The sequence below is a fragment of the Pimephales promelas genome, chromosome 20 (assembly GCF_988280905.1).
Source record: "Pimephales promelas chromosome 20, fPimPro1.hap1.1, whole genome shotgun sequence".
Taxonomy (NCBI): Eukaryota; Metazoa; Chordata; class Actinopteri; order Cypriniformes; family Leuciscidae; genus Pimephales; species Pimephales promelas.
Genome location: NC_142788.1, coordinates 27,314,498 through 27,458,676, shown reverse-complemented (window position 1 = coordinate 27,458,676; position 144,179 = coordinate 27,314,498). Strand labels below are relative to the sequence as shown.

Here is a 144,179-nt window from a genome sequence, read left to right as displayed (position 1 = left end):
CGATAGCAGCGTTTCCTAGCTACTTCCTATGACAAGACCCCTGTTCCAAGATGGCGGCGGTTTTGACGCATGCTTAGAACCCCAAGGTGAGGTCTAGTGTATATGTCTGAGTATTAAAGTTCTGGGGGAAAAATAGAAATACACTATAGTTGTCACTGAAGTCCACTTATAATAGGCTTCTTGCATCAAAAACAAATGTAAATTGTCGTAAATTTGAGGTCGGTAAGATTTTTAAAATATTTTTGAAAAACGTATCCCAGATAGCACACTTACATCACGGAGACGTCTATTTGATGCGTGTGTTTACATCTGGAAGACGTATTTTTTGATCAGACGTAGTGTTTGCTCATCTGCAATACATCTATAGGACGTTTCCTGTCAGATGTTAAATAGACGTTTAGAAGATGTCTTTTATGCCTGGTTCAGATTACACAATTTTAGCCTGATTTTGGCACGATCCGTTTGACGTAGGGTGTCGTGGGGATTCGTAAACGACAACGGGCGTCAGGGACGCAAGATTCGATCGTATCATCTCGTATAGTGTGTCATAGTGGGCGACAACCTACGTCGCGTCTGCGATGCTTCATGACATCACTCAAATAGACTAGCATGTTTAATTTTTTTAATGGTCGTCCATGTATGAGGTTGACCAATAGGAGCACAGAAGCTTTTCCGTCTTTCAAAAATGGCGAAACAAAGGGAGTCGATTGTGCTAACGTTAAAACTAAAAGTAAAAATATATAAGAAAACAATATTTTACCTCAAGTTCTCGTTGGAGGATTGACAGCCCATACTGTCCTCTTCGAGCAATCCAGGAACGGGTTTTCTTTATTTTTTTTACTTTTTTTCTGAACACAGGACAGCCAATACAACACTCACTGCTTCATCCATTGTTTGTTTACGTTCGTTTCCGGAAGTTACTCGCTACTAGTTTCACCTTCTCGATGGCATCACGCGCGCCGTTAAAGACGACATGCGATGACTGGTCAGGAAGGACTTGCCCACGACACGACAAATCGCGTAATCTGAAACAGTGACTATGGTAACAGACAAAAAAAAATTGTGTAATCTGAGAATCTAATGATTTTCTTAAGACATCTTAAAGATTTCTATCAGATGTTAGTAAACACAGGATGCTTTCCAGATGAAGTGATCTTTAACAGATGTGATGTGCTATCTGGGATCTTATGCTCACCATCCTTTATTTATTTGGTCGGAAAAATACAGTAAAACCTATTTTGCCATTAAATAACGTTTTTGCTTTTATGATTATTTAAAATGCTTTTGCTTTTTAAAATGAAATTTATTCCTGTGATGCAAAGCTGTATTTTCAGCAGTCTTCAGTGTACCCTTTATGATCCTTCAGAAATCATTCTGATTTGCTCAAGAAACATTTATTATTATCAATGTTGAAAAAAGTTTCATATTTTAGTGGAAATCGCGATACGATTATTCTACTGCAACAGAACTACAGTGTTTATTTTCTTTTGATATAAACAATTTAATCTGCTCCAAAAAGTGTGAAAGCAGAGTACTGTTTCATTTTTTTTGTGGTGTTAATATCCAGTCATATTAACTATATATTTGAGAAATATCACCACACCTAAGCACTCGCTAAATCAGTTTCATGCATGTACATCTCAACTACTGTCAAACCGCAGACGCCAACAGTGTGCTTTTCACACACAAGGTGTCTCTTAATTTGAAAATGATGAATCTCTGATATAAAAAACGAAAGTGGAGCAAAATATTGAAAGCTCAAATAACCTTTTTATCACTTTTATAACTTCCATAACTTTACATATTAACTGTTTTTCAAAGCTAGCTCATTTTTAGCAGCCCATTTTGATGGCATATCGCTCCCTTTTAGGCTGCGCCTGGAGCTTGTAAATTGATATCAGAGAAAGACTTGTGTGATAAAACATAATAAATGCCAAGAACTCTTACAGCAGGTGATTTCACACAGAAACAGGATCTTAACACTTTCCAGGGACCGGTGGGGGGCTACAATCATGCTAAGCTATTATTAGCTCTTTCAGACTCCAGTGAGGGGCATTGCTGTCCACATACTGTAGGTAGTAACTGGACACAAAACGAGACGCTCAATGTATGATTTGAAATGCTCTAAATGCGCTGCAACTCCAATAATGCTGACTTGCACAGATCTGAACTACGTTGGTTCATTTTTTTCTTCTTTTTTTTTTTGTGGTGCCTTGTTGTTATATTTTTATTATAATTAAAAGTCAATAAACATTATTTATGTATATACATGTAAAAATGTAATTGCGATTTTTTTTAATCTCATAATTCTGACTTTTTATCTCACAATTAAAAGTTTACATCTCGCAATATTGACTTTTTATCTCAAAATTGCCTGAAACAAACACGCAACTGTGGGAGAAAAAGTCAAAATTGTGAGTTTATATCTCGCAATTCTGACTTTAACAAGCAATTGTGAGTTAATATCTCGTAATTGTGAGTTTTATATCTCGCAATTCTGACTTTATAACGCTCAATGGTGAGTTTATATCTCGCAATTGTGAGTTTATATCTAGCAATTGTGACTTTATAACACTCAATTGTGAGTTTATTTCTCGCAATTCTGACTTTATAACACGTAATTCTGAGTTTTATATCTCGCAATTCTGACTTTATAAGGCTCAATGGTGAGTTTATATCTCGCAATTGTGAGTTTATATCTCGCAATTGTGACTTTATAACGCTCAATTGTGACTTTATAACACTCAATTGTGACTTTATAACACTCAATTGTTAGTTTATATCTCGCAATTGTGACTTTAACATGCAAGTGTGAGTTTATATCTCGCAATTCTGACTTTATAACGCTCAATTGTGACTATAACACTCAATTGTGACTTTATAACACGTAATTGTGAGTTTTATATCTCGCAATTCTGACTTTAACATGCAATTGTGAGTTTATATCTCGCAAATTTGACTTTATAACACGCAGTTGTTAGTTTATATCTCGCAATTGTGACTTTAACATGCAAGTGTGAGTTTATATCTCGCAATTCTGACTTTATAACACTCAATCGCTCACAATTCTGACTTTATAACACTCAATCGTTAGTTTATATCTCACAATTCTGACTTTATAACACTCAATCGTTAGTTTATATCTCACAATTCTGACTTTAACATGCAATTGTAAGTTTATATCTCAAAATTCTGACTTTATAACACGTAATTGTGAGTTTATATCTCAAAATTCTGACTTTATAACACAATTGTGAGTTTATATCTCAAAATTCTGACTTTAACATGCAATCGTTAGTTTATATCTCAAAATTCTGACTTTATAACACTCAATCGTTAGTTTATATCTCACAATTCTGACTTTATAACACTCAATCGTTAGTTTATATCTCACAATTCTGACTTTATAACACTCAATCGTTAGTTTATATCTCACAATTCTGACTTTAACGTGCAATTGTGAGTTTATATCTCAAAATTCTGACTTTATAACACAATTGTGAGTTATATCTCAAAATTCTGACTTTAACATGCAATCGTTAGTTTATATCTCAAAATTCTGACTTTATAACACGTAATTGTGAGTTTATATCTCAAAATTCTGACTTTATAACACAATTGTGAGTTTATATCTCAAAATTCTGACTTTATAACACGCAATTGTGAGTTTATATCTCGCAATTCTGACTATATAACACAAGTGTGACTTTATATCATGCTATTTTGATTTTATATCTCAGAATTCTGAGAAATAAAGATGTAAACTTGCAATTGTGAGATAAAAAGTGCTAATTATTTTTTATAATGTTTTATTCTGTGGCGGAAACAAGCTTCCATAGTTTTACTACGTTTCAGTGTGGACGAGTAACTTTTGGAAAACGCTTGTGTGGATGGACACCATTTTGAAACAAAAATGACATTTTCAAATGTCTCCAGAATAATTTAGACGTATAGCATAGGCATAGAGATGCTACAACTCGTTCTATCCTATAAAATCCCATCATGCCTTGTGTAAAATAAGCAGCCCACTCACCTGCTGGTACTAATCCACTGCAAAAGAACTGAGCATTGACCTTCCGTGTGTGTGTGTGTGCGTGTGTGTGTGTTTGTGCACCTCCTAAGTATCTCTGTAAGGCCTGGTATAATGAGACGACATGCCACCAAAACTGACAGCACAAAAAACCACTAGTCAATTGTTCTCCAAACACGGCGAAAGCGCCTAAATAAAAATGTCACATTTTGACTTGCCTCCATGCAAATTAATGGCTTGGTGGGCTATAAAACAGACGTTACGTGAAATCAAATCATCTCTATAGACATAAAAACGCTCTGATCAAGTGCTCATTTCTTCTCCTTTTGAGTGCGCTCAAACAGCTCGACTCCCTCTTCAATTACTTTGTGTGTCAACAGACAGCTCGCGGCACTGAGGCCACGCCGCTGAGACGTCTGTTTTCTTACTTAATGACAACTGATAGCTGGAGTCAGGCAGGTTATGAGTTTCAATTTGGGTTTGGCAATAATAACAATTACAGCCCTCAATATCTCTATCATTACAGCGTGGCTGTTGCAATATAGCACGCTGTTTTGTGGAGTATGAGTCCGTCATATGCTGTTTCACAGCCAGAGCTGCATAATCAAACAGACGTGGCTAAACACACACTGCCTCTCTATCCGTCCCGTGCATCTTTGTGCATTTGCACAACTTCACACACACACACTGTTGTACTCATTTGCTTCATGTTAATGAATGATGGTTATTACTTTGTAACCTACGGATTACACTTGAACTTCATTTGCCCTGTGAAGTCGACATGAAATCAAAATTGGCCCCATTTACTTTCTTAATAGACATTTTTGGCCTAATTTTTGATGATCCATTGGCACGTGTTATTCACAAGGAAGATAATCTTTTTGTAATCTTTAATCAAAATGTAAAACATTTCTCTGCCTCTGAAATCCTCTTCCCTATGTTGATTTTTTTTTTGTTGAATATCTTTTCTCGCTTGGACATGTGACATTACAGAAGTACTGCAGGCGACAAATAAAAATGCTTAAAGAATGCTGATAATTCTCTTAGTTTGTTATACATATATATATATATATATATATATATATATATATATATATATGAAGAGTTCAGATGCAAAAGCCTCTAAATGCTAGGGCTGGGCAAAAAAATCGATTTTTCGATTAATCGTTTTTTAAAATGTGTTCGATTCAAAATCGATTCTCAACGGCCGGAATCGATTTTTTCCATATAAAGGGCTCGCGGACGCGGTGCTGCATCTTCTCGTCTCTCTGCACTAATCAAGCGCCAAGCGCTGCAGCTGTCGATACACACACGCGTTTAGGAGTCGGGACATGACGGAATATTCACTTAACAATCGGGCCAGCATTGCATCGTAACCTATGATCGTAACTAACGTTTATCATTTTCAGGTCTTTTTGAGTTTTACAAGCAATGTTAACCATCCCGTGCTCGCGCACTCTCAGAGATGTCTTTCACTGCGTGCACAGTAACGTTACAGCCTAAATCTGCCTCACAAACAGCTCGCCAGAAACAAAAGTTTTATCCCTGGATTATATCACTTTAACAGTTAAAACACGCGACATTATGTCAAAACTCTGGTCTTGGTGAGTAACCTCCTAAAGACAGTCGGTAATGTCTTAAATTATCATTAAACGTGTGTGACAGAAAGTTAATGAAACAGTAATGGATTTGCGCACTAGTTCTTAAAGTGAACGCAGCCATTTGTGTCAGTCATTCATTCTGTTGTCATAACAACAGAATATAGTATTAATTGTAAGCAATCAGAATTAATAGCCTTTGTATTTAATTCAGTCTGGACTAAAAAGACTATCCAGTGTTAATTTACATTGGATTACTTTATTCAGTTTCTGTAGTATTTCTGACATACCCAAAAAACTACCCCAAAATGTCTCTTAATTTGTGTCTTTATTCTATTGTATTTATTTGTGCTACTTTTTTCAATTTAATTCAAAGATTGAAATCAAGCTTCCATACATAAACTCTTAAAACAAAAATAAACAAAAAATTACATTACCATTTAGGTAAGATCAATGTAAAAAAATGTCTAAATATTTATATATTTATTTATCTATATCTATCTTAAACATAAAATAACATGATACTGTTTGATCAAGCTGTGCGACTGTTCTGACTTTTTTTTCATATTGCATCAAAATCCTGTTTATTCTCTGTGCATTTAGTGTACCTAAAATAAAAAGAGTTTTATATACAGGTTTATGGCTCTTAATTTCCTTGTATTAATTAACCACTAGTAAACTTATGTCCACTGTTCTTTTTTATAAATATAGGATTTGTATTACATCTTCATAGTCGAATCGAGAATCAAATCAGGAATCGAAATCGAAAATTGAATCGAGAATCGAAATCGAATCGAACTGAGAGCTTGTGAATCGAAATCGAATCGAAATTGAAATGTGAATCGATACCCAGCCCTACTAAATGCCATTTGAAATTTTCTTCTTTAATGATGATTTTTATCAAACTTGTATATTTAAGTTCAGTAATTTCACTTAAACGGCAATGATAATTACCTATTAATTGTTATTTAAGTGAAATTACTGAACTTAAATATACAAGTTTGATAAAAATCATCATTAAAGAAGAAAATTTAAAATGGCACTTAGAGGCTTTTGCATCTGAACTCTTCATATATATATAATATATATATATATATATATATATGAGCAAAATTATAAATGCAACACTTTTGTTTTTGCCCCAATTAGTCATGAGCTGAACTCAAAGATCTAAGACTTTTTCTATGTACACAAAAGGCCTATTTCTCTTAGATATTGTTCACAAATCTGTCTAAATCTGTGTTAGTGAGCACTTCTCCTTTGCAGAGATAATCTCACATGTGTGGCATATCAAGATTATTGTACAGGTGTGCCTTAGGCTGGCCACAATAAAAGCCCACTCTAAAATGTGCAGATTGGGGGGGTCTGAAAACCACTTTTGATAGTGTAAATTACTATCAAATTACTATAAACACATTCAAAGACACGACAATAATTGTAATTGTATTCATTTATTTTCCATTATTGTTATTATTATTATTATTATTATTAATAAAAATAAGGTAAAGGACTAAATTGTCATGATGATTGCAATAATAATGTCACAGTGCCAAAAAATCTTTGTGGTCCTCGAAAATTCTTCTTTCTATGCAAAAGGTAATTTCCTAATTGTTTCTTTTAATAATGAGTGTGAATTCCAGGACTGGAAGAGTAATGAAAATTAATAATTTCAAGAGGTCATGCAAAAAAAAAAAAGCTAATTTCTGCATTTATATACATTTTTTCTTTGTTACACTTAGTTCAAAAGTATTTCTTTAGGCAAGGAATTACAAATATGTCTTAAACAGCCGTAACAAACAACTTGAAAAGTCATTAAAAAAAAAAGTGGGAACCCTGGCTGTTAACAGGTTTTGTGAGAATTAAGAATTACACTAAAAACAACAACAAACAATCATATCTTGCACATCCCTACAGCTTCTTACAGCAAAGATGACAGATTTTCTTTCTACAAGACATTTCTGTCAGAACATTCCAGTAATAGTTATTGTGAAATTTCATGTAAATGACGTGACCGCCGCACATTATCCACTCAGAATAACACGCGAACCAAAGCGACGGCGGCCTGTGGCGTTACGGCCCGCGGCGTCGACGTGCGTCACATGGCATCTGGAAGTGCCTGTGATTCTCCAGCCTTTAGAAAAGGATGGAGCCATTAGTTTCATCATCATTTGTGAGAGGTTGAGTGTTCTGGTGTGATGCTATCTGTCTCGGCGCTGGAGGAGGACATATGGGGGAGCGGTGACCCGAGTATATACGCCTGATAAAAATAGCTGTGAATATGCTCCGTGAGAGCAGTTCTGGGATTAGGAGCCGGTGATGGAGGGGCCGTCAGTGAGCTAAAGTCTGCGGTGCTGAGCGGCACCTGTTTAGATTCACTTGGCTTTTTTTTTTTATTCAATCCCCAGTGCACATTGTTCAATTTATGACATGGTTTTTGCAGTATGAGACAAATTTGGGTTTCGTTTAAGTTTTCTTGTGTCTTATGGTAAAATCGGCACGTATAGACTATAGTCTTTTGGTCTATTGTAAGTATAACCCCGATAACGATAGCAAATTTGGGATTAATCTTAGTCTAATAGCAATTGATGATGATGTGACAGATGTTGTTAAAAATGTGGATAGCTTGTTTATGTGATAGACAACATAAGTCATTATGTACCGTTCCTATTACCTGAAGATAGCTCTGGAGAATCAGCAGTCCGTGACCTCTTTTGCCCAGCGACATCAACCCCTGACACTTCAATTCATTTGTTTCCTTTTCCTGGTAAAACATAACTGACATTAGTGCTTTAAGGTTTATGCAGTATAATTTCAATGTATCATAAACTCCTAGTCAACACTATCAATCATGAGCACAGTCTTAGATGTATATCGTACAGATTGGCATAATTGACATATGTAAAATATGACAAGCTACATACAGTAATCTTAAAGTAACCTGCCATTTTCAAATATATTAAAATACAAAACAGTTTGTAATATTTCACAATATTTTTCATTTTTACTGTACTGTTTTTGATTAAATGCACACCTAAAAATGAGAATGAGAATTTCCAAAAAACAACAAAAATCCCACTAATATATGTATATATAAAATGATTTAATTAATTGACCGTTACAATTTGTTTTTTGCCATCTATTGTAAGTATAGCAAATAAAATTTTAATGAAGCCAAAAATAGAAAAACAAAAGCAATTAATTTATTCATGCCGCAAAGCACTCTGGGAGTACACTTCCTCGGATCACAGACAGAATTAAGTTGACAAAACTTAAATGGATTAAGTAAGAGTAACTTTATGCAATTAAGTTAATGAAATTAGGGCAACGAGTTTGCATAAAAAAAAAATAAGTAAACTAAACTTATTGGTTTTTATAGTGAAGAAACACTGGTACAGAAATATGTTTTTATTGTTTATTTGATTATTTTAAAAATTAAAATTTGATTTAAAAAAAATAATAATTAATTAATACGATTGTTTTGTATTCCACTGATGAATTTTGGGGCGAAATGTGCTAAATTTTACTTCAAATACAAAATAAATTTGTAGTGGTCGCAAAAATAGGCGTCCTTGTCTTCATGTAAAATATTATTTCTTTTGTTTTCTTTTTGCTATTCAGTCAAAAATATCTCAGACATGACCACTGACAGGTTTCATGAGATGCCATGTTACTTTGTACCAACAAGTCAAAGTTTGCACTGCTATCCATGACTAAAAATGGTCAGAGACTGCATTTAAATTGAAGTGGGAAGCCTGTCAGGGTGAATCTGTTCTGTTGAAGCCTGTTTAGGGCTTTTCACTGCTCGTCCTGTATACAGTGGTCAGTTCATTTCCTCTGTGTGTGCCTGCAGGGGAAGTCAGACTGAGTCTGGGCTCGTCATCTTCAGCGCTTGGCGCTCTGCCTTCACATAGAGCTCTTTGATATTGGCCTGTCAGGGGGCATCGGAGAAGACGAGGCTAAGAGGTCTGGGAATGTCCAGTCTTTCTTACACATATACACACACAAACAGGGCCCGAGGTGAGATTATGATATTCTCGGTGAAAAAAAAAAAGGGGCATTATATTAAAAATCCACTCCAACATGATAAGAGACAGTGTTGAAAGAATCGTTTATTTAGTGCAAGACATTAAATGTGAACAAATCACACTTAAGGTCCGTTCACACAAAGGACGATAACTATACCGATAAAGATATAGTTAAAAATCATTGTAAATATAAAAGAATAGCAGAGTCCACTAGTTGTGGTCTCGTTGGAATAACTTTCAGAATGATTTTTTTTTTCCAGCTGATGAATGATTAAAAACATTGACAGCCAATCAGAAATCACCAAATTTTAAAAAGCGTGGGCATTTAAACCGGCAGACGACACAACTGGAGCGCACTCATAATAAAAACAATATATGAACAGCTAATGTAGTTATTGTTATAGATCTTGGTGTGAACGGGCCTTTTAATGTAGAAAAAGACTAAAAGTACGTACTGGAAATTATTATATATTATATTAATTAAATTCAATAAATGAAATGCATAGACAACAGCTTAAAAAAAGAAAAAAGTAGTTTATAGTCTGACAGTGTTGTATTATCAATGATGAAAATATTTATTATCAATGATGAAACTGCTTAATATTTTTGTGGAAAAACTGGGAAACATTTAAAAGAAAAAAGAACAGCATTTATTTACTCTTTGATAACATAATTAATTGATTTAATGTGACCTTGCTGAATAAAAGTACTCATTTCTTAAAAAGTATTTCTTAACCCAAACTTTTGATAGATATATACGTATATATATAAGAAAAAATATTATTTATTATTAATAATAAATAATGATATATAAATAATATTTGTATACAAATAAAAATATTATTTATATATTATTATTTATTATTAATCGTGATTAATTGTTTGACAGCCCTAAAAAATAGCTTACTGTAAAAATAGCGAAGGTGTTTATTGGGTGCCATTGGGCTTTATGTACAGCTGCACTACTTCCTGAACTTCAGCCAGCTCCCTGTTTCCTGTCTGCCATTATTGGGCAAAATTGATTAATTCAGGTGTGTCTGATTATTGTTGCCATGACTACTGAGGTCAAGCACACCTGAATTAATCAATGTGTCCAATAATGGCAGACAGGAAACAAGGAGCTGGCTGAAATTCAGGAAGTAGTGAAGCTGTGCATAAAGCCAATTGTGCGCTAGAAACTTTTTTAGCAAATTTTTTATAGACCATCTATTGCTGACCTGGTCGATCTCTAATGTATCGCCCATAGGATGGGATGAATAATAATTATTAATAATAATAGGATAATTATCGCCCATGGGAAAGCCCATTTTTTACATTTGAACAAAAATAAAAATTAAAATAACAAACAGATAGAACAACCAAGAAGAAATGAACATCTATAATGTGAAGCCTACAGTGAATCAAGTTCCTTAGTAACATATTAAGTGAAATTATTATAAATAGCATCTATTTATCAAATAAAGTTTCTTAATTTCTTCCAGTAACTTTCCCATTTTTCCAAAGCATGCCTTAAGAAAAAGACCCGTTTCATGCTGTATATTTCGTTCGTAATTTCTATCCATTGCGATGAAGTAGTAGGGTCTATGTTCAACCATTTACGAGTAATGCCTTCTTGCTTGCTGCTTGTAAGATTTGTAGCAGATATCAGTCTATGGGAAATCCATTGTTATCGCTTGATGCTATCTCCTAAAGCGACGTGACCCAAGGGTTGTACTGTAGCGACCCGCCGGGAATACGTGGTTTACTTGCACGTCGACCCAAGAATTTGAAATAAATTCTCATTGAGGCTTGGATCTCTAGAAGGTACAGAAATAAGGCACTGCAGCACGGCTGTCATCTCTTACTACCCTTCAGTCCCTTTGAATGCAAGATGTCAGCCCATCAGCATTAGCACGGACCTCGGAAATACCACCGGATTCCTCGGCTGTATATCCATGGGAAGTGAAATGTTTTTACTTCTTATGTCAACCACATCCAAACAAATCTATAAAATGTCGTGTTCCTCCAGCATTGGGCTGTCTGGAGCGCAAGATTAGGGATTTATGAAGACGGAGTTAAACGCAAGGGTCAGTTTTGTCTGGGATTTGGCCCGTTCAACATGCATCTTCTCTAATGCAGTCGGACGTCTCACTAAAAGGAGAGATTGTGCTCCAAAGCATCCGTTTCTCTCTCTTTCTGCATCTAGGAGCCCAAGACGCCGATACAGGCCTGAGTGACGCTTCCTCAAAGTGAGCCGGTGAAGAGGATCGGATGAAGTGAGTGAGTGCGTTAAATAGGGCTTGGACACCTCAGCATGATAATTTTGTAGCAGAGGAATCTGACGGGCCTTATGCTGAGTCGGCAGTCTGTTGGAGACTGGCAGGCGTGGCCTTTTATCCCTCCACATGTTTCACAGCAATTGGACAATCAGCCACTGCAGTGAAAATCCATAGTATCGATCGGCCCTGTATCTTCTCTATAATTCTCCAGCAGGAAATCCCTGATGACAAATTATATCTGCACCAGTTTTTGATTGGTGCTTTGATGTAAGCGATCTCCTAGGGCAGGCGCGGGAACCGGGCCCGGGTTTATTATTACATGACGGTCTACGGTCAGACTTCACGGTCCCACAGCCTAAACTACCCATCAGACCCCAAAAACAAAAGTAATGTAACAGTTCAGGCAGAAAATAAACTTCTGGTCATTATTTATTCACTCCCATGTGTACTGTTTCTAGGAATCAGAAAATAATAATGATTTTGAATACAATGGGGGTGATTAAATGACCGAATTTGTCTATTTTTATTTCATAGACTGTTCTTTTTTAAACAATAACCATATAGGATTAAAGGATTTAGAATATCGTCATGCAGAAAAAGTCTTTATAAATACTACTAAACAGTCAATATCCTCGTAACATGCATGCTAATAAGCAACTAGTTCTACACCTGAACTAAAGTGTTTCCAGAAAATTAATACTTTTATTAAGCAAGGGTGTATTAAATTGATCAAGTGACAGGAAAATCATTTTTAATGTTACAGAAGTGCTTTGGGCTTTCTATTTATCAAAGAATCCTGAAAAAAATCTGTATTGTGGTTTCCACAAAGATATGCTGCAGCAAAAACGTTTTTTTGACATTTTCTTGAGCAGCAAATCATCATATTAGAGTGATTTCTGAAGGAAGACTGGAGTAATGATGCTGGAAATTCAGCTTTTGCATCACAGGAATAAATTACATTTTAAAATATATTAAAATAGAAAACTGTCCTTTTAAATTGTAATAATATTTCACAATATTACTGTTTTTACAGTATTTTTGAGCAAATAAATGCAGCCCTGGTGATCATATACATATACTATCAAGACTTGGAATATAGGGCACAAGTTGTATGGATTAATATGGTGATCTTTTTGATACTTATAATGTCTCTTGGTCACCATATACAGTATATTGTCATGATGTCCCTCAGTATTATCAATGGTTAGACACACATACACACCACTGACAGAACAGTGTAATCAAAATGATGCATGACAACACACAGTCCATCAGTGTCTCGTTCTTCTTCGGTTTAGAGTGACACTCTGTCCGGGAAGGAGAGACTTGAAGGTGACTGTCTGGAAGAGCACACACACACACACACACACACACACACACATCATCATCAGATGCGAACACACAAACACACATATAGATCAAAACGTTCCAATAAACGTTTCTTGAGCATCAAATCATCATATTAGAATGATTTATGAAGGATCATGTGACACTGAAGACTGGAGTAATGATGCTGGAAATTCAGCTTTGATCACAGGAATAAATTATTTTACAATATATTAAAATACAAAACACTTATTTTCTTTTAAAAACATAAAAAAATCGTACAGATTCCAGACGGAAGGACGGAAGGATGGAGGGAAGGAAGGACAGGAGGGCAGGAAGGGCGGAAGGAAGGATGGATGGATGGATGGAGGGAAGGAAGGACGGAAGGAAGGATGGAAGGACGAGAAGAAGGGTGGAAGGATGAAAGGGCGGAAGGATAAAAGGAAGGACAGGCGGAAGGAAAGGCGCAAGGAAGGACGGAGGTACGGGAGGAAGGGCGGAAGGATGGAAGGAAGGACAGGCGGGAGTATGGAAGGAAGGACGGAAGGAAGGAGGGGTGGATGGAAGGAAGGACAGGCGGGAGTATGGAAGGAAGGACGGAAGGAAGGAGGGGTGGATGGAAGGAAGGAAGGGCGGAAGAAAGGGCGGATGGAAGGAAGGAAGGGCGGAAGGACGGAGGTATGGAAGGAAGGATGGGAGGAAGGATGGAAGGACGGAAGGCCCGGTGGAAGGATGGAAGGAAGGACAGGCAGAAGGAAGGACAGGTGGAAGGAAGGAAGGGCGGAAGGAAGGAAGGACGGGTGGAAGGATGGAAGGAAGGAAGGACAGGCGGACGTATGGAAGGAAGGACGGGCGGAAGGAAGGACGGAAGGGCGGAAAGATGGAAGGAAGGACGGGTGGAAGGATGGAAGGAAGGGCAGAAAGATGGAAGGAAGGACGGGTGGAAGGATGGAAGAAAGGAAGGATGGAAGGAAGGAAGGATGGAAGGAAAGACGAAGGTACGGAAGGAAGGATGGGAGGAAAGGCGGAAGGAAGGAAGGATGGAAGGAAGGAAGGACGGGCAGAAGGAAGGAAGGACGGGTGGTAGGAAGGACGGAAGGGCGGAAAGATGGAAGGAAGGACTTCACTTTTAGTGAATTTTCTCACTAATTCGATCCCGAGTCACCTGACTCCTCCTCCTCACACATTTGAGCCTACAGGCTGATAGAGGCAACTGTGGTGGACAGTCAAGGTGTCATTCTTTCTATTAAATTATGGTTGGCTCATAAATGTACACATGTTTTTAAGTGAAACCCTACACATAGCCCCTTAAATACTTTTCAACTCTGGCTTTGCAACCTGCCGAAACTAGCGGCGAATCCGAACGGAGATCCTGTGTCACAAATCCAATGATATTCCGTGAAAGGCGAGGGCGTATAAGAATAGGTTTTATTGAGAGTCAGAGGGGATAATTTCCCCACATAATCCGAACTTTGACAGGGAAGGAGGGGAAGAACGCGAGGTTTTGCACGCCGTTCTCTCGCCCCTTCTGCAAGCGTTCTGAGAGCGGGGAACCTTTTAGCAGCCAGTCAGCAGAGGATAATCTTCCCTCTCGCAGCACAATGAGGGAGATTACACCGAGAACATGTCAGCCGCCACTGGATTTGCCAGACACCACATCCCCTGTCCCTATCGATTTGCAGGCCTCTCATTCACGCTTCTCACACAGGACTCACACATAGCCTGCCTACCACCGCAAGGCTCTCGAGCACGCTGCTTTGCATCTCTTGTATTCCCAGGTTTTGTCTTGCTCAGGGTATATAGCGGCGTGCGTGTCAGCAGCTGTGTCAGTGTCGCACCTGCCGGTGGATTTTGCATATGCAATCACAGCACAAGTTAACCTCAACATTACAGAGTACAGATGTTGCAATCCCCCGTGCTGCTTTATCAGAGTGAATATCAGCCGAGCATGAAACGCTCTAATTTTAGGACAGATTCCCTCTCCTGAGACATAATCTAATTAATACAATAACCTATCAATACGGTGCATTTCCATTTTTAGCTGTAATTTGTGGGCTGTGTACGGGGGTATCTGCTCTGCTGGTAAAATAATGAAATGGCAGACACCATTACAGGGTGGAACTTGCATTGTAATAGTTTAATTTTGAAGCTAAATAATTTAAAATGCACAGCAGGGAACTCGCGATCCTATAATAAGCCTGTAATGATTTAGCAAAATATTGTAGTTAAGTAAAACAAGTGAAAACCCATTTTCTTGTTCTTAAATTATGAATAATTTAGAAATAATCATAATGTAATTTAAGGTTCAATTGTAATTTGAGTGTAAGAATAATAGTTTGCTGAATGTGGCAAGAACTGATATATTTTTCAGCATGGTTAAATGTGAACTAATCCAAATCAAATCAAATCTATCTGTCTACAGTCTATCATCTACCTGTCTATCTGTCTATCTATCTATCTATCTATCTATCTATCTATCTATCTATCTATCTATCTATCTATCTATCTATCTATCTATCTATCTATCTATCTATCTATCTGTCTGTCTGTCTGTCTGTCTGTCTGTCTGTCTGTCTGTCTGTCTGTCCTATCTATCTATATATCTATCTATCTATCTATCTATCTATCTATCTATCTATCTATCTGTCTGTCTGTCTGTCTGTCTGTCTATCTGTCTGTCTGTCTGTATCATCTACCTGTTTATCTGTCCGTCTCTCTGTCTGTCTGTCTATATAATCAATCTACCCGTCTGTCTGTCTGTCTGTCTGTCTCCAGTATTACAGTATGTAATTAGGTAAATTAATAGTATGTAAAGTTAGGTAAAGTAAACCTTAGGTAAGTTAGTTTAAGTACTTAAAATATTATTTAAGTGGGGATAGGACAAGAAAAGTTATTCTAACTTCTTCCTACCCCCTTTGAACATGACTGTTGTTTGGACCATCTGTATATCTTTTTTTTTTTTTTTTTTGGATGTTGTTGATTAACTATTTATTTTTAATTTTTATTCAGTTTTTGCTGTTGTCTTTTTTTAACATGTTCAATAAAGAGATTATAAAAAAAAGGTACTATACTAAAACGTTAAAAACACTAAAAGTTAAAGTACTTTAATATTAGTTATAAAACAAGTTAAAATACTAATTATTATATCTTATATTAAATCACATCAATGTTTTTTGTGTTTTCCAGAAAGAAAATATCATACAGGTTTGGAATGGCATGAGGGTAAGTAAATAACAGAATTTTCATTTTCAAGTTCAACTATCCCTGTAATAACTCATGTCCCAATAAACGTGTCTTGTTTTGAGGACTTTTGGATAACAACATTTGAAACTTTTTCGCAGTGAATAGAATTCATTCCTGACCTCACAGTCCCCTTCTTCCATGTTGGGCATGTACAATAATCACGAAGTTCAAAAACGTTTGCATTCACACAGCTCAGCGTTCCACATGAAGTCAGGAAAACATTGCATTTAGCCCAGGGTTTGAATAAAGAGAAAAGGGCTTTTGAATAAAAACCCTTCCTCCATTCAGCATACCAACACGCCGTGACACCCGTGACCCAGACCACCCACACAGCGGGATTAAAACGCACCTCACCGGAAACTGACAGTGACCAGTAGACTAAAGGTGTCCATTTTAGCCCCCAAAAAAGAGGAAAAAAAATGGCTTCCACACTTCAGCGACTCTGCCGTGATCAATATGCTAACTCCTGGAATGCGAAAACGATGTGTGCTTGTGCGAGGATGAAGGGACGCTTGACAAAGACGGATAGATTTGCACCGTCCGTGAAATGTCACTGATTCAGTGGAGGATGTCGCCTCCAGAGCGCTCGGCTGTGTGATAAGACTGACACATCAGCACTCGCTTTGGAAGTGGCATAGTGCCCTCTCTCTCTCTCTCTCTCTCTCTCTCTCTCTCACGTGCTCTCTCGCTCCTGTCATCCCTGACGAATGACAGTGGCCACCACCGCGGTCCACCCTCCTCATGGGAATGGCCGAGAGAGAATGAGCACAATTAAAAAATGGATGAGACACAATCACGGGAGGAAATGTCAATCGAGGATTTTCAGGTGGTCACGGGTTTAATTGAAGGGTGATGAGCCGACAGTTCTGCTTGCCTGCTTTGTACGGAAAGTAACTTGTTGACAGATTCTTGAAGGAAAAAGTCACTTCAGCTACTTGTAAACAACTAGACGCCATAGCTTTTAATACTTTGTGAAACGGTCTGCAGTTTTCTGTCCTGATGTTGATTTCCGGTTGAAAGAGGAAGTTGTTTGAGGGTTCATTTCAATTTAAATTAGTTCAAATACAGATATGTACGATTTTCTACTTCTAGTTGGTTGTGGGTGATATTAGCGGGGGGACTTTTATTATTCGGCAATAAATTAGAATGATTTAATTGAGCAAACAACAACTAATACTTTAAGACGATAATACTTTAACATCATAATAATTTAACAAGAATGCATTATTGATAAAAAGTGACAAAATGCTGTTTTTTGTAACTTTCTATTCAAAGAATCCTGAAATAATTAATCGCAGTTTCCATAAACTGCTTTTCAACATTGATAATAATAATAACAAATGTTTCTTAAGCATCAAATCATCATATCAGAATGATTTCTGAAGGATCATGCGACACTGAAGACTGGAGTAATGATGCTGAAAATTCAGCTTTGATCATGGGAATAAATTACATTTTAAAATATAGAAAAAAAGAAAACATTTGTTATAATATTTCATAATATTCCTGTTTTAATCAAATTAATGCAGCCCTGGTAAACAGAAGAGACTGTATTGACAATCGGTATTTTAAATTAAGATATTCAAATTCACCTTTAAAGATTTATATTATTGGTATTCAGAAGCAATATTCTGTAGTTAGATAGATGGATTTTACGAGTGTATGTAACTCTTCCTGGGTAATGCTCAGAAAGATAGATGTATAAAAAAAACTATTAAAACTCATCATAATCCATAAATATAACTCTAACTTAGTTTATTTCAGTTAGTTGCCAAAACCACATTTCTCATTTTCTTTTATTTTACCTGCAGCTCTAAAATAACTAAAACTAATATATAAAATTATAAAAAAATAACTTTTAATAAACTTTTACAACTTTTAATGCATGACAAGTTAATGGCCAGTGTTTTCCCTAGGATTTTTTTTTAGGAGGGGGGGGGGGGGGGGTAGCACTACCTGCTACTGTAGCGGAGCGGGCATGTAATTTTTATTATTATTAGACATCAAAAAGAATGTATAATAATTCAAATCATGTATTATTAATTTTTTTAAATATATAGATATATGAAAAAAAATTCACACTAATTCTGTGTTTTTGCTGGTAATAAAATTAAGCCATAAAACTAATTTTATCATAATCTTTTTGTCAAATAATGTGCTGCACTGAGCTTTACTGTTAAAATTAAGACATGGATTATTCCTTAAATTCAGTTTTGTTTAACACTAATACGAATAAATTATGAATTTTTTAATGTATTATTACATCTGGACATTTCCTATTTCTACTGGACAACAGTAATATATTTCTGTCAAGTTAAAACGAACTTTTATTTTGACGGGTCGCCGTGAAGCCCTTTGGAGTTTCTGTGTGTTTGTCATGATCGTCATGTTGATAGTTTCACAAATGAAGTGGTTAAATGATCACAAAGTGACTTTCAGAGTGGATCTAGATCATTTCTGTCTTCATATAGGCAAAAAAACAGCGCAAGCGGCGTCACACGTGTGTCTTCAGTGTATGTGTGTGTGTGTGGTAAATAAAACTGCGCGTCGGCTGCACCAGAGCGTATTTAAATAGAATGTGTTCACACACACTAGTCTATATCGCGATTTTTATTTCAAGTGTACTGAACCGCTTTCTATTTATTCCTCGAAAATATACAGTAAAATCCTTGTTTATGACTGGATTTCGTCAGCAATTGGGGGGGGGGGGGGGGGGGGCTAAAACAATGGTAGGGGAAACACTGATGGCGTTTTGGGGGCCTGAAAACTTTTGAAAACAGGCTTCATAATGCAAGTTGTTAACGTTTCCGTTATCATATAAACTACAAAAACGCAAATTTGTGTAAAGAGTGACGTCATTGCGCACGCATATAACGTGTTCAGTCTATAGGCGTGGGATGTTTTTTTTACAAACTGACATCGCCATCTAATGGCCTGGCATGAATAATACATTTTTTTACTCAAGGATTTTCAAGGATCGTTGTCATCTGTATGGGAATTTTCCGTTTTTATTACATCGCTGTTGAGTTAAGTACCCTAAATGACACTGCATTGCCCCAGTTGTTTCTAATTAGGCCACTAAGCTTAGAACAAATTCATGTGGAAGAACTTCGCTTTATTTTTTCTTATTTCCATTAATTGAACCTCATACGGACCATGGACCAGACTTCTAGCAGAAAAGCGTGGCTTTGCAAAAACTACAGCCCTGTATGACAAAGACTTTATATCTTTGTTGAGTGATTATGTACCAGACTAACACATTTACCATGGCATAAGAGTGACAGAAAGTGAAAGGCAAGTTGTGTGACCAGAACTTATGAGACACGCTGAGGGAAAAGCAAGAGTCTCTGTAGTTCAACTCACTATTGACCTACAATCTGACCTGCTGTTTGGAGTCCACACGCTGCCCTCCCGCAACCCTCTCAGACGAGACAGCTGACTGGAGCACAAGTCTCGCCTGATATTACATCGTTTTTTTTACTCCTGACTGGAGGTTTATGTTGTATTGCTTTCATCTTTTGTCCCTCTTTGACTTCTCTTTCCCACCTCGGGTCATGTTTGGTGTGTGTTTATTTATTCGTACAAAGTTCTGCGTTGGTGTTTATTTGCCCGCGTACGATATTTCTCAGCGTATCTTGGATCTTGTTCCGCGTGACTTCATGGAAAACATGTCCCTGCCACAGACGAAATGTTGCACGCCCAATGGAGGTGTGTAACTAATAGCTCAGGTCAGCCGCGCTCCCTGTATTTATGACACCATGGCCTATGAAATATGAACGGGCGGATTGAGATGCACAACTTCCTCTCTTTTTTTAAAGCTGCGAGACCATCAGATGCAACAGTGATAAAATGCCATGGCTGAGAGGTAAACTAATAATAGTGTTCTCCACCTGAAACTGTCACATTGATGCTCGAGTCTGGAGCATCCGAATATCCACAGCTAAGCCACCTGGGTAAGACCCACAATGCCAATTAAACAACCGGAGGAGGTTGAGTTTGAATATGTATGTGATATAAATGTGTCCAAGTGGATAGTTCAGGTTCTAAAAGCTGATTGAAGTTGAAGTCCTATATATATCTTGGCAAAAGAATTGTATATTAGTAATGCTTCCTGAAAATAAATGAACAAAAAAACAAACAAAGAGGATTCATTTGGCATGTAACTTGTCCCTAACCCGTTTGTGTTATGGACATAAATTATACTTTAAATCATGCAACATGATTAAAAGAAAAGATCTGACTAATAATGTTTTGTCTCATTCTAATATGATGATTTTCTGCTCAAGAAACCTTTCTGATCATCATAAATGTTGAAAATCATTTCTGTAGAAACTAAGATTATTTGATGAATAGAACGTTTTAAAAAGCAGCATTTATGTGAAATAGAAAGGTTTGTAACATTACAGATGTCTTTACTGTAACTTTTGTTCAAATTAATGCATCCTTAAAGGAATACTTCACTTTTAAAAAAACTTTAAGACCCTTATTCATCGTCTGGTGTCGTTTAAAGCCATTTGAAGCTGCACTGAAACCTTGAACCGTTTGGTTCCCATTGAAGTCCATTATATGGAGAAAATCCTGTAATGTTTTCATTAATTTCTTTTAGGGATGCACCGATACCGATACCGGTATCTGGTATCGGCCTCGATACCACATTTTCTAAAGTACTCGTACTCGTTAAAAGTCCCCCGATACCGGGGACCGATACCATGTTCTGAGAAATGGGTTAATCACAGGCGCCGAGTGCCCACCCCCAGGCTCCGGCTGCAGCTCAGAGCGGGGAGATGGGGAGACATGTCAGCCGTGTGGAACAGTGATGCGCGGGTCAATGTATAAACAACCTGCACACTACCAACGTTTTCAACTACCCGCCCGCTACTCGGACCGCAAAAAAAGTAAGAAAATATTGTACCCGACCCTCTTCCTGACCGTATTTTTTAAAAGTAGTACATGCTCATCGTAGCGTCATTGGGCCATAAACGTGTAACAACACAGCATCGCAAGAAGACGTAGCCTACATCATCTTTCATTATTTCGGTAAATGTCTCCCACACTTACTCTTTCTATTTGTGTATTTGCGGAGCTTCCACTCCCCAGTCTTCACCTTTTCTCTTGCCGCCTCCATCTCTCTGCAGACTAGTGATCATAGACATGGCCGGTTCGTGAACGAATCGGTTCTTTTTAATGAACCGGTCGAACCAGTACGCTAAATCGAACTGAATCATTCGCATCAGTTCACGTCTTGCGTCAGTGCTGATCCACAAGTTACTACAGTTACTCACTTTCAGACATGCCTGACAGTCCCTCCGAGTTGAAATAAACCAATATCCCGAATTATATTTTACTCCAGTAACTAACAGTTCACTGAACTGAGACATGTTGTTGATACTGCTGATACTGCGCATCCGCGTATAGTAACGAACGCAGAGGTACAGCAGTTCTCGGATCACACCAGTACAGAACTGAGAACTGTTAGACTGAGCTTGTGTGTCATCTTCGTGCCAGTTATTCAGCCAATAAATAAATTCGGCCTATATATTTCATAGAAAATTCTATCTAGTACTATATAAATACAAAGGTTTAATTGGCATTTTTTTCCAAACGACCTGACCGACCGCGACCCGAATATCATTAAAAATATTTTTGGATGACCCGTAACTGCGGGTACCCAGGCACCCGCTCATTTTGGATCAACCCGTGCATCACTGGTGTGGAACAATTTCAAAGTGAATGGCTTTGGATTAGGAGAATAAGTTTACTTGTAGTCGCCAAGTTACTTATAGTCAGTTGAATGTCTGTTGGGGGACCAAATAAAAAAGTGTTATCAGATATTAAGCTGATCGTACTAATACTCTAGTCTACTAATACTCTAATGACAGTTAGTTGACATGTAATTGAAAAGTTACTTATAGTTAGTAAAGTGGACTATCGAAATAAAGTGTTACCCAAGTAATTTAATCAAGGACCTAAAAACCCGTATATAAAAATATTTAAATCATGTTTTTTTTGTTTTTTTATTAAGTACTCGGTATCGGTATCGGCGAGTACTGAAATGCAAGTACTCGTACTCGTACTCGTTTTCCAAAAAAGTGGTATCGGTGCATCCCTAATTTCTTTTCGACTGAAGAAAGAAAGACATGGACATCTTAGATGACATGGGGGTGAGTAAATTATCAGCAAAAGTTTTTTTGTTTTGTTTTTTTTTTAACTACTCGTTTAATAAATAAATACATACTTTAATAAATAAATACATAGATAATACATATCTGCTCGCCAGCCACTGTGGCTAGTGGTTTTCCAAATTTACTTGCCACTTTTTTTCACAATCGATACCATGGGGAAAAAAACTGCCATATTTTTTATATTATCTCATAATTGGGCAGCAGGAATATCAGGCTACTGTCACTTTAAGACCTGACTCACAGATCAAATATACTGTTAAACATGCATTTTCTTTCTGACCGGCAATTTGATATTATTTTGTGTGTCTTTGACTGTTTAAGTGCAAAAAGTAATGAAAAAGAAGTCAATTTATTACTAAGGCCCTGTTTACATGAGAACGCTCGCGGTTGAAAACATAAAAATGTGCCTTTCGTTTACACGGCGACGGCATTTTTGGAGATTAAAAACGCAAAAAAGTGAAACCACCCTCCAGAGTGGAAATCTTAAAAACGCTCCACCGCTGCGTTCCCGTGTAAAAAGGTAAAAACGCAAAAGTCTTCTAGACAGTGAAGGTTGTACGCAGGCGCACGGACTTGGTTTTGTTGTGTGGCAGTGCTTCACATCGCCACTTAGCCGCCTAGAGTGCATACTACATCAAATTTCATACACTTTTGTGTCACCATATGTGCGCGGATTTCCCACCCATAACGCTCATCTAAACGCAAAATAAAAAGTGATAACGCAACGCCACTTTTGCGTTTTCTCTACAGATCATTTCCGTGTAAACATAGCCTAAGAGTCGGCTTTATGTGCGCACCCCTTATGTCTGAGCACGAAACATGAATAAAATTATGTGCAATGCGTGCAATTCCATGCTAAAATTCAAGCCTTGTAACACCAACAATATTCAGAGAAAATAAATCGAGTGAGTGAGGAGGTGGTGTCGTGTGTCTATTCTGCGTAAAATGAGTATTGGAAGCGTTTCAGATATTTCAGTATCAATATGTATCGAAAAATCTTTATTTTCAACAACTCTACAATGCTCTTTATTTTTTCAGGTGCCTTTTTAAAAGACTACAACTGAAAAATTTACGTATTCTATATAAAATTAAAGCTGCCAAAGTGGCTAGTAGAAGTGACTGCGTTACACGCCACTGCTGGTGTTAATGTCCAGCCCTGTGTACACAACACAGTATATGTATTTTACAGCCTTTTTCCTTTTATCGTGACAGGATCACAAGAAAGGGCCACGAGCCGGGACTCAACCTCGAACTGCCCAAAATCGAACTGACAGATCTACATTTGGATGCTCGGTCTGTTTGCATAATCCTTATACCCTATCCAATATAAACATTTAATGAGAAAGCATAAGCTAGCTTTTCTTTTTTTAAATCAAGGTAATATCAAAAAAGACATTTACATTGATGCATTTGGCATTGTTTTTATCCAAAGCGCAGATAGAAGTTATACTTTTCATCAGTTCATTTTATTTTATTTCTATATACTGCAGATTTGTGCGTAATTGTGTGTTGATGTGATTAATAGAGGCCTATTTATTTATTCAATTCGAGTCCACTTTTCATGAGCCAATCAGTTTTCAGTGAATAAAATTCACTGCCCTACTTTTTTCACTCTGAAATGTTACATGGGTTGTGAATGGCATTTTATTTTGACTGAAAAGTAACCTCTTAATTAATTATCAAAACTTGAGCTAATAATAAGTCATGGGAAAACTGCTGCTTTTCCGCTGATCTCGACAAAAACGTCTACCGCTCATCCGACGATGGGGACAATATTTCACCATGTTAAACTCTCACAGGAGGCAGCTCTTTCTGCCGGTAGCGAACACATTCACAAATGACCATTTATTACTTCCCACTATTTTTAAAGGGAGAAATGACAGCCTCTCTGTCAAATCTAACAAGGGAATAGCCTTCAGCTGCTTACTCCCCAATAACTCATCACAGCGACCTTTTGAACAGGAATTAGGGCACTTTTTATTTTTGCTCAGGATCACCTTTTAGGCCTTTTGCATTTTAATATCTGAAAGTAGCAAGGGCAGAATCCATCGGCCATAGGCCGACTGTCTTAATGTTGATTCAAAGTAGGACAGTAGAAGTAACAGACAATGAACAACATTCACAAATGACACGAAACAAGATATTGAAAGTTGGGGCCTTGGATAGGCCCCGCCTCCACTCACTCACAACAGCTCTGAGATCCACTCGTTGATGATCACAGGTTGATCTGATTGGTTACAAGGTAGTTTGTGACGTCAGAAACACCAGTGATTTCAAATTAGAGCCCTGTGTGGGACTGTTTTCTTCGCCGAATTTCTGACCATTACCGCCCGCTTCCGCTCAGCAATGCCGTTGACATGAATTTACACATGGTTTGTCTTAAAAAGCATATTAAAAACACCACATAGACATATAAACAACATTAAAAGTTTGATTTTGACCACAGGGGGACTTTAAGAATGTACTGGTAAATTGATTCGGCTCTGAAATGTGGTAATGTGAATGAATCAATTCTTTTCAATGAATCGATTTATTTAATTCGGTTCACAAGATCTTCTAAATGATTCAGTTAAGTCATTGTTCACCCTAATATTTTCTTCTTAAAAATAATGTTTGATGGTCATTTTTGATTTCATCGTTGATGGGAAGTTTTTTTTTATTCCGCACACCATAATAGTTGCTAAATGCTCAGAGGAATGATGATTGTACCACATGGCAATATAAAAAGAGAATTTTTTAACAGAAAATTAGATCTTGTAAATATGACATCAATACATTAATCATGTGTTTAACATTGTGGAAATCTGACCTCAGGGCTGTTGAGTTGCTGCTCGGTGCAAGCAGACATTCGAGACACTAGCTCTTTTCTCCGTCTCTTTCACTCTCATCCCAAATCCATTTTCAGATCTCCACACTCTAATGTTTTGATATTTCTTTATCATTATGTACCAATTCGGCATGCTTTGCCCTCTGGGAAATCAGTTACCACACCCCTTTCTGCTGCCATCACAATGAGAATGATAGTGAATTTCTTTCTGTGGTTTCAGAGTACCAAACCAAATTAAGTAAGTGAATGAAAAAGGGGAATGGAAAAGCCAGCAGGGCTCTCGTTGCAGCGTTGCTGTCCTTGGCGTTACCGTTGAGTGTTGTCTAAATAATTCACTAATAAAACGAAACATAACAGACACCTCCAGACGCCCTGAAAGCGTGCAGTTAATCCCATAAAATAAAATCAAGATTTTTTTTTTTTTATCTCAAGGCCGAGATGAAATAATAACGCAATATTAAAGTGTGCAAGAGAGCACAGCCCTCGCAACAAATAACACGGCGCGCCTTGGGTATATGATATTACAGTCAGAAAGATGTGCTGCTTATATCAGAGATTCTGTTTCAACTGCAGTTTGGAAACTTTAAAGTAATTATGAAATGCCATTTGCTTCCTATTTGACTTCTGTAATGTGAAGTGCTTTTGAGTGAAATGGGATATTCATTGGGAAGTAAATATAGGGTGGGACTGGGTTTTATCCAATGAAAATTGATCGTGAAAAGTGGGTGTTTTCCCCAAGTCGTGATCCGTAAGTGAAAATCCCATTCATTTTCTCCATAGAAAAATGTATTTGTTAAAATGTAATAATTTGCATTAATAATGCAAATAATTAAAACGTAATAATTTACACATATTGCATGAGCCGAGTGTGACAAAATCACTAACCTAATTTGTGTAAAGTTTGATCCAATCTTTCCTCTTCATCATCCATAAAACAAGTTGACTCTGCACAGGAATTACGCCGGCAACACACAACCAGAAGTTCATCTGCCTAGAAAAATAGTTAAAAAATACAGTTAAACAACTTGAACATTGTATGTTTTTACTGCATAATTAATTTAAGTGCTTTGCCAAAACACATTTCTGCTTTTAAATCGTTTGTGAAACTGGCCCAGTTTGCCTCAATATTAAATGTTACTGTCAAACATGTTATTTTTTTCATTGATCATCATTTTCTGACATCTGCCATGAATACTGTCGATGTTTACATGATAAAATGGGTTTAATTCAACTTTGACCTCACACTTCAGCTCCTGTAGGAAGAAAGAACGAGAGCTGATTGACAGAGCTGTTTGTGATTATGAAGATCTCTTAGTTCACAGAAAAGAGCCGAGCTTTCATCTGTCACCCGAGTCAACATCTGCCGAGGTGTTAACATCACGTAGATGTAAAAACAGCTTCTCCCACACATGTGGTCATATTAACTGACAATGATTCATTTAATCTCGGTTCATCCACGCTCAGACACTGCAAACAAGACAGAAAGTAGAAGAGAGACGGCAAAGATTTCTGCAAACCTAAAACCGAGATTTGTCAGCCCACAGATCAAATCTCAAAATGGAAATACAGTAGAAACCAAATCAAATTTATAGGTACTTTTTACACTTGTTGTATAATGAGGATTTTTTTTACACCTAAAATGTTAATGTTTTTGTATCTTTATATTAACATAGTAATTATTAAAACACAGTCTCATTGAGTTACGTTTTTTAATATTTTAAAAAATGCGTAAATTTTACAAATTAACTGACTAACTAAAATATTTCAATAAAATTCATATTTTGAGCCAACATGACCTTATTAAACTGAAACGTACAGTATTGATGTATTAGCAGCATCCACATCATAAGCATTTTACATATGAACATCTCTAGAGAGTCTTCCATTGCTTTTAGCTTTCACTGTAAAAAACGGACTGTTGAAAACAATTGTCACGCAATAGGTTCTCTCAACTATTGTTTTAAAAACAGTCCTAAAATGCTTCAATCAGGAAAAAAACTTATCAAGGCAATTACACATTTCTTCTTGTTCAACAAATTTTCAATTAGACCTTGTACGTAGATATCAACAACTGACAGACAAACATCAAGAGATGACCTCTTAATATCACAATATAACAAATAACTAACAATGACAAAAAAGTAGCAATTCATTGTTGAAAAAGTAGGGATTCTTTTTGAAAAAAGTAGCGATTCATTTTTTAAAAAGTAGCAATTCTTTTTGAAAAAGTAGCAATTCATTTTTAAAAGTGTAGCGATTCTTTTTGAAAAAGTAGCAATTCTTTTTTAAAAGTAGTGATTCATTTTTGAAAAAGTAGCATTTTATTAAAAGTAGCGATTCATTTTTTGGAAAAATTAGCAAATCTTTTATTAAAAGTAGCGATTCTTTCTGAAAAAGTAGTGGTTCTTTTTTTAAAAGTAGTGATTCATTTTGAAAAAGTAGCATTTTATTAAAAGTAGCGATTCATTTTTGGAAAAAGTAGCAATTCTTTTATTAAAAGTAGCGATTCTTTTTCAAAAAGTAGTGATTCTTTGTTAAAAAAAAAAGTAGCGATTCATTTTTTAAAAAGTAGTGATTCTTTTTTAAAAGAGTAGCGATTCTTTTTGAAAAAAGTAGTGATTCATTTTTGAAAAAAGTAGCGACATTTAAAAAAAAGTGGGTTAAAAAAGTAATTCGATTTTTAACCCAACATTTGGGTTTGTCCATATTTGACCCAAATTTGGGTTGAAACAACCCAGTGTATGGAAAACTTTCCATGAGGACTTGAGGTCGCTGGCACCACAACACAGGACCTCAATGAAACAAAAGAAACACTATCTAAGCTTGTGTCACTGACTAGTTTAAAAAGTGAAATGAATATGTTTTGTCTTTTCGATTAATTTCTCATCCGACATCAACTCCTCGGAGAAAGTGAGGTAGCCTACTTTTCTGCCCTTGACCCCTCTTGAATCCGGAAACCTAATCGAATAGCAAGATTATCATTGCGAGCTTGTTGACCCTTTCATGTTCCCTTGGAGTCAGTGTTGATCCAGAGAACACACAGTCATCAGGAAAATACAAAGTGAGGCAGAGAGAGAATGTTTTGTGTTTATTCAAGCAGGCAAATTCCAATGCACATTTGGCCCATTACAGCGCATCAACATCAGAGAGCAGCACGCTAAAGCGAGCGAGAAGCGTACACTTATCATTATTTTATAACATGTCTAATGACAGATTGACACAGGATTTGCAAATGTGAGCCGACTTCGATTTTGCCAAGTTCAGTTTCCGCCGCTGTCTGTGTGATGCAAGCATACTTACGTGTATAATTTGATTTTGCAGTGGATTTATTAGTACATTTTTATAAAAAGAACCTCCACGCCCCGTCGGTGTGGTGAATCTAAGATGTTCTGATGTTTTGAAGCCATCAGACTATGAATAATAGGAATTATGACATTTAGAAGGCTTAAAATGGTGTAAATGCTTCAAAACAATTTCATAAGGAGTCAGAATGTACGTGATGGTACGGGCAAGCTGTTAGCTTTGATCATCTGCAAAATCATCACGCAAAAACAAACCTGACCGCACCGCTAGTTCCTGGCCCAAATGTCTTCATATCCTCGTGAAAACTCTCTTAACGTGCTGATCGCATAGCAGCAGGGTTGACGCATCTACATACGCTTGAAGATACTCTGTGAATTTAAACTCTCTCCCTTTTCACCCGCTTTCTGTCACGTAGTTTTGATTCAGTATGTAGCAGTCGCGTGCACCCTACAGAGTGAATGTGCAAATGAGGTGCAGGATTCCTTTAATCATTGCTCTTTGCTCAGACTCTAGCAGATCAGGGTTCACAAAAAGAAAGCTTGTAATTAAGGTAGACATGTTAGATATTAGATTAACTGTATTAATATGGAAACACTTGAACTGAATAAACATGAAGCTCCAGATAAATTGCTTGCCAAATCTTTACACACGCATGACAGCAAGGTAAGACTCGCGCTTGCGTGTGAGGATGTTGAGGGAAATGATTTTTAGAACGGCAGCCATAATCATCATCATGATCATACCCATAAATGCGCGTATGATATGGTATCTCTATGTTTTTTTTTGGACAAAAAATGCTGGGTTCTTTCAACCAAATTTTGGGTCAAATATGGACAAACCCAGCCATTGGGTTACATTTTTAAATTACATTTTGAACCCAATGGCTGGGTTTGTCCATATTTGACCCAAAGTTGGGTTAAAACAACCCAGCATGTAAAATGTAATTTAAAAAATGTAACCCAATGGCTGGGTTTGTCCATATTTGACCCAAAGTTGGGTTAAAACAACCCAGCATGTGAAATGTAATTTAAAAAATGTAACCCAATGGCTGGGTTTGTCCATATTTGACCCAAAATTTGGGTTAAAACAACCCAGCATTTTTTAGAGTGATAGGCCCACATCAAATCATACACTCTAAAAAATGCTGGGTTGTTACAACCAAAATTTGGGTCAAATATGGACAAACCCAAATGTTGGGTTAAAAATGTAATACAAAAATTACAGTTGAAAGTTGAATTTGGGTTAAAATTTTAAATTACATTTTTAACCCAATATTTGGGTTTGTCCTTATCTGACCCAAATTTGGGTTGAAACAACCTAGGATTTTTAGAGTGTATGATTTGATGTGGGCCTACTTGGAATAGCCTATCACTGGGTTATGTATCACTGAGTATTTGACTATAATAATTGATGTATTTTTTTAAATGACTTTGCATTCACTGACTTTAAAATATTATTGTCAATGTCACTGTATTTAAACCATTAATGGTTTATGAAAATGCTGGGTTGTTTTAAACCAATTTTGGGTCAAATATGGACAAACCCAGCCATAGGCTTACTTTTTTAAATTACATTTATAACCCAATGGCTGGGTTTGTCCATATTTGACCCAAAGTTGGGTTAAAACAACCCAGCATTTTCATAAACCATTAATGGTTTAAATACAGTGACATTGGCAACAATATTTTAAAGTCAGTGAATGCAAAGTCATTTAAAAAATACATCAATTATTATAGTCAAATACTAGTATTAGCATGCCGTTTGGACAATTACAACAATAGCATGGTATTCTTTGATGTACTTTAGAGTTGTAGGCCTATAGCATATCATGGTATATAAAAATGGCAATCATCTAAAATCATGAAAAATAACCAATTATCATAGTATTACCAACTTTAGTATTATTCTGTTTTTGGAAACGTTATTTCATGGTATAAAATTATGGTAATCACATTTTATATACATCAAAGTACCACGAACTTTCCATGTTTTGGACATACAGTATACTACCATAATACTACGGTATGATTAGTGCCATTTAAATACTATGGTACCACTTATGGTACTAAAAAGACACAGCAGAGACTGTTTTTTGAATATACAAGACACAGGAAGCTAAGTTAGTGTTTAAAACAGCAGTTGGCCCGAGCTGACAGTAAAAAAACCTCAGTGGAATCAATAGAACACTCTGTTATCTATCTCTATATCAGCGTTTAAAGAGAAAGATTATATGTCAGGACTGGGTCTGACCAGACGGAGGCAGAGATACATCATTGTGAAGAGTCAGTGGTCTTTTGTGTGTAAATCATACGTCACATGGCCTCCGAGTTCATCCTCAGGCCACGGAATACATTTACAACAGATGCAAACCTCCATATTTTTCCTCTGATTGGCTGTTTCCTGTAGATGTATGTAGATTATTGTACAGCTTAGCATTTGCTTGATATTTATGGTGGTCAGATGTGCCATGTCTTTAACAGTGATTCTTTGTGGTGTTATATGTGCTGTAGATCTCAAGAATTTGCTTCATTTATGGAGGGAAAACAAAACATTAATCGTCATGATGAACAGTCAGTCTGACATCATGAGGGTGAGTTCTTGCATTAAAGGCTATCTGTTTTATAAACACTTTTTACTATACTGGTTGAAACTCTGTTCACATCCTAACAGCAATCAATAACAGAAGTTGTCTGTTCAAATGTGTACTTTGAAATGCATGTCGCGTTGGATAAAAGCGTCTGCCAAATGCATATATGGAAATGTAAGTTGTTTACGTTAATTATTATTGTAACGTTATATGCTTTGAGACATGAGGTAATTTCCCGTCGTCTCTTGTGACGCTTTGCAGAAACTTCTGTGCGTGTTGATATTTTTTAAAGGAGATGCTGTGAAGGGAGGGTGGGATCTCATGCTTTCAAATGCTAGCTTGCTATTGCTAGCCTCTCTGAAATTGCCTACCCTAGCTTTAATGCCAAAGGGACAAAAGTAGCCTAATCCACTAGCCTTAGGTTAACGCAAACCCACTCTAAAAAATGCTGAGTTGTTTCAACCCAAATTTGGGTAAAATATGGACAAACCCAAATGTTAGGTTTAAAATGTAATTTAAAATTTGAATCCAACTTCAACTCAACTTTCAGCTGTAAATATTTTTATTATTACATTTTTAACCCAACATTTGGGTTTGTCCATATTTGACCCATATTTGACCCAAATTTGGGTTGAAACAACCCAGCATTTTTTAGAGTGTAAGTATAGTTGCAATCTAAAAATTCTGGGTTGTTTTAACCCAACTATGGATCAAATATGGACAAACCCAAACGTTGGGTTAAAAAATTTAATTAAAAAATGTAACCCAGAAGTGTGCCATTATAAGACTGTTCTCATGAAATGGCATATGTACACATAATCGCTTTTCAGCGCGTTTATGAACGCCATTGACTTAACGTTACATTACTGTATATATAAATCTATGACCTACTCCAACCCCGTCCCTAAAGCTACCCGTCACTGGGGTTAATACCATTTATATGTCTTCCCCAACCATCCTAGGAAAAAAAATATCGCTCCCCAGATGTAGATCTACATTTTGCTTTGTTTCGCTCGGACATTTAACGGCGTAGACATACACGCATACATGCAGATAGCTGTAAATGCATATAGATAACACGCCACTGAATGTTTACGCAAAAGTCATGATGCCATGTTGCCATTATAGAAACCTAATACACATTTCAGGCTTTGTTTTCTCTTACAGGTCAAATTCAGTCAGGTTATAGCAACAATCTGAAGTGAAAATCCATGAAAACCAGGTTTTTGTTTTTTTTACAGCAATTATAATACATTATTTATCTGTGCACATCTTTTTTTTTAATTCATGTGCTCTAGTAATCTTTAATCAAAATAACCACCATCTCTGATGACGTGTTTACTGGCGAGAGGGCAGGAATACCCGTCACTCATGAGATCAACCATGGACAAAATGTCCAGGCCAATATTGTTTTCTTGTGTGAGAAGCCATTTCACATGGATACACGTCACAATAGGAAAGAAAATACATTATGTTTCTGACCTTATTTTAAGCATCTGATTCTCTTTTCAGCAATTTTCCAGATAGATCGTCTTCAGACTGTTGCTCTGCCATGACAGTAGTTATCCTGAAAGAGAAAAAGGTTGACACAAACTTCTGTTATAGCGCCCTCTGTGGCAATGCTGAGAATGCAATGCTTACTTATTCAGAAATAAAGAACACATGAAATCAAAATTGTGTAACTACAGTAGAAGCATTTGTGTTTTTATAGAGTATGTTTCAGGCTTTTAGTTTTTAGTTATCTTGACGCTAAGCTCTGTCAGTACTGTGAGCACAAAAAACACAGAACAGTCAAATACTGGATGGATAGTTGCAGCTATTTTACATGTTATATTTTATGAGTAAAATATGAATAACCAGCACATGACCAGTACACATGAGGTCAGTACAATTTTTTTTAAAACATATAATGCATTTATTTAGCAAGGATGCATTAAAAATGATCAAAAGAGACTGTAAAAACTGAAAAAGAATCCTGAAAAAAATTTATTAAGGTTTCCACAAAAAATAAGCAGCTGTTTTCAACATTAATAATGAGAAACGTTTCTTGAGCAGCAAATCATTACATTAGAATGATTTCTGAAGGATCATGTGACACTGAAAACTGGAGTAATGATGTTGAAAAATCAGCTTTTTTCATCAAAAGAATAAATTAAATTTTAAAATATATTAAAAATAGAAAAGTGTTATTTTAAATTGTAATAATAGCTCAGCAACTAGGGTTAGGAACACATATACTGGATTTTAAATTGCGCAAGACTGCGTAAAATAACAGTACCTTTTGCAAAATGAAGTTGTCTCTAGAATCATTTATCATTTATCACATGCTTTAGAAAAGACAACACATTGCCGCTTGGCACAAACAGACGGAAATGGGATATTAAGATACATGAACAAAGCAGATAAGAGACATCCAACCCACTTAAACCAATGCAAAACAAGGAATTATATATTTTTAAATAAAGCGTTCCTTCTCAGAGATGCCGTGGAGTGATATTACCAGCTTTCTTTACAGGAATAAGATTAACAGCCGGTGATCGTGCAGCGTTATGAACATCAGCTTAAATGTGGTGGGTGAGGAACGAACAAACACGCTCTCTTATTTGCTTCAGTGTGAACTCAGACAGTCATCTAAACCCTAAAAAAAGGCTGTGAAGCCGTAATTGGCAGGCTGCTCCCATTCCCAAGCATCTTCTATTAAATTTTACAGTGCCAGGGAGCACTTTCATTTTGCTTTAATGAAGTTTTTAAAAGTTTGACTGATCTTCAGTGTAAGTCATCCAGAATTCCAGACCATTTGTGCTCGCTTCCCACTTTCTTTTTTCATTATTGCTCTCTGTTATGACTCTCTTTCTCTGCATCTCTGCCATTTTATTATGAAGGATAGAGCCCCCTTTCTTCATGGCCAGGGCCTTCATCATTGTGTTGGATTTTTTTATAGAAGAACGATGTACACCTAAAACGCCTGTTTAAAAAGATCAACGCCTTTCTGGTTGAATTCATTGATAATTAGCTCTGTCATGACAACTCTCAGGAGTGATTGGCATGGTAATGGGTATGACAATGTTTTATGTTTGGTCTTGGCGGAATAGATTTGCTACGTTATAGCTGCTGCTCCATTGCGAGTAGGGGACTTTCTACTGCCAATACACACACAACATGCTGCTGTGAGCAAGTAAGACATGCTGCTGCTGTACAATATAGCATACATTAATTACTAGGGGTGTAACGATACACGTATTCGTATTGAACCGTTCGGTACGAGGCTTTCTGTTCGGTTTTTGGTACGCATTTTTTTTTTAAACTTTTATTTTTTAATTGGTTTATATCGATTTTTGGAAAACACAAAAAAAAAAAAAAAAAAAAACCAGAACAGAACAAACCAGTCACTAGGGGTGTAACATACAATTATGTTATACACAAACTTTCATTAACATTATGTTAATATCAAATCAGGGGTTCCCTTTTCTTCCCCATACCCCCTCCCCTTTCCTTCCTTTATAGTAACATCAGGGGAAAAATTATAATTGTCCTTTCAAGTCAATAAAAGGTTCAGGGTCCCATTATACAACATGCAAGCCAGAATATTTTCATTGGGCAAGTATTGTACATCTGAAGAAAAAAAAAAAGGGTTCTCAATATAGTATTACCAATCAAATGTAAATGAGGAAATAATAAATAAAAAAAATAATAAATAAAAAGAGAGAGGAAATAACACTCACAGTATCTCCTTTTGTTCAATCCCTACTCGTATACCTTAGCCACTTTGACCAGTACTTGTAAAATTTATCCATGTTTAATCGTAACGAGAAGGTCAGTTTTTCCATATCGTATATATAACTTACAATCGCTATCCACTCATCTTTTGTTGGTGGACTCTCTTGGAGCCATTTCTTAGTTATTGTTTTTTTACTCGCAACTAATAATACATTAAGTAGGTATTTGTCTTGAGCATTAAGGTTAGTTGGTATATTTCCTAAATATATAGTACTGAAATTGTACTCCGTATCAAATCCCAGTATCAATCTTATTTCGGTCACTATCTCTAACCAAAAGGACTGAATCATTGGACATTTCCAAAATATGTGAAAGTAATCTGCCTGGTACGCATTTTTGAATGCGTACGGTTCGTTCGGTTCATTTCGTTATTCAAATGTAGGCGCGTCGCGCGTACGGCAAGCACGTTCATAATGTAAGAGACGCTGGCGTGACCACACCATTTCCCAACATCAAATGGCAAATGTAATGTAAGCGGAAACGAAACTGAGCTGCTCATTATTGTGTGGTTGTCTGGATGACGGACCGTTTATCAGTTTGGACCAATGCAGCGCGAGCCGATCTTGATCAGCACTTTTACCACACAGCCAAATCCAGTAAAGAAAACGTTTGAATTCGCCACTGAAGTTAACATCACTGCGAGATCTAGTGAGAAACATTCACATTTCTCCGTTATTAACGGATCAAACAGCGCTGACGTGGAAACCAGGAAGAAACATTGTGCCATGAATGAACTATCCAGTGTCCACAGATCAGCAACATTCACCATGGATTTACTGTATAACACTACTATCTGTAAGTTTGGCAGGAATAGTAGGCTATAATGCTTTCAAGTAACATCACGTCGGTTGTATTTTGACATTATCAATACAATTGCTGCCCTCAAATGTTAACCTGAACTAAAATAAAGCTTTGTTTTTAACTACTACAAGTTAGAAGCAAAGGAGCTGTTTTGTTTTATATGCTCCTAAGAAAAGTCAAGTATAGCTCCATCATTGCTCAAAGTTAAAAAAATATCATACTTTATGATGTTAGTTTTAATAAAAATATAATACAAAAAATTAAATCAAAGAAATTTCTCTGCCATTTCTTTCTTTTTGCGGTATCTGAAACATACCGAACCGTGACACAAGTGTATCGTATCGAACCGAACCGTGAATTTTGTGAACCGTTATACCCCTATTAATTACCCGTAGCAGGTGGAGCTAGGGAAGGTGGAGGGTTTCTGAAAGCGTGCTGTAATGCTAAGGCAAATGCTACCCAAGTATTTGAAGGACTCATTGGCTACTGATACGGCAGGTAAGGTTTAAATCCTGACTGACAAACAGATATAGAGTAATGTTTGAAAAGTGTGTGAAACCTGCCTAAAGGGGAAACATTTGCAGCTCTTTACAACGAGAAATATCATTGTTATTATGAACTAACAAGGACCAATACTTGTATAGCATTTATTAATTTAGGTTATTTGTAATACACTGCATGTTGCATAAATTAACATGAATATTGTTGGTATTATAACATATATTGTTATAATATTAATATAAATGGTTACTTTCGTTATTAATGTTATTATTATTCAGTTTAATGTAATGTTATGAACAAATATGAATAAACAACAGTCAACAGTATATTCATAAATATACATAAGCCTAGATTAATAAATGAATTATTCTTTTTTTTTTTTGCTTATTGTTAGTCCATGCATAATCCTAATGCATTAGCAATGTTAATTGTAATTAATGTGAAGTGTTAATGCAGTGTCAAAGTGACTGGAAGTCATTCACTATCAATGAGAGTTGGCAGGTAATATAAGCATCATAGACCATTGGTGATGCAACCAAATTGGGCATTCAACCTTATGCAAATACACATGTAGCGAACTACCAATGAAGCTCATGTGAAGCTCAGTTGGATATAGCAGTCAAGTAGAAACACATAGCCTAAATGCAGGTTGGTCCATATAAAAACACCTTGAAATCTTGACAGCATGTGTCTAAAAAAAAAGGTATTCAAAATAAAGGAACTGAACACACGAATGTGCAAGGATTACAAGTTGTATTGTTTGTGTTATGTTTTGTAAATTAACTCAAGTGTCCACAGACAATGTCCTTTTTGCAGTCAGGGTGGCAAAAAACCCGAAGCATTTGAAGGCCTTAGGCTTTTACTAATACAAAAAGTCTAATCAGAGCAGCAATCCCTGATGTTAATGAAGGTGTCACACATTGCACAAAGAAAGTTGTGCCTGGCAATCTTCCATTTTTCGGCTGCCTACACCAGTGACATTTCATCTCACATTCAAAGAGCGCCTGGGCCCTTAATGAAATGCATAATTAACATATTCTAATTGTGCTGAGCTCGGTGATGGTTTTGACAGAGCTCACTTTCCATGTCTAATTCAATGCTAATTTAATCTGTTCTTTTCCCGGCGACATGACCTTTCTTGATTGAGTTTCACCGCAAAGAATTTTTTGATGGATTGATTTATCAACCTCTTGGAATGCAACATGGGGGGGGGGGGGGTGTCTTCAATGTGGGGAAAAAAAACTGAGAAAGAAGACAAAATCAAGAAACAAAAGGAGGGGAAAAAATGCTAAATTAAAAAGGAATAAAGTCAAGCAACCTGAAAAATGTTTCTGATGATTTACTGTGCTATTAACCCCTGGTGCACAGATTCACTCATCGTAATCCGGAGCTGTAATGGCAAATTTTCCCAGCCATTTAATCTCACTTGCTGAGTGTCAGTAAACCAGTGAGGTTGCATTACCTTTTTTCAGATGCTGGAGGGTCTTTTTGTACCCCGTCTGCATGTGAATGACCTTGTGTGCATATTCCATAAATATATTGTATGCATATTCCCTATAACTTCATTGATAAAACTCTGTATACCTGTAAAGTTGGTAGTGCAGTTAAGTCCTTGCAAAAATGAATCCTTCACACACAAACTCAAGTCTTCCTTCTTGCGAAACATAGGCTTGATGTTGCATTAAAGTGAAGAAAACAGAAGAAAAATATATTAGTTTGACATACCATTCTAATATTTAACATAATAATGCAAGTTATGCTATGTTGCAATATCAAAACACAATAAAACAACAAAGCCGATAGACAGTTGACCATATCGTTACTAAAGTTAAAATATTATTAAAATATATTTTATAAATATTATTTAAAATATCTTTTTAGAATTTGTTTTAGAAAATTAATGAAACCTAATATAAACAATAATATAATACAAACAAATTGTATTGTTTCAGAATACATAAATCGTTGAATTTACACTAATACAAATGAATAAACAGGACAATTAAATCATTAATCACAATTATTTGTGACAATTAATCACCAGCAAAAATGTTGTGAGTGTGACAGTCTTATTAATAGCTGAAAACAGTCAAATTACCAAAATAATTAATAAACACACAAGAGATGTATGCGGCTAACCTTCTGAACTTCCTGTGCGAGCAGACTCGGTGCATATCTGTCCATGACCACTGCTGCGAAAACAATGACTTTACCCTGTAATTTACCTAGATAATAGAAGCCCTTCTGTAGAACTAATCCGGCTGTTTCAACATCACAAAAAAGTGGACTTAAAAAGCATTTGGAAACTTTTGTAACTCTTAAAATGTTGGTCATTGTATGAGATAAGAAATATCAAATCAAGCGTATTTTTTTTTTCAAATGCTAGTGCTTTTTTTTTCAGAGCTTAACTATTCTTATTTTGCAATGTCTTTTAACCAACTGGTCCCAATGTGATATTTAGTGAATGTATGAACCCAATTCTCCTCAAGTTCATACAGTTGTCTTAGTGAATAGCAACCACTGGTGTGGTTCACTACAGTATAAACATGTTCAACTAATTTTTCACAACCAAAATGTGTCCAAACAGTATATGGCTCTATTATTGAAACCCAATATCTATTCTGTCAAATGCTTTGTTTGAGAAGTGTTATGCAAAAAAAATAAATAAATAAATAAAAATGTGTTGCATAGTATGAAATATGCAAATAAAAATGCAATATGCAAAAATATTCTTATGGTAATTTAAAATATTTATCTGGGTCACACTTGAGAATAGGGTCCGATTTTCACTATTAACTACAACTTTTGCCTCAATGAAGTCCTAATTAATGCTTATTAATAATAGTAAGGTAGTTGTTAAGTTTAGATATTGGGTAGGATTATGTACAGTATGTCCTTGTATGGTTGAATATGGTCATGAGGAATAAGGCATTAATATGTGCTTATAAGTAATAAACAGCCAACATCCTAGTAAAATGCCTGCTAATAGGCTACGAGTTAAATAGTGAGAGTTGGAACCTAAACTAAAGCGTTAGCATGTATTTTGTCAAGATTTAAGACTTATTTACCTGAACGTTAACTCTTGAACTCAAGGCACTCTTCACTAGCACCAAGCCAATATCTAAGAGAAGAAGAAAAAAAAGACATCACAACTTCCCCAGCCTTCCATCTCTAAACAAGTCAGGTCTTTCTGTGTCACCCCTTTATTTTGAAGAACGTCAAGTTCACTAAACTGCTCTCTGTTTGCCATTCGCACGGTGCAAACATTGCGATTCCACCTCAGGATGGAGCTTTCAGCCCACTCCTAGACCTGAGAGAAGCACACGACAGCTCATAATCCAGCAGCGCTACTGTAATTCCCTTCACCTGCCATTTTGCTTACCCCACTTTTAGAGTAGAGTTAGCGCAGAGAGATGCTGGGGAACTGCGTTCAGACCGCAGCTGTCTATCTTCGACAGAGACGAGGGATTAAACATACACACACACACAACCGTAATTGTGACACTGCCGGGCCCGCCCTCATTTGCATCTTTCCCTTCCGCAGACTTTGATTGGCAGCTGTACATGAAATGCCACATCAGTTGAAAGTATGTTGTGAGCTGGCACTAACGATCCCCGTGGCTCCGGGGAGACCTGCCATATTGTAATTTGGTTATCAGGCATGAAGGAAATAATTCTAAGTGCCAGGATATGTGAGACAGAATAAATGCTTCGGTGCCACACGTTGCCCAGGGTGACAGTTTTTATTTAATGTACAGGAGGCTCCTGTTGCCGGCAGCATTTGGGTAGGGATCAGCAGAAGCAGAATCTCTCAGTCTTTCCGTGGATTGGAATAGAGAGTGGAAGGCGGAGCAGGGGTGGGAATGTCGGCCGCGGAAGAGCATAATTTTTTAAGGCAGGTGTCCGTCTCCGGAAATTCTGTACTCTGCAAAATCTGTAATTACCTCCTCAGTGGTTCCATAGGATGACAGAAGCGGGGGCCTCCCGTAGAGATGATGCTGAATTGCAGGACAGACTGGCAGAGAGCCGTGGAAGACTGGCGGTTGAGGGGCGGTACTGATCCCGGCTTTCTTGTAGGCCTTATTTGTTTTGATGCACTGTTTTTGCATGGGGAGCCGGACCCCTTGAGATGGAGCTGTCACATTGCAAAGAGAGGCCCTTGATGCTGGCAGCAGCCCTCGGGGCAAAATGAAAACAAGTAAGTGGCATAGATGGAGGATGCCAACTTGCCGTTTTCCTGAGCAATCCAATGAGAGTGAAGGGGTCTAAACGCACCAGACGTAATCAATGCGTGCTGATAAAAGGGAACAAAAGTTTATGCAAAGTAATTGGGCGGATGGGCCATGAAAGAAAAGGAGAGAGTTACACATCATTCCACAGGTAAAAACATATACTGATCAAAGGGTCTTCAAAGCAATCAAGAATTCACACGGCGTCTCGGGTACGGCCAACCCCTGCCTCACACAATTAAGCTAATTATTAATGAATTCAAGGGTTAAGAGAGCAGCCCCTGCCAAGATCCTTCAAGTGAGCTGAGTGAAAGGCGCAATGCCTGACATTCCCCGGCCAAGCACGGTTCGTTTGTCCGTAGGGATAGAAGCCGCTCAGTTCCAAATGCCATGTGTGGGGGACACACACAATGGGCTCTGCTCGCCGCTATTATCCCTGGTGTCAGCAGCCTGTGCCCTCCTGCGTGAAGAGGTCTCCTTGTCAGCAACCATGCCACTCTGCAACACATCATTTGGTAGTCTGTCAATTTCGCCAACGTTATCGGACCGGGTGTAAAAATAGCAGACAGACCTGTCATCCAGAACCCTTACTCTTCATCCGCTGGAACCCAATCCGAGGGAAACCAGACGGGTGCCGTTTAAGGAACGCATGAAGGTCGTGTGCTTGTGATCGACAAAAAAAAAAAACTGTTCAAATTAGCCAAAACAAGCACTGCAGGATGTATAGAACTTGCTAAAAGAAAGACATAAAGGGGCATGTAATTTATTAGACTCTAGTTTGGCTGAAAGTTAGAGTACACCTAGTCTCAGACACGGATCGTTGGCTGAACGTCTGATGCATACATTTTCTGGAAACACTTCAGGAGTTTCAAAGTCGTCATCTGGTTGGTTGAATTTTACAGGATGTCCGGGAGGATGTCCTTCTTCCCCTTGTGAAAGAAGAATGCTGTCGTGTTTACAACTGTGACGATGAGCGCTTATCTTCACCCTGTGGTCTGTGTGGGTCCTAACGCCCCAGTAAAGTGATGGGGACACTATGCTGTCAAAAGATCACCGTCCTTCGGATGAGACGTTAAACCGAGGCCCTGGCTCTCTGTGGTCATAAAAAATCCCAGGATGTCTTTCGAAAGAGTAGGGGTGTAACCCCGGCATCCTGGCCAAATTTGCCCAGTGGCCTCTGTCCATCATGGCCTCCTAATCATTCCCATATATACCAATAGGCTTTATGCCGTGCGTCACGTGACCAAACCGGGAAACAGGTCTCATCGCATCCGCTTGTCAGAGAAAGTGTTAACGGCCGTAAGAACTGACTACGATATCTATGAATTTTTAAGGTAATCAGCTAACCTAACCATTTCACTTTGTTATTGGCGTTTTATTCCATTTAAATATCTAAACGTTACTGTGAAGAAGAAAAAATATAAAACGTTTAAATATCAATCTGCACATGTGAGGGATATCGGTTATGCTAATCTTTGCTTGCTCCTTTTAAGTTATCTTGAGTAAAACTGCAAAAAAAATTCATGAAGCACATGCAAAAGACCTGGACCGGAAGCGATGCGACCTGTTTCACAGAATGCGGAAGTAAGTTGTGCATAAAGCCAATTGGCTTCATCACTGTCTCCTCTCCACCAGTAAGCTGGTGTGTGGTGAGCGTTCTGGCACAATATGGCTGCCGTCGCAACATCCATGTGGATGCTGCACATTGGTGGTGGTTGAGGAGATCTCCCCCTCTATGTGAAGCGCTTTGAGTGTCCAGGAAAGCGCTATATAAATGTAACGAATTATTATTATTATTATTAGGGCTGGGTATTGAGACAAATTTCACAATTCGATTCGATTTCGATTCACAAGCTTGCAATTCGATTCGATTTCGATTCGATTCAATATCGATTATTTTGGATATCAGTTACAATAAATGGCAATTTTTCTCAAGGGAATCAAATCTCTTAAATGCTGTAAACTATGGTCTATATATATATAGTCTAGTTGTAGCCTACTAGGCTTCATTAGCCTAATATGAAGGTAATAATTAACTATACAAACACTTAAATTACACTTTTATTTATTTTTATAATAAGAAGATTATATGAAATATAAACATTTAAATGGTGGCTGTCATAAAAACTTGCCAGATTTATTCAAATATGCATTAAATATTGAAGAACACTAACGAGTGTGGACTAACGAGTTTATGTGGAGTTTTCTGAGGTAAATATGACGATACATGACATTGATTACAAGCTGTTTAATTGACGTCTTTCCACGGTTGAAAAGCAGATTGAGCGAATCAATGTGACATGATACGGATTTAGATAAGTTATACTCGATCTTTTAACACACTTTCAGATGCTCATTCATGTTTATTTCGCGCTGTAACTGGTATTATTAACCCGGAAGAGAGATCAGCGCTGCTGCTTCTCTGGAGCTGCGCCAGAGCGATCTCACGCCACAGCGCCAAAACAGCAAAACGCAATTTATGTTTTTGAATTTCTAAAGAAAATGGACGTAATTTGAAAATTGAGACTTTGTTTCATATCAATAGTAACAAAGGAGGACAAAGATTATTGCGATTTGTTGGATGCGCGCAGCCGCGATACAATGTCTCATTCATTCAAAATGAAACAACAGGATGACTAATCGATTCTTGAGATTTAAGAATCGATATTGGTTTGTAAAAATGAGAATCGATTAATATCGAGAAATCGATATTTATTACCCAGCCCTAATTATTATTATCTGGATCAAACGCTGGGGTGGGGGTCTTCTGACCTGAACGATGCAAAGATCTGAACCCTAATGAACACCTTTGGTATGAGTTGAATGAAGTCAAATCCCTGCAACCCCCTTTGAAAATTACAGCCTATTTCCTAAATTCACTGAAAGCCTTGGCAGAAGGTTTATAGCAGGAAAAACACAGGTGTGGTGTTCAGGTGTCTTTTTGCCATTTCTGTCCAAACAGATGGGCAACAATCTCGACCTAGTTGTACGCATCAACCACCTCCAGAATTTTATTCCACAAACTAAACCCATTCCTAATTAGACATAAAAATCTTCCATTGCTACAGGAGAAAGTGCATCCAAAGGCAAGGCATTGGCCCTTGATGGCCTTCGGTCTCAGAGACTGACTGGTTGACAGAGCTGATTGATCTGCTGACAGATCCTTCTGAAACTCAGCCTCCATTCTGCTCTCTGCGGCGATATCTGTGGAGATCATTGACGCGCAGGGTTGATACCTGATCAAAAAGGCCTCTGAACTGCCAAACACGGGGCATCATTAGCAGCGGCTGCCCGTCGCTGGGGAGATGTCGGCTGGACGATGGCCATGTGGTGTTGATGCCTGGGGAGACGTCTGGTGATGTGGGTGGTCGGTGGGATGAATCTTCACCTCAGGGTGTGTGAGAGAACGGTCTGCCGTTAACTATCAGCCAGCAAATCAGCAGTCAGCTATCGTACGAAGGGGAGGAGGACTGAAAGAGTGCACAAGGTATATTTAAGACTCCCCCAAAAGAAATTAACAACATCAGAGGGAAAAAAAACGATCAAAATAGCTAAATGTGAAACATTTCTTTTCTACTCACAAGCTCTTTTAGACAATCCAGCACAATTAAAATGGTGTGCTTGAACAACAAAAAGTCAAACACAGTCCAGGGGCGCACTGTAAATCTGCAGCAATCATTTAAAAAAAAATGAAATATCAAAATGTTTGGATATTTTATAGCGGCCTCTTGCAGTGCATGACAGTATCTTTTATGAGCTCTTGGAGCAAGTCTTTGTTTTCACCCTTGGCACTGAAAGACAAACTCATATGCATTTCTGGGGAAACATTGCAGGCATTTGCAGATACACCCGAGAGAATTAGATGGTAAACCATCAGTTTGAGGGGAGAAATAGACTTTGCCAGTGATAGTTTTTGGGATGCGAGAGCTTGTTTACGTTGCCGCTTTAAGAGTAACTCTTGCTGACAAAAGAAGCCAGATGGAATCACTTATAATTATGTTACAATAATGTTTTTCCTCTGAATAAAAAGACTCCCTTTACCATAAATTATTGATTTTGAAAAACAGACACACTAGAAGGAGCAGCATCCACTTCAAAAGTTCAAATGTAAGCTTAGACGTACAACGAAATTAATTGCATACTGTTTTTTTTTTATGTTTTGGAAGGGAATTGTGCTGCTTCTGTGATCATCACATCCTAGTTCCAGAAATCCAATGCGACTGGATTGTATTTGTATTTCCTGAATTAGAAGTGCACTGTCATATTACAACCTGTATGAAATCGTATGACTTCAGAAGTCTTGCAATAGTGCACCAAATGTAGCTTTTGACTATAAGAATATTCCTCAGAAATTCTCCTTTTTGTGTTCCAGGCAAAAGAAAAAAATAGCCTGCTGGTTTTAGAACAACATGAGGGTTATATATAATGACAGAATTTTTATTTTTGAGTGAAATAACCTTTTAACAAATGCAATAAAGCAGTTTGTGAGAATCCAACCCTCATTTAAAAAACTTTTGAGAATGGAAAACACTTGGCCAAAAGTATTTTAAGAAAGAACACAAAGCACAAAAGCAAGTACAGTCTCCAGAAGACAGCGACTGCCTTGGCTTCAGTCTTATCGTCTGTGATTTTTGCGGACTTCAAACAATCACGCCGAGCTCTTGATGGCGGAGCGGATCTTCACATTTAGCTTTGACATCTTAGACAATTGGGAAGAGAAAGGCAACCTTCACAACTTTGAAGCGCACATGAAACTTAGATCAACTGTATTTTTAAAGGTGCGGCGGGGGGACTCGCCATCCTCAAACCAGGCCTAAATCAACATTTCAAAGTCTCCACTGAGCTCTTCACTTCTGAGTCGGATCACAGAGCTGCGGATTGGCAAGGCCTCATTTACATGGTTCTGAAACAGACGGCTACTTCATCTCGCTGAGAGGAGGGGGATTCTATCAAGTACACTTTATAAAGCCTAAAAATATAGCTATTTCTTCCACAGAAGGAAGAAACGCTGAAAAATAACTACACTTCAAGATCAAAGGTGGGCATAATTCACATGTTACATCTGCGCAAATAGAGCAGAAGTGGGCGGAGTGCTGAACGATAACCAATAGTCGCATGGGACGGGAGGGGTGGGCGGTATTACTTATGAGTCATTTCATATCACAGTAACAGTATCTTTTTCTGGAAGTTTAACTAAACTATATCTAGCAAACAATCATGTGGTAATGCCGATGGATAACCCAGTGAATTTATCTCATTTGCTACTTGCTACTATTTTTATATTATAATAACTTTACATTTAATCTACAAATGATTGTAGAAACAACAAAGACAGTAGCTTATACTTCAAATATTTCTTTAAAGGCAACTTTTTATGAAAGAAGGCCAGTATCACCGATACCAATAGTACTACCGATGTTTCTTTGCAATTGATTTTTTTCTCAACTTTATATCTAGCATTACAGTATAATCAAAAGCTATCGATTTTAACATATTGGCTTTAAACAACAATATAACAACTTTTAATTCATATGAACTTAAACCAATCGGTAACACTTTACTTGAAGGGGTGTGCATAAGACTAACATGACACCTTCATAATCATGACATATGTTATGAATATGATGGAAGTTTTATGCATGTTTGTGACAACCGTCATTAATGGTCATTTGTGCGATTATGACATTTTTAATGGAAATATGACATAGTTTGAGATGTCTTTGTTATGACACCTTGACATAAACCAATACATCATAACCTGTCAGTGTCTGACGTAAAAAACTGCATTAATTGTGTTTAATATATTCAATGTGTTAAACTGAACAAATTAAATCACATGCACGAACACATTAATTTTGACCGCTCTAGTATAAATACAAATAATCTATGTGATTATTGGTGATGGAGAAGGAGCCCAACACAGCAACACTGGCTCCGCCAATCACGCGAGTTTTAAGTGGGATTATCTGACCAATGGCAGACTACAATGTGATTGACAGGCATTATTTAGCATTTCCGTTTAGTGGCGCAGAATTTAGTGTTTAATGACACACTTTACCTGTAAGTTTGTAACGTTAATCAGCTGCTCCTCGACGCTGATGCCATCATACCGCCCTGCTCTACGGGAAGCCGGCTAGAGATCTTTTTGGATTTCCTTTCAAGCAGACATGCAGATTTATAGCCTGTAATGGGGAAAGCGAAAAAGGGGGAAATAAAACATAAAAGAGAGGAGAAAGTAAGTTTGAGTGACTCCTTGAACGAGCAGGATCTGTAGTCCTGTCAGCTGATTAGCCCTCTTGATTAGCATTTATAAGAGGCCCTGGTGCTCTATTATTTGCATTCCTATTTAGCCATGATTTTGTGGAGGGCGCTCCGTGATTAAACTTGTCACCGGTCCTGATTGACAGGGTCAAATCTTCACATTCCACTCGTCTGAAATGGAAGTGTGTGAGAGAGAGAAGAGAGAAAAGAAAAAAACAACGATTGTCAGCTATTCTTCGCACTCCTGACGAGCTTTGTGAGGGATCTCTTTCAACTTCTCTAATGCTTATCCCTCCACCCTCCCTCCTCTTTTCTAACTCTATCACTTTTTCTCTCTGCGTCTCCTGTCATCTCAGATAGGTCAGGAATGTTTTAATTTTAGGGATAGATTCGGCCTGTCACCGAGGCGAGATGACGTGGCGCTCAGGAGATGAGACGTGAAGGGTGTAAAACAATAAGAAAAAATAAAGTGCGAACAAAAAAAAGAAAAGTACTCACTTTATTAGACAGATTTAATTACTCTGAATAGGGATTAAAACAGGCCATTCAGTGAAGTGTGAAATTAACCCTTGATTACTGATGAATCTCTGAATGAAGGCTAAAACAACCGTTTGGAGGGGAAAAAAGCGATACTCTTCAACAGTAATTGTTTTTGGAAAGGTGATCGCATTTCCCCGCTACATTACCATGCCTCTGGTGATGTCAGGTGACTACATTATTAACAGTGAAAATGCTAACAAAGACATGACATTATGTGAAATCCAGCACTGCGCTTGCATCAGGGACCACTAACCTTTCGGAGCGACTGGACTGCCTCCCCAAGGATGAGCTCTGGGTAAAAAACAACAATTAAAAATGCACAAATGAGCCGAGTTGATGCAGTCAGTCCAATCTGAAGACTATACGGCAGAATGAATATTAGACGCACTGTCTTACTTTCTATGAAAAGTAAATTTCCATGAAAATACCAAGAGCAAGAAAATCAGTAAATTATTGCAAGGTATTTACATTAAATTTGTGATAGCATAAAAACGTTAAATGTTATTGATTTCGGAATATAATATGATATAAAGACACTACATAAATAATAATGAAGTAGGGATGCACTATATCAACCACATATCTATATTGGCCGATAAAATTCAGTAATTTTTTTTTGGCAAAAAATTGCGAAGCGATTCAATTTTACGTTCGTTCTCTACAGTTTCAGCGTGCAGCTCATACAGCAATGATGTCATTTGAAACAGTAAGCCTATTATTAAAGATGTTTACTATTAATGTAATATTAAAAATGTTTATTTATTAAGATGTTGTTAAAGAGGAAGACATCTATCTACTCAAAGTGATGCTGATAGCAAGTAAGAAAGTTATAACAAGGAATTGGTTAAAAAGTGATCCTTTTAATCTGGACCAATGGAGGAATATCATGGAGGAAATATGCGCAATGGAAAAAATGACCCACGACCTGAGACTGGAAGCACATAAATGTAAAACACGATGCTGGAAATGGACTTGTTATGTAACTCATTCAAATGTATGAAACAAATGGAAGACCTGTATTTGTAGCACCCCACTAGTTGTTGCTGTTATTTTTATTTTTGTTTGTTTGTTCATTGTGTAAATTAAGAAATGCAAATAAAAAAAAGAGGAAAATTTTTTTTTATTATTATTATCAAAAGCACATTTTTTGTTCTCGTATTATTTTCATCAACAATATGGTTTGATATTTCCTTATTGTCCCTGCAGAGGCGATTCCATTTTATTCATGGCGCAAGCATTTTGTTTCTTTATATCTTTATATTCTTTTTATTGTTAGGCAATAGATTTTTGGGCAACACTTTAAAAATAAGGTCTCATTTGTTAATGCATTAACTAACATGAACTAACAGAGAGCAATAGCCTTTGTTAATGTAAGCTAATACAATATTTGTGTTCATGTTAGTTCACGGTGCATTAAATAATGTTAACAGATACAATTTGGGATCTTAAAAATGTCTTATAAAATGTTGAGCTTAACATTAACTAAAATTAATCAATGCTGTTGTTCATTAATTGTTGGTTCATGTTAACTAAAGCTAACAAAATTAAACCTTATTATAAAGTTTTACCATTTTTTTAATAAAGAACGTTGTCCATAGGAGTGTAAAATTAATTTTAAAAGTTAAGGAATCTTACACTTGTTCAAACTAGGCTACTGTATTGTATATGTTTTATGATTTATGTTGAAGTGTTTGGGATGGTGAGCCTTTTGTTTATACAGGCTATCAAAGTATATAAAAATTTGAATTTAGTTTTATTGGCCAATATATTGGTTTTTGGCTTTCAAACGTAAAGCATTATCGGTTTCGGCCAAAATGTTCATATCGGTGCATCCATATAATGCAGTAATAAAAGTATAGTGTGTTTGTTTGCACAATCTGTCATAAGTTTTTGCTAATGTCCACAGTTTTGCAACAAGATTTTGAGCAGGTACTGCAACAGCATTAATAACCCAAATATAATATAATAATATACTATAATAAAGTACTAAAAGCTGTAGTGCATCTTCAAAATGTCATAAGTTTACACTAGAGCTAATGTGTGCAACTTTTATGATAAATATTTTTTTATTTTAAAAAGGAAGAGAGCTATAATTGTCTCATTTTCAAACACAAGATTAGCCTTTTAAAGATATTTTACATATTTTGTAGATGCACCACCTCCTAATATAAACGTACAACTTCACAGTTTGTCATTCATACCTGCAGGTGTCAAAGTGTAATCAGGGAGAACATTCAGATCTGACAGTGTAGACACTAAGACAATTAAGACACAGAACTGACATTCTGATTGTGATATACACCATTCAAGTACAAAATCCTTTAATAGGTGCATCAACGAGAGCGTGCGCGTGCTCATATAATTAGTAGTAATTAATGATGAAAAAGTGAGGACCCGTTTGTATTTCAAATTATCCCATTAGCTCTTGTCATACTCGTGTACACAAAACAGCTTGAGTTCAATTAGTTTTTTGTCACACAAAAGTGATTATAAGCAGCCAGTGCAACCTGATTCATGGGATACCTCCTGTCTAATCTCAGTAACTGATTTAGTGCAGAGCCCCGGTACTCAACCTGACGCATGTGACGTTTCATGTGACGTTTCAGAGTCTCAGCTTTCACCCAAAATTAATTTTAATGTTTTTTAACCTGATATTTGTGAGATATAATAAATAAGTCATGTCACATGACTAAAGGTGCATCCCAATTCGCATACTTATGCACTATTCTATAATGTTTTTAGATATAAATATTGCAGATGTGGTGTGAAAATTCCCAAAAGAAAATGTACACTTTAAATTCCCGGATGATGCATTAAAAAATTAACGGGAAAAAACTAAGCGTGAAATTTTGGACACTTGATGTTCACAACTTTAATTACGTTGCGGAGGGGGAGGGGCATCAGACTCCAATGTTGAATGACAAAATATAGTGTATAGCATCAATTGGGACGCAACTTATGTCACCGTATTTGCGGTAGCTCTGTATATTTCTATAGCAGTGTTGTCGAGAAATAATTAGCTGGTGAATTGGATTTACTCATTGTAGAGTTAACGAAAGTTATTATGATCTGTGCAATGTTTGAAGTAGATGTCATAACAAATGTTGGTAGACCCAGAAGATTTTAAAACGAGCGGGTTGTTCATAATGACCCAGTTTCGGGCCAAGCTTTAGCGGTCAGATAGATGGCCATATATGCTTCGGATTACTTTTTTGTTTGTTTGTTATAAACTCACAATTAGTATTTGTTTGTTTTTTTTTACCTCTGAGGTAAATATAGACTACATAGATATACATCTGTCAATGAAATACACCATAAAATGAGTCCATATGACGTGTATTTATGTGTATTGTAATTAACATCATGCCACAGATGCAGCATATTGACATTATGTTGAGAATAACCCAGGATATTCAATCAAAACAAGCATCTCAGCCAATTATACACCAATTTACCATTTGAAAACACCTTGACCAAATAATGAACAGTGACATTTTGAAGCATGGTCAGCCATGTTTAGGTTGATTCCACATGAAAAAATATATAAAGTACCTGCAGTAAATCAGCGTACGTCCTTGCCAGTTTTGCCGGTACTTAGGGGCTCTTTGCTCCGACCTTACTTAACCTCTTTATTGATCCTTCCATCTGTCTAGTTCAGAAAACAGACATAGGTCTAATCAAAAGCTTTCAAAATTGATTTCGTTGCATCAGATGTTGTAATGCACCCAAGATCACTTGGCAATGAGCATAAGGACAAGAAACTAAAACGAGATCGAATCAGTCGTTTGAACGTATCGATAGAATCCTCATATTCTAACAAGCCTGTCCGCCGTGGTCACATGTTCCGGTTTAAACGTTTAAACGGATCCTCTGCACATTTTGTATTTCTCGCTGTGAGCTTGCATAGGGGCTGCTATTTCTAGGCTGAGTGAAACTTAACAGATGTTGCTGTTAATTACTACAGGAGGGGGGAAATGCGATTTAAACACTTTTATTAATTAGTTCCAATGGAAGTGCGATGCCGGGGAGATGGAAAGGCTTGAGGGACAGTCGAGTACTGAGGTGTCAACAGTGCCAATGTCTGAGATCAAAATAACATGCTTCAAATGGAGCACCGTCTCAAGCTTTGAAAGAAACTAGAATTGCCAGAAAACACTTTTTTTTGAGAGGAAAAGTAATAATATATATTTTTATATATAATTTTGGATTTATGATTTAACATTTTATCACATGAAAAACATTGCTAACTGTTTTGGAGTTGTTGTTGTTTTTTTTTTTTCCTCTGGAGGGTTCTAGAGTACAACGAATATAAATATAATATAATGAGATTAATTGTGGAACTAGTTGAAGTTATTAATATAGCCTATTTATATTATATGAAGAGTTCAGATGCAAAAGCCTCTAAATGCCATTTGAAATTTTCTTCTTTAATGATGATTTTTATGAAACCTGTATATTTAAGTTCAGTAATTTCACTTAAATAACAATTAATAGGTAATTATCATTGCCATTTAAGTGAAATTACTGAACTTAAATATACAAGTTTGATAAAAATCATCATTAAAGAAGAAAATTTCAAATGGCATTTAGAGGCTTTTGCATCTGAACTCTTCATATACACTCACCTAAAGGATTATTAGGAACACCTGTTTAATTTCTCATTAATGAAATTATCTAATCAACCAATCACATGGCAGTTGCTTCAATGAATTTAGGGGAGTGGTCCTGGTCAAGACAATCTCCTGAACTCCAAACTGAATGTCACAATTTTGCAATTTTGAGAGTGGCATGGTTGTTAGTGCCAGACGGGCCGGTCTGAGTAATTCACAATCTGCTCAGTTACTGGGATTTTCACACACAACCATTTCTAGGGTTTACAAAGAATGGTGTGAAAAGGGAAAAACATCCAGTATACGGCAGTCCTGAGGGTGAAAATGCCTTGTTGATGCTAGAGGTCAGAGGAGAATGGGCCGACTGATTCAAGCTGATAGAAGAGCAACTTTGACTGAAATAACCACTCGTTACAACCGAGGTATGCAGCAAAGCATTTGAGAAGCCACAACACACACAACCTTGAGGCGGATGGGCTACAACAGCAGAAGACCCCACCGGGTACCACTCATCTCCACTACAAATATGAATAAGAGGCTACAATTTGCAAGAGCTCACCAAAATTGGACAGTTGAAGACTGGAAAAATGTTGCCTGGTCTGATGAGTCTTGATTTCTGTTGAGACATTCAGACGGTAGAGTCAGAATTTGGTGTAAACAGAATGAGAACATGGATCCATCATGCCTTGTTGCCACTGTGCAGGCTGGTGGTGGTGGTGTAATGGTGTGGGGGATGTTTTCTTGGCACACTTTAGGCCCCTTAGTGCCAATTGGGCATCGTTTAAATGCTACAGCATACCTGAGCATTGTTTCTGACCATGTCCAACCCTTTATGGCCACCATGACCCCATCCTATGATGGCTACTTCCAGCAGGATAATGCACCATGTCACAAAGCTTGAATCTTTTCAAATTGGTTTCTTGAACATGACATTGAGTTGACTGAACTAAAATGGCCCCCACAGTCACCAGATCTCAACCCAGTAGAGCATCTTTGGGATGTGGTGGAACGGGAGCTGGATGTGCATCCCACAAATCTCAATCAACTGCAAGATGCTATCCTATCAATATGGGCCAACATTTCTAAAGAATGCTTTCAGCACCTTGTTGAATCAATGCCACTTAGAATTAAAGCAGAGTGTCAAACACAGTATTAGTATGGTGTTCCTAATAATCCTTTAGGTGAGTGTATTTAATGAAGTTTGGGCTTAGTGTTTTTGGGTTAAGTCAAAAGGGTCGAGATCCACTGCTATTGCAGCTATAAAAAAAACTAGCTCTGTTTCTAGAATTCGCTCTCTTGCTCGCTCCCTATATAACCAGCTTTAACCCAGAAATTATGGGCAGCCTGATGTGACTTTGACGATGTTCCTCCACAGCGGGACACACTTGCCATTTTGAGTTCTTTGTCTGGCCAGCATGTACAACAAAACAGACACCGACAGAGAGCCGAGCATCTCAGCTGCTCCGCGGAGCAGAACCGCGTACATATCGTGAAATATGTACGCTGTCTGTGCTTTAATACACCCTCACACGTCTCACTCCAAGACTGGATGGACAGGAGAGAAAAGGCCCAGTGGAAAAATAAAGTGCCATAATGAATCTAAAAAGCATGATTCACTCCCATCAGACGTACTCAGGGAAGTGTCACGTTCTCCCAAGCTCCCTGACCGCTGACAGGTCTGTTGGGGAGAGAGAGGGGAGAGCAGGGGCAATGGAGATGGCACGCAACAGTATAAATCCTAATTACACCCGGTATCGCCCATCGCAAATGGCCGTCTTTTTCAAGGCAACCGATTTAGAGGGGTTTTTTATACCTGTAAATTGTAAAATGTATTAAATCCCCAGAGGAGAAACAGGGCAATAGGCTTGAACAAAACACTCAAAAAAACAAAACAAAGGGACACAGGAAATAAATGTGAGTAGAGCGGGGGAAGAAAGAGGCTGCAACCTCTGCATTGGGCTCTGAAAGGAAAGGTAACGTAATCAATTAATCCTGGCAGTAATTGGGTGTTGGGAAAAAGGCAAAATGCAGTAATGAAAGTCATCCGTTGTGCTCGTCTTTCTCTCCCGGCCTGACGAACCCTCCCCCCCATCATCTGCGGGATCTCAGGTGCTTAGCCATGCAAATCTGTCTGACAGCTCAGTACATCTCTGTCTGCCTAATTGGACAGTATAGAGTTGTTTATGGATATTGAAGACATTTAAGGCTCAGTCGGGGGCTGCTCAAAAATCATTAGCCGTGGGCCTCTGATACTGGACTAAGTCTTCTCCCTCCGCCGATGTCAAACTCAGCCGTAAAAAATGTTTATCTTTGTCACCTGCGCGGAAAGGGGCTCTGGAAAACCTCGCAATGTACGAGAGGAACATCTTAACGTGAGTGAATGCGCGAGGCTTCAGTCGTGACAGCTCAGACAATGGCCTTCCAATTAGAGACGTACTGTGGAGTTAGCGATGCAGCATAACGAGACTCATCAAAATAATTTGCTTGAAATTCCTTTATTCCGTCTCTTTAATTTATTTATTTAAAGAGAACAGTTAGAGATCGCATCAAGAGGTGCAGTCATATTGCTGTGTAGAGAGCATCTGGTTGTCCACTGTTTTAAGCCTCAGACAGCATGTCCATGGACCGTTTACTGAACTTAAAACACACAAAAAAGACAAGAGCCGGCTGAAATCACCAGTTCCAGTCGGATTAGTTCGTTTTCACTTTATTTTTAAACAAATGTGGTTCTTAGGCTGTTACAATGAGCACTTAAGAGGAAGAACTATAGCTGCATTTTTACTGTATCTTTAAAATCAATCAAAAGAAATGTAGCACTGGTTTAGAAAATACTAAATACTGATTTTTTTTTATTTGATTTGATTTGAAATCTTTATTTCGAACATAAAAAAAAGTATATATATAAAAAAACAATGTTTAAAAACTTAGGAAAAATCAAAACAAATGAATAGAAAAAAATATATATATAATTCTTTGCTGTTGACATACTTTTATTATATGTGCGAAAAATGAGTAGGAAGTAGTAAAACTTATATACTCCTACCCCCTAAATTCTTACATTTACAATTTTATATTATTATTATCATGTTATTCTATACATCCATACACCTATACAGATATATACATATACATATATACACACATACATTTGTCTAACCTCAATTTTGTACTTATTCAAGCAGCAAAAAAAAAAAATAAGAAGAAAATAGTAATTATTAAAAAGTATTTTTAACAACAAAAGTACTATTCATTTAGCTTCCTAGCTCACATAATGCTACAAATCTGTGCTAAAAAACAATGTTAAAATACTATATAATATTTGTAAAATATCAAATCAGCAAAAAAAAAATCTGACAGGAAAAAGTAGCATTCATTTAGCTTTTTAGCTCATATCAAGCTAAAATACCGTTTTAACATTTAAAATCAGCAAGAAAATCTGGCTAGAAAAGTACGGACGGAAAAATTATCGAGCTAATTTTTTTTATCGTGCGATTAATTGATTTATTGACAATCGTGCTAAATTACTGTCATCCATTTTCTAAGTTAATGTCTAATCTAGACTAGAGTAAACAAACTAGCTCCAAAGACTGAAAGCCAGGACAGCCACCATGCTGAATGTCTCTGGACAATTTTAGATGTACATGCCTTAAACATTGCATAAAGGCAGTGCTTGATACGGACAAGACTTCATCAACACTGGTGAAAAACAAGGCTATGGAAGACAACAACAATACAGCTCACACTCGCCTACATTCAATACACAGATTCTGCAAATAGAGCAATGCGTGCAAATAAACAATGATCTATATTAAGGAAAGAGTTTAATGTTGTGTAAATCGATGCCTTCATAATGAAAGTTTGCTTGCAGACGACCCAATAAGTCCACCATAATGTGCCACATACTCAGTAGTCTTAGAGATATTGGTGAAGTCAAAAAAGACAGATTCCCTTTCCTTTCCCCTGCCTCTCTCTCTCTCTCTCTCTCTCTCTTTCTTTCTAGCTATAAAGCAAAGGCCCAATCAAAGGCAGACTCAGTTTCTATTATCTGTTCTCACCAACACCCTCCCAGCCCTCCTTCACCAGTGCCCCCATTACAGAAATGTTTCTTCCCATCAAAGCCTTTACTTATCACTTCACCGGTGACATTGAACTTCCCATGCCCCGGCCGCCGAGACACATCTCTGAACCCTCACAATCACTCTTCATCCCCAGTAACAATTTAGTAATGAAGTATTGATTTCCAGATTCCCTTCTTATGGATGATATTAGATTTGGTTTGATAAACTGTGTCGGGGGCCCCTAATCTGCTCCGTCCCTTTCCCCGCTGTCTGTAAAACAAAGTGCCACTAGAGGGATAATGACCAGGGAACATCGATGAACTCATTTCATCAATTTGTAACACTTGACAATGAAAAAGGGCCACCGTTTTTCACACACCAATGTCAAAGTTTATTGCTCAGGGTAGGGTCTTATTGGAAGCCCGACATCTTGGCTCTAATTTATGGGCCCCTGTGTGCTGGTTACTTTGAAAGGAAATGTTTGGATACGGCTGGGATATTAGTGTTGCACCTGGTCTGGCTGGTTTTTACAGGGCCACCGGGGATCTATGCATCACGTCGGCAAATACAACAACAACTTGCAGCCGCCGAAGCTATCTGGCCATTAGGAGGGGAAAGTAAGGGGGTCTATGACATGCATAAGTCATGAGATGATGCTACGTCTTGGTAAGACGGACTCCTCGAGGGATGAAAATAATTCACCAACTAGAGCGGGCAACAAAGGCCCCAGCTCTTTTCACAACCTGCAGAATGTGGACTCAACTAAAGAGGCCTGTGTTTACATTGGTAGTATAATTCAACGTACTGGCGTCTCATAATGAGTTAATGCAGACTCAGCGGCCCAGTCGAAGCCTCTGATTGCATTTGGATAAATCTTTTTTGCTTTGCAATTTAATGTGAACCTTTTTACATTTTAACATTGCAAAGTTGCTACTATTCTTATCTATGTTATAGTTATTATTGTTAATACGAATACTGCCTCTACCTCTACTACAATTCTATCACAACTACCAGGAATATCTCAATATTGCTTCAATCTAAATCTCTAAAATATCCCATTGCTTAAAACATACCAATATACTTGCATACATGTTTTTGTCTTTGTTTTTCTTTTCCTTTTTTTTTTCTTTTCATTTGCTTACTTTTGTTCTGCCTACCTTGTATGTACTCCTTTCTCTCTTTTGTATACATAATTCACTGATCTCTTATTTTTGTATAAATTATAATGTTTTGTTAACTTGCAATAAAAAAAAATAAAAACATTGCAAAGTTGGATCTCTACAAGTGACTTGCATGCATGCATCAATGCTTTTTCTACGACTTAAGCCCTGTTTACTCCTGGTATTAAGATGTGTTTTGGTCGATCGGATCACAAGTAGACGAGGGAGACACATTCCCGTTTACACCTGGTTTTTTAATCTCTTTTGTCCACTTTCAACCACTTCTGTCCTGATTTCTGTGAGGGTCTATGGGTGGGCAAATGTTTTTTTTTTCCAGATCCTTCGACCTAATGGACAAAATAAGTGCCGCAAGTTCACGCCAAACACTGAGAGTGTGTGTTAGAAATCAGGAATGGTGAGAGAAAATTTTTGGTCTTCAAACCAAACTTGGGTCTCCAGTAAACAAAGTTTAAATCCCAGCTGGCTAGCGTACGCGTTACACCGTGTCCTAACTACACGCGATAAAAGGTATCTTTTCCATGTTAATCAGAGTTTTTGTCCTAACCAGACGCGACGGCGACACGCAAAGTTTCTAATTTAGAAACGGTTCCTATTTCTGCGACGTCGCGGCTGACAGAATGAGTATTTTTAGTTAAAAATAGGTCACTGTGCCACAAGTGATAATGGATAATTTACCTCAGATGTTGAAAGCATATAATATAGCGTTCAAAATTAATTCTATGCAAACATACAACTGTACTTCATAACAAAATTAGTCAATGAGTATATTTTGTTCATATTTTGTTTTGTTTTGTTGTTGTTTTGATTTTTAATGTTATTTCTTGATTTGATTATGTCCTTACCCATTTCCAATGCGAGTGAGGGCCAGCGGTGCGCCTTCACAGAGAGACTCCGCCCACACGCTGTTCTGAATGCTTGGCGTCTCACAGTCGCGTCGCGTCTAGTGTGGACAGACACACTTGCTGTCGCTGGAATTTTATCACGTCGAATGTAGTTAGGACACCGTGTTAGATCAGTAGACGGTCTTTTGCGGATATTCGAACACATTTAATATGTGTTTGCACTTTTTATAGTATAAAGTATTTAGTATAGCACTTTTCATAGTAGGTGCGGCAAAATTTTAAAATACTACTTTTATTGTGTCACGAAATTTATTTTTTCAGTCGAGAACTTTAAACATATCAGTTAAAAGACATTAATGACTCATTATAACGTAGTTCAACAAGTGATTTTCTCTGATTTGTAACCAGGCACTAAAGCGAATACCCATAAAACTAGCTTTGAACCAATTAATCCTAAGCTAAGACCCATCTCTTTAGTGGGACTCATCTCTTCACCACACCGGCACCGGCTTTGGAATAGTGGTGCAACGGATCATCACTGATCCGTGATCCGTTCGGATCAATGTCTTCGGTTCGGCACACACGTGATCCGCGGATTGATTATGAAAAAAAAATAAAAAAACATGCGCATGTTGTTCAGTCAACGCACAGCTTCGTCATAGCGAGCGGAGGAACGGAGAAGCTTGAACGCCCCGCGTCATTTCAGGGCTCCAAACCAGACTTCAATGAATCCGTGACAAGAATAGCGCGCGTAAACATCTGTGGGAGGGAGACGGAGACAAATATCACAACCTGATGTGCGTCTGAGCAATAAGCGATCTATCGACTCGTTAGTCGTTACCTAGCAGCGAATGCAAACAAAATGAAAGTGGAACTAAAATACGCTACTCATTTATGATTAGGACCGTGGTCGGAGCAGCAGCAGCGATCCATTGACAAAATAAAGCCCCGAACTTGACAGTCGCGGGCCGATCTCGCTCACGCAACACTGTTACTAGGAGATCCAGTGAAGAAATCCATTGAATTCGCCTCAGAATTAATAACATCAACACCACGAGATCCAATTAGAAACACTCCGATTCGGCGCAGGTTTCTGTTATAAACCATATCAGATCAAACAGAGCTGACGTGGAAACCAGGAGAAACACTTAAAGAAGGCTTTCAGTCCACAAATCAGCCTATATATGATAATGTGTAAGAAATAGTCAAATGCTTACAAGTAGCCTACTACACATCTTTTCCCAGCACTTCAATAATATCATAAATAAATGTTTTATTTTTTTGAATTTTTTATGTGATTACCAACACATTTTTGTTTATCCTTTAAAGATTGTCCTAAAATGAAAAAAGTACGATGATATTTTCACTACTTTTATTAATTGATATTAAGACATTATAAATGATAATAACTAAGTTAATTTCATCTACACCCTATTAAGCTTAGTGATTTATAATGTCAGCCCCAGTGCTACCAGAATTTTTTTTTTTTTTTTTTTGTAGAACTCGCTGTGAGTTCTCATTTGAGGTGATGCTGCCCTCAACTTTCAGTTTGGAACCCTGTGAAGTTAAAATAAAACAGAATATCATAATGTTAAGTCTATTTATTATTAAAGAATTTGTCAGTAGGCTATTACAGTTATTTTGGGGGAAATTTTTTTTTTTTTTGCTCAACCGAAAAATGATCCGATCCGTGACCCTGATCCGAGAAACGATCCGATCCGTGAGTTTTTTGATCCGTTGCACCCCTACTTTGGAACCAACAATGGCCACAGACAATTTGAGGAAGTGGTGGGGGAAGTGACATATACCGTAAAGTAGTCGAATTTTGTAGTTCTTTTTGTGCTAAGGTTACTACCCAATACCCAACGTTACATAGTGCAAGCAAAAGTGATACAGACCTCATCAGGCTATTTAACCTATTGTAAGTCGATGTACCATCACAAGGGTCTTGGGAATATATTATGAAGGTTGAAAAACTACATAGTGTTACTTTAAAACAAGGTGTAAACACTTAATTTAGTTTAATTCTTAAATCTGTCTTAGCAAAGATCTTAAAGGGCCTCAGCAAAGAGTCAAAAGAAAACGCACCAGTCCCTCGGACATCAGCTTTAACTTCCAGCCAGTCTGCCGTGAGATAATGTTGTATCCTGCCCTGGCTGATGGACAGCTGAATCTCTTTATCCTTTGTTCTTTATTTACAACAGTCAGACTGCTCTGCACGCTGGCCCGATTTCACAGGTGAATGCACGCTATTCTCTGGGAAGACAAAAAAAAAAAACAATCGAGGTACGGCAAGAGGATATAAACGAAGAAAAAGACCAAGTTTCTCGGAGGCTGAAAGAGATGATATCTTTCTCAAGCACCACAGAGTACCTCTCAAATCACCTTTCTCCCGCAAGTCAGTCAAGCAAGCTCATATATTCTCATTTTTCCATCGTCTCATGCAAACTGTTACTAGCACCACTACAAGGTATTACATGGCTGAGAAGTGAGAATGAGTGTTTTCTTTGTCTTCTGCAAATGTGTTTGTTAGAGGCCCATCCCTCGGAGCACCAGAGGCCCTTTTACTGCAACTCAGGCATCATGGGCTCTGCTCTCAGTAATCACATTGCCTCTCCCCCGCGAGATCTACGTGCATAGTGCTTATCAACTAGATTACCGCCAGGTGAAGATGAATAACCCAATTTGCGGCTCCTCATTTCGGTGGGTGTAGTATTCAGTGTCAGCAGGCATTAGCAGATAAAGTGTATTGCTTTGGTGGATGGGTGTGGCTGAATCGCCTTTAAGATTGAGACATACGTGCACTTGGCCAGATGAGATGTCTCCAGAAGCACAGCTTGGATCGTGAGTAGTCTTCACCTTTATCTTAATGCTGACCACAGAACATTTGCAAAGAACTAAAATTCTCTAAACACACTATGATGGTTTTCAGTCGGGGTAAAAGCCATATTTAACGCCACTGTGGGAAAGATGTACTATATAGTCAATATTTGTCCTGCTGTATACCTTGGTGTTAATTGGTCAGCATGTCTGAAAAACTTCAGAAAACATGGAGTTTGAAGATTCCCAGCAAACAAATTTAGGTTCTGGGAACGTTAGTTTTTGGTTCCCAGAACGTTCCTAGAACTTTCCCTTAAGGATAAGGGAATTGTTCCGGAAACGTTCTCCCTACGTTTTAAAAATGGAACCTAAAAATAACCTACATGGAACGTTCCTATAACGTTCTTGTTTAGTTCCCAAAAAAATAACCTCATGGGACCATTCGGGAATGTTAGGGGAATTCTGTGTTTGCTGGGTTAGAAGTGATCTTGAACAGTACAACCTACTAAGCAAACTATACAGTTATCTTTATACAGTGATGTGAATAAGTTTGGACACCCATGCTAAAGTTGCCTAAAAAGAGGAATAAGAGGGTGTCCAAACTTATTCACACCACTGTATATAAACTATATCTATACAGTACTTGAATGCCTAGTTTTCTTTTGTTTCATATTAAATTTGCCATCTATTCTTTGAATGCTGGTGTCAAAGGCTTCTTAACTGACTTAACTAGCAAAACTCCCTTGATCAGTTGGCATCCTCAGAAAGACCATACTAGTCAACTCTGTTGGATGCTACACAGGTTTTGATGGTGAACAACATCTTGCTGATGAACACCAGCACCTAACATGCACAAACCAGATCCCACCTGCATGGAAATGCATGTTGGTTTAAGCCAGGACTATTAGGCAGCACTGTGGTCTTGGATGGCCACTGTTTTAGAGAGTTTAGCTCCAACCCTATTCCAGCTAATTTGAACCAGAGGTCCATATAAGCTGCGAATGCTCTGCATACCCAAGGCATTCAAGGACTCACTAACACATTACTAGAAACACATTGCACGCAGAATATCCAAGGTTGTTGATCGACAGTCTATGTGTTTGTTAAAGTCTTTCGCATTATTTCAACTTGTTTTTTTAAAGAATTAAAAAATATACATTTTTATAATTTTTTTTTACATTTTTTCTATTTATTTGAATTATTTTTTACTTGTATTTTATTTATAATGAATATTAGTAGCCTGTTATATCATACTTATTTTCAATTTTTAAAAAATACTCTCAGCATACACTTAAATTGACCACTTTACCTCTGTTATCTCTGATTTAGATCTGAGTCTCTAGTCTAGTGTGTCCTGAGCAAATTCACTGTAGTTTGTAGCATGTTGTTTCAGCGACACTTGCGGAATTACATAAACACATGATATTTTGGATATTTTTTATTCACGCCTCCCTCAACTCTAACATCACCATTACAGCTCTTACAGGAGCTTTTGAAGGCATGTCTCAACAGATAAATGTAGGCTACTTTCAATAAAAGGCCCAACAAATTAGGAATACTTTTAGCTGTGTTGCTATGTGTCATGAGAGTGTGTCATGAGCAAGCACCATCGCATCACCCCACACATCATACCCAGTTAACAAAGTCACTGCTCGCCACTGATTGAACATGTTAATCAAGGATTATTTGAAAAAAAAAAAAAGACAGGAAAGTTGGATAAGAGTTCAAGCTAAATCCCGAAAGACACTGGCCCTCGAGAACTGGAGTGGCATAGCACTGGTCGTCTCAGCAGGGTAGGCAAACAAAGTTCATATCTACATAGCTTAGTGCCCTCCATTTTTCAACATTTCTGCGGGTTAATGAATACCAGTGACACAAAGAACTAAAACGAGTTTTGATGGGTCCCAAGAGGTGTTTTTCCCCAGGCCTTGCACTTGAACGCTCGTGCCTGAAAGGGGCGACTACACTACATATTACCGCCGGTAATGCATCGCAGCGTTATGGATGGCCCAACTGTCCACCGCCTCTCAGTGCAAGGGAGGTCAGCATCTCGCAAACGAGTGCCACGCTGCCCTCTGAGGTGATTACTGATAAAGAATGACATGCTGAAGGGAGACGCTGGGGAAATATACGCCAGTCTCCTGCCTCGATACTTTTCTTTCATTGGGAAGGGCTGTGCGTAATGTATAAATACAGGGGGAACGAAAACTCACCTCTCCTTATGAGGCACTTCATCTCTGAAAGAGGACAGAAGGTCGAGTCATCAAAAATGCAGGAGGGTTTTGGTAGAGTATCCACATACTCTCTCTGATAATGTGATGAGGTCTCGAATATTTTCATACATGCTGCATTTTCTCTGTAAGACACTCTCTGTCAGAGCGAAAAGGCCTGTGACACAAAGGCTGTAAAAGACAAAAAGGAAATGATTGATGTCGGAAACAAATGAGGGGTGGTTATCACACAAAAAACATGCAAGAAACGACATATTCTGGGTACCTTTAAGGGTACAACAGCTTGTAAATGGGGCATTTTACCTTATCTACCCCTAAAATGTGCATACAGTATTAATTAAGAGTAGTAATACAGTATTTGCCCTTAAGGTACTCTACTATGAACCTTTTAGGGGTAAATAAGCCCAAAAATGTCCATTTGAGGGTCCTGCACCATTTATAAACTAATGTACATCTAAAGGTAGCATTTTTGGAGTCTTGTCTTAAAACTGCCCACGGGACATTTTGCCAGATGCTTGGCTTTTATTGTATATCCCCTTCTGAAGTGAAGCCTAATTGGTCTATGATCCTGCTTCACAAAGACCTACAAGTATTTGCTAAACATGAAATGTTCTGACTGGTTATGATTGTATAGCATCACAGTATTTTTGCTGTCAATGTCAGTTTGGACAAAAACATTAGGTTAGGACACATGGTTTTTAAATTGTGCATGTTGTCAATTACCACAGACCTCGGTTTCCAAAGACAGAAAACATGTTAACGTTTATATATCCACAATGAAGTCCTAGCAGGTCGTAAAACATTGCTATCCTGTAACTATCACACTATTTTAAAAATAAGTACTTGAAATTTTTTTAAACATGTTAGCATGGCACTAGTGCATTAGAATATAACAGTATTTTGACTAGCTAGAACAGTAAACCTAAGTTTGAATAGACGCACAGGCTTTGCATTTCTGCTTTTAAATGACTCCAATATGACTGTGTATTAGGGTTTCTCATTCATTTATACACAGTGAGGGGCGAATTGAAATTTCTGTCACAAATACTACCCTTAGACAGTTAGAGAAGATAATTCTGATCTTAGATCAGGAACCGAACCCCTTGCCTTAATAACAAAGGATTTTAAGTGTTTTCATACCCACACACAAAGAAATTGACTGTCAGAGTAGGAGAGAAGAGAGTCCATACTGTTTGAGCCTCTATGTGTGCACACATGCACTTGAAATATTAGGTTGTTAGCAAGCACCATTACGAAGTGAGAAAGGGAGGCGAACAGAGAGCCATTCTTTCACGAGGAGGTGCCATGTCCCAACCATCACACTCCCGGCACACGAGGGCTCCAATGGCACCTGAGGGGGAATCTCATGGCTGTCATCCCAGAAAGCCTCCTGCACTGATGCAGGCCTGCCATCTGCTCTCCATATGAGATAGAAATGAGGAATTGTCTTTGAAAAGCCATCTTTCTCTCTTCTTCAACTCACCGACTGAAAAATTGTTGTTATTGCTACAGTATTGTGGTAGCAAAAACAGGAAGCCACACTTTTAGGTTGAGTAACATAGTGGGTAATTACCTAAAGTACTAAGAGAGTTGCTGGGCCATTCCTGTTATGCAATTACCTTTTGAGCTCTGTGATTTAAAAATAAAAAATGTATGAGACTGTATATGCTCTGGTCAAAGTTTTCAGAAACCTAACAGGATAGAAATGAACTGCTAAAGTTAAGTTTTTCTCATTGATAAAATTAGATTTAGCTTACATGGACTTTAGAAATGTTGATATCAAAGCAATTTCTGTAATCTTGTCAAACAGGATGGGATATTTGAAAATGACAAACCACCTAATCCAACAACGCATCACAGAATTAATCAAATCCATTGCTTATACATGGGCTGTGTTCAAAATCCAAAACATTCTCATCCTTTGGTGTCATATAGGTGACGCCATATGACATTTCGTCAAAATACTACGCACATAGCACCCTTTAGCGTAAATATAACACACACTGTTATGGGTAGGTTTAGGTCTGGGGTAGGGTCTGCATCTCATATTGACGCTAAAGGATGCAAGTCTCATTGGTAGATGATTGTTTTAAGAAAAAACTTGTGTGATCTTTTTTTTTTACTTTGACTGGAAACTTTAACACAGGGCTGTCAACTCTAACGTGAGACTCGCACAATTTAGTCAATTCTCACGCTCTCAATCCCCACCCCCGATTTCTCATGCTGAAGTGTCAACCCGGTCGGTCAAATGCCTGAAAGATGAGTTTTACTATAGATCTACCTGTTGAGCCACTTGTGATGGACTAGTTATACCTCAAATTAGTTAAAATATCCCGTAATCTAGAGCGAGCGTGCATGTGAGACAGATATTGTGTTCCAAACCCCACGCGGGCACGGCAGAGAGGTAAGCGAGCGAGAGATCTTTCGCTATGCAAACATACTAAAATAAGAAAAGCATTTTTGTGTGAATTCAGACTTACTTATGGTTTTTCGCCAACTATATAGTAGGAATATGCAAATGCAAGTATAAAGATGCTGCTTTAGTGATGCTGTGCTGTTGTTCCAAAATTATTTCACTTCCAGGAAGATGATGTCATTAATGAACTAGCTTTTGTTATTTAAAGGGATATTAAACTAATAGGGCTGCAACTAACGACTATTTTAATAGCCGACTAGTCACCGACTATAGAAACGATTAGTCGACTAATTAAATAATTATTACATTTTTCTAAAATTTAGCATGAGATTGCTTTAATTCTGTGGGAAATAATAGTAAACACAAGAAAGAAGGGGGTACTTCAATGAAAAATTTATATTTTATTGAACTTTAATGCTGATTGGCCGATTCATACTAAAAGTAAATAAAAATGCCCAGTCTAAAACCAATTAGGCACAGTGCTCGGTCAGTAAAGACATAAATACATAAATAGAGAAACTATCATTTTTTTATAAAGGACAACATTTGTTTTATAAGAAAAAATAAATTAAAATCGAGTAAATATTTTCTTCTTGTAAACCAGGGGCAGGCACATTAGCAGCAATAAAACAGTAAACAAAAACATTAAGTGCATTTCGTGAGATACATTCAGTGGTCAATCTGTTGCAAAAGAACTTTACAACTCGTCTTAACATTATGAAATCTAACGGTTTTAAAATAAGCTTTCAGAGTCGTCTGAATACCGAAAATACGCTTATAAAATTTGTAATGTACATCCAAAACAAAACGTATCTGACCGAGGCGAGTCAAACTCCGTTTCATTTAACTGTCCGACGTGCTTTCTCGTTAAATGTTTGTGCATCACCGAGGTGCTGCCGTGATACGCAAGGACTGCTTTGCAAACCATGCAGGTAATCTTTTTATTTAAAATGCTGCCAAGCTTTAGATGTTTTGGTACGCGCAGCTGCTGCATTGGACACCGCCATTTCTGTATGTTATCGCTCAGCAGAGAAGCTAATGCGCATGTGCGACTCTCGGCAGAGGTTGAAATGAAGAGAGATGCCTCGATCGGAAAAAACATGTCTTGCGACAACTTCGACAATGAAATTCATTGTCGACTATTTCTATTATCGATTTTTGTCGACAACGTCGACTAACCGTTGCATTCCTATACACTAAACAAAATGGGATAAAAATGGGATACTGTGAACATGTGAAAAACGATTTGATCACTAATGCTGTGTCCGAAATCATTCATTACTCACTATATAGTGAGCTCGCCATTTTGTAGTGCTGTCCGAATGTATAGTGATGATTATTATACCCTATATAGTCCACTCAATATATCCCAGAATGCATTTTGAAAAGTAGTGTACAACCGATGGTCACTAACCTAAGCCCTACATACATGCATTGCGCTGATCGTAAAAATAAGTTATAATCATGTGTGGAGTAGCGCATTATAACAAAAACGGCCAGAAATCACTTTTAGTTTTTACATTTTGGAGAAATATTCTCAATATAATTTAATGTATTTATTTTAAAAAGTCTATTTAGCCCAGAGCAGGCTCGGCACCAGCTGACAGATGATGTAATCAACGGCACCGAGAGACGATCGAGTAGTGTCCGAAAGTGTGTTTCTATTATACTGGTGAGCTCACTATATAGTGCTCTGCTCTCTACCCCCAACATAGGGGGTAGGGAGTAGTGCTTTGAGTGGAGATTTCGGACGCAGCATAATATTTGAAATATTAATATTACAACAATATTTTGAATATTTTGATTAGAGAAAGCAAGTGGAATATTGTAAGATTTTTGGCAAAGAAACACAACAACAGCAGTAAAATAAGTCAATTAACCCTCATGTTTACTTAGAACAAAACCATGAAACTGAAAACAAAAAGGCCCTGCACAGCAGGAATAAAAATACTACACTGCATTTAATCAGATTTAAATTTAAGCATACATATGGTTTGATAAAGGCTCCTGTAAGTAACCTTTCCATGGCTTTTGTTTTGTCACTCTGCGCAAATTATCCCCGGCCCCCACAGAGCCTACAAGAAATAGCATTATTTTATGACACTAGGAGGAGAAAGAGAAGAAAAACAATGCAAAAAAAAAAAAAAAGGAGAGTGAAAAAGGGAGATGGGCAAAAAAGGTCCTTCAGGGAACATGGTGTAAATGAACTTCCAGGAATGACACAGGCGAGCAATGAGGCGTGGATAGAAAATATACGCCGCACATCATCGGATAGAGATGCCAGTGGAAATGGCTTCATTGAAGTGTCAGCCCTCATCCATCAATCAATCATCCGCAAGAAACAATAACGGCCGCGGCGATGGTGCGGCTTTTATGGGGCTTACTCATGGGTATCGGCAACAGCACTTAAGGGTGGCTCTGACACAGGAGGAAAAAGCGAGGTTAGGGGTATGCAGACGCATTTCACATGCAGGTAGAGCGCAGGAGAGAGCGAGTGGGGCGGGGAGGGATCACACTTAGTGGATGTGCTTTTGCAAAAAGAAAAAGAAAAGAAAATGCAAAAAACTCCCCTGGCAAAAAGAAAAATAGCCCATGCTCCTGATCCAGAGTGTAGAAGGGTGGAAAACAAAGCTGTCTTCCATCTATCATTCACCCTCCATCTATCACTTCTGCTCTGTGTTTTGAGAGCGTGTGAGATTGTGATGTTTAGACCGTTGTAATATTTATGGCCCGATGATAGAGGGGAAGACGGGCTCAGACAGGCGGACGTTAGATGTATATTTTCACGGGGTCGTGACCTCGGTCCCGTATCTCCCTCAGTGGTTTCGAATACGCTAACGCAACATCTGGGGAAGAGTCATTGCACTTTACGTTTACGTGATGAAATTAACGTTTCCAGCGCAGTGGTCCTTTTGTCAGACAATCTGAAGGCATTGGTGACTATTTAAAGAGGTTATTTAAACAAACGCTTTTGTCCAAAAATTACAATTATATTATTTAATCACCCTTGTGTTGTTCAAACCCCATATATACCTTAGTTAGGGTAACGTTAGCCCTATTGCTGTCAAACGATCGCGATTAATCGCATCCAAAATAAAAGTTTGTGTTTAGATAATATGGGTGCACTGCGTTTAATTATTTTATATATACTGTATATATAAATACACACACATGCTTGTATATATTTAAGAAATATTTTCATGTATTTACTCTATATAGATTTATATATAATTTATTATACATAAATATAAATATTTTATATATAAATAATATTTTTTTCTTAAATATAGATGCATGTGTGTGTGTCTTTATATTTATATTTATATATATATATATATATACACACACACACACAAAATAATTATACACAGTGCACCCACATATATTATGTAAACACAAACTTTTATTTTGGATGCGATTAATCATTTGACAGCCCTAGTTAATGCTTGTGATTGTACTGTTGTTTAACGACAATCCAATTGTTCAGCTGACTTTCCAAATTTATCACTTTGATACCGAATAACTTTACATCTGAGGCGTCCAAAGACTTAATTTGTCCATTATTTATTTCTAAAGAAACATGACAATGTATAAAATGCTCCATTACTTTGTATCTTACATTACAGCCCCATAGAAGCTGTTTTTGTAAAAAAAAATTCCCTCAAGGAGTGAATGAAAAAGAGTGAGTCAATTCGGACACAATTGACGCGGTGCAATATTTCCAACGAACGTCAAGCGCTTGCACTACTTCTGAAACGAATAAATGGATGTACAACAATCGATTTGACTCATCAAGCTGTTGCGACAACTGTCATGTCTGGTGTAACGTTAGACAAGGTCTATGCTGTTGTTTATCTGTGGAACACACATTTTAAAGGGGTGGTTGATTATGATTTCACTTTTTAAACTTTAGTTAGTGTGTAATGTTGCTGTTTGAGCATAAACAACAACTGCGAAGTTACAACGCTCAAAGTTCAAAGCAAAGGGAGATTTTTTTTCTTTTACAGAAATCACCTAACTTTTACTGACATCACTAACCAGAAAATTTACATAAACCCTGTCCCTGGGAACACGATTTCTAGATGATCATGATAGAATATGCTGATCAATGACAAGATAGTTAACTCCACATCAGCTACATAAATTCATCAACTAACCATTCGGAGATGTCCTGTTGCATTCTACATGTTGTCACTTCTTCTTCAGTCTCTCCATCTTTGTCCGACTCTGGTTTCAACATAAAAGGTTTAACAGTTTTTTACATTTTCAGTGCATGTCTGTGTCAAGTTTTGCTTTTTTAGTGCACAATTTACCCACTTGAAAAGGACAGACACATCATCAACGAAGGCCTTAACTGGATTCCACTCTTCTTGTGTTTTTATCAATTATGATGAATGTTCACATAGGTAGACAGAAGAAAGGTGAAAAACCTTTAACAGAAATAAAAAATACAAAATATGTAAATGAATTGCAAATAAAGCTTATTAATAATCCGTTGTTGTCATCTATTTTGAAATGCAGCACTCTCAAACGATATTATTAACAAGCTTCATACACCATCACATTTTTAATGTGTAACGTTATATATGAAATCAGATCACGTGAACTTCAGAAAGACCTTGTATCGTCACTCTCTACCGATATTAAATCGAAATACAAATCAATGGTATACAAATAAAACACCAGTAACTCAATAACATTAAGATTTGCTACACAGAAGTAAATTTAGCTTAAAATAGTGACGTTATGTCTGCGTTATGAGCAGTTACAGAAAGTAACGTTATGTCATGCCGAGCACAGATATAGGTTAACTTTACTGCGTTACACACTAATTCGGCATTTGCCGCTACACAAGCATCATTCTTTTTCCATTCACAGAAGCATATGAATTATTAAAGTTCTCACCGGCTGCCACTTCGGGATTTGACGATGTATTTACAGTTCGTGCACTTTTTCCGTGTCCAGTCGCTCAGTTTTCGACAGAGCTCGTGCTGACTTCTCACCAAACCAACTCTTTTTCCTTCTTCCGTTTTCCGCCCCTTGCTCCGATTGGCTGAGCGACTACTATAGCGTTTTGTTTTCCTTCCTTTTTCCCTCTTTTCTTCTTAGTAATAAATTTATATTTTGTCCAGTTTGACTTGACACTGTGTGAGGTAAACAAAGACACACACAGCTCTCGTAGCTCCGTTCTCTGTGGCGGGAGCAGCAGCTCATTTGCATTTAAAGGGATACACACAAAACGTTGCGTTTTACCTCACCCTCAAAAAGTGACAATTTAACATGCTATAAAAAAAATTCTGTGGGGTATTTTGAGCTAAAACTTCACATACACACTCGGGGGACATCTCGTGAAAAGGGCATTATAGCACCCCTTCAACTGACACCAAAATGGCAGGTGGAAGATTTCCTGTGAATGACAACTTTGTTTTCTCCACAAATCTGTTTTTCACACACTGCTATCTTACAACTTCCAAAGACTTAGAATATTGTCTTATGGACTACTTTTAAAGTTATTTATTTATTTTGGAGTTCTAAAGCTGTGGTAACATCGGAAACTTGTAGGCCCTGATATAGACCATTTCACAAGATGTAATCAACAGTGGTCCAGAAGCACTTCCTGTTTCAGTTTTTTAACACTACATAAAAGCTGGGATAAAATACAACCAACAGAACATTAAAAACTGAATCAAAAATTTAAACAAAGATCTTTACAATGTTTTCTTTACATTGGGGAAAAAAAGAAAACCGTTACAAACTGAAACAGGAAGTGCTTCTGGACCAGTGTTGTTTACATCTTGTGAAATGGTCTATATACTGATGTGACATCATTTTGTACAAAATCAGGCCAATACGACTCTGTTCCCTCTGGCTGCTAACACCTTCGTACTACCATTGGTCCGTGGTGATTACTTAATTGGTATGTGTGCGCAGAACGTGGAAATCTTTTCTGGTTCATTTCGCGTCACAAGTCAGTTGAGATTAGAGGTGACACATGAGTGAAAACTTGAGCTGCTTTATATTAGAAAATGAAGTTGTAGCCTACTTCTGATGAAACGAGACACTGTTTTTTATGTTTATTACGGTAAAGCTGCTTGATTTTAGGCACTCTATTGTATAAAGTGCTATATAAATAAATATGACTTTAATAGAGTGCTGAATTGCAAGATCATGTGCAAACATATCCATGTTGCTATGATCAGACGCTTTCCTTACTGTACGTTCACCGCCACCTACTTGAGCTTCCAAAGCGGCCGGAAGTCATTCATTTTCAATGGAAGCTGGCTTCTCTCAGTTGCAAGGAGCGTCAAATCCATTGGCGTCGCGTTTTGGGGCGTTTTGAGTGTCAATCAGAAAGTTGAAAGAAGCTCAACTTTATGGTAATGAGCTATGACACGGTAAAGCGGCAAGCAGCGGCAAAACGCCAGTAACCGGAAAATAGAAGTCATGCTGCATGTTCAGCAGAAGAAAATCATATGGTTTGGAACAACTTGAGGGTGAGTAACTGATGACAGAAATTTCATTTTGTGCCGAACTATGCCTTTAAGACTTAAGGAAATGCACTATTCAACAGCTAAGACATGCTTTTTGTCCAAAAAAAGTGTTCAATAGATCTTCTGCCCCATTTTCATGGAAGAATGACAACAATTTCATTTCTTAAAATCCTCATCCCATTAATGGCTTCAGCCAACAGAGAGCAACGTGGGCTGATGGAACCAGCAAAATCTTTAAACGCCGCAACAGTCGCTTTTACTGTACGTACGTCTTTTGATTTCCCTCTACCAGGTCTCTTGATGGCTTCTTAGCAACATGAAACATGACACATCATCCATTATTCTGAACGTGTGCCTTGCTATCTTAGCCTGCTCCATATGGTCCTGCTTGTCTCCAGACACCCAAATCCCTTTCCCGAGGCCAGCGGCTGTTTTTTCCGCAAGAGCCATTATATCTCCCTTCTTTCTCAGAGGGATCCACCGACGATGATGAGCAATCACAATGAACACCGACTTTACATTTCTCAGAAAAAACAGCACAAATCGGATTCCTTCAGTCTCACCGTCACTGGCCCAGTTGCTAATTCATGCAAGTTGACAATCTAGAGGAGGTAATTATCAATGACAACAACATTGCCCATTAGGAGGCCACATGACTAAGATGAAGTTTCTGTGTGTTTATTTTTGTCTGCAGTAAGGAGAAAAAGATGCCTGAAAATAAAAATAACAGATCCAATGTTAAGAAATACACTGAACAAAATTATAAACGCAACACTTTTGTTTTTGCCTCCATTTTTTCATGAGCTGAACTCAAAGATCTAAGACTTTTTCTATGTACACAAAAGGCCTATTTCTCTCAGATATTGTTCACAAATCCGTCTAAATCTGTTAGTGAGCACTTCTCCTTTGCCGAGATAATCCATCCACCTCACATGTGTGGCATATCTGGCATATGTTTTGGACAAAGAAGACTCTTATGCTAACCATAACAACACTGCATTTATTTATTAGTATAAACAGTAATATTATGAATTACAAAATTGTTTTCTGTTAATATATTTTAAAATGAAAATTATTCCTGTGATGCAAAGCTGAATTTACAGCATCATTACTGCATGATCCTTCAGAAACCATTCTACGCTGATTTGCTGCTCAAGAAACATGATCAATGTTGAAAACAGTTGTGCTGCATATTTCCCTTGAATAGTAAAAAGAAAAAGAAAAAAAGGCATTTATTTGAAATAGAAATGTTTTAATACTGTAAATGGCTTTAATTTAATGTACCCTTACTGGAAAAAAAATACAAATGAAAATAAACATCTTACTGACAAACTTTAAAACGCACACACACAACATTTGCATGAAAGAACATTTCAGATCCGAATTGTGCACTAAGCCATGCAACATGAAACTAAGCATCACTGCACACAGCTATGAAAATACAAAAACAACAGTTAAGACAAAAGTGGGTGGGAGTATGTGTACGCTCGCATGACACAGGTTTGCAATCACAAACATATTAAAATACTGATTAAAATGCACACTACTAAAGTCACTAGTCAAAATATTGATCTTAAATTATCATACTGAAGCAGACAGTGGAACATTTTTATGGTGAACAAATAATTTGTCTGACAGTGGGGAAACGGCACTGATAAAATATGTATACAGTCGCCTTAATACTCGTCCACAGGGAATTTCGCTTTGCTTTAGCCGCAAAATGCTCTCGCAAATACCATGACAAGCAATGGGGTAACTGCACGCGTCCCCGTGTTGCACATACCTCTAATTAACATCTTAGTATTGTTCTTCTGCACATTACCTGCTGCACGCAGCATTGTGTGGGGCCCGCGCTGCGTGCCAGATCCCCACGTCAGCAAAAGCAACACCTCCTGTGGTGAATAAAGCAGAGCCCAGTGGAAATAAACGTCTCTTCTGCAGGGTGTGACCCCAGGCACAAAGGGGCCCACACCTTCACAGAAAACAAGGCAGGACGAAAACAGGAATTAACTATTGTGCTGGAACAGCAGGGGATGACGGCGCTCACTGTAATAGTTGCTCTGCATTGCATGTGTGCATTAAAAAATGCTAGTTAAGAGAACATTTAAAGGCACACCAAGCTTTTCACGTTGTTATTATGACAAATATGACCCGTGTTAAATATTGCCATGTAGTTGAACTACTCGCTTTACCTCAGTATCCCACTATTATTGGACACTTTTGGGTGTTTGTTAATTAATCAATCATGGGTGACAAATATGACGGCACTGCAACTGTATAAACTCAACAAAACTTGGCCAGCAAAACTTGAAATCGGAAGGAAGTTTCATTTGTTTAATATAAAATGAGCTTCAATTGTATATCATTACAGTGTTTCTGGTAGAATCAATTATTAAAAATAAATGATATTTTTAATCGCGATTAATCGCATCCAAAATAAAAGTTTGTGTTAACATAATATATGTGGGTGCACTGTGTATAATTATTTTGTATACAGTACATAAATACACACACATTCATGTATATTTAAGAAAGAAATATTATTTATATATAAAATATTTATATTTATTATATATAAATCTATATACAGTATATACATGAAAATATTTCTTAAATATATACACAAGCATGTGTGTGTATTTATATACGTATATATAAAATAATTATACACAGTGCACCCACATATATTATGTAAACACAAAAACTAAATATTTTCAATAATTTTAAAAATGTCTAGTTTTTAGTTCATTTAATTTTTTATATCCATCTAGCTATTTATCATTCATTCTGTCTGTCTTTCAATTTATTTTTCAGTCCATCCATCCATCTGCAGATTTAAAATGTAAAGCATAACTGAAAACATATGATCTTTTTCATTACAGTTATGAAAATATTTTTTGTTTGTTTGTTTTTTTACAGAAGGCGCCTCATAAAGTGAATTATGGGGGACATGTGCTGATTTTAACTATACAAAACAATGATCCAAAAAAAAAGTGTCCGTGTCCCTTTTCGTCATGCAAACTATAAGTATTTTTTCGTTTAAATTTGGGGGTGAATAAGAACACTGGGGACTGGTGCAAATGGCTACTCGCATATCTGTGGTTGTATTTGCCTTGAAAAAACATTGTACATACTCAAAACACTGAGTTCAACCCTCAGCACTGCTAAGGCAACACTAAACTCCCTGATTTACAGGAAGCCTGTGTGCTTTCCAACTTTCAACCAGTAATGAGGCCTGATCCAGACGTTTACTGATCACCGCAGACCAGCACTGAGAAAAAAAAAGAAAAAAATCAAATAAACACGGGGAAAGAAAACAGCAAGCAGCTCTATTCAGCACAGTCCTGACATTAAACCCTTGAGCAGGACTCGAGAGGCGGAAAACTGCACATCGTATTGGACTTGAGGGATTAGGCAAAACAGGAAGCGTGTCATGAGCTGAGGTTGTGCTTCCTTCCCCCTGCCATCCAGATGCTCATGTTGGCCTCCGTTTGAGGGGCATATGAGGGTGATAGTAAGTGAAATGCTCATTTTGCGTTTGTGATTATTGAAACCCATGGGCGATATGCACTAATGTGAGCTAATGCAATAGATTACACAGCACTGACCCTGGGGAGCAGACAGCAAGCAGATGTGCTATAGTCAAAAAGAAAAGGAGGGGGTGAAAGACTCTTGTTTAATATGCTAGATACTGTCCTATATAATTTACTGTTGTCAGACACTGGGATGCACTCGGCCAGGTTCAACATGCCGTCACCCCTGATCCAGTATGCATGGCCAGGAATGAAGACGAACAAAGCAAATTAGTCCACAGCTGTTTAATAAAAGCATTTGGGCCTCAAATGGAAGATGCTTATTCAATGCAATATAGTCACCTTCAATCAAAAACAACGAATTAAGGCGAATGGTTCTTTTATCTACACAAGACCTCATAACTCTTTGTGTGAGGAGTTCATTGTGTCTCGGTATCAAATGAAGCAAGAAGCACATGGTTTCACCAGCAGCAGTTCACATGTTTGTACATACTGCCCCCTAGTGTTCTGCCAGTGAAGTCACATTTTCTAAGAAACTCAGTCCTGTAGGTAGCCTAGTTGACACCAGTTGTAACAGAGGGTCATTCACAGCCCATTTTAAAGGGATACTCCACCATTTTTGGGTTTTTTTTTTTCATATTAACTATGTTATTCCCTTAACTAAGACTAGCTGATGCATACCTCTCTCGTCTCTGGCGCGCAAGACACTTTGATGGCACTTAACTAGCACAGTTCATTCAATATGGGCCAAGCAAAGAAGCGACCAAACACATCAACGATTCCCTATTTAAATACAGTTACACAAGTAGTGTAACTCGACCAAGAATGGTGACACAAAATAAAACGTTGCGCTTTTCTAAGCGTGTAAATTGGATGACTATAATGTATTTGGCGGAATACCAAAACAAGTGACATGGGAGCGCTTCGATTCGGCACATATACATCTATGCACTCGGCCAAAGTCCTTTTAGGCAAGTCATGTCACTCGGCCGCCATCTTGGCAACGAGCTTGACTGTTAAAAGCAGACGATTGGCTTTCCAGCGGGAGGGGAGGGACATGTGCATACAACCGCCATCTTTGGTGTTACGGGTTTTCCCTATACAGTTGTATTGAGGATCGAGGAAGTGGCATGTCTCTATCACTCTTAGAAGAAAAGGTTCTATATAGAACCTTAAAAGGTTCTAAAGCGCTACGTATTTGGAACCCCTAAAATGTAATGCATAAATGATCACAAAATTCAAGATGCAATTAATCAATATCAGACGAAGAGTGCCATTTCAGTTTTTCTCCTCCAAAAATCAGCATGATTTTACTATAACAGTTTAATAAACAATTTAATTACAACTGCAAAATGTTGCAGAATAATGTAATATATGAATGAATAAAGAATATTTGTGCCAAACGGGTTCTTTCTTGTCATCATCATCATTTTTTTGCATAAAAGGTCCTTTGCAGTTGAGGAAAGGGCCCTAGGCTACATATATAGAACCCTTTTTTCTGACTCGGTGCAGTAATATTATCACTCCAGAGAGGGTGAGGACTTTAAACAAGTGATGATATTACTACGCCGAGTCCATAGATATATATATACACCGAGTCAAAGTGCTTCCAATCATTTGCTGTAGTGTTTCGCCCTACATTAGTTATCCACTTTACACGCTTAGAAAAGCGCAACGTTTTATTTTGTGTCACCATTCTTGGTCGAGTTACTCTACTCGTGTAACTGTATTTAAATAGGGGAAACGTGGAGGTGTTTGGTCGCTTCACTGCTTGGCCCATATTGAATGAACTGGGCTAGTTTGTGCAATCAAAGTGTCTCGCGCGATTGAGCGCCCGCACTGAGACGAGAGAGGTGTGTATCAACTCGTCTTAGTTAAGGGAATAACATAGTTTAATATGAAAAAAAGGAAGGAGTGCCCCTTTAAAGGGGCATCACCAACAGATGTCGCTCAAATGCCAATGGGCGCAATTGGATAGACCTAAAACCAATCAGAGCTATCGTCATCGTGTAAAGCCTGCCTCAACGTTTGTGATTGGTGCCTCGATTTAGAAATGGTCTTGGTCAGGCTGACTTGCAAATTTGCCATAAGTTTGTCTGGGTTATTAAAATGAACAAATCTTTTTCTGAGTCATTTGGTTCATTCAACAAACGAAACGAACAAATTGACTCATTTTGATGAACGAGTTCAAACAGGAGTCACAAATGTGCATCACAGAACAGAGCAAGGCAAGCATTTGAGCTTATAAACGTAACGTTTTTTTTTTTTTTTTTTTAAATGAGCGATCGTTTCGCTTGATAAGACCCTTATTCATCGTCTGAAATCATTCAAAGCCCTTTGAACAGTTTGCAGTGAAACCGTTTGGACCTTGAACTGTTTGGTTCCCATTGAAGTCCATTATATGGAGAAAAATGCTGGAACGTTTTCATCAAAAACCTTAATTTCTTTTCGACTGAAGAAAGACATGGACATCTTGAATGACATTGGGATGAGTAAATTATCAGAACTATCAAACGTTTTTTTTTTGTTTTTTTTTCCAAATAGGACACATTTATGACAAAAAAAATGTAACTACCGCAAATTTACTAGCAGTTTGTCTAGACTACTTGGCATGGAAAAAAAACAGTACATCAAATCAAGCATATATGTTTTAATATCTAATAAACACCCAGAATCAAAATTTTAAAAACATTTCACTCACCTTAGTATTCCTCAGATGAAAATGAAAGGGACAATTTGACATTTCTTACAGTTTACACAACTGCTTTATTCTGCCTCTAGAAAGGGCCTCGGCCCTGGAATACACCTGGCTTAATAACAAGGTGGGTTACAAGATTGGGAATCCAAATTACACATTCCGTTAGAGACCAAGAATAACAGCATCATTCATGAAACAATGGACAAAACAGGGAGAAAAAAAAGCATCATTCAGCTTCAATATTTTTGCACGCCTGTGACAATCTTACCACAAGAAAGGAACTCCAAAGAGAAAATTAGTGAAAGTGCAAAAGAAAGAAGAAATTAAAAATGGGGAAAAAAATACTCTAGAGATTTTTTTTTTTCACAACTACAAACAAATTTACACATGGCTGTCACTACATCCTAAACCAAACTACCTACACAAACCCAATTCAGTGTGTTTGAAAGTCGAAATACTGCACACAAAAACCAGAGAGACAACGAACCTGCATAATAGGCAGCGTTGGTTTTTGACCAATTGAAATCCATTATCAAAACACAGTGACAGCCTTCACTCAGCCTAACTGATCTACAACTCACAAAAATAACTAAATAAGGAAAAATTCCTCCTTATTGAGTGAAGCAAAAAAAAAAAAAAAAAAAAAAGTTTCAAGTTTATCATCATCAAGGAAATACAATGCCTTTGCTTCAGCTCAAGAAAGCCCCTAAAACATTACAAAATAAGTTAACTCTCCGGCGGCCAAACATCTTCAGGGAGTAAGAGTTAGTATACTGAACGCAGACAGTAACAGAAACCATGACGTGCTTTAGCCACCATTCTACAAACACGCAACGACAACCTAATGAACCAACACGCTTGCCTGAAAATAAATACAATTGATTATTAGGTAAAAAAAAAAAAAACGCTAAAGACACAAAATGCTCACGCACAATATCACAGTTATGTTTCTCTTCAATCCTGAGGATCCCATTAAATGTCTTTGTCACAGTGAAAGAGGTTCCATGCAGTCCCTGCATTTCTTTTTAAATGTACCTACGCAAGAGTACACAGTACGTTACCATTGCTTCAAAAAGTCTCGGGTCTGAGACAGTAACACAGCAGCTCGATTTGTACAAATGAAAAGATTCATAACTTTGGAAACGATAGATTTCCCATTCTCTGCATAGCATAAAGTTGACCTGTAAAGTGTAAAAGAGATGTTAAACATTAACAATATAGACAATCTTACACAATTAGAGAAAAGCAAACTTAACACAGCGCCCCTCCTCGTTTATTTGGTCAGTGCCGTCCACTCGTAGATAAAGCATGTGGGCTTTTAATAAAAAGTAATGGAGGCACTTGCTGGGCTTGCAGTTTGATTAGTATTTAGGCCATCATAAACCACCGACCCACAACAGATTCACAAGTCAACTGTCACGCACACGTCAGACGCGTTCAGCTTTGTGTTAAGTGCACCACAGATGAATCTATTGCCATAATGGAATGCAAATTGAATCAAAAACAACACTGTTCAAGGCTGCAGTCCAAGTTCATTCTGCCTTCCAGCCAAGGCTATTGCAGCGCTGGCGGCCCGAATCCCCACAGCTCATCCTTCCAGCACATCAAACCCTTCAGCGGAAGTGTCTGAAGAACAATTTGAGCGACATCAAATCCTTTAAACTTTCCTCCCAGCTGCAGACCCCACCATTGGCGACCACATCCCCGTTTTCTCTGCATATTTCAAAGCTGTGAGGAGAGACAATGCGATTAGCTACATGGACCACGGCGTGATACCTGTGAAATGAGAGCGAGGTCTGCCAAAGACATTTACCCTGGATAGTCCTAAGAGCTCTTATCTGAAGGTCCACAGCGTTCATTACTCAGAGGGCTGGTTTGGATTCTCCTCTGAGTCATACTAGTGGAGTAATGAGGGAAGATCAAGGACCTACTCCCTAAAGAGAGGAGCATATGGGGTAGTGTTCAGTTCAGTCATAATCCCAGACCACATCCTGACTAAACAACTGCCAAGACCATTTAAGAGGCCATGGTGGAGTCGAAAATATTTAAATAGCTCCTGAAAGGTACTGCCTACATTTTCTCAGAGGCTTGAAATACAACTATACCATTGAAACATGAGGATATTTGGCATTGTGACATTATTTATGACAATTAAGCAGCCACTTCAATTAATATTACATAAACACAAATATGTTATAATATGGTAATATGTAACACACACACACACACATACATATAGACCATTTCACAAGATGTAAACAACACTGGTCCAGAAGCACTTCCTGTTTCAGTTTAACACTACATAAAAGTTGGGATAAAATACAACCAACAGAACATTTAAAGTTACAGAATCAAAAAGTTAAACAAACATCTTTAAGATGTTTTCTTTACATGTGAAATAAAGAAAACAGTTACAAACTGAAACAGGAAGTGCTTCTGGACCAGTGTTGTTTACATCTTGTGAAATGGTCTATTTATATAATAAGTGTATATAATATATATATATATATATATTATAATATATGTATTTATATATATATCCACACTATATATATATATATATACACACACACACATTTAATATATATATATATATATATTTATATATATAATAAATATTATATATATATATATATATATATAATAGGTGTATATAATATATATATTATATTATGTGTGTATATATATTATATAATAAATTTATATATATATAATAAGTGTATATAATATATATGTATATATATATTATAATATGCGTGTATATATATTATATATATATATATATATATATTATATAATATATTTATACTTATATATATATATATATATATATACACACGCACACACACACACACACACACATGTATTATATACAAATAAATATAAATATATATATATATATATATATATATAAAATATTATATATATAATAAGTGTGTATAATATATTATATTATAATATGCGTGTATATATATTATATAATATATATATATATATATATATATATAGACCATTTTGCAAGATGTAAACAACACTGGTCCAGAAGCACTTCCTGTTTCAGTCTAACACTACATAAAAGCAGGAATAAAATACAACCAACAGAACATAAAACTGAATCAAAAAGTTAAACAAACACCTTAAAGATGTTTTCTTTACATGTGAAATAAAGAAAACAGTTACAAACTGAAACAGGAAGTGTTTCTGGACCAGTGTTGTTTACATCTTGCAAAATGGTCTATATATATATATATATATATATATATATATATATATATATATAAATAATATGTATGTGCTGTCAAACCAAAAAAAAAAGTTAAAAGGTTGTCTGTAACACATTTGTGTTTATATAATATTAATTGATATATATATACATATATATGTGTGAGAAATATACAGTATATATATTTTTAAACACATTATATATATATATGATATACTTTTTTTTACACATACTTTTTACATAATTGAATTACTGTATTAAAACGTTTTTACTTGAAATATATGTCGAACATTTTTATTTTAGTTACATTCGCCTATTTATGCCATCTGATCTTAAAGTCTGAAAAAGCTTTTGTTGAATTCTTATATTTGCTCTCATTTCTTGAGTATAAACAGATCTCTTCCATTACCTAATGAGCATTTCCTAAAAATTGGGTGGTAGTTACTTACCAGGGCCAGGTGAGGCCATGACAGCATGGCTGGAACCTGCAGCGGTGGGGTGATAGAGCGACGCCAGGTTGTTGGGCGTGTAGGTGCGGAGCAGGTTGAGGACATTCCAGTCAGCCTGCATGTTACTGGGAGACGGCGTAGGAGTCACCTTAACCGAAGCCAAGGGTGAGTTCGCCTGCAACAAGGTTTTGGTATTTCTGCCGGAGGGCACGAGCCTGTTGAAATCCTCTCCAAGCCGTCCAGATGTGGCATGTGGAGGCTCAAAGGACTTCTGTCTCTTGCTAGAGGGTTCGCCGACATCCATTTGCGCCAAGTTTCGGAAACGGTCCGAAAGGCAAAGTCTAGCTGGATCCGTGGGCCATACCATTCCGTTTTTGCCCATACTTGCCCTCTGACTCATCTCATGATCCAGGCCAGGCCTCTTCTTGGACAACTCTCGATCATTTACAATTGGCACATTTAGTTTTCTGCTAGATTCTTGCTCTGAGATTCTAGATAGCGAGCCGGTTGCATCCGATTCCCTGCCCCGCTGACCCTCCTGGTGCTGTTCTCTCCAGCGCTCTTTTGCAGGAGAACTCTTAGACATCTGTGGATGCTTCGGAGCCCTCTCGCCAGGTTTTTCCGGCTGCCTGGGTGGGGATTTGGTCCGACGGGGATGCTTCTTGTTGATGCTGGGCAAAGGAGTGACGTCTTTGCCCTCAAGAGCCGGGGGGCAACCAGTGTACCGTTTCAGTTTCTGAGGTCCCCTGTATCCGTTCTTCTTGACGTCCAACTTCTCCTTGTGGATGAGCTTTTTATGCATCAGGAGAACCTCAGGGTAAAGGGTTTCATAGGAGCAAGAGGTACATGTGTTGGTCAGTAACAGGTTTCTGGGTACTGAGGTAGCAGATACAGAAAGAGACACTTTGAGGGAAAGATTCAACGGTGCCTCAGAAGGCTCTTTCTCCTCCATCTTCAGGTCTACCGGTACTGGGTATGTTTTGTTGACCTCACTCGCAGGGGCTGCGACAGGAGAACTTGCATCCTCTTGCTTTACTTGAATGAAAGGACTTGTGCTGGTAATAATGGCCTGGCTCATGCCTGGTTCACGTTTAACACTAACAGGGAGAGGTTTAGGAGCAAGCCATTGTTTGGCTGGTTTTAAGGCTTGTTTGTCATTATTCTTGGGAGGTTCGATGGCCTTGATGACATTTCTAGTAGACGACGTTGCAGGAATGTTCGGGATTTCCGTGAAAGGTTTATCTTTGTGACGTCTGTCTAAATGGTACCTCAAAGACGTTTTCTGTGCAGCAGCATAGTCACAATATTCACATTTATAAGGTTTTTCACCTGTGAAATGAAAAGAGAGACGCCAATATTTCAATAAACAATCAGTGCCAAAAGAAACATCCTGAAATAGAAGAAAAAGTACTAACCAGTATGTGTCCTGAGATGAATATTGAGGTAATAATTCGAGCGGAAAGTCTTGCCACAGTAACTGCATTTTCTTGGAGCAAGAATTTTGAGCTTCATTTTACCTGATCCATCCTCACTTTTATCTGTAGGACAAAGAGAGACATGTTTAACACATGTAAAACATGGTGACCTATAACAGAAAATAAACACTGAAAGATGAACATAAATCATACTATAGTACAGAATGCCCTTAAGTAAAGTATGAAAGCTTAAAGTCCTCTCTTGACCAGCAGAGGGAGCTTTAAGTTCTTCACTAATACAAAAACAGGTTTGTGTGAAAATGATATTGAACCATTGAGGAGTACTCTAGCTTCTCCTGTAATAAAGAGTGCACATTTCTTTGGTAATTATGCTGTCTGCATCACGTGCATAATTTAACAAGGTGATGCCAATTATGAGGACCAATGTCTGACAGATGATGATTCATTGTTTATACCAAGCAATCAAAAACTAATTAAAATGTGAACGCAACAACAAACACTTTGGTAATAATACCTGGATTAAAGGCGTCAACCGGCACTCCCTCTTCCGAGCCATCCTCGGAGTACTCCTCGGCTCGGTCGAAAGATGAACTGCTGCACGAGCCTACACTTTGGGCCCTCCCCTCTACAGGTGTGGTTGGGCTCTCCGCTCCTCCTCTGCTCTTGTGGATTCGAGAATGAAGGACCAACTGATGGTATGTCCTGAAGATCTTGCCACACTCTTCACAGTTTGTTGGCTTGTCTTTACGAATCAGACCTTTTTGCTCAGGTGATGGGGAAGGAGTCTCAGTAGGCTTGAGTTCACTTCTTAGGGCTCGCCTGACTGGTTTATCTCCACCGCCAGAAGCCCAGATGGCCCCCAGTTCCTCTTTCTCAGAACCAGAGTCCTCGTTGTCAGAGTTGGAGTCCGCGTTGAGCTCCTTGGCCAAGTTTGGACCTGCCGCGATCTTGCCCCTGGTGGCCAATTGCCACGCCTGGTAGGTGTTGAAAGGATCGAGTTGTGATATCCAGCGTCCAGACGGGGAATTGTTTTCAGCTTCTCGCGCTCCAGACGGATGCAACTGTAAGGTCTGCAAAAACGACTTCTGAGATTCAGGAACCTCCTCGGCAGGCTGGCTGACAAGGGGGGCGTTCTCGTCTACTTCCGGTTCCCGATTGTGGACTTTGCTGTGCTCAGCCAGAACTTCCTTGTTGAGGAAAAAGAAGCCACATACCATGCACATTTTGTACGACGTGACAACAGGTGATGGGGGTTGGTCTTGGATGACGTCATTGACGGTAGTTGGGATCTCCAGGTCCTGGTTTTTGTTTTTAGACCCAGCCTTTCCACCATGGGTTCTCATGTGGTTCTTTAGGAACCACGGCTCTTTGAAACGACGTCCACAGAGGCCGCAGCAGTACGTGAAAGAGTCCTTGTGTTTCCTCATGTGCGTTTCCAACTCCGTCGCATCTGCGACAGCCTGGCCGCACACAGCGCAACAGAGCTCCTCATTCTTCACCACAGCCGGGCAGCTCTTAGAACGGGCCCTGTCGCTGGGAGTTAAGAACTCCGCTTCCACGCGCAACACTGCGGGAGCATGGAATGTTGTGGGATGCTGGGATAGCAGGTGGGGTCCCAGGTCTTCCTGATGCAGGAAAGTCTCTTCGCAAAACATGCAGTCTAGAGGTAGGCTACTATCTGCCAGCGTGTCTGATTTTTCCACCAAGCTGGCGTGGGGCGTCATGCTAGACCCAGTGCCAGGCATACTTGCACTGCTGTGGCTGAGAATGTCATGACCTAGTCCATCAGGACTTTCCACAAATGGGATCAATGGGTGGGTAGGCATGTCAGCAGGAATTTACTTGGGAATTTTCTTATTTAGTTTCAGTTGAAAGCTTGTACGAAACAATATGTTGAACGTTACAAGACATGTGAAAGTAGAGTCATTCTTTTGAAATACTCACGAAGGAGGATATGCATGAGATAACAAAATACCAAATACTCTTAACATTTCCATGGTACTTTTCACATTTGATTTTCAGAACAGCACGTTTGCTACGAGTTTCTGTAAACCCCTATGATCCATCCTATACAGGAGAAGCAGTCGGGGCTTGCCAGTCACTGGGAAATAAACTCGATCAGTTGATTTCTTGTGATTCACACGGAGGAATTGTCCTGACAGGCAAAACCTGAAAAAGAAGAAAAGGACAAAGTCAGGTGTGGCCACTTCCGTGGAATGCAATCAACTCAGGACTGCACTTACAAATACAAACACAAATGATTCAATTAATGCGGGGGACAAGCACTCATCTGTTTTGGACTGTTACTCGAGATGAAGCATGATGTCACATGGATAGTTCAAAAGATTAGCAAGCACATTGAGGTTTAGCTTAAGTTTCTAAGTAAACTGGAGAACAAACAAAAGTTTAACTTATCAAAGTGGAACAAATACAGAGAAAATGATAATCTACACTCATTGGTCAAAATAGAAGCATACATTTAACATTGTTATAGCATACATCAGAGGATTGTTTTAATTTAGGATATATGAAGAGTTCAGATGCAAAAGCCTCTAAATGCCAATTGAAATTTTCTTCTTTAATGATGATTTTTTATCAAACTTGTGTATTTAAGTTCAGTAATTTCACTTCAATGGCAATAATAATTACCTATTAATTGTTATTTAAGTGAAATTACTGAACTTAAATATACAAGTTTGATAAAAATCATCATTAAAGAAGAAAATTTCAAATGGCATTTAGAGGCTTTTGCATCTGAACTCTTCATATTTAAATATTGTTTAATTGTTTAAGGAAACATGTACTGAGTGCAATGCAATAGCAAGCTAGATGTTAAAAATCTGGGCAAACAGTCAAGTATCTGAATTGGGAATGAACTAGCAGCTAGGTGGTTGTTGGGGGTACAGTGTTAGTCTATAATAATTGTGCCCTTGAGAAAAGTCCTTAACACTAAATTACTCCTGTGGGATGGTCGCTGCACCATGCCCAATGTAAATGAAAGGAATAGACATGTTTAATCAGGATATTAGGTTAAAATATATGTTTTATAAAATGTATATGCCAAATTGGTCTCCTTTTCTTTTGTTTTTTAACCTTTTTACTGTATATCAACTTTAGTGGTCCAGCAGTGTGACAAATACATTTTGTGTACACAAATATCCCATGTAGTAATCTCAAATGATAAGAGGTCATAAAAACTGAATGCACAAATGTAATGCATTGCAAAAAGCTTAATATGTCACACAACACCACAGGACAGCTCTAAATAAGAAGCCATTTTATAACTTCAATGTAAACAACTAGCATTTGATGTAATTTGTCTTTTTTTAACATAAATGAAATGGAAACTACCAAATAAGTACGTCACAAAGCAGTACTGTGAAATTTAGGTGTGCCTGGAAAAAATTCCTAGTCTATAAATCAGGCTTTGTACCATAGACTTATTATTCGAAGAAACTTTAGGGACAACTTTAAATTAACCACCCATTTTTTCTGAGACTAACAGAAAAATCAACGATTCTATGATTCGTATACAAGTGTCATCTTTTAAGACAATAGACCCCTATGATATAGCTTTAAATAATTGTGAATTTAATGAATTTATGTGACCATTTCTCTCTAGATATTATGTTCCTTCTATCTATCTATCTTATCTATGGAGCAAGATTTTTTTTTTTTTGGAAAGAATATACTACTAAAACTTAAATGAAGAACACAAATTTGTAATAGACCATAAAACAAACATTATTCATTATTATGGAATTCTATGTCAACGTTGTTCATAAAGGAACAGTGAAAATGTTGCATCTAGCACCCAAGTGCCAACTGAAAGTATAATTTCAGTAAATACGTATACGCAACAAACAAAGAAAAGCATTGTGAGACCTAATAATTTATATAAGGTGCTCTGTATTGGTGCATTTACACAACTTGAAGGAAAAACCAGATTTCAAATCTTAGAAAGTTTTTCAGGGACAAAACTGACGAAATTGTTTAGATGAATTACTGTGAGGCAACAGGAAGCCAGAGCCTTATGCCTATCTACAGCTGTGTCCTTCACAATATCTGCTAAACTTTACTCGTGAGGCCCAAGGTGGAGCATTGTTCTGCAACCTTAGCCTACCTTCCATGCTGAAACAAGCCATTAAATATGGGCAACCACATTCATCTTTCTCTTAGAACATTATTAATTGACATCCAAGATTAATATACATCACTCTTATCAAGCCTATTACAAGGTTTTAGGCAACACGCCAATCATTTGTAAACTGCGTACTTATTTTACAATACCTAAAATACAAAGCATAATCAAAATCACTCAAATGACAATCTCTACATCCCTACATCCACACTACTAGTACAAATCACTTTTCGGGAAACCATGCGCAACACAAAAATAGGCTTTGCTAACGTTAGGCATTGAAAAAAAGAGAAACAGAGGCTGAAGATCAAAAAAAAGAGAAGGCTGAAAAGGAAGCTTCAACACTTCAGTTATCTACAGAATAACCACTGTTTAAAAAAAAGCAAGTGAAAAAGAAAGAAAACAATCTGTGAATTCTTTTAGATTCTGCAGACATACTACTCTAATGGCAGGCCTTGCCATGCTGATCTCAACAAGCAACACTATTTGCTTCTCACAGCAATCGCAAAGTAATCCTGAATTTACTTCTAAATGCACAAAAGTTATCTAAAAAAAACTAAATAGTACAAAGTTATTCAACTGTTAACGACTCCACCTATACTTGCATCATTATAATAGCCTAAAACACGGTTAGTTGACATGCTGAAGAAACAGCTAGGGACCAGCTGGTGTTTGTCTTACTCTTTTGTTTGGGCTTTGCCATGCAACCTGTTCACAAGAATAGCGCGTTTGTTGGCCCCAAAACCATCCAAATTTATCAATAAGTGTTCTTAAAGACACAGTGTCAGTTAGTACACTTATTGTAATTGTCTTATAGAGCAATAAATGGTGCAGTTGGCTCATGCAAATAAGCTAAGTGAAAAACAGGTTATTATACCTTAAGAAAAACACTATGAGTGCCCTTTAGAGGGGGAAAAAACAGCGTTGCTCAGTAATTATCTCAGAAAAAGCTCTCAACTGTAATCCTGACGTCAAACAAAAACATTTATGAATAAAGTAGAACATATCTATATAAATAAACACACTTTGCAGGTGATATATAACACACACATGCTAATGTATATATACTTTATATATAGATGTTTTTACTTTATATTAACTATATATATATATACATTGATATATAAATGCATTTTATATATCATCTGATAAATATATACACACATTTATATATTCAAACGAAGCACTTGACGTCGAGCACCACTGTGTGTATGTGACTAAGAATGTGGCAATGGCTGATTAAAAGAACGGTTACTGACGTCATAATGCAAAGTTTAAAAGTATCGATTTTCCAAAAACATAATAGAAACTATGTTCTAAACGAAACGTGCGTTCTAAACGAAATCATGGCATATATAAATAATAATGCCTCGTGTGTGGAAGCATGCCTTTAATGTAGCTGTAATTTCCTGACACGTGATCATTCTAACTTGATCAGCAACCCTAGAGACTGCTAGTAGTTATTTTACTACATACCTCGCCAATATACCTGCATGCCCTGTTTTTCTTTTCTTTTCTTTTCTATTTTTTTGTTTCTATCTTGGCATGCGATACAAAACTCCTCCCTAGCTACAGTTAAGATGTTTTTTACTACAGAACAATGAGATCACTATATGGTCAAGTATAGAAATAACATATAACCATCAACATAGTTTGATGGAAGAAACTATACAAACAAGACAGAATAGATGTTCAAACAAAATGAATAACATAAAATCATTAAAATCATCAGTTTGACAAACAAATAAGTTCCTTCTTCTTTGTATCTATTAGAATAAATTATTTTTCGATGGCTGCATCAAAAGCTATTATTTGTATAACATAACAGGTCGGGTAGCAAAATACAACTTTACCACTTTGTTTTTGGGGATGGCTGAAACTTTTGTCAAGTTGTTGTCTATTCTTTCCCCCTTTCAAGTTAAGGAAGAACATCAAAAGACCTTAATGCAGTTCCTGCATTACCAAAAAAAGACACCAACTTTCTCATCCTCTTCTATTTCGTCCCATATAATAGAGTGTTTGTTTTCAAATAAAGCCTTTGTTTGAGTTCGTTAACTTTGGTTAGTTAGATCAACCTGCGCTCGTGCTGATAATAGAAATTTGGCTAACGACACGCTAGCGATGAGTGATATAGAAAATAAGGAACTCACCCCCCATACCTACCATTATGTTCAGACTTCGTCAGGTATTCTTATTGTGAGCCAACAATCGCTATAGTAACTAATAACGTATATGGGATATTAGTTTGGTAGCTGGTTTTCTTTCTTTCTTTCTGGAAATCTGATTAGCTGAGTTAGCCAATTGTTAGCCGGACGAAATGCCTTGCTTTCAATGTTTGCAAATCACTCACTATGCAGCTGTTGCGTTCAGAGAGAGAGAGAGGGCGCGCTCCCGTGGGTAGCTGTGGATGTTCGATTCTTTAACGCACTGTTCTTTTGAGTCGAATGTACATTAAATGAATCATTTGGGCTGGTTCACAAAACCGGTGATGAATCAAAAACGTACAGCACGAGCAGTGGCCACATTCTCGAAAGAGTGACTGTTCGTTTAAGGACCTCAAATACATAAAGCACAATCAGGGTAGTTTGCTTACCTTAAAAGAGTGGGCTCGGTCGACCCTGTTCTTTGTTAGTGAATCTCATTCTTAACGGTTTCCGAATTCATCTGATTCACATAACAACAAAGTATCACTTTTGTTAAAGGGATAGTTCACCCAAAATACAAAAACATACCCTCATATTGTTGTCAACGTGAGTTTCTTTGTTCTGTTGTACACAAAATTATATATTTTGAAGAATATGGGTAACCTAACAGTTGCTGGTTATATATATATCCTAGGTCAACGGGGACCAGACAACAATTGGTTACCATTCTTAATATGTTCTTTTGTGTTTAACAGAACAAAGAAACTCATACAGGTTTAAAACAACATGAGGGTTAGAAAATTATGACTGTTTATTTTTGGTCAAAAAAAAAAAAAAAAAAAAAGCCAGTATGCTAAACATAATATCAGAAAGTTAAAAATAAAATTCCCTAGAAATATGTATAACATATAAAACAGATAAAACATAAAAATAACTATTTTATCAACACACAGGACTACAAAACAGAGTTGATTTTATTAAAACATACAACAAGTTATTCTAGTGTTGTTAAATATTATTTACAAGATTAATTATGTTTAGGCTGTCTAAATTTGGGCTGGAACAAATTAAACTTGGCCTACATTAAAAAAAAACGTATTAAACAACAACAACATGGGTAGTTTGACCACGCAGGTCCATTTTAAGGACCACGTGGTGACGTAATTTACGTACCAACGTAAAGGAATCATTGGATTTTTTTAACGAACTGTTTACATGAACCGTTCACGAAAATGAATCGGATGAGGCTGGGAGTCGCGTTCATGCAACCCAGTGCGTTCTGTGGAACGTCGCGACTCGCGCACCTCTGATCACATGACCCTCTCAACTATTCTTCTTATCTAGATTGTTACGTTGAAACTATTTTACGGTTATTGATTATTAAGAACTGAGGTATGAGCGTTATGCACAGCCTCTTATTATGTGAGGATGGCTTCCGTTAATAAGAAGGAAGTTAACAATAAGTATTAGGATTCATTTTTTTTTTTGCCAGCATTGTATACAAATGTCCTTTCAAAAACCCGGAGGTGCAGCTGGTACCCGTATGTTATTAGACCATAAGAAGAATAAAAACGTAAACATGTTTACTAAAAGTAACAAATAGCTTTTTATAAAAGACTATCCTCAGTTTATATTCTCTTAACAACGATAATTCTGCTAATAATCCATCTTGTCCACATAAATTTTGTTCATATGGCAGTTTTCACCTTCATCTGTGGGTAATTTTGTTTCTGCTAGTTTAAGCTAGCTATGCCTATAGCTTTAATGTTCATACATACATCACGAGTCATTTTTTTGTCCTAAAAAGTCAGCATTTCCAACACATCTTAAAATATGTATTATTCTGTGGTGGAAATGACATTTTGAATTTGAATAAAATTGTCCTTTGTCTTGTTAAAGTAAACTTCACAGCTAGCATTTTATTTATCCTAAAACTCACCATTAAATATGCTTAAAAATGTATAATTACACACAATAATATTGTTTTGTCCTGCTGCCTCGTGTCTAAAGGAGGGCTAAAAGGTATTTATTCCAGTTCATATAGCCACACCTTACTGTGGCATCATCCTAAAAACTTGCATTTAAAGCCCTGACCTCCTTTTTTTCCCAATACTTTTGACTAATGTCCATAATAGAGGTGAATAAAGTTGCTTTCTCTCCTTCCACAAGGATTCCATTCATTATTTCTTTCGCAAAACACAGATAAGCACTGAAACGTCACTATTCTGCAACTGCAAGAAACTAAAGGAAATTTGGCTGTTATTTGAGAGAACAGATACTTATCAAGTCCCCTGCATTGCTTCCCTCAACTCACACACACACACTATGTGGGGGAGGGTAGAGGGCTCACACAAGAAAACACATGAATGTAAAGGCATCAGGGTTCGTTACGGTTACTTTATAGGTTAAAAGTCAAAATTATATAGCATATTTAGAAGTAAAGATCGCTTTAGTCAAACTCATGTAGAAGAAAAGTACCATTCGGCATAATCGGTATTCAAATAAGCAAGTCTATTTTGTGCTTTGCATGAACAGTCAATCATTCAAGGAAAGTATATTTATTGTATTTATTTAATACAGAATAATAGTCATTACGTCACTCGTAATGCTTACTAAGATTGTGCCACAGGATTGTAACTGGAATAGGAGCGTACTCGGGATGTTATAGTTCATCAGAAGTGAGAAGTACTTTAAACACCCTCAGGCGAAGGACACAGAGCTGTTGTGCAATCATTCCGTTGAGAAAACATTGTTATTGACATTACTCAAATACAAAGACCAGGTTGATGCGTTTGTTTAAGCCTTTGTGTTTTTCTTCTGTTTCCATCCTAAATATGACCTTCAAAAACATGAAAAGTGCATCTATATATATATTCTTTATATTTAATATGGAAGGCTGCGTGTCCTTCTGCACCAGTCAAACTATTCTTTTCTTTAAGTTTGATATTATGCATGTGAATGAAGCGCTAACTTCCCCATCCCCCACTTCCACACCCAACCCTCATGGAAAGGAAGATGCAGCTCTTGGGAATCTCCCTAAAGCCCTTTGCTTTTGCATTGTTCTTGTATTTGCCTAGACCCTCATTGGTTTCATTTATGGAAACATTGTCATACATTATTTGATACTGTAAGAAATGACGTAGATTAGAATAAAATGAATGAAGAATGAAATGTCTATATTTAAATGTGGCTATTTGCATGCAAAGTGTATGAATTGAATGAATTACAGAATACTCTCTCTCTCTCTATATATATATATATATATACACACATTTTACTGCTTTTCTTGTACATGATTTTCTACCTGACTCAATTTTAACTGTCTTTTAACTCCAAACTGGGAAAGTCGGCAGTTCTGACGATTACGGACAAATAGTATATATAATAATATAATAATAGGTCAGTATAGTGTTTAGAATTTGTTTACATTACATTTACATTTATTGATTTAGCTGACGCTTTTATCCAAAGCGACTTACAATTGCTATATATGTCAGAGGTCGCACGCCTCTGGAGCAACTAGGGTTTAAGTGTCTTGCTCAGGGACACATTGGTGTCTCACAGTGGATTCGAACCCGGGTCTCTCACACCAAAGGCATGTGTCTTATCCACTGTGCTGTCACCACCCAACAATTTGTTAAAACTATGAATAACCAGTTTGGTTGTAAGTCTATGCTGGGCACAGACATGTGTTTATAAGCTCTTAAAGAGATAATTGCCAAATATAAGAACCAGAGCTCCTCCATGTTTATGAGTTTCTTAGATGCATCTAAAGCATTCAAAGAAAATGATTTATTAAATGAATCCAAAAAGGTGTACCCAAATATGTACATATTTTAACTGACTGGAATCCATAGCAAAATCAAGTATCTTGGCCATATCTTCACAGAAGACATGTCTAATGATGAAAACAGACTAATGATGGACACAGACAATGTGAAAGATTACCCCGTTTAAAACCCCTTAAGTGTCACGGGTCCACCGGTGGGCCCAAATCCATTATATTTTTAAAACAGTATTTTACCTAAACTAATCTTGACAAATTATATATCATTTGAAAGCTTAGAATCTCTAGTTTTTCAAAATATATTACACAGAAGCCGTAATTTATCAATTTGCAACAAGAATATTTTCATACTCTAAGGCGTGTTTAGACCTTTATTTTGAAATTGTGATGAACATGAAAAATCATGAAAGAAGGGTAGAAACCTGTTTGTTTTCATGCCAAGAGTTCAAAAGAAAGCCTCCATTCAATTATTTTATAATTATAATAATTATTTTTTCATATGGAAATGGCGGCGCCCTTATATGGGCAGTAATGGAGTCTGGGTGTCATCTAGTGAAAAAGTTTGGTACTGCCCCCAAACAAAATCTCACTGAAAGCTCATTTTTAGAGATATCAACCTTAAATTTGAAACACAACTTATTCCGATTTTTGGCTTTGATTTTTTTTTTTTTTTTTTGCAGTTTTAGAGTCGCCCAGGTTTTGAAAATACATATTTTATATAAAATATGAATAATTTTTTTTTTTTATATTGTACATTTTCATAAACTCAAACTTCTAGAACCTTTTTTGTGTTTCACATTCTTAATTTATTTCACTTCTACAAAAATCTGCAAAATGTCTTCTTTAAAACGAGACCAATCTTACGTCTATATTCCAAAGCATTCTTGAACTACAACCATTTAAGTTCGAAATGTGCATTAAGACATTGTACACGGCCCATCTTTGGACTAACTATAAAAAAGCCAGTCTGCAATGGCTTCCGGTGGCCTATAAAGGTCGTGTGCTTTTAAAGCGACCAAGATGGACTAGTGCGAATCACAACTCGAATTAACACTCTACAAGCAACTTTGCAAAAGTTAATGTATAGCTTTATCTAAATAAATCTGAGAATGAACCAACAAATATTAGATTTAGTGCAGTCTGCTACCAGTCCAAGCTGTGGAGACACTGGCTCAGTCTTTGTAAAATGCCTATTTAATTGTTGTTTCATTATTTGATGTGTGTGTGTCTTATATATTGGACCACGAGTCCGGAATAAAGTTGAATTGCATCTGAATTGAAATATATATATACACATAAACACACACACACACAAATCCAATTTGGCTCATTATTAATGCCCAAACCTTTGTAGTCTTATAAAGGATTTCTTTGGCTGGAACTTTTCATTTCTGTTCCCAAAGTCAAACCTCCCATTCTTTTGTAGCTACAGTAATTGCATTGAAGAGTGTCCGTCCAGGCAGTGTGATGTTGTATGGTTCCCATTCATCTCTGCAGTGAATGCTGGCTCACAGACCGATGCTGTATTGCGATCATTTCTCTGAGAAGGCTCTCAGTTGCAGCCCACAGCTGTCAGCAGGGCCACACAGTCCACAAATCCACATCAGTCTCTGTTCGGGACCCTCAGTTGTCCAAACATCTCCAGAAGCTCTTTTTTTGATTAAACGTTTGGTACACACTAAAAGATGTCACTGCCAACTCGCGAACCCAGTCGTTAAGTCTCCCGGTTGCTGGTTTCCATCAATGGAAAGTATTGCACAGCATGAAGGGGAAAAGTTGACAAGAATAGACCTTTAAAGATCTATCTATCAGTCTGTCTCTCAGTCTATCTATCTATCTATCTATCTACCTACCTACCTACCTACCTACCTACCTACCTACCTATCTATCTATCTATCTATCTATCTATCTATCTATCTGTCTGTCTGTCTGTCTGTCTGTCTATCTATCTATCTATCAATCTAACATCTATCTATCTATATATCTAATGTCTAACTATCTATCTATCTATCTATCTATCTATCTATCTATCTATCTATCTATCTATCTATCTATCTATCTATCTATCTATCTATCTATCTACCTACCTACCTATCTATCTATCTATCTATCTATCTATCTATCTATCTATCTATCTATCTATCTAATATCTATCTATCTATCTATCTGTCTGTCTGTCTGTCTGTCTGTCTATCTATCTATCTATCAATCTAACATCTATCTATCTATCTATATATCTAATGTCTAACTATCTATCTATCTATCTATCTATCTATCTATCTATCTATCTATCTATCTATCTATCTATCTATCTATCTATCTATCTGTCTGTCTGTCTGTCTATCTATTTATCTATCTGTCTGTCTATCTATCTATCTATCTATCTATCTATCTATCTATCTATCTATCTATCTATCTATCTATCTATCTAACTAATGTCTGTCTATCTATCTATCTATCTATCTATCTATCTATCTATCTATCTATCTATCTATCTATCTATCTATCTATCTATCTATCTATCTATCTATCTATCTATCTATCTATCTATCTATCTATCTATCTATCAGTATGTCTCTCAGTCTATCTATCTATCTATCTATCTATCTATCTATCTATCTATCTATCTATCTATCTATCTATCTATCTATCTATCTATCTATCTATCGCTAAGTAGATTACTTACAAATTTTAGTCAATTTCTGATTACACATTCGATAAAAATTATAGTTAGCAAGGTGATCCATTATATTACACATTTTAGGTAATAGCTACTTTTTGATTACTTTGACTAACTTTGAAGGAATAAATAAATCATAAATATATATATATATATATATATATATATATATATATATAATAAAAATGTGTTATATAATAAAAATATTTATAAAATATATATAAAAAAGACAAACGCCTTTCAAAGACAAAGTAATGCATGGTACTCATACATCTGATTATGAGGAGCCTATATCAAAAATGAATATAATCAAAGCTGTTTAATTAGTACACTCAGGTGGCCATTATCGGAAAATAAGCTCTTAGGAACCCCGTCAGGGTTTATTTTCATGATAATGTCAGGATGACTTCACATTATCACATAAATATACGATGACTCGCATTATCACAGTGTCCTGTGATATCGTTTACACCGCGTTAACTCCAGGGGGAGATATTAACAGAGCTCTGATGTCATCTCTTCTCCCATAAGACACTTTCAAAATTCACAGCAAATGAGTTTGTCAGAGGAAATACTGACAAGACAAACAAGATAACATTTGAAAGCATATACGCCAGCGCTACACTGATCTAAAACGAGAACATTTGAACTATTGATCTATAGGCCAGTTGATTCATTTACATGTATAAAGCTGAATTGCATTTCACCTGGATTATTCTTGCTCCATCCTGAGTCTCTGTCCCACAAACCAGCCTCGAATGTTAATCAAAGGCACCACATGTGACACAGAGGCCTCCCGCTCATTTCCCATTGTTCTGACATCACAAAGGCTTCGGGGGCAGAATCGGGAATGGCATTATTATGTCTGGGATGATAAAACCCTGTAAAAGACTTTATAGGTAGACTTGAATTAAATAATAGTTAAAAAAAAAAAAAAGCTTTCAGTTCAATGTTTTACACACAACCTTCTTACGCAATGCAACAAACTTGGATCCTGGTTTTGTCATGCAGTTTCGAAACAATTACAGTAAACGGTCATCAATAGTGAGGCGTCTCTGCTCAGATTAATCCATCTCTGAAGGAAATGATTGTTCATTAAAATACACTTCACAATTCCCACTGATCATTAAACAATGTAATCTCGCCCATCCAGTCCAACTAGATAGTTTGTCATGTTTCTCTGATAGTTCCACTTCCTAATAAGCTTGTTTTGCAGTCACAATAAATGTCCGGCCCTGTGCCGCGTCCTCGGCGCATGCTGAAAGGGGGTTGTGTTCCCCTGGGGATAATATCAAGCCGAATGGCCGGTCAGCCAATAATGACGGAGAAAAGTAGGGCAGAAGGCATCATCACAACATTTGGAGAAAGGAAAGCTTGTCACTGATCAGGTGACGTATGAATAACTTTTATAATGCTTTCATAAAACACACATACGACTAAAATAAAAAGAGTGGAGTAAACATAAAAACCCAATAAAATGCTCAAGAATTATTTCCTTACCCGTTAAAAAAATAAATGGAGAGTTCACTTTGAAATTCGTTTTTGAGATGTTTTAGCTTACCTCGAAGGCATCCAAGATGCAAGCGTCTTTGTTTCCGCAGTAGTTTCAATTGATATTTTTAGGTCAAACCGTTCTTGTCTGTCAGTCATATAATGCAGGTCTATGGTCACCACCTCAAAGAGCATGCATAGAGAAGTCCAAATTAATCATGATTTAATGACTCGTAAATGTAAGTACACATTGATGGCCTAAGACACGAAACGAGAACAGTATTTATATCGTTTTACTTCTTGTTACCACAGCCACAATGCGCCCACACCCTCAGATCACTTAGACGTGGCTGTGGTTACAAGAGGTAAAAACGATATAAATACTGCTCGTTTTCTCACACAAACCGCTCGTTTTGTGTCTTAGGCCAAATCTGTCAGGTGACATCACACTCGTGATACACGAAGCGCATTATGGGCGTAGCCGCCATTTGTAAGATATCATGCTGGGGTATTCTGTTGTTAAAGAATTGTTTTTTTTTTCATTATTTTTTTTTAAACTAAACCATCCTTAACATGACACTATATCATCATCATCAATACAGCAAACCTATCTGTTACAAACTTTAAAGGATTTATTTACATTCCTACCGAAGGATACAGTAACTTGGCGAAATGTCCGCGGGCTTTAAGAGATGTATAGATTTTAAATTGTTCACTGGTAACTTTATATGCGCTTATACCATAAACAAGATAGTTGACAATGCCCAAGTCGGAGGATGAGAAAGCAATGCGGGATTAAAGGGTTAGTTCACCCAAAAATGAAAATTCTGTCAGTATTTCCTCACCCTCATGTTGTTTCAACCCCGTAAGACCTTCGTTCATCTTCGGAACACAAATTAAGATATTTAAGATATTAAGATCGCTCCTGCATACAGTCCATAGGCTTCTTGAGGGACTGGCTCTTGCTGTCCCCGAAAAGTCATTAAAGACATCGTTAAAATAGTCCAAGTGACTACAGGGGCTCAATCTTAAGTTTATCAAACGACGAGAACACTTTTGTGCGCAAAAAAACAACAAAAATAACGACTTTATTTCAACTATTCACTTCCTTCTCCATGAGCCTGTAAGTCAGTTAACGTAGTGTGATTGCGTAGAGCTACGTCACACGTAGGCTCACTATTGGCCGACGCTGGTCATGTGTGTGTGATGCGTGTGACGTACAATAACAGAAGCTTACGCTATTAAACTAGTAACCTGACTCGCGCAGAGGGAGAAATAAACGAATAGTTGAAATAAAGTCGTTATTTTTGTTGTTTTTTTGCGCACAAAAGTGTTCTCGTCGTTTGATAAACTTAAGATTGAGTCCCTGTAGTCACTTGGACTATTTTAACGATGTCTTTAATGACTTTTCGAGGACAGCAAGAGCCAGTCCCTCAAGAAGCCTATGGACTGTATGCAGGAGCGATCTTAATATCTTAAATATCTTAATTTGTGTTCCGAAGATGAACGAAGGTCTTACGGGGTTGGAACAACATGAGGGTGAGTAAATACTGACATTTTTGGGTGAACTAACCCTTTAACACTCCAACTTGCTCATATATGGATCTACGTTCTGAATGGATGACAAATTCTCCAAAAAACAGTACCTGCCATATTTATCGAGTTACGCATGTGTGTCTGTGTTTAACTCCTAAAGTTACAGCCGCGTCTCCGGTTTCCGCCATTTTCAAATACAACGACAACAACTCCTCTCCCATACACTCTTAGAAGAAAAGGTTCTATATAGAACCTTAAAAGGTTCTATCAGCGCTACGTATTTGGAACTCCAAAATGGCTCTATATAGAACCATTTTTTGGTAATAGGTTCTATACACTCTTAAAAAAGGGTTCCTCTGGGTTCTATATATTCATACTTGGCCAATAGAACCTTTTACCAAAAAAATGGTTCTATATAGAACCATTTTGGAGTTCCATATATGAAGCGGGGGATGGAACCATTTTTGGTTCTAAATAGAACCATTTCTTCTAAGAGTGTGGCATCATGGGATAGTAAAGTGTCCGTCGTATGCACACTTCAGAATCTCGCCGAAAGTAGTAGGTCATCCGGGTATTTTTCGACTACTGTTTTTCCAATTCTATGATTTCGGACATACTACTCTGCTCGCGTACTGTTTTTCGCACACTATATATTAGGGAAGTATTTGATTTCAGACGCAGAAACATTGTTTTGTTCTAGAAAACAGTTCTAGAAAATTCCAGAAAGTCCCAAACAGTTCTAGAAAATGCTGCTTATAACGTTTGTTATTTGGTTGTTCACATTTTTTTATCTGAGGTGACCTTTTTTTAAATCATTGTTTTTAAGCAGAGTTTTAATCAATTTATGATATGGAAATCTTTCATTTGAAAAATAGTCCTTGAATCATATTTTTGAATGATATTTAAAAGTGACTTTTCACCCATAAAACGGACAAATACACCCCTTGGTTATAATAAAGACTGTCAGATCACATTCACAAATCAAGTCTAATCTCTTTACAAATCAGCTTATAAAGCAAGCATTCCAGCGTTCGTTTTTCTTAAAACGCCAAGTTTAACTATTTGTCTTCTGCTAAAATAGTTTTGAAGGAGGTGGGCTTTGCTAATAAACCATCCAGAATGGGCCGAATGTTTCAAACTCCAGGCTGTGTGTGTGTTAGAGGCAGGTTAGGGCTCTTTTGTCCTGCAAATCCACCATTGAGGGTGAAAATCTTGGAGCTTTTGAAATGGAAACGTGCGGCTTGACGTGATGTGACACAGACGGTGGGGGAAAACGCTCTGATCCAGAATGTTAAGCTTTCGCCCTGACTGTGTACATGCTCACTAAAGGTCAACACCTCGTCTTGCTGACTATGTTGACTTTTTAAGTTTTTAACGAGGGAGGAATTCTATCGAAATCAACTCCTCTACAAAACTGTGCACTGGAAAACACCTTTGAAAATCACTTCCTGTCTCTTGAAAGGGAGATTACAATTACTCAAATGATGGACTTTGAAAAATGAGAACTATGTGTGCAAACAGAAACGATCTGCCTGTACAAGTCTCATACACTGCAACTCATAATAATTCAATAAATCATATAATATCAATAGAAAAAATCTATATAACAATAACAAAACAAAAAAAATGCAAATAATAACTTGAACATGAGCAGGTTACAGATGGTAATTGGAGCATAAAAAGTTTTATTTTGCTTTCAGTTCCTTTTTTAATGACGTACAAAGCAAGTATGAGGTGTGTGTAATATTTTAAGTGGATGACTCTTATAGCAGGAAATAGCCACATTCTCATTTTAAGAGACATTATTCATTTGAGTGACAATCCTGAATTGTATAATTTGAGTTAAAATGAAGATATTGCTGGTTTGGTGTTGATTATGAAGTAGTTGAGCCTTTACTGATGGAGCTTTGAGCAAAACCAGTCAAGTGGCGCTCACTGCAGAGCCAAATTACATCCAACTCCACCTCTATGGGTGTAATGGTTGGGTTTAGGGTGTGGCTGGACATATAGGGGAGGAGCTAGACGTCAAGCTCCCCCCACTGGCCCTGCAGCAAGCAGCCTCTCAAACTAGGAGAGAACCTATTGGTCACCGTGATTTTATTGATCCTGTAACAGCATTCCTGTCTAAAAATAGTCCTCTAAACCTAACCCTAACTTGTCCCTAAAGTCAGAAGGAAATGAAAAGCCTAAACTTGACATAAACTGTAAACCTGTCTCTCAAATCTGATTGGCCGATTGAAATGTTGTTCCAGGATCAGCAAGGATGTTGATCTAGGAATATGTTGCACTTAGTGAAATCTGAGAAGGTCCAGTGTAGAGACACCTTGTGGTGGAGAAATGAACTGTCTCAAAAATGTAACTGTTCATGAAATAAAATATGATGAAGAGAAACATTAAATATAGCCTACACTCTATAAAATGCTGCGTATAAAATTGGGTTGAATGTTGACAAACCCAGCGGTTGGGTTAAACTTTGTCCAATGTGCTGGGCAGCTTTATTTAACCCAACTATTGATTAAAAATGACTATATGGCTGGTTTAAAAATAACCCAAAATAGGTTGGAAATTAAAAATCACTTAACTAGAGGCAACAATAATACTAAAACTTATTAATAAATGTTCACTTTCAACACACTTCGGGTTCATTTTAAGAAATACAGTAATTTTTAAACAATAGTTAAGTTAAATAAAACTACCCAGCAGGTTAGGCAAACATTTAACCCAACCACTGAGTTAAAACAACTGTATATATATATATCTGTATGTATAAAATATAAATTATGATACATACTCACTCTCTCCATGTTCCTCAATCATGCGTGACTATCGTTCAAACAAGTTTCAAAAGATATTTTTGAGTGAGCTATTTAAAGGTCATCAGGCTTGTTTCAGGTTTGCGTGAGCGTCTCAGAGATATCACATCTCTCTAAGAGAAGCGTCCATGACAGTTATGATAGCGGTCATGGGTCTGCAGGACAATGCCAGCTCTGTTCACAAACCCTCTGTCAGCACACCACCAGCTCTCTTTAATACACTCAAACTTGAAGGCACCACACCTAATAAATCCTCCTCTAGCACTGAGACAACTAGATTGTTGTAACTTTATAGGGTGTGTGTGTGGGGTGGGTTCCCCACAAAGAGAATAACACACAAAGAGGGCATTTTTGGTCCAAATGAAGAAAACAACTTATATTTTTTTTAACTCTAAAAAACGCTGGATTGTTCTAACCCAAATTTGGGTCAAATATGGACAAACCCAAAAGTTGGGTTAAAAATGGCATCAAAAAATTGAACCCAATGGTTGGGTTTGTCCATATTTGACCCAAAGTTGGGTTAAAACAACTCAAATTTTTTAACAGTGTATGCAGAACGTTTTCTTTGTTCAGGGTTAAGGGTATGGGATATAATATACAGTTTGTACATCATACAAATCTTTATGTCTATGGAAAGTCCCAATAAAACATGAAAAGCCAGTGTGTGTCAACAGTATGTTGTAAGGTTTCACTTGTTACTACTACTTAACTACACTAGCTAAAGTGAACTAATGTGCAATACTTGTACATCATTTAACATTCTAATGTTAATTTCAACATTTAATTTTAAAATCAACAGTAGGTGATCAAAGGTGACAGATAATAGTAATTTATATTGTTACAAAAGAGTAAATGCTGTTCTTTTGACCTTTCTAATCATCAAAGAATCAAAGGTATCATAGTTTTTACACAAATATGAAGTTTCAACATTGATAATAATAATAAATGTTTCTTGAGCATCAAATCAGCATATTATCATGATTTCTGAAGGATCATGTGACACTGAAGCCTGGAGTAATGACACTGAAAATTCAGGAATATACATTGTATAATATATTAAAACGGTTATTTTAACTTCGAATACAACAGTATTACAGTATTTTAAATCGAATCAATGCAGCCTTGGTGAACATAAGAGACTTTTTTCAAAAACATTTGAAAAGTGCATATAATTTGTATAAATTTTGAAAGAATAATTAAATTGGGAGAATTAAGAGTGGCGTTATCTTTCGCCTGGGAACATGTCGGCCCCCTGAGGGTGTAGGAATCTGATCCATACTCTAATCTCTCTGTATCGGTGGTGACACACATCAGTGCTGACAGGGGTCCTCCCAGCAAACCCCCTCCCCCGGGCCAGGATCACACACACACACACACACACACAGCTGGGACTGCATGGGAACATGCACTGTACTCACAAGAAGTGCTGCTGGGAATGCCATGCATCTTTTGTCACATGTTAATTGTTTTCCAAATTTCGGTTGATACTGATACAGACTGCCAAAGATCTCTAGGGAAATATCACATTTCATAAACTAGATAGCTGTAGCCTAAATCATAATGTATCTTGAATGGATGGTGAGGTGATTAGGGACACCTAAACAAGCACCCCTAGGAACCACATATCATTTGCATAGCAAAACCCTGGCAAACAGCCACAATAAGTGGCGGCAAGTTTCACACCTGCAAAAAAAAGAGAGAGTTCTTCCTCTGTATTTTTGTTGTGTTTTTCAGTACGAATATGTAAACATTTTTAAATCAGGATACTTGAGAAGCAAAATGACTTGTCTTGTTGTACACTTAAAGGGATAGATCACTTTGAAAATATTTTTGGTATGTTTTAGTTTACCTCAAGGGCATCCAAGATGTAGGTGTCTTTGTTTCCGCAGTAGTTTCAATTTTGATATTTTTAGGTCAAACCGTTCTTGTCTCTCAGTCATTTAATGCAGGTCTATGGTCACCACCTCAAAGAGCATGCACAGAGAAGTCCAAATTAAACATGATTTAATGACTCGTGAATGTAAGATGGCCTAAGACACGAAACGAGCGGTTTGTGTGAGAAAACGAACAGTATTTATATCAGTTTGACCTCTTGTAACCACAGCCACGTCCAAGTGATATGAGAGCACGGGCGCTTTTTGGCTGTGGTAACAAGAGGTAAAAACTATATAAATACTGTTCGTTTTCTCACACAAACCGCTCGTTTCGTGTCTTAGGCCATCAGTGTGTACTTACATTTACGAGTCATTAAATCATGTTTAATTTGGACTTCTCTGTGCATGCTCTTTGAGGTGGTGACCATAGACCTCCATTATATGACTGACAGACAAGTACGGTTTGACCTAAAAATATAAAAATTGAAACTACTGCGGAAACAAAGACACATACACCTTGGATGCCCTTGAGGTAAGCTAAAACATACCAAAAATTAATTTCAAAGTGAACTATCCCTTTAATACAAGAGCAAATGTCTGCCAATGGCATAAAAATGGGTTTCCCTTTAAATTAAGTTTATTTTTCTTATTTAAATGGTAGATATTTTTAGTCACTTAATTTTCATAATTTTTTCAGAAAGCAATTTCAATTTCAATGTATATGAAGCAGAAGCACAATTAAAAACAACTGCCGTTGACCAAAATACAAACACACAAGTAGACGAGAAAGCATAAAAAAGTTTAACTCATGAATTATAAACCAGATCAAATAAAAATGAAAACATTTAGAATAAAAAACAAGACTCGCTATCTTACATAACTTTACTTCTCAAGTAAACGTGTCTTAATCAAGAATGTTTACATATTTGTACTGGAAAACGAGAAAAAGTTAGATTTTTTTTTTTTTTTTTTTTTGCAGTTTGCCAAACATTTTTTCAGAAAATTTAAGAAGATATATATTTTTAATGTATATTCCTACTTTGTTTAAATACAGAATGAGTCAGTTTACAGAGGAGAGAAATGATTCTTTTATTTTTATAAATCGGTTAAATAGATATAAATGCAGCAAAGGAAATACAGAATGTCTAAGATTCATGGATATAGTCGGAATTCTCAATTAGGCCCATCTGCTCTTTACGAACGAAGAGGAAATTAGAAAGAAAATCATAAAACACATGTGACTGCATCAGAGAGCTGGATGTACAATATATATTGCATAATCGTATAACATAATTATATAATGTTCTAATAGCAAGTGATGTGTGAAATATCACAAAATAAGAAACTATCAGAAAAAAGGGGGAAAAAAACAACATAAAAGAACATGCAAATAGCTACTAGTCTCTCCTGCTCAGAACTGGACAGCCAAGCGAAAAAAAAAAAAAAAAAAGATTACTTGAAATTAGGTTTAGTATGTTATAATTATTAGACAATCTGTTAGATATTTAAAGTTGAAATGACAAAAAAAAAAGTATATATATATTTTTTTTTACAAAACCCGGGTTTAACAAAAATAACTAATATGTAATATATAGTGTTCTAATGTTGATATTGATATACGGTTAAATAAATCATTTTGATTTCTATTGAACTATTAGGGCCCTGTCCCAAATTGCACCTTCCTCACTGTCGTAACGTAACGTCGGAGTTTGCTTCAATGTGGGCTCTCGCAAACATCCTTCCGAAACCGAGAATGACAAACCACGCCCCTACTACGCCCCCTAAAATGAAACGGCCAATCAGCACCTCCCTCTAGAAACCCTGATGTCTCACTAGACCGGCTCTTCTTTTACTGTGGCGGTAAAGTATTTTAATTATGAAACTCCTTAGTAAATGTTGATTTGATTGAAGGGGTAGGGTTAGGGTAGCTATAATTACCATATCATTTGTTTAATGCTTTTCTAATAGCTGGTATTTCATCCTTAAAGGGATAGTTCACCCAAAAATTCTGTCATAATTCCCTCACCCTCAAGTTGTTCCAAACTGTATGAATTTCTTTCTACTGTTGAACACAAAAGAAGATATTTAGAAGAATGTCAGTAACCAAACAGTAGATGGACCCCATTGACTTCAATAGTATGAGAAAAAACTATTGAAGTCAATGGGGTCCATCTACTGTTTGGTTTCTCACATTCTTCAAAATATCTTCTTTTGTGTTCAACAGTAGAAAGAAATTCATACAGGTTTTGAACAACTTGAGGGTGAGGGAATTATGACAGAATTGTAATTTTTTGGGTGTACTATCCCTTTAAATAATATTTGAAAGCAATATAAGTTGGCCTTACAAACATCTCATACATAAACATGAAAGAAATGTACTTGAAAAGATCGTTTCCGCTTGTTTCTCAGCACGAGGCGTAACTTTGTAGTAGTGTGGGACGCACACAGACCCTACTGTAGTAAGTCCACTAGACCGTAGTGCATATGAAGTGTGCCTTTTGGGACAGGGCCTAAAGCGATTTTAATTCATTGTAGGTTTCAGAGAGAACGCTGATTGAGTCAAGCAGACGACGGGTCGTTGTTTTTACAATCAGATAGTGTACGATTACATAAATAAATACTTTTAATGTGCAAACTCGCATGTTTGCTTTGAAGTTTTAGTGCGCAATGCAACGTAAGATGAGTAGTGTTAGTCACATTTTTTATACGTACCGTTACATTTTAACATGCACAGAAATTAAATCATATTAAATGTAGAACTACATTTTCACTTTCACTTTTCCATCTTATGCCACATCATCACGCAACTCTAACAACGTCTTTCTGTGGGAAAACAATCCAAGTTCCTCCCTCCAGTCAAAAACACATGTAGCACTTGCTTAACAGGGAATATCACTTACTTCCGCTCTCACTAAATAGATGGGGATTCAGCCGTGTTTCATGGGACAATTTCAGATTTAGAGAGAACCTCATAACCAAATATACGAAACTGGGGCCTATTAAATATGCACACATGGTGGAAAATGGTTTTGACAAAGATCAAAACAAAGACGGGGCTTTATTTGGACTTCTCGGGCGCCACGGGGTCCGTTTGCATTCCGGCATCAGACTGGCGTTTTTGGCCCTGTGAGACACACCAACGCACAACGCAACATTAGTGATCATAACTTAGCAAGGAAGTCTTTGGTTTTTAATGGCGCCTGAAGCAAAACCCCTCGCAACCTGTCTGACAACTACTGTTTTATTTAGCTAAAGTACCAACAGCGGATCTTGCTCCGACACGTCAATGGTGAAATTACACGCTTTATTATCGGTGTATGCTGTGATTATGCAGGGATGAAACCACCAATAACCGTGGATAATAATAATGAACACAAATTCATTTAAATGAATGAAGAGGCTAAAAAACAAATATTGCAACTAAGATTAGAATAACATGAGATTTCATGCAATATTATTAGATTTCATGCAGTTATAAAATATCATATGCAAATGTTTTCAAATATTTATTACATTTTTAATTAGCATGTATTAAAGCGCAATACAAATGAGAGTTCATATTTATGTGGAATTGATTGACGTAAATGTTGGTGACTGAGGCCATCTAGTGGTCATACACTGTCAAAGTTGATTCTTGTTTATGTTTTAAGATTAACAGCCAGCAAACAATACCAAAAGTATCAGGATGGTTAGACGTCGCACAGAATTACAAAACACTTCTCAGCATTTCACTGACAAACTACATGCAAGTGAACAGTTAAACTAGATAGACCTCGTGTCCTCGGTCCACTCCCCTGCCCTTGGTGAGCTCTGTGTTTTTACTTAACCAGGTTTTTGAAGAACAGCTGGAGGGAGTTCCTCTTCTCCAGCTTTCGAGGCATGTTGGGCGAGGAGTTATCCGTGCTCCCGATGGATTTGTTGTCCGGGGCCGTTTGTGGTGCTGGGACGGCAGGTTTGGGCTCCTCTTTGGCCTTCACGACTGGAGCAGCTTCTGCCACAGGAGGTGGAGCTGGAGTCTCCTTCTTGGCCTCTGGTGCCTTGAGTTGATATAAATCAATGGTGGTTAATGAGATTAATGATATATATATATATATATATATATAAAGAAATTAATATTTTTGTTTATTGATCAAAAGTGACAGTAAAGACTTTTATAATGTTACAAATGATTTCTATTTCAAGTAAATGCTGTTCTTTTGAACTTTAAATTCATCCACAATTGTTTTCCACAATTATATGATTGATAATAATGAGAAATTGGGAACACTTTACAATAAGGTCCCGTTAGTTAATGCATTAACTAATATTAAATAACATTTGTTAGAGTATTTATTTATCTTTATTAAATGTGAGTTAATACAAATGCAATTGTTCAATGTTAGTTTATGCTAGCTCAGGTCCATTAAATAATATTAACAGATACAACTTTTGATTTTAACAATGTATTAGTAACTGTTGAAATTAACATGAACTAATATTAGTAAATGCTTGGGAAGTATTTTTCAGCGTTAGTTTATGTTAACAAATGAAACCTTATTGTAAAGTGTTACCAAGAAATGTTTAGAATTTCGAATTATAATTTTAAAAAGTTATTTTTAAATTGTAATAATATTTTAATAATAAATTAAAATATTATTAAATTAAATTAATCAAATTAAAATAAAAAATTATTAAATTAATAAAATTAAAATAATATTGTAATAATACATTGCTTTTGGTGTATTTTTGATCAAATGAATACAGTTTTGATGAGAACGAGAGGCTGTACAACCCCTAACATTTATTAATAAACTTATACTATACACTCAAAAAAATAATAATTTTGGGTCAAATATGGACAAACTCAAACATTGGGTTAAAAATGTCATTTAAAAATGTAACCCAATGGCTGGGTTTGTCCAAAATTGGGTTAAAACAACCCAGCATTTTTTAGAGTGTATATATATATATATATATATATATTATATCATATTATAAAACAAAATGTTTAATCATGTAATTATTAAAAAAATACTAAAATAATACTAAAAAAATAGAACATTATTAAGAAAGTCTAAGGCTAATGCAAATAAGTGAAAATAAGTGAAATACAAAAAAGGATTATTTGATGATCAAATAATAAACCAATGCAATCCATATCTATACTTCAAATACACTATCACAAAGAAAGATCATATGAGAGTAAAGAATTTTAGTAGAAATGAATTACTCAGAAAACAGTCTATACAGGATTACGTGTGTATACGATTACATATACATATTATATTGCTTAAATATTTGATTAATAACTGTGCAAAAAAAGGCCTGTTCACACCAAAGACGATAATTATAACAATAACGACAAATATAAAAATCGTTCTAAATATAAAAGAATAGCAGACTTCACACCACAAGTATAAAGACAGAGAGAACTGATATAGTTTGAATCACTTCCAGATTTCAGCCAATCAGAATCCATCCTCGAACAGACTTTAATAAACTGCAGAGTGGACACTAGTATCGTTACTTGGTGTGAACGGCCTTTAGATATGCGTTTTCCCCCCTGTAAAGATCATTTAAACTTGTAGTGCCAGGGAACAGACACGGACAACACAAACACACATGTCAGGCGTAAGGTTGAGCAATGCAACAAAATCAATCAGTTTGGTTAATGCAAGAATGGCCACCGCATCGTGCCATTACCGATCTAGCAGACATGAGGGAGATGCTGGCGGCAGCGCTGGACGCGGCTGCCTGGATCCTAGAGTTCACTTGGCCTAGCAGTACCTCAAATTCACACAGACCTGTTATTGCATGCAGTGCTCCAATGCAGAAACACAATCACCTGGACTTGAATTCATCTGGAGATTACCTTGGGTTTGAACATGTTTCCAAAAGTGGATTTTTTCTCTTGTTTCTTCTCTTCTGGTTTTGGTGCCGGAGGTTCTTCGGGTTTGGCAGAAGCCTCAAGGGTGCTGCTCTTCGAAGCGTCTACCTGGTGTTTCAGAGGAAGAGAACAGCAAACGAAAGAACAGTGTGAAGATTCAAGAAGGTGCTCAATTGATTGTGTGAATCATCAGTGGAGAGGTTAAAACAGACATCTAGCTTTACTACAGACTGCTGCATTTATACGTCAGAGCCTCGTTTTCTTGTGGCACTTTCCAAAATGAGGGTATAAAACAGTCAAGAAATGTTAAAGGGGTGGTTCAGGATTTTGTACATCGGGCCTCATTTCCAAGTTAGACTTAGTGTTATCTTTCAGTGGAGACAGTTTTCAAAAATTATCATCCAGTCGTTCCAGTTGCATGAGGCCCGATGTACAAAATCCTGAACCACCCCTTTAAAATGTCATATATAAATGTATGACATGTCCTAACTTTTGTTAACATGGTTGCAGAGTTCATTTAAAATATTTGAGAATTAAATAATATATATTTAAATAATTATATATATAATCTTGGAATTATATATATATATATATATATATATATATATATATGAAGAGTTCAGATGCAAAAGCCTCTAAATGCCATTTGAAATTTTCTTCTAAAATGGCCATTTTTATCAAGCTTGTATATTTAAGTTCAGTAATTTCACTTAAATGACAATTAATAGGTAATTATCATTGCCATTTAAGTGAAATTACTGAACTTAAATATACAAGCTTGATAAAAATTATCATTTTAGAAGAACATTTAAAATGGCACTTAGAGGCTTTTGCATCTGAACTCTTCATATATTTATATATAATAATTATTTAAAAAAAAAAATATATATATATATATATATATATATATATAAATCTAAATAAAATTCCAAAATTATATATATAATTATACAAATATATATTATTTCATTCTCAAATATTTTAAAAATTTAATCACATTTATTTTAAATGAGGTCTGCAACCATGTTAACAAAAGTTAGGACATGTGTGTGTGTGTGTGTGTGTGTGTGTGTGTCTGTGTGTGTGTATTTTCTTTAGTTTTTGGGAACGTTTATCAACATTAGGTCTGAAATCTTGGAATTTTATATGTATATATATACACTCTCAAATATGTAATATATCTTATATATAATATAATATTGATGTTGATAAACTTATATTTCAATAAGATCTGAAATCTTGGAATTTTATTTAGGTTTATATATATATAAACCTAAATAAAATTCCAAGATTTCAGACCAAATGTTGGTGTAGAAAAACTTACATTTCCCATAAACTAAAGAAAACACACACACACACACACACACGCACTCATACACAAACACACACACAAATGTATATCATTTATAATTCTTTATCATCTTGATGAATACACTCTAAACGAAGATTTGGGTCAAATATGGACAAACCCAAATGTTGGGTTAAAAATGTAATTTCAAATTTTAACCCAACTTCAACTGTAAATTTTGGAATTGCATTTTTAACCCAAAATTTGTGTTTGTCCATTTTTTGACCCAAATTTGGGTTGAAACAACCCAGCATTTTTTTTTAGAGTGTAAGATTACAATTTAACTGAAAATTGTGTAAAAATGTAGATTATTTGACTAGTTTCCGTCCCAATTTTTCATTTTGAAAGTTGGAAACAGGTTAACACAATAATTCTAGGTTGAATAATTCATGTATTCTCTCTCAGGAGAACACGACAGTCGTGACGCGACACCGTTTTATAGCCCGTTTACAGAAAGCTCCAAGCATGTACATGATGCAAGCACGTAAATAAATAGTAGACGACTGATTTTATTTAGGAAGACAGTCCCACCACCGTGCTGTATTTACCTGTACCTCAACCGGCTTTTTCTCTTCAACCACAACAGGCTGTAGGCAAGCAAATATTAGCATTAATTTTGCAGTAATCCTCAATTCCCAAGGCACTTAACACTGCCTGTTTATTCTAGCAAAGACAAATACTGAGTCACAGGTTACAGAAAGCCTTTACATGAGCCTCAAGTCGCTGAATAAATCTGATGTAAGTATGAAGTGGAGGCATGGAGAGCAGTGGAACCCAAAGCGCATGGTTTAGTTGGCCGACTGTTGTGACATGAGGTAATGGCTGCTGTCAACATGATGTCAACATAATGGACGTTCACTGACTCATTCAATGAGTTTCCTGCTAATTGAATGGCCTATGTGTGAAAACATTTCTTTGAATATTACATATTATAGCTCTCTCACACAACGGGCTCCTTGGATTAATTTGCATGTCAGTTCTGTTAATATCAGAATAGCCTATTCTTGTTCTCATTTACCACTCTTGATGTCTTAGCACTGGCTCCACTGGAGGTCGCCGCCTGAACTTTTGACACCACCTTGCCTAGCAACACCTCAAATTCACATTACTCAGTTATGGTGTGCCACATAAGCTATATTTAAAGTATTATAAGAGTCTAAGTCTCACCCCAGAAGCAAAAGAGGACAACTTTATTTATGTGGTTTATTGTCCCCTACGTGTACTCCTGCCAGTTTGGGCTTACCTTTGGACGGAAGAGTTTGCTGAATGAACTGTCTTTAGTTTTGGTCTTGGCAGATCCCTCTGCTTTTGCTGAAGCTGCCGCCGCTGCTTTTGTTGCAGACGTTTCCTCTTTTTTCACCACCGGCTCTGCTTTACTCTCCATCTTAGGTGGAGCTGGGGGAGGAGGAGGAGGAGCCTTGGGTGTTTCCTGTGCCTTAAAAAAAGTGTGCAACTGGTTTTATTACAAAACAGCAGATGGTTTACATCATCCATCCATCCATCTATCCATCTATCCATCTATCTATCTATCTATCTATCTATCTATCTATCTATCTATCTATCTATCTATCTATCTATCTATCTTTCTTAATTATTAAAACCAAATATTTTTTTAAAGTAGATTTCGTGTCGTGTGATTGTATAGCTTATTAAAATAAGATTATACTAACAGCACAAAATGATAAAAATGATTCATAAATGTTATAATGCTGATAATATTATATGGCTCACATTTGTTGGCGGTGCTGGTGGAGTCTCTTTCTGTGACTGAGGAATAAATATTAGGACAGTAAATATCAAGCATCGCCTGCATTTAGGACAATATTCATACATCAGTTTTTTTGCAAAGTAATCTAAGCTTGCTTGTTTTTATATTTATAAATGTATTTATGTATAAATAAATAAATCTAAAATGAGGAATTCATTTATGTATAAATATTTTGTTATTTATTAACAAATACATTTATAAACACAATTTAGGGTATCAGTTTAAAACTGAAAACAATATTATTCAGAAATAAAAACCGAAAGTATACTGACACTGTAGATTGCCAGATTGGAACAACAACTACATAAATAAGTGAATACATAAAAAATTTTAATAGGGCTGTCAAACGATTAATCGCATCCAAAATAAAAGTTTGTGTTTACATAATATATGTGGGTGCACTGTGTATAATTATTTTATATATATAAATACACACACATGCTTGTATATATTTAAGACATATTTTCATGTATATACTGTATATAGATTTATATATAATTTATATTATATATAAATAATATTTTTTTCTTAAATATACATGCATATGTGAGTATTTATATATATATACACAAAATAATTTTATTTTATTAAACAAACTTTTATTTTGGATGCAATTAATCGCGATCAATCGGTTGACAGCCCTAAATTTTAATAATTAAAAATATTAAATAATTAAAAATAATATATAATATAATATAGACCTTCAAATGGATTAATCATGATTAATTTCATCTAATATAAATGTTTGTGTTTATATAATATGTGTGTGTGTGTGTGTGTACACACATATATTTATATATTATATGGATACATACTGTATATAGATAGATAGATACATATATACATATATATATATATATATATAGATAGATAGATAGATAGATAGATAGATAGATAGATAGATAGATAGATATGTATATACATGGATGGATGGATGGATGGATGGATATGTACATGAATTAAAAACACAAACTTTTATGTTAGATGCGATTAATCGATTTGATGTCACTAAATACAAAATAATCTCATGAATATAAATGAGTAGTGTTGTGACAGTCAGGGTTTTATTACCTGTTCTTTTGAAGCATCAGGAGTGGCTTTGGCTTCTTTGCTCGTTTTGGTCGGAGTGACCTTCGCATGCAGAAAAGAGAATGGAGACAAGGAAACATTAGAGTGACTGTGAAAAAGTGTCAGAGTGGCATGCTTAAGCATATATTGCTCCTTCAGGTACTCCATGTGGGAAGGACAGGCCTACTCGTCTGCATGGAGATGAAGATTGAGATATCAAAAATGTATCGTTTGCAAGGATAATGGCTGTCTGTCAAACTCAGACGCTGTGTGGACGGGCTCGCTTCGCCACGGGCACACAAAGAGCTCCCTGGCAGAGGCCGTTCTGAACATGCTTCTCATATTGAGTCAGCCTTTGTCCTCTGGAGATGGCGTAGGCCTACCCGTGCTTTATCACAACTCCAAACGCACAGGCCTCCCTTGTGAGCTCACATTATACAGCAAACAAAAGGCTGACACTGTCTGACATGTCCAAAGGCTTGATTTAGAAGAGTGCCAAGGGTGGTTTAACAGATTAAAGATGCAGTGTAACACATACCACAATGATGGAGTAAAAATGCATCATTGTAGTCTAGTACAGCAGATTATCGGATAGCAGTCAGTAATACAGAAATACACACCTTTCTGCTCTTCTATATAAGTTATATATTATATAAACACTCATATTTGTCAGTTAATATTTCTTTGAAAGCTTTGAAAGAACAATGCACTCGAAAAAAATTCAATTCACTCCAAAACAAATAAAAATAAATCTCTTGAATGCACTGAAACCCCTTTTGAATGCATTTATGTAAATGTAGACTTTGAAACTTTATATCGAAAGCATTAGCAAAATTCAAATTTGTACTTACAAATGTTTTGAAAAAGTTCATAACTGTCTTTTCTGTTGCTTTAATGTCCTCTGATGGATGGTTTTCTTCCGTGACTTCCACAGGACAGGGTTCGAGAGTTTCACCCTCCGGCTCCGGCTGTGTGCTGGTCTTTATGTCCACTGGATCCTATAGACAAATCCAGAGAATTAGCCCTTGGACATGTGTTACAACCCTTACAGCTGATGTGCAATAGATGCATTGAAATAGGGGCACAATTCCATCCATGCCTCTGCCTACTCGAGTCAGCAGCAACAATCATCCTATTATTAACGCCTGTTTCCCCCCCCTCACTCATTGATATTCAGAAATGTGCTGGGCTTAAAGTCTGCGTGCTTTATATTACAGTAAAATGCATCATGTTTAAATTAGAGTATGCGTTCGGCTTGTTATATTTTACAGAAAATCACTTTTAGAGAGCTAAATGTTGAACATATCAGATTTAACTGCACATGATGACTGGTGTACAGTTACAGAGGGTCTTCATTAGTTACTGGATGTTATTTGAATTTCATGCAAATGGAAACCACAAAAGAAAAAGACAAAACAAAGACGTACAATGTTTAAAACGGGTACACTACCGATCATTTTTTTAAAAATTATTATGATTTTTTTGGATGTTTTCCTTCTGCTCACCATGGCTGCATGTATTTGATCAAAACTATAGTAATATTTAATATGTTAACGATTTTAAAATGACACTTTTTCCTGTGAATTTTCACATCAAATCATTCTAATATGCATAAAACTTGCTGATAATTTACCAACCCCCATGTCATCCAAGATATCCATGTCTTTCTTTATTCAGTCGAAAAGAAATTAAGGTTTTTGGTGAAAACATTCCAGGATTTTTCTCCATATAATGGACCTAAATGGGAACCAAACGGTTCAAGGTCCAAAAGACACTTTCAGTACAAACTGCAAACTGTTGAAAGAGCTTTAAACGATTCCAGACGATGAATAAGGGTCTTATCAAGCGAAACGATCGCTCGCAAATATATTACAATTTTACTTTTTAAATCAAATAAATGCAGCCTTGGTGAGCATACGAGGCTTCTTTAAGAAAAAAAAAACATAATTAGTTATAAATTATGATCGGTAGTTTATATAGAGACAACAGAAGAATCAAACATGCTGACAAAAAAGTGTTTTTTAATGTAATAAGTTTCGACGACACATTCGGGTAGTTAATTTTGTGTTAATCGACGACAAGCATCTTGAGGAAAGGAGCTAGTAGGTTCATACATGCGGCGAGTTTGTCCATGCGGCGCCTTTCTCGTTGAAAGAACATTGTTTGTCGTAACTGACCTTATCCAGACATGTGAACTCATCCGGGCAAACCTCAATTGTGATGTGAATAAGGCCTTTATCAGCACTTACATCTACACTGAATGGCTTATAGGAAGAATCTTCTAAAGCCTTTGTGCAAATGGACTTGAGTTGGGAAAGAATTTGAGTAGATTCGGCTGAATTACATTGAAAATCTTCTGAACGTCCACTATGGTTCAGGGGTCGACCTGGTTCCTCAATAATCTCCCAACTCTCCTCATCTGTTTTCATCAGTTTTTTAGAAATAGGTTCATCCGTCAGATGTTTGGTAGCTTCACACATTGGGACGTCCTCACATGCTAATTGTTCCCTTTCATCTGATATGATGCTTTCAACCATTTGAAGAAGTTCCTTGTCTTCTAGCAAGGCCTGTTCAGCATCCGCAGCCTTAGGTTCTTCATCTTCTGGAACCTCAGCATCAGCCGTTAATGGTAATTCAGATTTATGAAGTCCTACATGTATCTCACTGGCTTTTCTTGTAACTGGCTCTTCAGCAACAGATACTGGTTCTTGTTCGGTGGGCAGATCTGGTAGGACCTCCGGGCATGTCACGTCTTCAGCGTTCGCGCTTGATGACTCCATCGAGATGTTCTTCGTCAATGAGCTTGGGCTTTTGGGTTGCGCGGGAATAGCGTCGACCAATTGCAATTTGAGCTTCTCCGCAACTTCCTCAAGAATCTCCTTTTGGTCTGAATTAATGAAGACTTTATCCTTTTGGAATGAGAAATTGGTAAATGTGAATCAGAATGCACGAGGTTTTTGCGATTTTACGAGGATTAGTTGTTCCCTGGTTAATGCTCGGCAAAACTATTCAGATATCCATCCAAAAATAACCATGACCTTATGCACTTAATATACTGGAAAAATGCAGTGTTGTTTCAACCAATGTATGGGTCAACAGTTGGGTTTGTCCATATTTGACCCAAACATCGGTTGAAACAACACTGCATTTTTAGAGTCTATTTTACCTGTCTATTTTTAAGTCCTTGGTGAAAACCTACCTTTTCTCTTTAGCATACTGATCTCCTTTTAAGTATTTTTTTATGTTATAATTGGGTCTCTGACAAGGCTACTTGTAGCTTTGCTGCCTTTTATGTGTGATATGCTTATTTTTGCTCTTATTTCTGTGTTCTGTAAAGCACTTTGGTCTGTCTAAGCGGCTGTTTAAATGTGCTATATAAATAAATGAACTTGAACTAGCATTTTTAGAGTACTAGAGTACTAAATCATTCTTTGTTTTATTGTGAATCTGCTTTTTTCAAGCTTATTTTTACATCCTACATCCTTTCCGATGTCAAATAATGAGAACACATTTGTTTAGGGACCAACTGTAAAAACTTATTTTCATGATTTATTTTCACAACTTAGAAAATTAATGTGGTTTAGATAATATCAATATTTTGAGTCTCTGTTGATTAAACTCATTTTTTTTTTATTTCAATGAACTCAAAAACTTAAGGCAACCAGGTAACTTAATTGTTTTAAGTTAAACCAGCAATATTTTTCAGTTATTAGCATGCAAATTATTAGGATATTACTAGGCTATTTATTAGTACTTATAAAGCATATGAATGCCTTATTCTGCATGACTATACACTACATCCCTTAATCCTACCCAATACCTAAACTTAAAGGAGTAGTTCACTTTTCAAAAAACTTTTGCTGATAGTTTACTCACCCCCATGTCATCCAATATGTCCATGTCTCGAAAAGAAATTAAGGTTTTTGATGAAAACATTCCAGGATTTTCTCCATATAATGGACTTTACTGGTAACCAAATGGTTCAAGGTCCAAAAGACACTTTCAGTGCAAACTGCAAACTGTTCAAAGGGCTTTAAATGGCTTTTAGTCAATTCGTTCGTTGAATGAGCCAAATGACTCGAAAAAAGATTTGTTCATTTTGATGAACGAGTTCGAACAGGAGAGTCACACAGAACAGAGTAAGGCGAGCATTTGAGCTTATAAAACGTAAACTTTGTTATTTATTTATTAAATGAGCGATTGTTTCGCTTGATAAGACCCTTATTCGTCGTCTGGAATTGTTTAAAGCCCTTTGAACAGTTTGTAGTTTTCACTGAAACTGTCTTTTGGACCTTGAACCGTCTGGTTCCCATTGAAGTCCATTATATGGAGAAAAATTCTGGAATGTTTCCATCAAAAACCTTAATTTCTTTTCGAGACATGGACATCTTGGATGACATGGGGGTGAGTAAATTATCAGCAAAAGTTTTTTTTCAAAAGTGAACTACTCCTTTAACAACTACCTTCCAAAATATTATCGTAGTTATAATTAGTTAATAGTGAGAATTGGACCCTAAACTAAAATGTGACCCAAATCATTTTTCTGTCCAAACTAATAGCAAAACTACTGTGCAATGTGACGAATCATAAAGAACTATTAATATCTTACGTTTAAAATACAACCATTTCACTGTGGACGGGGTTACCAGAGAAATCAAGAGGCTGTGAAAATGTAAAGGAGAAATTATACTGAATTAGTAAAATAATAAATGAACAACGTTGCAACTTCTACTTACAGGCTGCAAGTCAATTTTCAGATCCACGAGGGCGTCAACTGAATCGTTGCTTTCTAATGCAGGTTTCACAGGTTCACTCTTCTTTTTGAACATTTTACCAAAGAGGGTGGTCACCTCATCTTCACTGGGCTTCGGGACTGTTTTGGGTGGTTCTGCATTTTTTACGACTGTGGTTTTTTGCTCGGAGGTTGTTGCCACATGTGCGGGTCCGTTGAGTTTACAGCCGTCTACCTCCTCTTTTTTTGGTGGCTTTGGTTCATTTTTGATGGTCACTGGTGGGGGTTCACTCTTTTGCTCCACTGCTGCGGTTTTGCTAGCCACTAGACAAAAGAAAACGCACAAGGATAGATAACATATATGCTGCCTTTAGTTAAAAGTTTGACTAATAATAAATCATAATACACACCCAGTTCTTATAGCTTAGGCCTTATTCATATCTAGTTTAATGGTCTGACATTTAAAGGTAACTCTATCTAGTCCCGCCAAAGTTACACAAGCATATTCAACAAGACTGTGCACATATTTCTACAAGCATTGTGCAACTTTCATTCTCTCATGCATGCATGCATCTACCGGATTCTATGAGATATATATCACTCACATTGAGATATATATCACTCACAATGCACTTGTGAGTGCACTTCCCTTCTATAAAGGCTTTGTGAAAGTGTTAGCAACTACAAACTAGCAATGCACACAAAACGCAAATTAAACATTGCTTTATCCACCATGCATCTGACTACAACACCCAAAGTTTATACAGAGCTTTGAGACATGTTTTCGAATGTGGGTTGACTTGCTGAGTTAATCCAAACAATGTAAATGCCTTCAAGTCTAACTCTTGCAGATCTTTACTTTGAGAGAATATGCAAGGAGATACATTGGTAACACTTTATGGGATTTAGTTAATGCATTAGTTACCATTAACTGTAACAATGAGCAATATATTTTTACAGCATTTATTAACCGTGTTTACGTTAGTTTATATTAGGGCTGTCAAACGATTAATCACGATTAATCGCATCCAAAATAAAAATTTGTGTGTATAATTATTTTGTGTGTGTGTATATATATATATATATATATATATATATATATATATATATACACACACACACACACACGCATGCATCTATATTTAAGAAAAAATATTCTTTATATATAAAGTATTTATATTTATATATAATATAAATGATATATAAATCTATATACAGTATATACATGAAAATATTTCTTAAATATATACAAGCATGTGTGTGCATTTATATATATTTAATAATTATACACAGTGCACCCACATATATTATGTAAACACAAACTTTTATTTTGGATGCGATTAATCACAATTAATCGTGATTAATCGCTTGACAGCCCTAGTTTATACAAATGTTCAAAGTGCATTAACTAATGTTAACGGATCCAACTTTTGATTTAAAAAAACGTATTAGTAAATGTTGAGATTAACATTAACTATGAGTATGATTAATAAATGCAGTAAAAGTATTGTTCATTGTTAGTTCATGTTAACTAATGCAGTTAACTAATGTTAATAAATGAAACATTGCAAAGTGTTACCGATACGTTTAGCCACATATATTATCTAAACACAAACTTTTATTTTGGATGAGATTAATCGTGATTAATCGTTTGACAGCCCTAATTGGTAAAACTTTACAGGGTCTAATTTGTTAATATTAGCTAATGTATTAGTTACCATGAACTGTAACAATGAGCAACATTTTTTTTACAGTATTTATTAAACGGGTTTACGTAAGTTTATACAAATGTTCATGTTAGTTCAAAGTACAGATCCAACAAACGTACAAGTAAATGTTGAGATTGACATATGAGTATGATTAATAAATGCCGCATTGTTCATTGATAGTTCATGTTAACTAATGCAGTTAACTAATGTTAATAAATGAAACATTTAGCCACATAAACAAAATAAATGTGCAGTATATAGTATAGATACCAAGTTCAGTTCCATCTGGATTCGGGACTGCATGTCCATTCAGATCTCCATTCTTCACTTTTTTCTCAGCATTTGTCTGGTAATGACATTGTTTAGGTTCATAATATGTAGTTGTCCCTCAAGGTACTTACAAGAGTATTTCAAATGCTGGAAAAGCACCTAAATATAATTTTTTCTTGTATATACATTTAACATAAAAGTATTGATGTTGAAAATATACCATAAGGTAATAAATAATAAACCGATGTTATATGTCAACTACACACAAAAATGTAATTTACCTTTGGCGGTCTTTTCTGAGTTGATTGTTCATTCCCCATCTTCACTTCAAGTCAGCAACTGAATATCAGCATTGACATTGAAAACAGTTATTGCATATTAATATGAGGAAAATACCCACAATATAATTGTTCCAAGTCTGTTACGTGGGCTGAATTCAATCAGATGAAGACTAAAAATCCCACACTGCAGAGAAATGAGTTTTTGTCTTGTTTTCAGTACAAATATCTAAGCATTCCTAGATCAAACTGCAATTTCTTAAGAAGCGAAATGACATAAGGTTTCTTATTCTGAAAAAGGGTAACACTTTATTTTAAGGTGACGTTAAATGGTACTTAAATAAGCACTGGGTAATATTATTTAACTACATGAACTTACTGTAGAGTTAGGGTTTGGTTTAGTTGTAATTATGCATAATTTACTGTACTATAGTAAGTATGCACCGTTTATAGTATGTAGTACCATTTAACTAAGTCAAAACATTTAGCAAATAAAATGTCCGCCAAAAATAATCATTTTCCTTTTAAATTAAGTTTATTTTTCTTACCCTATTGGAAGAACTTTTTCATATTTTAAGTAACTTTGTTTCTCAAGTAAATGCATCTTGATTTAAACATGTTTAGATATTTGTACTTGAAAACAAAGCTATTTTTTATTAGCTTCATTGCAGTCCAATGGGAAAACTACAGATTTCTGCAGGGTGGAGTAGCTTCTGACTTGTTTTTGTGAAGGTTGTAAGTTCAATCCCCAAAAAAGGGATGATAACTAAATATTAAATAATACTTCTAACTATTAAATAACTTAAATATTGGTATTTACCTTTTGTACTGTCCTGTGGCCCAAACTGACAATTAGAGTCTGTGTACAGTTTCCAAACCTCGATTAAAGTAATCACCAGCGATGTGCTATCTGTCAAGCCTGTGTGTATACATATACCTGTCCTAAAAGAGGGCGGGGCTCAAAACTCATTACCTTAATACACTGTGGATGAGACATGGCCTGTGAACCTATTAGCCCTGATGAACTCAGCATCTTGTCCTTTTGTTTCTCACCGATGCGCTTTTCCATCTAAAAAAAGTGACAGGATTTTCACACGTCAATGATAAGACAATCAGACAATATAATCCACTCATTCAAAGTTGTTACCCAGAGAAAGTGTCAAGCTGAACTGAGAACAGTCTGTTTTGTAGGTGTGGTTGGCCCCAAACAGGATGTGTGTAGGATATAATGCAAAAGTTTATTTGCACAGTGTGACTCTCATCCAGGGCTTGAGTACAGAGTACATGATGCCAAGCTTACCAACATAAGCCTTTATTTATTCAATGATTCCTCACTGGCAGAATACATTAAAGAAACATGACAAACACTTAATTGAGAGAGTTACGACGTGAATAATGAGAGAGGCTTCAATTAAAATATTTTGATTTTCAGGATTTTTTTTAAAGAATGTTAATAATGTGATGCTGAATATGAAGCGGCACAACTGTTTTCAACAGTGATAAGAAATGTTTCTTGAGCAGCAAATCATCATATTAGAATGATTTCTGAAGGATCATGCACTGAAAACTGGAGTAATTATGATAAAAATTCAGCTTTGATCAACGGAATCAATTACGTTTGAAAATATATTCAAAAAGAAAACAACTTTTTTAAATTGTAAGATTTAAAAAAAGTGTATTTTTGATTAAATAAATGCAGCCTTGTTGAGCATAAGAAACTTAGGTAAGGTAGAGTAAGTTGACTTTAAATAATACTAAAGGGATAGTTCAACCAGATATTTGGAAGAATGATGGTAAACCAAAGAGTTGATGGACCCCATTGACTTCCATAGTGAAAACAGAAATACTATGGAAGTCAATGGGGTCCATCAGCTCTTTGGTTACCGACATTGTTCAAAATATATTCTTTAATATTCAACAGAAGAAATAAATGTCATCATCATGTCTTTTGCTATAATGACAGCAGAACTGATGATGATCATGTTCTCCAGCTTGATGTTTCAAAGAACATCTTATGCTCTGATGGAAGCAAGAACATTTGACCATCTTAAATATTTCTTTATTTTCACATTTAAAAAATAAATCAATTCTTCCTGTGTTTTTAAGTTCATATTAGATCTAATACCAATCAAAGGGGTTTATTGATTGGATTATCTTATCTTTACAGCCTATTAAACTGATCAATTTAAGCTCGTCCTCCAACATACAGAGTCAGAGATTATTTTTTGATGTAATGATGAACCTTGGATTTGCTCCAGACTGTAAAATAAATCCTAAAGTGAAGTACAGTCTAAATCCTAAACATTTGTACAATGGATTGCTGTGGACTGTTGGCAAATGGCAGGCTTATGTTAAATGACACGGAAACTATATATTTTGATTTCTAAGGCAAGAATTCAGCAAATATTGACATGTGGGATGAATTGCAAATTAATTAAATTAATTAATCAGTATACGGTGGTCAAACGTGTGGAATAACTGGAAGTATTCTGTTCACCAAGACTGCATTTATTTGATGAAAAATACAGTAAAAACAGCAATATTGTGAAATATTATTTCAATCCAAAGGAACTGTTTATGACTTTAATATATTTTAAACTGTAATTTATTCCTGTGATGCAAAGCTGAATTTCCAGCATCATTACTCCAGTCTTCAATGTCACATGACCCTTCAGAAATCATTCTGATATGATGATTTGAGGCTCAAGAAACTGCTATATAATTTGTGGAAACTACCATTTAAAAATTTGGACTAGGCAAGAGCTTTAAAAAAAAATCTAAATTAATTTTATTCAACAAGGATGCATTAAATTTATCATTTATTTGAGTAACGGTAAACATAAGATTTCAAAAGATTTCAAATAAATGCTGTTGTTTTGAACTTTTATTCATCAAAGAACCATGGAAAAATTTTTGTTGGTTTCCACCAAAATATTAAGCAGCAGAAACTGTTTTCAACATTGATAATAATAAAATCCATTAAAAATAATTGAGCACATTTATATATATATATATATATATATATATATATATATTAAACAGATAATTTAAAATGTAATAATAGCTTATTTCACAATATGACCCTTTTTTTGATCAAACAAATTCAGCGCTGGTGAGAATAAGAGACTTCTTTCAAAAACAATAAAAAAAATCTTAATTATTCCAAACTTTTGACGAAACTTTGAATTGATTAACAGACATAATTTGTAATAATGCAATAACAGATTTTGACAATGATTCTCTCGACTGTTTAGAAAATGGAAGAATACAGATTGACATGAAGAAAATATTATTTTTGAAAACAGCAGCAAATATCAAGTTTACTGCATTAATTCAGTGATATAATTACACGGCAAATGCATTTCATTGTGATCCCCTAGACTTATTCCTGGCGTGGCCTTTTTCTTGAGTGTTTTATCATATATGACCAATTGAGTTGACATTTGAAGATATTTTTCTCGACATAATATCAATTCTTTTCATTGCACAAGCATAAATGCATACAGTACATGCTGACTGTCTCCCACATAGGGGCCCAGTCAGGCTGTCTTATTCCTTCTCCATTCCCCTGACTGTAAATGCAACTATTTGATTCACATGTGGTTGTTAGAGCTGAGGAATTTGCCAAAGTGCACTGTAAACCCTTTAACATCTCATGAAATAAATGTCAAACAAAACACTAACATGTACAGTGCACTGTGCTTTTCCTATTCAACAGAAAGCATGACAACGAACAAAAGGAGTAGATCCGCAGAGGGTGAGATTTTGTCATGTAAGCGCCGTTCATGGATACAGAGTCACATTGTAAATGTACACACCGGGGGCGAAAGGCAAATTCCTCTGTGGTCACTGTGAACTTGAGCTGCCATCATGAAATGAATTCTTGCGAAAGGCAAACAGGGAAAAAGGTCGCAGAAAATGCAATGGATGCATCATAGTTTTCATCTAATTATTCTTTGGTAGTCATTGATGCTCTTGTAGCTTTAAAAAGAATCATAAACGAATATAGTAAGGTTGGGAAAAGGGGGTGATTGTCCATTATCTCAATATTTGTCTTTGGGTGTAACACTGTTTACAAAAAGGAGCTTCAAGAAGCACTAGCAACCACTGTGAGTTTGCTCAGTCAGTTTCTGTCATTATGTTAACTATATATTCAACAGCTTGACTGTTTTACTTGGTTACCACTAACACATCGGACACTCAACCACATCCTTAAGCTGATAGATAGTTCACCCAAAAATAATACAAATTCTGTCATCATTTCTTAAAAACACAACAGAAGATATTCCAATATCCTTTGAATTTCTGTTTTTCTGGCAGAACAATTAGCACAACAAGGTTAAAGTCAGTTATAAGGATGGATTCTTATGAGAATGGTATAAAGTATAAATGTTTCAGCTATATGCCACTTTTGGCTCTGAGGATTTTTAGAAACTAGCCTAGGCCAACAACAACATTTTATAAAACATTTTAGGGGCGAAACTGTTGGTCGGGCTGGAAATAAAAGCTGTGATGTACTCTCAGTTCTGAAACACTGAGGAAAGATTTCACGCAGTACACAACTATTTGATATTAAACTTTTTCAAATTGTGATAAGCATTGGCTTTTGATTTTTTTTTTTTTTTTTTTGGTTCTTGGATATGGCAAAATCTACAAGGCCAAAAAAGGTGGACACAACTACTACTACTACTACTGTCCTACTACTGTGTAAGTCGAGTTCTGAAAATCCAAACCACAAAGAAACATCGTATTATGTAAGTTATTACAGTCAAACATTATATTTCATGCTCCCTCTGTCAAAAGTAGCTACCATATTTATTTGAAACGGCAACAGAAGCACCACCGAGCACCATAAACTGTGCAGAGCAAGCAAATGTATGAATACCCACGTGCTCCATTCCGCCGCAGTCCACGCGCGTGCACGCAGTCCGCTTCCGGTTCAAAGATGGCAGCCACCATGAAGAAAGGAGTGGTATGTGTTCACATATCTTTTACTGTCTATGGTTCACATTAACTGCTTTCTGTTCAGATTTACGACGTTTTAGTGATGCAGACATATCTAAAACGGTTCACGAAACGGTTAATCGTGGGACGCTGGAAAGTATCTATTCCCATCTGCTAAATGGCTAACGTCACAGTATTCATGATTGTCTGGCTTTGATTCTTATTATTTAAGTTCACGTTCATCGTTCTGCTGTTATAGCAGCACATTTTCTTTCTCATATGCCATTATTTAGGTCATAAAGTAAATATCTACTTATGACACTGTATGCTAAAGTTACAGCTTTATTATCTTTATTTGAAAATATAGATATTTCTAGATAGAAATGCATAGAATCGTACACACACCAAGCTTACTGTTTTGTGTGACGTGGATTTAATTGCCGACTTATTTTTACAACATATATTTTCCATCAAATGTAATGTCATTATAATGTTGTAAAAATGTCATTTAATGTCACGTCATGTGTTTACACAAAGCATAGGAAGAAAATTATTTCACGGCATTATTATTATTTTAGCTTTTTATAATATTTTTTTTAATATAAAGAGCAAACGGTTTTGTTTACAGTGGAATAAATGTGATTAATAATACACAGTTTTGATTACAAATATGTGTTGAATCATAACAGGCAGCTGAAGATGTCAATGTAACATTTGAAGACCAGCAAAAGATAAACAAGTTTGCCAGAAATACAAATCGGATGTCTGAATTGAAAGATGAAATCGAGGCCAAAAAGGTAAATAGACTGTTTGATTTTTATTAGCGCTGTTAAATTGATTAATCGCATTTAACATACAAGTGTGTGTGTGTGTATATATATACATATACACACAGGACACATGTATATGTGTGAGTGAATGTATGTATATATATATATATATATATATATATATATATATACACACACACACAGACACACACACACACACACACACATGTATAAAATGTATACAAATACAATAATATACACAAACATTATGTAAAAACAAACTTTTAAGTTAAGATGCAATTAATCAATTTGATGGCATTAGTTCTTATAAATTTTAGACTGCATTTTTTCCATGTATATGCTAATCTTTTTTCCTTTTTTTTGTAGAAATCCTTACAGAATTTAGAGGATGCCAGTGAAGACCTCATGATGTGTGAGGACGATGCTATGCTGATCCCGTATCAGATCGGAGACGTGTTCATCAGTCACTCTCAAGAAGAGACGCAGGAAATGCTGGAGGCAGCAAAGGTGACATGACCCATACCATACCAAACCCTCAAGCCGTGTGTGTCCCACAGAGCGAGTCAGCCATACACATTCTGGTCCGTAGACTCTGTAAAACTTGGTCTGTAAAAAAGATCTGGAATGGAAAGGTTACAGGTTCAAATCTCATGAGTCGATTCCATGAACTACAATCATTGTGTCTTCGAATCAAGACTTAACCTCAGGTTCTTGAAGGAAAATGTAAATACTTAGGTCTACTGATTTAGTCTGCTTTATTTTCATTTTTTTTTTATATCATCTAGCTGTTTTCCCTTGCATACTTGCAGCAAATCGAGTACAAAACAACCTAAAATTGGTAGATAATCCTAATGTTGTAGAGAACCGATGATTAAAATTTTTACCAATTTTTACTTGCGTTTCTCGCTTGCCGAGTGTTCAATTTGAATCTTCAACATTTCCGTACTGATATTGTGGTATCCACAGGAAGCTCTGCAGGATGAGATCAAAGCTCTGGAGGGTCGTGTGTCATCCATACAGGGGGTCCTTGGAGATTTGAAGATTCAATTATATGCCAAGTTTGGAAACAACATCAATCTAGAGGCAGAAGAGAGCTGAAACCTCAAGCATGTGGACTTGATCTCACAGACTCTCAGTCTCCAACAGGATATGACATTTCTACGTTTCAGTTTTCACCCTGTTTACTCTACTGATGTTTGTTGCATTTCACATGTTGTTATGTTTAGTGTATTATCTGAGCTATTGCATGCAGGTTGTTTTGAGGCTGGATAAGAGGCACTGATGGAAAAATAATAATAATAATAAAAAAAAGCAAAACATTTACATTGTTTCTTTCAGTTTCTGCTTCTTATTGGCATGATTGAATAGACCTAGCATAGTGGTTAAAGTTTTGAGCTGGTAATGGGAAGGTCGCAGGTTCTAATCCTTCACGTTTCAGCTCATAAATACACTCGGTGAACACAGACAGACATCTATCCTCAGGTTATGATAGTGTAATAAGTGTACTGTGAGTTGCTTTGGATAAGTGTCAGCTAAATGATGTAGTAGATTAGTAAACCCAAGGTCATTTATTTACTGTTTAATTTATTTATTTTTTATATTTAAAGACTTAGTTCATTAATTACTCACCCTCGTGTCATTCCAAACCCGTCAGAAGATGTTTTTTGATGAAATCTGAGAGCTTTCTGTCCCTCCATTGACAGCTACGCAACTACCACTTTGACACTGCAAAAAGTTCATAAAGAGATCGTAAGACTAATTCATAGTCCCAAACCTGTACAAGATTATTTCTTCTGTTGAACACATGAGAAGGTATTTTAAACCAAACAGCTGATGGTCCCCATTGACTTCAATGGTATTTTTCTTTATGGAAGTCAATGGGGTCCATCAACTGTTTGGTTACCCATATTCTTCAAAATATCTTCTTATGTGTTCAACAGAAGAAATAAACTCATGTTTGGGAAAACTTAAGGGTGAACTAACCCTTTAAGGTCACTCAACTGCTTCAGGGATCCACATCTGAATGACATTAAATGGCAAACGTGACTTTTAGAGAATCACTGGGACTTAAGAATTAATCATTTCAAATTCAGATCTGCTGTAAGACATGATGATAAAAGGTTTGCAGTGCATATCCACAATCTTGCCACTAGGAGTCTCTGTTTCTCAAGTAATTTCATTCCAGACGCATTCCCTTTAGACACTTCTCCCGGATGTTCAAGGTTGCACTGAAAGGTCACCACCACCAAATCAAGATTTCTGATTGAATCGCTCATTCTAACAAGCTGCGGAACAAGTCTGGTTTACACATTTTGATCACCGTGCAGCGTTATTGCCTATGAAACAGAAGGCAAACGCATGGTATGCTGTGCCGCCCATGGGAGAACCACCACAAATCTGTCTCCTGACTCTCTCTTTTCCTCTGAGGAGTTCATAGCCATCGCTCAGTATCTCCCCGGACTATAAAACCACACACAGATGTTTCACAATTGCTCCTGTTTGTGTCAGAGGCGATCTCAATTGCCAAGAAACAAACATCACATTTTTATTTTATTTTTTTAATGCTGCATGCTGCAACTTTTGGATTATTTAGCAGAATGACAATTCCTGAATTGATGCGCTTTCCCAGTGGTGTTGCTTTCTATCCAGTAGGAGTTGATTATATTGCTCATTTTTAGATATGAAAGAGTTTAGAGCTTTTTAAATGTTTTTTAAATTCACACTCTCAGGAATAAGACATGTTTTTTGGCAGATATACTGTAAGAAATGCAGCAATCCATCTCAAAGGAAAATCGGATAGGTTGCGTAATGAACTTTTAAATATCTCATGCACTCAGCAGGAGTGTTCAGTCCTAGATATCTTTTTTATGTTTGGAATATTCAACTTCAGTGCAGGTGAATGTCATTTCAGCAAATAAAATGCATCAATGACTCAAAGTTCCTTCAACACATGATAATAATTCAACACAGTAGATGATATCTGTTATGTAACAACACTGTAAAAAAATATTGATGGTTTAACTTAAAAAAAGTAAGTAACCTGGTTGCCTTAAAATTTTAAGTTCATTGAACTGGAAAAAGTGAGTTAATACAATGAAGGAGATTAATTTAACCATCAGAAACTCAAAATTATATGTTATCTGAACTAAATAAATTATTTAAGTTGATTTGACAAAAGAAAAAATGTTATGATTACTACACTGTAAAAAAAATATTGTTGGTTTAACTTAAAAAAGTAAGTAACGTGGGATGCCTTAAAATTTTAAGTTGATTGAACTGGAAAAAGTGAGTTAATACAATGAAGGAGATTAATTTAATCAATAGAAACTCAAAAAAATAAGTTAACTCAACTAAATAAATTATTATAAAGTTGATTTGACAAAAGAAAATATGTTGCGATAACAAATCCTGAAAATATTTTTTACAGTGAAGGGTTCTAGTGCTTTGTCTATATCCTCAGCAATTTGGTGATATTTTTGTTTTTTTATTTTAGATTTATTCTAGTTTTATTACTACTTTGAATTAGCTTTTATGTTAATTTTAGTTAGTTATTTTGTAATATATTTAATCTATTTTTAAATATTGATTAGTTTGGGTCTGTATAACAATACTTTTATTTTTATTTTTGTTTTGAAAATGTAAAAATGCAGAAAGTTTTCCATGAGGGTTGTGCTTATAGGGTTAGGGGATAGAATATACAGTTTGTACTATGCACGAATACTAAATTTTCCCGCCGATAATTTAGAATGATATCTGCCGATACCGATAGTGTGATTGAAAAAAATCTTTCCAAATTAAAGCTGGAAACTATACAGGGAACCCTCTTGGTACATTACTATAATATTAGAGGTTAAAATTAACAACAGAGCCCAAACTATTTCATTCTACTGCTATTTTATTTTATATAGGCTAATAATTACACTCAAAAAAAAAAATGTTTGTATACAACTGGACATATAGACTTCATGACACATTTAAAACATAAATATATAATTAAGAGTAAATAAGCCCCTCTCTAGTGTTTTTATATCTAACAAAAGGAACTGTATTGTTGTCAAGCTGTTTTATTGAGAACTTTCCGTGGTCGAAACATTGATTGAGCGACTACATGATACATTTCAGTAACTACTGTACTCTATCTTTCTCTGATGTGCATTCTTGTTTATTTTATGCTATAAAAACAAGAGATTGATCGATATAAATTTTTATAACTGGTACAAACGCCAATTATTTGCATGTTTATGTGCCCGATAACCAATATACACACTGGTCATAAACCAGCTTGAACACAATGGGGATAGCAGATGTTGAGGAATAACAAACTGGTAAGCAGTGCGGCGATCGCAAATTATTATCAGTGGAGTCTTTGATTATGATAACTGGTTTTGTCTTACAGATGATCCAAACACACAAGAGGGAGCAGATGAGAAGAGAAGATGGTGCTATGTAGTGCTTGTGATGAGGGCTGATGAGTGACAGCTGTGCCAGGGAGGATCATGGGAAATGCAATCTTTGACATTATGCACATTGTATATCGCCAAAAATGTCATAATATTACATTAGCTGTTCAGCTGTTTTAGCCGAGTTATTTGGACTTGTTTAATGACTTTTTTGGACTATATTTCCTTGTCTGCTGTATTTGACGTTGACACAGCTCACAGAAGGATCACCAATGAAGGATTTGAACTGTAAATGTAGATTTTCCCTGTGTTCAAAGGCAAGCTATCTTAACAAAAAATCTAATTTACCTGAAAATCTAATTTAGACCTACATGTTTGCTCTGTTGTACTTATTTGTGCTATTGCTTGCAATTTGATTATTTCCTCTTATTTTATTCCTGACTGTCTTTTACAATATTTAAAATGTATGTTAGGCTAGTTTTTGGTGTCATGATAACCTTATTTATTAAGGTTACATGGATCAAAAACAACTAAAACGATGATTAGGCCTATTATATTTAATTTATTTATTACTTTTTTGTGTTGGGGCCAGTGAAAATTTGAGATGGTCCTCACTGCAGAAAACGAAATCCAGGGGGAGGAGTTGGATCCAGATCCAACTCCTCGCACCTTGCATATACCTCAACCCTGATCAGCCCCTGATCCCTAACCTCACCCCTAATCCAACCCATCTCCGCCCCCAATCCCTAACCCCACCCCTAATCTTAACCATCTCTACCCCCTTATTCCTAACCCCACCCCTAATCCTACCCATCTCCACCCCCTGATCGCTAACCCCACCCCTAATCCTACCCATCTCCACCCCCTGATCGCTAACCCCACCCCTAATCCTACCCATCTCCGCCCCCTGATCCCTAATCCCACCCCTAATCCTACCCATCTCCACCCCCTGATCCCTAACCCCACCCCTAATCTTAACCATCTCTACCCCCTTATTCCTAACCCCACCCCTAATCCTACCCATCTCCACCCCCTGATTGCTAACCCCACCCCTAATCCTACCCATCTCCGCCCCCTGATCCCTAATCCCACCCATAATCCTACCCATCTCCACCCCCTGATCCCTAACCCCACCCCTAATCTTAACCATCTCTACCCCCTTATTCCTAACCCCACCCCTAATCCTACCCATCTCCACCCCCTGATCCCTTATCCCACCCCTAATCCTACCCATCTCCACCCCCTGATTGCTAACCCCACCCCTAATCCTACCCATCTCCGCCCCCTGATCCCTAATCCCACCCCTAATCCTACCCATCTCCACCCCCTGATCCCTAACCCCACCCCTAATCCTACCCATCTCCGCCCCCTGATCCCTAACCCCACCCCTAATCCTACCCATCTCCGCCCCCTGATCCCTAATCCCACCCCTAATCCTACCCATCTCCGCCCCCTGATCCCTAATCCCACCCCTAATCCTACCCATCTCCACCCCCTGATTGCTAACCCCACCCCTAATCCTACCCATCTCCACCCCCTGATCCCTTATCCCACCCCTAATCCTACCCATCTCCACCCCCTGATCCCTTATCCCTCTCCTAATCCTACCCATCTCCGACCCCCTGATCCCTAACTCCACCCCTAATCCTACCCATCTCCGCCCACTAATCCCTAACCCCACCCCTAATCTTAACCATCTCTACCCCCTTATTCCTAACCCCACCCCTAATCCTACCCATCTCCGCCCCCTGATCCCTTATCCCACCCCTAATCCTACCCATCTCCACCCCCTGATCCCTTATCCCACCCTTAATCCTACCCATCTCCACCCCCTGATCCCTAACCCCACCCCTAATCCTACCCATCTCCACCCCCTGATCCCTAACCCCACCCCTAATCCTACCCATCTCCACCCCTTAGATCTGGATCCAACTCCGCCCCCTGGATCTTGTGTACTGCAATGAGGTGCTACTGGAAAATTTTGGCAAGGCAAGTAAAATGTAACCACTTGTCCGACTGGGCAGGTAGAAAAAATCCTTAGCGTCAAGCCCTGTTTAAGTATGTGAGTTGAAAATTTGTATAGCATGGTTGAACTGTGAAAATGAGTTTTATTTGCATCTACGGTTGCATATTCAAAATGACAGTGGAGAAAACAGCCTTCGTCCAAGACCCTTCACTTGTCAGCTCATGCAGGAGAATATAACAGACTGACATGTACGGGAACGCCGGGGGATTTGTTGCAGATTATAAACCTTGGCCCACTGCTGGATGTGGCCTGGAAAGGAGCTATGGGACGCGTGGGCCGTGTAAAGGAACTCATTGAGGATTCGGCGTGAAAGAGGCGCTTCTTGCTCCAGATGGACAAGCACTGAGGAAGCAATCAACTGGCAGGGACTCAGAGATGAATTCATTTGCCAATAATTATATTTCAATCACCGCAGCTCGGGACGCTCTGCTAGGATGCTGAGGGCTTGCTGAACGTGTCATATTAATGTGTGTTTGAACTTCGCAGGGAACAAACTCTTTGAAACAGTTGCAGAGTCATGCTTGTCATTACTAGTCAACAATGGAGGACGAATATCCTGGTCTCTCTTCTTTTTTTACATATAATGAAATTCATATGGGAATTGAGGTTGTCAAGGTCCAAAAATGACATAAAAGCACCATGAAAGGGCCATGAATACAGGTTTCAATCAACATGAGAGAGTAAAAGATGACAGAATTTTAAATTTTGGGTAAACCGTTTCTTTAGATGTAAAAATCTATTGAATATGCTTGTCATACTCTGATGGCTCGGTCTATCCTCATCACAAAGGCAACACGCTGATCATTGTTTTCGGTTTGGACTGCATTCATTTACAAGCTCCACGAGTCCTCTCTCTCTCCGTCTCTTTCTCTCTCTTCCAAGGGCAGATATCCAAAGACTTTCTGATTACAAAATCACTGATCATTTTGCCATTTCCCCGCATTTGATTCATTCGAGACCGGCTTCCACTCCATAAAGCCACCCTGTTAGTCTGGTCACGTCAAAACTTTTACAACAAGCAACTTTCATGTTCACTTCTCAACAAACACAGACATTTTTCTGTGTGCCTGCATACAAATATGAAATAAACACTGAATACAAATGCACTGAGCATTGTTTAGCAACTTAATAATTGCTGAGCAAAGTTTACTTTTTATGATTTAGAAAAACATATAACTGCTGTAAAAATGTGTCGTTCATTATTAGCTCATTATTTAACCTTATTGTAGTGTTACCAAAGCTATTAGATGCATTCGATTAGAGTAAAAATATTGATTTGAATCTACATTCACTAAATTGGTCAGCATCTTGAATTTTAACGTTAGTTCACCCAAAAATGAAAATTCTTTCATTAATTAATTACTCACCCTCACGACGTACCCGTAAGATAATCGTTCATCATCAGAACACAAATGAAGATCTTTTTGATAAAATCTGAGAGCTTTCTCTGAGAGCTAACTCCAGTGGTTTAACCTCGATTTTATGAAGTGTTTTGTTTGTGCAAAAAAACACAATTTACCACTTTATTTTCAAAATAATAATCTCCAACATGAGTTTGTGACTCTTGAGTGCATTGGATATTTATATTTTTGTAAATAAAACTATTTAAAGGGTGATGCGAGTGCTTTGTTTTCACCAAAAAAGTCACATGAATACTTAGAAACTGTCTTTATCGTTATTGCTATTGTTATCACCCTTGGTGTGTTGTGTTTTGTATTTTCATTTCTCCCGAGAGAGCTGATAATAAGTTGATGTAAAAGTCTCCTATATATAAATCAGTTTAATACTTAAATACTATTATAATAGTATAATTTTTTTGAATTGGCTTTTAGTTTTATCATTTCATAATTAATTATAATTTTTGGTGCATTCATCTTTATATATATATATATATATATATATATATATATATATATATATTCTATTTCTATTTAGCTTTATTTTGTAAGTTTTAGTGTTAGTAATTTTATTCCTAACACATTTTCTATATCAATTAGTTACCAAAGCAACATTTATAATAATTAAATTATGAATCTAATTATTGCATTATAGTTTATTTGAGCCTCATGTCATTTAATGAAAATTATGTTTAATAGTCGCTGAGAAATATAGAAATTGTGTGTCCAAGTCATGTGTCCTGGCACCAGGCTTGGTTAAAGTATTAGTTGGTAATAACAACATTGCTATAAATGAGCAACCTATACCAGCAGAGGCTATCGGGACAGTGTTAACCAGCCAAACCGTCACCACGTGTGCCTAAACCGACTGTAGGGACGTTTTCCTCTCACCTGTGCTGATTGCATCCTCCCGCGTGCCTCCTGATGCTGTGGTCCAGCTTCTGTAAGAAAGGAAACAAATGCATTTTTGAGCACATCCCCAGTGTGTGATCAATCAAAGTTCCTCTTTGTATCAGTCATCCATTGCTATTAGAAATGAGCTAAACTGATTAGAGTGGAAGCACAGGGAACTTTTATCATCTGTCTCGCTCTCCGTTCTCTCGCATCTGCAGCGCTCTGAGACAAAGCACTATTGGGTGTGAGGGATAAAACATTAATCTTCTTTTAGTAAGTGTGGTAACTGCTTTATTCCTGTTAGCTGGCCAGCAGCTGCTTCTTCCAAATGTTTTCTGCTCACTTATGGTCTTATACTGTGGGGCACGATGGGTTAGAAGTTTCATTTTCACAAATTAGTGCATTACAGATGTATGCTGAGTGTGTTTTAGTTACTCGATAAAGATTTAGAACATGTTTTCCAAATCTAGTAGTGTAGAAATAGTCTAAACCAAATAAATAACCTTAAAGAAAACATGAAAACTGATAATTCTGTCATAATTTGTTCACACATATGTCATTCCAAACAGTTGTTAAAATATTGTGTAAAGTTAAAACCCTAAATTGACTGTAAATTAAAATTAAGAATCAATGTAAGACCTTTTATACAATTTTAAGCGTGACTTCTCCAATAATTTGTTCCATTCACTTCCACTGTAAAGTTGTTGAGATGAAAATATTTTTTTGTGGTAGCAAAAAACTTGTAAACTTGTAAATTACACACTCAAAACTGCATCAGATTCTCAGGATACTGACAAATTTGTCCCAAACATTTCTGTATATCTGGTGTTTATGTCCCTCATGTGAACGGCTACATCACCTAGAAATGGACAGATATTTCATGATCGATGGATGCCATTAAGGCCCCCTTTTACTTGCCATTAATTTTTAATGAACATCTGGAAATTCTTTAGCTGCACCTTGCATAATGTACCACACTGCAATAAATAATTATCTTACTCGGTAGAGCTGTTTTACTCTGTTCTGAAATTAAATGTATACTTTGTTCTGTCCAGTGGAAAGCAGCATTACTTCTTTCCATAAACACGCAATCCCGCAGTCAGTTGTTGTCCAATAGATGACCACTGTGAGAGAGACGTTTGACTGGTTTGTAATCCCAATATCCCTGAGCATCTGATGGTCGGCTGTAACATCTGCCATCTCATTTGGCATTCTAATTCAAATCCCATGTGGCCGAATAGGGAGAGAGCGCACTAATTGACAGAAATTGTAGCATACTTTTTCCAGAGTTGTTTTCAGAAATATTTACGGTCACATCTCTCAGAGGTCATCGTGTTCGGGACACTTACATATAAAGTGTTATATTCATAGAGTTATATTTAGCTATATTCTCCAGGAGTAAAAAGACTTTTTTTTTTTTCCAGAGGGAACGATAACATACAAACCTCTGAAGACAGACCAACTGTGAGCTGCAGGGTTGTTAATTGATAATATTTGCTTCTGATGAAGTCGTCATCCTGCATTTTAATTATTTATTTTTTAACTAATCATGTTTAACAGTGTAATTCATGATGAAAACTACATTACCCATGATGCTGTATAGAAAATTCCACCAATCAGAGAGTCGCGACAATCAAAATGCGCAGAAGTGCTCTTTGGCTCCGCCCACTCCCATGAAACGCTGCGAATTACGTAATCGAGGCGCCCCCGTACACTCTCACTGCTTGTTGTGTTGATGCGGGAGCAGACTTTGCGTGGACGTGCATTGGAGATAGTGGTAAATTGTGGGTTTTTGAGCAAACATAGCACTCACGTCGCTTCATAAGATTGAGGTTAAATCACTGTGGTCGCGTGGATTACTTTAATGATGTCTTAAAGGGGTGATGAACTGAGAAATCAAATTTTCCTTGAGCTTTTGATCTAAGAGGACATCATATTATAAAAATATCCAACGCTATCTCACGACCAATTCGTACGAATTCATACGAGTGATTAAAAAGTTCGTACTAATTTATACGACCTCATTCCTACGATTTGTCTAAACCCATGTGATGGATAGGTTTAGGGGCGGGATCAGGGGTAGGTCATTCGTACGAATTCATACGAATTGGCCAATTCGTAAAGTATGTACGATTTAGCAAAAATCATACTAATTCGCATGAGTGAGGTCGTACAAATTGTTACGAATTAGCCACCTCGTAAAATTCGTACAAATGGTGCGTTCACGTGCTATGGAAAATATGATATTTTCCAATTGTGAACTGGTATTTACCAGTGTGTTGCGTTCAAGTGCTTTTGTTGTCGTAATGTGGTAAAAAGATGGAGATTCAGACCTGTTATTTAGCTAAAACTATTTTAGATTGCTTAAGTCATCTGCAACAGCAAGAAAATGATTTATCAAAACTCAAACGGTAATTAATATGCTGTATATTTTCTAGATCATGAATAGTCTATATTTTTACCATTCGCGACTCTCGCGTTGCTCTCTGTTCTGGGTCGAACATGTATGGGCGAATCATTCCGGTTGCTATTTTACAACATTGGAAGTTTTCAAAACACCGACGACGAGTACGTTGAAACTCATTATAATATGCAAAACTGGTATGCACTCACAGCAGTGGGCGTTTACTTCCAAGTCTTCAGTGCGAGACGCCCATAAAAACCCAGCGTTTTTGAGCTAGGCTCAAAACTAGGTAGAAAATATCCCATTACTTATTCATTCTGAAGTTTTTGAATGTAAAAACCAAGAGAACGTAATAAGTTGACCTCAGACAACAATATAATAAAATTTAAAAAGCCAGTTCATGACCCACCTTTCTTGGGTTTGAAAATGGTAGTTGCGTAGCTGTCAATGGAGGGGTAGAAAGCTCTCAGATTTCATTAAAAAGATCTTATTTTGTATTCTGAAGAGGAACGAAAGTCTTGCAGGTTTGGAACGACATGAGGCTGAGTAATTAATGACAGATTTTTCATTTTTTGGGGGGAACTAACCCTATCAAGTAGGGGTGCAACGGATCAAAAAACTCACGGATCGGATCGTTTCTCGGATCAGAGTCACGGATCGGATCATTTTTCGGATCAGCAAAAAAATAAATAAATAAATAAAAGACAAGACAAATAAATATAGGTTTTGTCTTTTTGATTATTAACACTTTTAAATTGTGAGTGGTGAGAGCTATGTGACGATAACGGTTATCGTCACATAGCTCCGTTCCCCTAGAAGTCCACCCGTCTGTCGTGAGAGCAACAGATGCTCGGGATAGTTTATCCACAACAGTTCATGTCGTAACGTGGCTCAAGTACGTTCAGCATGTGTTTAAAGCCCTTGTTTTGCACAACCGAATATGGCCTCATGTCTGCAGCTATAAACACACCGATAGCATTTGTGATGGCTTTAGCCCGGTCTGATAATGCAACTAGGGGCTGCTTAAATGCCGCGGTGGTACGTCTTGGTTTTATCTACTAACCTCTTTCCTTCATGTTATATTTGATGGGAAATCCAAAATGGTCCTATACAGGTGATTTAAACGACGCGGGGCGTTCAAGCTTCTCCGTTCCTCCGCTCACTATGACGAAGCTGTGTGTTGACTGAACAACATGCGCACATTTTTTTTTTTCATAATCAATCCGCGGATCACGTGTGTGCCGAACCGAAGACATTGATCCGAACGAATCACGGATCATTGATGATCCGTTGCACCACTACTATCAAGAATTCCCTTTTTCTCTTCCATGGTTGAAAGTTTGGAAAGACAGGGTTAAATAATGTCAGAAGTTTCATTTTTAAACAAACTGTTCCTGTAATGCCTAATTTATTGAATCATTTCCATGAAATGGTGCAGTACAATTTAGTGCATCTATTTGAAACTCTCCTCCCTCGACTTCTGCATGGCCGACAGACTTTAATGGAAAAACAAATGACTTGCACGAAGAGAAAAGTCTGCATCTCCCTAAAAGTCTGCACCGGTAATACATTTCCAACTCGATTAGAAGTAAAAGCTTGGAAGTTTTTCTTCATTTCTGTTGATTTAGTTGATTCGGGAGTGAAATAGAAAGCCATTTCTTTTTGCAATAGAAAAGTGCATTTCAAAGAGTCTGCCCTGTCTTTTAGTAATACCTGATTATTGGGGATTAAACTGAAACGAATGTCAGTCTGAGGAAGCCATGGCATATGCTTCAAGTGCTCATCTTATGTACCGCTATAAAAAGATCTTTATATTACAGTATTAGATTTGGCGGCTGTTGTTCAAAGAATGCAACGTACAGGTTGCTTTTGTTTGAATTAAGATGTCCCAGGGCTTTAAAAGCATGCTGTGCCACTTAGAAACAGAGCCAGCGGGAGTAAAGCAAACATATGAATGGGCACTCAGGTTCGACCCGGCCTCTGTTTGCTAGTCTCCATGTGTCGCACCTCTTTCAGACCTGGCTGACAATTGTTGTGGGTGGTAATGTCAGGTTCTGAGAGCTGTTGTCAACATCGGCAAAGTGTATCACAAAAAGGCAACCTCGATCTCACACAGGTCTCCTATTGAGTGTGTTTAAGAGAAGGTAGTCAGAGCCAAACTTCATTTCTCATTTAACAGTGGAAGCCTTTTGCTAAACGCAGCTTGAACTAAATATTCCAGGCTTAATTCCCTCCAGTAAAACATGTTCATAATTCATTTCGGAGATGCGATTGCTTTGTTTTCTTTCAAAGAGCCGCTCAACGTTTTTAGTGATCATTCATTTTCAGTGCATAATACCTGTTCTGGGTCATTAGGGAACTTAGGGAAATTATTTGGAAACCATTTCAGGGCCTGCATACATCAGGAGTTTGTACATTAGCATCGCAAAGTCATTCGCTGCCAGTGTCTACAAGACTTCATTACAGTGACTGCTAAATTGTTTATGAAGCAGAACACATTGAGCATAGTATGCATTCATACACGATATACGTCAACAAACGATACATATTCATAATCAAGACTGTGTATGCATCAACTAAACTAGGCATTTTTTGAGAGCTGCACTTCATTATAACATTTAAAGACCCCATTATATCTAAATTACAGTTTTTTTAAGGCTATTAGTTCAATGTTTTATTCCTATTTTAGTGTGCACATAACATTGGTGTTAAATTATATTTAGATATTTAGAGGTCTTTCTGTATTATTCTGGGGAATTTGTAATTTCTATACTATTGTACATGACAAAAATCATACTGTTAATTAAAATATTTCTCCAGAGCGGAGATAATCATTAGTTAATATCATTAACTAATGATATCAATTTCAGTGTAAATGTAACTGGACACAATTATGGCCATGCGCTATTATGAAAATGTGTTTCATCTTTGAAAACAGTCATTTATCATCATGACAAAGTTTTACATAAAGACATGAAATGGAATAAATGAATCATGACTGACAATCCAGGACAACTTCCATATCGGCTAGAGCAATATAAAAATACACTTTTAATTAAGCAACTGCCTTTAAGATAAGTAAAAGCACTCAAATGAAATATGCTTCATCTTTGAATGCCTTCATGTAAAAGTTTTACATGAAGACATGAATCCCTGCAGCACTATTTAAAATTTTAATTGTGTACGATGTGCAATTTCAGTATGTAACTCTGTATGTAGACACTGAGGCCCCGTCCACACTAATGCGTTTTCGTTTAAAAACGGAGAATTAAAACGAATAGGATCAGTCCACACCGCCGTTTTATCTGCGTATCTCCGTCCACATTAAAACGACTGAAAACGCGGATCACGTGACCATTCACCAACACTGGTAACGCGAGTGCCGGTGTAAACAGTGGCTGGCGAATCATGGAAGGACACGTCATGACTAGAGGTAGACCGATTAATCGGACGATTTTTGGCTTTTTTTAACATAATCGGCATCGGCCAATATCCAAGTATATCAAGCCGATTATTAGGCAGGCGCATCTGTGGGCAGCCTAGTGTTGTCGTGGATAATGTGTTTGACGCACGTTGCCGCTAGAGTCATTTTCCAGCCGAGTGAGCAGCAGACCTAAATATTACTATCGTTCATTGAATGCGTTCAGGCACAACACTGACCGTTAGTTAGTAGCTGGATTAAACATGGTTAAAATGCTGGCTTAACAGTGTAAAGTGTGACTGTATTTTACTGTAGACTAAAAGGTCCAACAGCGGGATGCCGTTGTCTGAAGAACAACAGACGGTGCGTTGTGGTGCATTTAAAGTTTTTGTAAAATATCATTTTCCCATCTGGTGTTTTTTTGTTTTGTTTTTTTGTCGTTCAACAGCAATTTACTAGTGAAATACGTTATTGTTAGAAGTTAAATTAAATAAAATATAATAAATCTTATATATAAAAAATTAAATCAAGTTTTTTTTTCTCCTTTTTTGTGATAATTAGGTTATGTCCATTTGTCTTTGTCCGTCAACAAACAAAACAAACCAAAAATACATGTTTCACGACTTTTTTTTTAGAGGATAAAATGTTTTTGTTGAGAAAGTTTGTCTATGTTAAGTAATTATCATTTCTTTTACATTTTACCTTATAAATAGAGGTTAAAAACCAAGCAAATATCGGCCAAAATAAATCAGCAGCATTAATCGGCCATCGGCCAACCCCGGATTTCAAAAGATCGGTATCGGCATCGGCGTGAAAAAAAGCCATATCGGTCAACCTCTAGTCATGACTGATGACAACTAATCATAGAGCCGAGCGTGAGCCTCTGCGTCATCGTTTCTAAACTCCTCCGTTTTGTTCCGGCTTCACTAAAACGCCCTCCGGAGATTCAAAACGCAAAACGGAGCTGCAGCGTTTCTAAACTTCTCCGTTTTTGTCTGGACGGGAGATGCAAACGTAGCAAAAGGTCTCCGTTTTTAAACGAAAATGCAGTAGAGTGGGCGGGGCCTGAGTAAAATCATAACTATGTTGCTTTACAAAGTTTTTGCATCAAAAGGTTGTAGTGTTTACTTTTAACAAGTACAGTTAAATGTGGAGTCTCTTTTTACTTTCACTTAAGTAGTACTTGGACTTTTAATTAAGTAAAACTATAATTATGTGTAATTTCTTAGTACTTGATAAATCGCTACCTTTGCATCTATTCAGACAAGTACAATTACCGTATGGGCTAAACAGATGTCGAATGCCTGTCAGGGTGGGCGTAAGTGCCGTCCAGGTGAGTGTCCACTTAAGCGTGTGCCCCAGAGGTGTGTGACTTTCAATATCTCCAGAAATAGCGGAAAACATCAGGTTTGTTGTGTTTTAGCGGAGAGGATCCACTCACAAACTTCTGTGAGCATCTGTGAACTCTGATCCTCAGAGTGCACTTTCACTTTCCACTATCATTTATTAATACGCCGTCACCTGAGGTCTCTGTTCATGAAAATACGACACCACAGTAGCGTCCCCAGCCGACGCTTGCACTTTAACAACAGTGTCCTCTTAATGAAAACCAAGGAGATGGTGACACACACATGCTCTCCATCAGAGAGATTGCTGAAATAGTGACAGCTCTGGTCCTTGTGTGTCATTTCAGTGACTCGGTAAACCTCCGAATATCCATGCGTGGTGTTGTTGAGCAGACATAGGTGGGTGGCTTTGTTTCTTAAGTATGATAGATGGAGTTTGGTGTGGAGCGGCCTGACTGTCCGCATTGTGTCCCTATTCTCCCGGAGGGGAAGAGGACGCCGTCGAATAGCAATACAGCACTTCCAGCAAGCTTTTGTTTCCCCTCAATCTACAGCGACTGAATTGTTTAACGCTTTTATTGGCTTTCCTAGTTCCTCTGAGTCGAGCGCTTATTGAAGACGAACGGGCTCAGAAAAGCAGCGTTGGCTTTACTCAGCATTACTCAACTAAATTAGCCACGTTTTATAGCTCCACATTATTCCCAGTAAAGCTTTTCCACAACTATCTACTGCAGAAATGGACAGCATGGCTAGTCTCGCAAGGTTATGTAGGATTTATATTATAAATACATAATCATTATAATATAAATTCTAATAGATTATAAATTCAACAGGTCTTTGAGGGTCAGAATTCTAGCTGATAGACAGGTGTTCAAATACTTATTTGCAGCTGTATCTCACAGTAGAATTGCACCTACAATGACAATTTCAGACCCCTCCATGATTTCCAAGTGGGAGAACTTGCAAAAAAGCAGGGTGTTCAAAAACTTATTTTGTATGTAACGCCGGTGTGGAGATGGGTTTGTTGAGGATCAGAGTGTCTAGTTGACAATCTCTGCTGACACTTCGGGGATACGTTGTGGTTACTGAGGTTGTCAGTCAATAACATGTTTTGAGCAGAATGATGACAGAATTATAATTTTTGCCTGAATCGTCCCTTTAAGTCCCAAAATATACAGTGATTCTTTGTTAAAAAACTTTGTTAAAATCAAATTTTACGACTTTATATTTTAAAAAGTGATGCGTTAATTCAGACTGGACAGCAAAGGATGTTTTTTTCACGCTGAAGCGCCGAGCGCCCAGCGTTTTTACTGGTCGCTGGGAGTTGAAAAATGTTCAACTTTGGATAAAACGCAGCGCTCATCACTGTCACTTTTTACCCAGCCGTCCAATCACAGTGGAGGAGGGGCGGGACTAATACCACGCCGACCAACTGTCACAACATTCAAACTGCTGCGGATATTCTGTATCATAGCAACGAAACGTCTCAACGGAAAAAACGCTCTCAAGCGCCCAAACCACGGCGTCTTCAGCAGAGCGTCTAGCGTTTTCAGCTAGCTAAAAAGTAAACGCTTT

At 36.9% G+C, this 144,179-nt stretch overlaps 4 protein-coding genes and 1 long non-coding RNA gene across 10 annotated transcripts in view; 1 reads left to right on the top strand and 4 right to left on the bottom strand.

Moving 5' to 3' along the window:
- tshz2 (teashirt zinc finger homeobox 2) overlaps window positions 1–32,991 on the bottom strand; it is a 194,135-nt gene extending 161,144 nt beyond the window's left edge. The window contains exons 1-3 of the mRNA XM_089124729.1: window positions 32,862–32,991; window positions 26,375–26,480; window positions 8,300–8,389 (exon numbers count right to left, since the gene is read on the bottom strand). The gene's annotated coding sequence lies outside the window, so the exon portion shown is untranslated. The remainder of the gene's footprint in view (window positions 1–8,299; window positions 8,390–26,374; window positions 26,481–32,861) is intronic.
- Window positions 32,992–63,218: 30,227 nt separating this feature from the next.
- On the bottom strand, window positions 63,219–70,070 carry LOC148970668 (uncharacterized). Its single transcript, XR_016148081.1, has 3 exons — window positions 69,964–70,070; window positions 69,804–69,873; window positions 63,219–63,401 (listed from the first exon to the last, which is right to left on the bottom strand). It is a non-coding gene; the product is annotated as an uncharacterized LOC148970668 (long non-coding RNA).
- Window positions 70,071–79,605: 9,535 nt separating this feature from the next.
- Window positions 79,606–90,249, bottom strand: znf217 (zinc finger protein 217). 2 transcript variants are annotated; one of them, XM_089124326.1, is made up of 6 exons: window positions 90,211–90,249; window positions 83,991–85,645; window positions 83,456–83,578; window positions 82,041–83,369; window positions 80,182–80,302; window positions 79,606–80,096 (listed from the first exon to the last, which is right to left on the bottom strand). In XM_089124326.1, exons 2-5 carry the CDS (start codon window positions 85,300–85,302, stop codon window positions 80,193–80,195), a joined length of 2,874 nt encoding a protein of 957 aa, XP_088980452.1. In that variant the 5' UTR covers window positions 85,303–85,645; window positions 90,211–90,249; the 3' UTR covers window positions 79,606–80,096; window positions 80,182–80,192. The 2 variants fall into 2 exon arrangements, with proteins under 2 accessions (XP_088980452.1, XP_039508370.2); XM_039652436.2 differs by lacking the exon at window positions 90,211–90,249 and adding an exon at window positions 89,781–90,033.
- Window positions 90,250–106,170: 15,921 nt separating this feature from the next.
- On the bottom strand, window positions 106,171–125,939 carry bcas1 (brain enriched myelin associated protein 1). 5 transcript variants are annotated; one of them, XM_089124550.1, is made up of 16 exons: window positions 125,871–125,939; window positions 121,955–122,050; window positions 120,985–121,042; window positions 120,704–120,779; window positions 118,729–119,048; window positions 116,170–116,901; window positions 114,844–114,990; window positions 113,996–114,055; window positions 112,888–112,923; window positions 112,400–112,591; window positions 112,175–112,249; window positions 111,705–111,743; window positions 109,794–109,916; window positions 109,625–109,708; window positions 107,770–107,979; window positions 106,171–107,066 (listed from the first exon to the last, which is right to left on the bottom strand). In XM_089124550.1, the coding sequence occupies exons 3-16, from the start codon at window positions 121,021–121,023 to the stop codon at window positions 107,001–107,003; spliced, it is 2,199 nt and encodes a 732-aa protein (XP_088980676.1). In that variant the 5' UTR covers window positions 121,024–121,042; window positions 121,955–122,050; window positions 125,871–125,939; the 3' UTR covers window positions 106,171–107,000. The 5 variants fall into 5 exon arrangements, with proteins under 5 accessions (XP_088980676.1, XP_088980679.1, XP_088980677.1 ...); XM_089124553.1 differs by lacking the exons at window positions 116,170–116,901; window positions 121,955–122,050; window positions 125,871–125,939 and adding an exon at window positions 121,802–121,945; XM_089124551.1 differs by lacking the exons at window positions 109,625–109,708; window positions 111,705–111,743; window positions 112,175–112,249; window positions 121,955–122,050; window positions 125,871–125,939 and adding an exon at window positions 121,802–121,946.
- Window positions 125,810–128,039, top strand: pfdn4 (prefoldin subunit 4). Its single transcript, XM_039652670.2, has 4 exons — window positions 125,810–125,953; window positions 126,615–126,722; window positions 127,083–127,223; window positions 127,683–128,039. Exons 1-4 carry the CDS (start codon window positions 125,855–125,857, stop codon window positions 127,812–127,814), a joined length of 480 nt encoding a protein of 159 aa, XP_039508604.2. The 5' UTR covers window positions 125,810–125,854; the 3' UTR covers window positions 127,815–128,039.
- Window positions 128,040–144,179: the final 16,140 nt, after the last annotated feature.

Bases quoted from the DNA above. Each gene is read 5' to 3' on its own strand.
- znf217 (XM_089124326.1), bottom strand. From the start codon at position 85,302: ATGCCTACCCACCCATTGATCCCATTTGTGGAAAGTCCTGATGGACTA. The intron at 83,579-83,990 runs GTATTATTACCA...TTTGTCCTACAG, and splicing joins GGTTGACGCCTTTAATCCAG to ATAAAAGTGAGGATGGATCA. The intron at 80,303-82,040 runs GTAAGTAACTAC...TCCTCTCTTTAG, and splicing joins CATGGCCTCACCTGGCCCTG to GGAGTAGGTCCTTGATCTTC.
- bcas1 (XM_089124550.1), bottom strand. From the start codon at position 121,023: ATGGGGAATGAACAATCAACTCAGAAAAGACCGCCAAAG. The intron at 119,049-120,703 runs GTATCTATACTA...TCTTTTGTCTAG, and splicing joins TCCAGATGGAACTGAACTTG to TGGCTAGCAAAACCGCAGCA. The intron at 112,592-112,887 runs GTGAGCCATATA...ACTTTTTTTAAG, and splicing joins CACCAGCACCGCCAACAAAT to GCACAGGAAACACCCAAGGC.
- pfdn4 (XM_039652670.2), top strand. From the start codon at position 125,855: ATGTATGAATACCCACGTGCTCCATTCCGCCGCAGTCCACGCGCGTGC. The intron at 125,954-126,614 runs GTATGTGTTCAC...GAATCATAACAG, and splicing joins CCACCATGAAGAAAGGAGTG to GCAGCTGAAGATGTCAATGT. The intron at 126,723-127,082 runs GTAAATAGACTG...TTTTTTTTGTAG, and splicing joins ATGAAATCGAGGCCAAAAAG to AAATCCTTACAGAATTTAGA.